This window comes from Lynx rufus, unplaced genomic scaffold (assembly GCF_022079265.1).
Source record: "Lynx rufus isolate CCGP_SWC_20201006 ecotype Redwood Valley unplaced genomic scaffold, mLynRuf1.p SCAF_5, whole genome shotgun sequence".
Lineage (NCBI taxonomy): Eukaryota > Metazoa > Chordata > Mammalia > Carnivora > Felidae > Lynx > Lynx rufus.
This window is the reverse complement of record NW_025814867.1, coordinates 99565290-99696541: the sequence shown is the minus strand read 5'-3', so window position 1 is coordinate 99696541 and position 131252 is coordinate 99565290. Positions and strand designations below refer to the sequence as shown.

Sequence of the window (131252 nt, the reverse complement as noted above, 5' to 3'; positions counted from 1 at the left end):
GGGAGATGGAGATGGGGAAATAGCCAGTGAGAGGTAGAGCCAGACCACACACACACACACACACATACACGTTCCACTTACATTCACCATCTCATGTGGACATAGTGACACCGCAAAACAATTGCGTAGTAACATCAGAGATCACTGATCACAGATCACCACAACAAATATAATGTAATCACAAAGCTTCATATATTTCAAGAATTACCAAAATGTGACACAGAGACGCAAAGTGAGCAGATGCTGTTGGAAAAATGATGCTGATAGAGTTACTCGATGCACACTTGCCACAAACCTTCAATTAGTAGAAACCACAATATATGCAAAGTACCATAAAGTGACACACAATGAAACAAGATATGCTTGTATACCTAGTAAGAGCTTCAAAATACAGGAGGCAAAACTGACAAAATTAAATCAAAAACACTATAACAGAAATGAGGAAGGCCTTGATGACCTTATTAATAGGCTGCATATAGCTAAAGAAAGATTATCTAAGCTAGAGAATATATCAATAGAAACCTCCAAAACTGAAAAACAAAGAAAACAAACACTTAAAAAAAAAAACAGAACAGGGTATCAAAGGACTGTGGGACAACTCCCAAAATGTGTAAAACACGTGTAATGGAAAAATCAGAAGAGGAGGATGAGAGAAAAGAACAGAGGAAATTTTTGAAACAATGACTGAGAATTTCCCCAAGTTCACTCCATACCAAACCAAAGATCTAGGAAACTTGGAGAGCACCAAGCAGGAAAAATGCCAAAGAAAAAAACCTAGACCTGGCATATCATATGAAAACTATAGAAAAATCAAAGATAAAAAGTTCTGAAAAAGGCCAGAGAAATAAAACACCTTAAAGAGAAACAAAGATGAGAATTATATACAACTTCTCCTAAGAAGCCATGCAAGGGAAAAAAAGAACGAAGTAAAATATTTAAAATGTTAATAGAATAACAACCCACCACCCTAGAACTATGTATCCTACAAAGTTACCCTTCACAAGTGAAAGATACATAAAAGACTCTCTCAAACAAAAATTGAGGGAAATTGTTTTCAGGGGAACAGCCTTGTAAGAAATGTTAAAAGTTCTTCAGGGAGAAGGAAATATGAAAGTCAGAAAATAACAACTTTACTCAGAATTGCCAACTCTTGGAAGCAACCAAGATGCCCTTCAGTAGGTTAAATGGCTGAATAAATGGGGATACATGCAGACAACGGAATATTGTTCAGTGCTAAAAAGAATGACCTATAGAGCCATGAAAAGACAAAGAGGAAACTGAAATACCTATTGCTAAGTGAAAAAAAGCCTATGAAAAGGCTACATACCATATAATTCCAACTACAAAATATTCAGAAAAAGGCAGAAACTGTGGAGACTCTAAAAAGATGAGCAGTTGCCATGGTTTAGAGGTGAGGGAGGATAAATACAGGGAACACAGAGGACTTTTAGAGCAGTGAAACTACTCTGTGTGATACTATAGTAATGGATACAGGCCATCGTACTTTTGTTCAAACCTATAGAATGCCCAAGACCGAGAAATGAACCCTATGTCAACTATGGCCTTGGGGTGATGATTATGTGTCAGGGTAGGTTCATCACTTGTAACAAATGTAACACTCTGGAGGGGATGTTGATAATGAAATAGAAGCTGTGCCTAGGTGGGGTTAGGAGGTGAGGTATATGGGAAATCTCTGCCCCTTCCTCTCAATTTTGCTGTAAACATAAAACTGCACTGAAAAAAATTAAGTCTTAAAACACAAAAAGCAAAACAAAACAAAACAAAATCTTTATATACTAAGTGGATATTTAATTTTATCAAATACATATTGCAATCTTACGGTTTTTCCCCTTCAAATATGTAATGGAGTCAATTACATGAACAGGTTTAATCACTCTTTTCAATTACATCTTTTTGTTGCCATCTGTTTCCTGCCAATCTAAATATTTCTCTAGTGCTTTCATGAGTCAAATCTGCTATTCACTGTCTTCTGAGTTCTTCCCCAATTTTTCTACCTTCTTCTACCTTTCTACCTTCTTCCCAATTTCTTTCAACTTTTTATGGCCCTCGTTTCCCATCTTTCTTTCTCTTAAGAACTGGTTCTCCTCTCCCTTTACCAGACATATATGGAAATGTGGAAGCCAGTGTTGCTCAGAATGTTTTAGAATTTCTTTGGGATGATTATAAGGAAAGACAGGATGGATTCAAGGTTTTGTTTCCACCTGCCTAAGTCTGCTCTAATTTTAGCTCCTCCACTCATTCGTTCTACTGTTCATGCTTTGGGATAACATTCCATTTGTTCTGGTGTGAGGTTGAAATCATTGACTTTGAATAATTACCTATCATTTCTATGTTCTTACGTTCTCTGATCCTTGTTTTCTGAATCAAATTTTACCTATATATACTTGTTGCCTCTATTTTAAAATTTAAAAACCCCAAGTAGAAATTTAGGGTTTCTTTCTTAGCTTGTGAGCTAAAAATATTAGAAATATCAAAGGAAAAACAATAGTCACACATGAATACACATAAGGTCCAAGATATAAGAATTCCAGGAGACAAGAAAAATATAAACCAAAATACTGGAGGAAACACTACCTTTTTCCTTGTCACACAATTTCAGTTTCACTCCATTCCAGGGCCCCCATATTACCCTGGACTCAGCCAGACAACTAGTCAGTGCACCATTGACATAAGAAAATCAGAAGGTTTGCTGGATAATAAACAAATTTATCACTGCTGCTAGGACAAATTATAAAACATTTTATGAATGGATCAAGGGCCTCCTTGTCACCACTGAAAATATCTTTACTTTTTTCTGAAAAATCATACTTACCAGACACTATAACATTGATGGAGATCAGTACCCTCAAAGCTGACATTCTCCCCAGAGTATGTCTTTGGAGCGGTTAGCCACGGACTAGCCACGGATGGGAAATGTCGCTGAGTTTTGTTCAGTGATAAAGCAAAAAAAAAAGCCAATACCTACAATTCATTGGTTCTCCCACAGTACTGAAGTGACGAAATAAATTATATAGCAATTCATTTAGAAAGTAGCATTTTTAGAAACATAAATTACTCAGGGTAAAATGCACAAATCTTTAGTGGATAGCCTCATGAATTTTTACATGTTTATGCACCCAGATAGTCACCTCCAAAACCAAGGTAAGACCATTTCCACTCTTCAAGAAGTCTCCTTCCTGCTCCTTCTCTGTCGATATCCCTTCCCCAGAAAGAAACACTCCTCTGACTTCTATCCCATTTTGCTAGTTTTTGAACTCCATATAAATGAAATTCTTTACATAGTTCAGTTTTGTAACACTGTGAAGAGGTTTTTTGGTTTGATCATGCCATAATTTATTCATCCATTTTGTTGTGTACTTGGATTTTCCATTTCAGGAATAACATAAATAAAGCTTCTATGAACATTTGTATTTTGTACATATCTTTTGGTTTACTTAGGCATTTAATATCTTGGGTATATACCAAAATATTAAAATTGATGGCCATAGGATAGACATAATGTGTGGCTTTAATAAAGACTTTCTATTATGAGTTGAATTGTGTTCTATCAAAATTCATATGTTGAAATTCTAACCCTCAGTTCCTCAGATGTGACCTTATTTTGATCAGGGTCATTGCAGATGTAATTAGTTATGATGAGACTGCACTGGAATAGGTTGGGCTGTAGTCCAATAACTGGTGTCATATAAAAAGAGGGAAATGGGACACAGATACACACACATGCAGAATGCCACGTAGAGATAAAGGCAGAGATCAAGGCACACCCCCCACAAGCCGATGAACTCCCAAGATTTCCAGCACACCACCAGAAGCTAGGAGAGAAGCAAGGAATAGATTATTTTTTCTTGCTTTATAGTTTCAAGATTCTTTTGATGGTAGGACACAACACAAAGACATTTTAATAAATGAGAAGCATATCTGTTTGTTACTTATCTTTCCAAAAATGAGAAAGTTGCCATGGAGGGCCACATAGGCCTTGCCCTAACTCACAGGCTAAAACCAAGCTGAAATTATAGAATGAAGTGGATATATGGCAGGTGAGATCAGGTTAGGTTTGAAGGGCTCCAAGACAGGCTAACTTGAATGATTTCCCAGGCTCATGGGCATAGTTGTCTATGAGCCTGTTCCTAGTTGTCTGATACTTGGCCCTGGGGCCTGGAATGTGAAAGCCTGGGTAAGAAAAGTAGTGGGGTATGGATTTAATCAGGTGCTCAAGAGGGGAACTGACCATCCTCTAGACAAAACCTCAAAAATGGACCAGGAGAGCATTTTTTGAAAATTAAGAACTATAATAAAATTGACTCATTGATCTTCACATCAGTTTTCAGTTTGTTCACTTGGGGTATTTGAATACATAAGTTGCCCTAAACAGAATACAAACCATTCTATTAGGAGAGGAAAACAAGTATAGTCCTTGTAGGCCAGTCCATAGCCAAGGTCACCATTATATGGCATTAGCCTTGATAACAGATCTGGAATTTTCAGGATCCCTAACAATACCCTGGTTGAGTTGTAAATTATGTTAAAATCATGAGTTGTACATGTTCATTCATTCATTCATTCATTCATAATATAATTTACTGTCAAATTGGCTTACAAAAACACCCAGTGCTCATCCCAACAAGTGTCCTCCTCAATGACCATCACCCATTTTCTCTCTCCCCCACCCCTCCCCCCATCCACCCTCAATTTGTTCTCTGTATTTAAGAGTCTCTTGTGGTTTGCCTCCCTCCCTCTCAGTTTGTAACTATTTTTTCCCCTTCTCCTCCCCCATGGTCTTCTGTTAAGTTTCTTAAGATCCACATATGAGTGAAAACATATATCTGTCCTTCCCTGACTGACTTATTTCACGCAGCATAATACCTTCCAGTTCCATCCACGTTGCTGCAAATGGCATGATTTCATTCCTTCTCATTGCCAAGTAGTATTCCATTGTATATATAAATGACATCTTCTTTATCCATTTATCAGTTGATGATATTTAGGCTTTTTCTATAATTTGGCTATTGTTGAAAGTGCTGCTATAAACATTGGGGTACATGTGCCCCTATGCATTAGCACTCCTGTATCCCTTAGATACATTCCTAGTAGTACTATTGCTGGGTCACAGGGTAGTTCTATTTTTAATTGTTTGAGGAACCTGCTCACTGTTTTCTAGAGGGACTGCACCGGTTTGCATTCCCACCAACAGTGCAAGAGTGTTCCCGTTTCTTCACATCCTTGCCAGCATCTGTAATTTCTTGATTTGTTCGTTGTAGCCACTCTAACTCAGTTACTAATTTTAGCCACTCCTATTGATGTGAGGTGGTATCTCAGTGTGGGTTTTGATTTGTATTTCCCTGATGAGTGACGTTGAGCATCTTTTCATGTGTCTGTTGGCCATCTGGATGTCTTCTTTGGAAAAGTATGTATTCATATCTTCTGCCCATTTCTTCACTGGATTATTTGTTTTTCGGGTGTTGAGTTTGGTAAGTTCTTTATAGATTTTGGATACTAACCCTTTATCTGATATGTCATTTGCAAATATCTTTTCCCATTTCATCAGTTGCCTTTTAGTTTTGTTGATTGTTTCCTTTGCAGGGTAGAAGCTTTTAATCTTGATGAGGTCCCAATTGTTCATTTTTGCTTTTAGTTCCCTTGCCTTTGTAGATGTATTGAGCAAGAAATTGCAGCAGCTGAGGTCAAAGTCGTTGTTGCCTGCCTTCTCCTCTAAGGTTTTTATGGTTTCCTGTCTCACATTTAGGTTTTTCATCCATTTTGAGTTTACTTTTGTGTATGGTGTAAGAAAGTGGTCCAGTTTCAATCTTCTGCATGTTGCTGTCCAGTTCTCCTAGCAGCTTTGCTAAAGAGACTGTCTTTTTTCCATTGGATGCTCTTTCCTGCTTTGTCAAAGATTAGTTGGCCATACATTTGTGGGTCCAATTCTGGGTTCTCTATTGAATTCGATTGGTCTTTGTGTCTGTTTTGTGCCAGTACCATACTGTCTTGATGATTACAGCTTTGGGGTACAGGCTAAAGTCTGGGATTGTGATGCTTCCTGCTTTGGTTTTCTTCTTCAGTATTACTTTGGCTATTCAGGGTCTTTTGTGGTTCCATACAAATTTTAGGATTGTTTGTTCAATTGCATTGAATGTGTAGATTGCTTTGGGTAATATTGATATTTTAACAATATTTATTCTTCCAATCCATGAGCATGGAATGTTTTTCCATTTTTTTTGTGTCTTCTTCATTTTCCTTCATAAGCTTTCTATAATTTTCAACATACAGATCTTTACATCTTTTGTTAGGTTTATTCCTAGGTATTGTATGATACTTGGTGCAATTGTAAATGGGATCAGTTTCTTTAATTATCTTTCTGTTGCTTCATTATTGGTGTATAAAAAAGCAACAGATGTGTGTACACTGATTTTGTACCCAGTTCTAGCAGTCTTTTGATGAAGTCTTTTGGGTTTTTCATGTAGAGTATCATGTCGTCTGCAAAAAGTGAAAGTTTGACTTTTTCCTTGCCGATTTTGATGCCTTTTATTTCATTTTGTTTTCTGATTGCTAATGCTAGGACTTGCAACACTATGTTAAACAATAGTGGTGAGAGTGGACATCCCTATCATGTTCCTGATCTCAAGGGGAAAGCTCTCAGTTTTCCCCACTGAGGATGATATTAGCTGTGGGCTTTTCATATATGGCTTTTATGATGTTAAGGTATGTTCCTTCTATCCCGATTTTTTGAGAGTTTTTATTAAGAAAGGATGCTGTATTTTGTCAAATGTTTTTTCTGCATCTATTAAGAGGATCATATGGTTCTTCCTTTCTTTTATTAATGTGATGTATTACATTGATTTTTTGTGAATATTGAACAAGCCCTGCAGCCCAGGAATGAATCCCACTTGATCATGGTGAATAATTCTTTTTATATGCTGTTGAATTCGATTTGCTAGTATCTTGTTGAGAATTTTTGCATTCCTGTTCATCAGGGATATTGGCCTGTAATTCTCTTTTAGTGGGGTCTCTGTCTGGTTTTGGAATCAAGGTAATACTGGCTTCATTTTCCTTCCGTTTCTATTTTTTGGAACAGCTTGAGAAAGATAGGTATTACTTCTGCTTTAAATGTCTGGTAGATTTCCCTAGGGAAGCCATCTGTCCCACGACTCTTATTTGTTGGGAGATTTTTGATAACTGATTCAATTTCTTCACTAGTTATGGCTCTGTTCAAATTTTCCATTTCTTCCCATTTGAGTTTTGGTAGTGTGTGGCTGTCTAGGAATTTTTCCATTTCTTCCAGGTTATCCAGTTTGTTAGCATATATTTTTTCATAGTATTCTCTGATAATTGCTTGTATTTCTGAGGGATTGGTTGTGATAAATACATTTTCTTTCGTGATTTTATCTATTTGGGTCCTCTCTCTTCTCTTTGTGAGAAGTCTGGCTAGAGGTTTATCAATTTTTTTTTTCAAAAAACCAACTTTTCTTTTCATTGATCTGTTCTACTGTTTTTTTTTTAATTCTATATTGTTTATTTCTGCTCTAATCTTTATTATTTCTCTTCTTCTGCTGGCTTTGGGGTTTCTTTGTTGTTCTGCTTCTAGTTCCTTTAAGAACTAGTTCCTTTAGGTGTGCTGTTAGGTTTTGGATTTGGGATTTTCTCATTTCTTGAGATAGACCTGGATTGCAATTTTCCTCTTAGGACTACCTTCATTGCATCCCAAAGGTTTTGGATTGTTTTGTTTCATTTTCATTTGTTTCCATATATTTTTTTAATTTCTTCTTTAATTGCCTGGTTGACACATTAGTTCTTTAGTAAGATGTTCTTTCACCATGCATTTGGAGGTTTTCCAAACTTTTTCCTGTGGTTGAATTCAAGTTTTATAGCATTGTAATCTGAAAGTGTGAATGGTATGATCTCAATTCTTTCATATTTATTGAGGGCTATTTTGTGACCCAGTATGTAATCTATCGTGGAGAATGTTCCATGTGCACTTGAAAAGAATGTATGTTCTGCTGCTTTAGAATGAAAAGTTCTAAATATATCTGTCAAGTCCATCTGGTCCAGTGTATCATTCAGGGCTATTGTTTCTTTATTGATTTGTTGTCTAGATGATCTATCCATTGTTGTAAGTGGAGTATTAAAGTCCCCTGCAATTACCACATTCTTACCAATAAGATTCCTTATGTTTGTGATTAATTGTTTTATATATTTTGGTGCTTCTGAATTTGGTGCATAGACATGAACATTTATAATTGTTAGATCTTCTTGATGGATAGACCCCATAATTATGCTATAATGTCCTTCTTCATCTCTTGCTACAGACTTTAGTTTAAAATCTAGTTTGTCTGATATAAGCATGGCTACTCCAGCTTTCTTTTGACTTCCAGTAGCATGATAGATAGTTCTCCATCCCCTCACTTTCAATCTGAAGGTGTCCTGAGGTCTAAAATGAATCTCTTGTGGACAGCAAATAGATGGGTCTTATTTTTTTTTTTATCCATTGTGATATCCTACGTCTTTTGATTGGAGCATTTAGTCCATTTACATTCAGTGTTAGTATTGAAAGATATGGATTTAGAGTCATTATGTTATCTGTAGGTGTCATGCTTGTAGTGATGTCTCTGGTATTTTGTGGTTCTTGCAACATTTCACTCACAGAGTCCCCCTTAGGATCTCTTATAGGGCTGGTTTAGTGGTGGTGAATTCCTTCAGTTTTTGTTTGGGAAAACCTTTATCTCTCCTTCTATTCTGAATGGCAAGTTTGCTGGATAAAGGATTCTCGGCTGCATATTTTTTCTGTTCATCACATTGAAATTTCATGCCACTCCTTTCTGGCCTGCCAAGTTTCAGTAGATAGGTCTGCTACTACCCTTATGTGTCTACCCATGTAGGTTAAGTCCCATTTATACGTAGCTGAGTTCAGAGTTCTCTCTTTATCTTTGTATTTTGTCAGTTTTGCTGTGGTATGTCATGTAGAAGATGGATTCAAGTTATCTCTGAAGGGAGTTCTCTGTGCCTCCTGGATTTCAATGTCTGTTTCCTTCCCCAGATCAGGGAAGCTCTCAGCTCTGATTTGTTCAAGTACAGCTTTGGCCCCTTTCGCTGTCTCTTCTTCTTCTGGAACTCCTATGATATGGATATTATTCCATTCCATTGAATCACTTAGGTCTCTAATTCTCCCTTCATGACCCAGAATTTTTTTATCTCTCTTTTTCTCAACTTCTTCTTTTTCCATAATTTTGTCTTCTATTTCACCTATTCCTCCTTCTGCCTCTTCAATTCTTGCTGTCACTGCCTGCAGTTTATTTTGCACCTCATTTACAACATTTTTAATTCATCATGACTATTTTTTAGTTCCTTGATCTCTGCAACAATAGATTCTCTGCTGTCTCCTTTGCTTTTTTCAAGCCCACCAATTAATCTTATGACTATTATTCTAAATTCTTGTCCAGTTATATTGTTTATATCTGTTTTGAGCAATTATTTAGCTGTCATTTCTTCCTGGAATTTCTTTGAGGAGAATTCTTCCATTTCATCATTTTGCTAGTTTTCTGTCCCTTAATAGCTCGTTATGTGCCCTGCTCCTGAGAGCACTACTATATTGAAAAGGGGTCATATACTGTCTAGGGCCTGGCCCTTCAGGAGGTGTTTTTTGGAGAGTGTTACTTGCTCTCTGTTGTTGTGACTTTGGTTACTTTATCTCCCTACTCATAGTGATGTTTTGGACCCTCCACCAGGTGTGCTTTGATATGTTCCTTGAAGTAGTCCTGGAAAGGAAAACAAACATACAAACAAAAAACAAACAGAAACAAAAACACACAAGCAAACAAACTCTCAGACAATAAGAATTGTCTGAGAAACCAGGCAATGCAACAGCCTTGGTCTGGAGGAGAGCTGTCTGGTTCATCAGTGTCAATCCCGCTCCCATAGATACACAGTTACAAGGTGCAGAGGGGCATAGTTTGGTATAGGCATGTCCCACCTCCACTGTGGGCCCTTGATCCATTCCCTGAAGCCACCCCACCTATGGCTCATCAGGTTGTCCCAGTGGGTCCCTGGAAGCCACTCTGCCTCTTTTCCTTCAGGAGTCTTGGGGTTCAAAGTCCTTTGGCCTCAAGATGGCTTTGTTTGAGAGAGGAGGGAACTTCAGATCTCCCTACTTCTCCACCATGTTGGCCCCTCTCTCCACCACCCCCCCACCCCACTTCTGAGGAACTGTGGCTTTGACCTGCTCAGATTCTCTGGGGGAGGGTCTCACTGAGCAATGGCCAGTATGGCCCATCCCCAGGAACGTTCATGAGACTGTGCTGCTGCTTGTGTGAAGAGACTGCGGCTGGGTGCCAGCCTACCCCAGAAAAAGTTCACACAATCTTGTAAAAGCAGTGTTTCAGCGTTTATGGAATATCACAACACACCTCCAGCACCAGGCTTCACCCTTAACATCCTTGTTCCAACGCCAGAGAATGTGGTTGTTCTCTGGGGTCCATTGGAACCTTTGCCCATGGGGTGGCCACACAGCCTCTACTAAATGTCCTCCCCGCAGTGGAACCACCATTCCCTGTGTGGCCATGGACCCCTTGGACCTCACTCTCTGCCCCTGGGAATTCATCCTTCCCACCAGAACACCGCCAGGTATCAAGCTGCAGAGCCTCAGACTCTGTGCTCCCCCTGTTTATGAGTCTTGATGGAATTTAAAACCTCTTTTTTCTCCTTTCTCCCTTTTTTTGTTCAGTCCCTGTGGCTGTTTCTACTTTCTCTCCAGCTGATTATGGGGGGGGTGCTTTTCCCATACTCTCCCCCTGTCTCTGTCCTCTCTCCTCAAGCAAAAACACTCCCTGCCCTCTGTGGCTTCTCTCTCCCCCACTTCACCTCTCTGCACTGTGTATCTGCCGAGTTCTGTGGTTCAGGTTGTGCAGGTTGTTGTATTAATTCAGAGCAGTTTTCTAGGTGTGCAAGAGGGTTTAGTGTTGCTCTGGCTGCATTTCAGCAACGAGAGACGAAAAAAAAAAACAAAAAAACCTTCCATGCTGTTCCGCCATCTTGGCCCTTGCTCCCTGAGGAATACATTTTATGATGACAATATTTTGGTGAGTTACTTGGTTCAAGGTGGCAAGTCCAGCAGATACGTTGCTGGAGGATATGAACTATATATAGTTCTGTAAGGAGCATATAATGATTAGTGACATTTGTAACCAAGAGGAAGGGCAAGTTGTAACCAAGAGGAGATGCAAGGTGGGAGGCTATGATGACAAACTAGAGGTGGGAAGCAGGAGAAGGCACCAGGGAGTGGCTGCCTCTCCCCCCACAGCTGGGGGGGGGAGGGGGTGCGGGGGTGGTAGGAATGGACCCGTATAAGGCAGTTGTTTCCTGGGGAAAGAAACAACATCCATTAACTTTTTAGAATGACACAGATGGTAATAACCTCTCCCAGATTTTCCTTAGACATGGGAGTGTAAGGATGAACATTTTGCCAGAGAACAGATTGTATATTAGGATTATGAACTAAACAAATAGGGAGGGGCAGGTTTTTGTGTCAGAAACTTGTGGGCTATTTATGGCCATCAGTCCAAAGATTCCAGGAGGTATGAAAAGAGGCAGCTAAAGACCGTACAGTGAATGAGTCTCTGAGACTACTCTTGGGAGGACCTTTTGATTTTAATTCAGATGTATGGTAGAACATTTTGTTGGGGCTGGATGTCACTTAACATGACCTCATTTATAGGTAGCAGCTTCAGGGAGATTAAGTAAAATTAGTAAATGAGAAATATCTTGCCTCCAGAACCCAAAAGGTATTAAAAGACATTGGATTTATATGTCCTTACTGATTATGTTAAACAAAACTCCTTGGATGAGAATGTTATTAATGTAATGTCGTACTTGTGTTCATGAAGAAAGGTGGATACAGTTAAAATTCTGCCTGAATAAGTACCTAGTAGTGCAATTGCTGGGTCGTAGAATAGCTCTATTTTTAATTTTTTGAGGAACCTCCACCCTGTTTTCCAGACTGGCTGTACTAAGTCAGTCAGAGAAAGACAAATATCATATGATTTCACTCATATGTGGACTTAAGAAACAAAACAAATGAACATAGGGGAAGAGAAGGAAAAAGGAGAGGGAGGTAAACTCTAAGAGACTCTTAAATACAGAAAACAAACTGAGGGTAATCAGAGGGGTGGGAGATGGGGGCTAAATGGATGATGGGCATTAAGGGCACTTGTTGAGATGACCATTGGGTGTTTTATGTAAGTGATGAATCACTCAGCTCTACTCCTGAAACCGATACTACACCATAGGTTAACTAACTTGAATTTAAGTAAATAAATTATTTAAAGAGTCCTGCCTGCAAAACCTGTGTGTAATGGCAGAGCTGCTGAGGTACTCCATGGGCAGTCCAGTAAAGGTATATTGTGTTCCTTTGGAGCTGACGACAAACTGAGAAGCTGTTGAAATAAACACTGAATAAAACGTATTAGATGATGTTACTATTTTTAATAATGTTCGATATTGAACATTGCTGTATTGAACATTGAACATTGTTGTAAGGGGGGCAGCAATGTCATTAAGATTGGAATAATCTAGCATGAGGCACCATTCATTCTTTGTGGATTTAAGAATAGGCCAAACTGAGCTGTCAAACGGGGAGTCAGTGGGAATAATGACCTTTTTATTGATTAGGTCCTATAGAATGTTTCAATCATTAAGGGACCTGTTTTAACTTACACTGAGCCATGTTAACTATTTTACCTGAAGCTCAGGGTTCTGATTTTATCAATTTTATGAAATCATGTGTATATTTATGTATTTATTTATTTAATTTTAGTTGATTACTTATTGTGTCAGACAGAGTGTGTATGCCTACTATTTTAGTCTTTTCAGGCTACTACAACAAAACACTGCAGACGAGGTGACTTATAAACAGTAGAAATTTATTTCTCACAGTTCTGGGGGCTGGGAGGTTCAAGCACAAGGCACCAGCAAATCTGGTATCTGCTGAGAAGCTGATTTCTAGTTCATAGACCAATTTTTCACTGTGTCCTCACATGGTAGAAAGGATGAGCTAGCTCTCTGCGGTCTCTCTGGGCACTCATCCCACTCATGAAGGCTATGTCCTTATGACCTAATTAGCTCCCAAAGTCCCTGCCTCCAAATGCCATCACATCAGAAAAATAGGTTTCAATACAAAAATTGGGGTGAGGGAGACGCAAATATGCAGTCTATAGCAGACTGAAAACACAACTTATGGCTGCACCCTGGAAAGTGTGGCCCGTGTTTCCTATTGGTCCCATTGCCCTTAGGTGACAGTATCCAGGAAGTGGAGTCTAGCCATTTAGGACTGTTGTTTGTTTTTTCTTAATCTTCCCACACCAAGAAAATCTGGCTAAGGAGACACATGGAAACCATCAGCAGACACAGCAGCAAGTTAAAGCACACGCTTACCAACAGGCAACACTTCCTTCCCAAGCTGTTCTCCTGGTGGTTTGGAATAAATTAGCAAGGCAAAAGCAGACCCCCAAGAAGCTATGCAAGAGTAAGCAGTTGTGGCCATGCAATATTGCCCACAGTGCCAATGTTTTACAAGATCAAAGATTTTTTTTGATGATGGGACACAACACAATGACACTCAGATAGATGAAAGGCAAACTGTCTATGATAATTCCAAATGAAAGACACCTGCCATGCTTGGCCATGCAGGGATGAACCAGGTTCAGGGTGACAGTGAGAACTGTAGGGAGAAGCTTACGTAAGGCAGAGTTTACTAGGTTTCCTGATTACCCATGCATTGGCTAATTTGAATGATTTCATGGGATCCAGGGCACAAGTGTTATCTCTAGTTGTCTGGTGTTGGGTCCTGGGGCAATCAGGGTAGGTACATGTTGACCCAGAGTAGGAGCCACCATAAGGAAGTGGTTGAGACGTGGACTCAAGTGCTCAACAAGGGGAACTAACTGCCTCTAGCCAGGGCCTCAAAAATGAACAAAAACAGCACTGGGAAAACTATCTCAAATAGCGCTTAGAAAAAACCCACCCTGCTGACACCGTGATCTTGGAATTCTAGCCTTCAGAGCTGTGACATGATCATTTCTGATGTTTCAGCCACTTTGTTTGTGGTAATTGATTGAGGCAGCCCTAAAAAACTAATACTCTTCCAAACTAATCGTGCCATTTTTCATTCCTACCATTGCAGATGGCCAGTTGCACATGTCCTTAGCACATCTCCCAAGACAGCTTGTCGCATCTTACATCTCAACTGAGATTGACCACATTTCAAGTAGTCACCAGCCCTTGTGGCTGACAAATAAGATATTGAATGTGATATTCTAGAGCATTATTTGTTTTTATGGTCCTTATGATGCTCAAAACTTTTCTGGATAACATTATTTCTTAAAAGAACAAATATAGGGGCGCCTGGGTGGCGCAGTCGGTTACGCGTCCGACTTCAGCCAGGTCACGATCTCGCGGTCCGTGAGTTCGAGCCCCGCGTCGGGCTCTGGGCTGATGGCTCGGAGCCTGGAGCCTGTTTCCGATTCTGTGTCTCCCTCTCTCTCTGCCCCTCCGCCGTTCATGCTCTGTCTCTCTCTGTCCCAAAAATAAATAAAAAACTTTGAAAAAAAAAATTAAAAAAAAAAAAAAAGAACAAATATATTTAATCCTTTCACAGAATGTGAGAATATTGTCAAAAATTATTCTGAACTATTCTTCAACATACAATTTTAAATGGTAGAGATACAGTTTATAATACAGCCATCAAAATATACATAAACTTTGAATTCTTCTGGAATTGTTTACTCAAATTTTGCAGTAGAATTTAAATGCATGACTTGGGTAACAACATAGGAATAAGAAGAAGAAGAGGAAGAAGAAGAGGAAAAAGGGAAGAAATGGAAGAAGGAAAAGAAGGGGGAGGGGAGGAGGAGGAAGAGGAAAATAAGGAGAAGGGGAAGAAGGGGAAGAGGAAGGAGAACAAGAACAAGAACAAAAACAAAAAACGAAAAAAGAAAATTCCATTCTCTGTAAGTTTCCTTAAAGTTTCTTTTTTTTTTTTCTCTTCCATGTGACAGGTAACTAAAGCACAGAAAAAGCACTTAACAAAATTCAACAACCAGTTGTATAAGTCCACTCTGGATGCTGTGGCGAAATATCACAAACTTAGTGACTTCAGAGAAATTTATTATCTCACAGCTCTGGAAGATAGATGTCTAAAATCAAGGTACCAGCAAGGTTCTGGTAAGTTTTCTCTTTCTAAGAGACAGCTTCTTTCTTGTATTGTTTTCAGATGGCTTTCTTCTGCCTAGGTGCTTGCATGAGAGACACCTCTGGTGCCTCTTCTTTCTTGAAAACTAATAGTTACATTAGATTAGGGCCCCACCCTGATGACCTCATTAAAGGCCCTACATCCTAATACCCTCACACTGGGCATTAGGGCTTCAACATATCTATTACCATAACACAAATTGATGATAAAACCTCTCAAAGAAAAAGGAATAAAGGAAACTTCCCCATTTTGGTGAAGAGCATCTATAAAAACCTACAGCTCACATATTAATTAATTGTGGAAAATTGAATGTTTTCCACCTAAAAGAGAGAATGAGGCAAGGATGCCTGCTCTTATAATTCTTATTCAATATAATTTTGAAAGTTCTAGCCAGTGTAATAAAGCAGTAAAACTAAATACAGGGCATACAGATGAGAAAAGAAAAAGAAATCTGTTCCTATTTGAAGATGACGTGATGGAACTGTTTTATATCTTGATCAATGTCAAAATCCTAGTTGTTTTTGTACTATAGTTTGCAAAATGCTACTACTGGAGGAAACTGGGTTAAAGGCACATAGGATTCCTCTAGATTATTTCTTACAACTACTTGTGAATCTACAATCATCTCAAAATAAAAATTGAATTTAAAAAATAAAAATTAAAAGAAAATTCCATTCTCTCTTTCATAATTATGCCTAAATAATTTCCCCTCGGGTGTTATAAGTAACTAAAACAAACTTTTTTTTTATTGTGGCAATTATGCATAACTCAAATTTTACCATTTTATCCATTTGAAAGTGTACAATTCAGTGCTATTTAGTAATCCCCAATTTAAAGAAATCATCACCACTACAAAGTTCCAGAGGATTTTCATCATCCTAAAAAGAAACTCTGCTGTCATAAATATTCACCCCACACACCCTGGCAATCATTAATCTGCTTTCTGTCTCAATGGATTTGCCTATTCTAGGTATTTCAGATAAATGGCATCATACGATATTTGGTATTTTATGTCTGGCTTCTTTCATGTAGCATAGTATTTTAAAGGTTTATCCATGTTGTGGCATGTATCAGTACTTCTTTTCTTTCCATAACTTAATAACATTCCCTTGTATGGATATACCACCTTTGTGTATACATCCAACAACTGATGAGATTTGGATTGATTCCTACTTTGACTATTGTCAACGGTGCTTCTATGAACATTAGCATACAAGTTTTTGTTTGAACACCTGTTTTCAACTCTCTTGGCTATGTACGTACAAGTGGAATTGCTAAACCATGTGTAATTCTATGTTTCAGTTATTACACACTCACCAAATTGTTGTTCATCATAGTAACACCATGAAAATTTTCTACTAACAATACATGAGAATTCCAATTCCTCCAATCCTTGCCTACACTTGTTATTTTCAGAATGATTAGCCATCCTATTTGGTGTGAAGTGATCTCACTGTAGTTTTCATTTGCCTTTCCCTAGTAATGAATAACACTGACGATGTTACCATGTGTTATTAGCCAACTATCACTGACTATTTGTAAATGTTCCTTGGAAAAAAGCCTATTAAAGGTCTTCACCCAGTGTTAATTAGGTTGTTTGATTTGAGCAGTAAAAAATTTTTTATATATTCTGGAATACTTAAATCTTATCAGATTTATTATTTGCAATTATTTTTTCACATTCTATGGGCTGTTTTTCATTCTTGATATATATTCTGATACACAAAACTTTGTAGACAAGAACTGTTAATTTCAATAAACTGTAATTTCTCTATGTTTTCTTCAGATCCTTGGACTTTTGATGCCATATCTAAAAATCATTGCCAAATCTAAAGATAGAGTTAATATCTTACACTTCTTAGATTTTGATCATTTTAGCAATCATACTTAAGACTTTGATACAATTGGGGTTAGTTTTTTTTTTTTTTTAATTTTTTTTTTCAACGTTTATTTATTTATTTTTGGGACAGAGAGAGACAGAGCATGAACGGGGGAGGGGCAGAGAGAGAGGGAGACACAGAATCGGAAACAGGCTCCAGGCTCTGAGCCATCAGCCCAGAGCCTGACGCGGGGCTCGAACTCACGGACCGCGAGATCGTGACCTGGCTGAAGTCGGATGCTTAACTGACTGCGCCACCCAGGCGCCCCTGGGGTTAGTTTTTTAATATGGTGTCAGATAAAGATCAAATTTCATTCTTTGCAGGTGATGGTCCAAAGCATAAACTTTGGAGTGAAATCTCAAAAGAATAGAAATGTAGTGTATAATTTCTAGTACAATAAAAATGGAACTTTTAAAGCTCTGTAACATCTAAAAAGATGGGGGAGGGGAATATAAGCACAGAAAAATCAGGATAAAGATACAGTATTATAAACATACAAATAAATAAAGAAGAAATAAATAAGAAGAAATAAATAAATAATTATAAATATAAATAAAGACCACATAAGAGGAAAATGATGATGGTATTAAAAAAGGAAAGTCAAGAATTAGAGATGGTTTCATGAGGAAGGAAAGACCAATTCAGTTTCTCTAAAGATTATAGTCTAAATGAGGCAAACATTCTGTGTTTTGTAAGATATAGTTCTTAAAATGAAAATATGGTTTAGGGTATGTATAAAGAGTACATGGTCGATAATTAACAAAATAAGTACACCTGAATATTAGCATTATAAAATTAGAATTTTTACTTTCTAATTAAAATACTAATATGAGGCAAATTAAAAATTATATAGCTATATTTTGACTTTACGGCTTAAATTTTTGCAAACATTCTTTTTAATGTTATCTTACCTCCTCAACAACTAAAGTTGCTTTTTTTTTTAACTAGCATTTTCTGCAAAACATAAAAATAAGCTGGAGTGAATGAAGGAAACATCAGTATTTAGTTAAAAATGGGAAAACAAAATAGTATACTATTGACAAGTGTGGTTCATTTTTTATAGAATCCATAGTAAATCAGAACTGAACAACCAGAAATAAGAATGATGCTTGTGGTTAATACACAGAGACAAGATAATTCCATATTTTGGAAAAGGAAGTGGAATTATGAAACAGAAGCCTAATATATGTTACACATGTAGCACAAAATAAATTATTGTACTTCTTTCCGGGTATAGAAATTTAGCATACACAATCTCTCCCAAGATCCTGTCCTAAGTGGCATAATTTACTGTGCTTGCATGCCTAAGTAACCAAGCAAGTCCCTCTTGTCATTTGGAGTAATCTAAATCTAACACATTTAGGATGTGCTTCTTGATTATGGGAAGTTGATGTTAGCATATTAATTTCATCTGTCAGTTCCCCTTTTCTGACTCCTTCTGGCCCAATAAAGGTGAGGGAGAAAAAAACAGTCAATACCTGCAAATTTTCAAAAGGCAAATGGATCCCACAATGACCAAGATAATAAAAACAGAGAAGGTGATATACACAATATTTAAGTTTAGTGGTGACTGGTCTGTAAATATAGACACAAAAAACATATGGTTTAACTATAGTCCATCTGGACAGTGGAATATTATTTAGCACTAATAAGAAATGAGCTGCCAAGCCATGAAAAGACACAGAAGAAATTAAGTGGATATTACTAAGTGAAAGAAGCCAGTCTAAAAATGCTACATTATTTTTTCTTAGTGTTTATTTTTGTGAGAGAGATTGAAGAGAGACAGAACTTGAGCAGGGGAGAGGCAGAGAGAGACAGAGATATAGTATCTGAAGGAGGCTCCAGGCTCCGAGCTGTCAGTACAGAGCCCGACATGGGGCTCAAACTCATGAGTCATGAGATCATGACCTGAGCCAAATTCAGACACTTAACTAACTGAGCCACCCAGGAGCTCCAAGAATGCCAAGTTCTATCTGATTCCAAGTACATGACATTCTACAAAAGGTAAAACTATGGGGACAGTGAAAAGATCAGGGGTTGTTAGAGGTTAGGGTGGAGGAAGGGAGGAATAGGTGAAGTCTGGAGGACTTTCAGGACAATGAAACTACTCTGTGCGAAACTACAATGGGGGATCCCTGCCATCTGCACATTTACCAAAACTCACAGAATGTACACCTAGAGTGACCCTTAATTAAACTATGTACTTTGAGTGATAATGTTGTATTACCATTGGCTCATCGACTATCCCAGGTGTACCTGGGTGGTGTAAGTGATGGAGGCAGGGGAGGAGGGGATGCCTGTAGTAGGGCAGGGGTTGTTGGGAACTCTGGAATTTCTACTCATTTTGCTGTAAACCTAAACTGCTCTAAAAACTAAAGTTTATTGAAAATAAGTATAGATATATACATAAAAGTATAAAATCATGTATCTGTGTGTGTGTGTGTGTGTGTATGTATATATATGTGTGTGTGTGTGTGTGTGTGTGTGTGTGTGTGTGGTTTAAGGATATCTCATAGCTCATGAAATTCACTTCTGTGACTTTGTTTTAAACATTTCTTGGGGCACCTGGGTGGCTCAGTCGGTTAAGCATCCGACTTCAGCTCAGGTCATGATCTCACAGTTAGTGAGTTCGAGCCCCGCATCAGGCTCTGTGGTGACAGCTCAGAGCCTGGGAGCTGCTTTGGATTCTGTCTCTCTCTCTCTCTCTCTCTCTTCCCCTTCTCTGCTTGCACTCTGTCTTTCTCTCTCTCTCAAAAATAAATATGAAAAAATTTAAAAAGTATATATATATATATATATATATATATATATATATATATACACTTTATCCTTCTCCTAAAACCATAAGAATTAATTTAAAAGTACACTACTCAAGCCAGCTTACTGCTTGTATAGAAGTGTACACTTAAATTATTAAATCATGTTTATTATAATTATTAGAAAGTAAACATCATTTAAAATATGGCTTCTTAAACCAAATTCTGCATTATTCTTCTGGACATACTCATAATGGTGGAGAAGGACATAAAAGAGAGGCTGGGGAGATTATCCTTGATTGAAATTCTCCATACACTCCTTTTTCATTCTTCCATAGCTTCTCTGATATAATGAAAACCTCACACAAAAGCTGAAATTACTAACAGAATTCTGCTCTATGGACAGATTCCTGTTGCCAGTCAGATGATACACAGAGCAGGACACCTTAGATACCCGGTGGTCCTCCCAGCGGCACGAACTCTGGACGGTCACTATGTCATTGCCCAGTGGCTCTTCCACAGTGTGACAATCTCCCCCTGGGGTCCAGGAGATCTGCGCCGCTGGCTTCCCTGCAGCTGCCCTACACACGATAGTTCCTTTCTCAAGTTGAAACAGGGTCACCTCGGGGGGCACTGCAGAGATGCAGGGGAAAATGCATCAGTCTTAACACACAGATGTGGAATAGAGAGAGACATCTGTTTCAGTCCAAATCTGGTTATCCGACATCTCACAATATACGATGCTCCTTACCTAACACTGTCAGGTGATATCCATGATAGAAATGCACATGAGTTGTGACCACTTCACACCTGTAATATCCATCATGAGTGATGGCCACTGGATCGATCTGAAGGGCGGGATTCCGATCAGGTCTGGAGTCCCAGGATATTGTCTTGTCACTACAGTTTATGGTCCTGGTATCATTTGTATCTCTCCTGTAGGCTCTGGTGCAGGAAGGCTTGTCTCTGAGGATTATTTCCCACGTGGTTACCAGCACAGTTGTCAAGCTGATGCGAGGACAAGAGAGGATACCTTTGTATCCACAGGTACAGACAGGGAATGGTGAGCTGAACACCTGCACAAAGAGAATAATGAAAGTACTTCATGTGTTTATTTTTTATCACATACTACGTAAATTTTACTATAACAGGACTTTTCTGGTGATCTTATTCCAGAAATATAAGGCTTACATAAAAAATTAAACATGCACAAAATGCATATAACATGTTAAAACTAATCCAAAGATGAACCCATTTTTCTCCTTTATACTGCGGTCTTAGATAAACTATACCTATTATCATTGTGAGAAATATTTAAGCATTTGTGCATTGATTCGCAGGTTTTGATATGTAAGAAACAAAAAAACACAATATAAATTAATGGACAAAATCATCTAAATCTAATGTTTTGGTCAGAGAGACTATTAGATTTATCTAATAACTCATGCTTCTTAGTATAGAAAGTAGAAAGAAAAATTGGTGAGTTGATTTTCTCCTCCTAAGTATTAAGGAGAAAGAATAAGTCAGAATATCAGAACTAATAAGAAAGAATATCAGAACTAAATGCCTATCCTTACGGGTGGCACGTCAGACAAAAATAAATTTAAAAAGCATAAAATGGCATTCATGTTGACCAGACTGAACATTGTTTTAATGCTTATTTATTTTGAGAGAGATAATGAGTGGGGGAGGGACAGAGAGAGAGGGAGACAGAGAATTCCAAGCACGCTCCCTGCTGACAGCTCAGAGCCCAACACAGGGCTCCCTCCCACAAACCATGAATGAGATCATGACCTGAGCCAACACCAAGAGTCGGATGCTTAAATGACTGAGCCACCCGGGCACCCCACCACCACCCAGAGTGGGCATTTTTAAAGCTTTTTTTTTTTTTTTTGGAGAATCACAATCAGTAAAATCAACAGATCTTCCTTCCTTCCTTCCTATTGAGTCACATGTACACTGCCAAACAGTTCAACTGTGAACTCTGCTCACAGATTGCGTCTCTATATTCGAATTACAAGAATTACATAAATTCACTCCCTTTGTCCAACTTTAAAGTCAAAATTAAGCCCTGCAACATATAACATAATGGGTCCCTGACTGGGAGGGGTTTGCTGAGAGAGGATTAAGGAAGTCAGGGTCCATGCACCCAGCTGACTGGCAAGGAGCTCATCACTTTACATTGAGCAGAACTAGCGTGATGGGGCAAAATTGTTTTGTGCATGGAGCTTGTGGGTGCTAAACTCTCGTTTGAGATCCCTCCTCTCCTTTTTTGGTGTACCCTGCCTCTTCTGTGATGATGGACTCATGCCCTCGCATTTCACAGACCAATCAAGATCCCATAACTACAGGAAGCAAGGAGGATACTTCCTTACTTATTCCTTTTTGAGAGAGAGGCTGAGGGAGAGGGAGTGAGGGAAACTTACACAGGCTCCAAGACCAGCATGAAACCCAGATGGGGCTTGATCTCACGACCATAAGATCATGACCTGAGCCTAAATCAAGAGTCAGATGCTTAACTGACTGAGCCATCCATGTGCCCCATTGGGGGGTGGCAGGCAGATTTTACAGCAGATCTGAGAGGGGAGTGAAATCCATGAAGCATGTGCACAGGGAAAATGCACCTTGGCCAAGGTTGGAGGCAAGCAAGAAGTTAGCTGATTAGGAACAGCTAGAGAGGGGATGTGGGTGAACATCCCTGTGCCTCAAAACAAGATGCTGAAGATGAAACCACAAAGGGAAGAGGTTGGTGAATGTTCTTTTGTGTTCTCAGGGGTTTGCTCTTCTGCTTCTAAACAGTCTAAGGTTTTAATATTTTGTCTGCTGTTGATCCTTAGGGCCTGATTCTATTCTTTTAAAAGAAATTACTAGCTAATCCAATAATCATATGCATTTTAATAGGGGTGCCATCTCCAGAGAAGTGGCTCCCAGGGTGAGGATCACAAGTACCATGGACAATCTCTGTTCTTTCACCTTCCTCTGCTCTAGGACCCTCCAGCAATCCCCCTTCACCTGTGATGGGACTTCTGTGATTCCTGTTAGTCACCCTTTCTTAATCCTTCTCTTTCTCTATTCACACCTGTTGTGATAATTTACCAGTGACCAGTCACTCCCCCAAACTCAGTGGGGTTGCCACCTGTCTAACAAATATAATCTCCTCACAGCCCTGTGATCAGCTACCGTGATTTCACCTGCTGGTCACAGAGGGATAGCAGGTGGATTCTCTTATTGGCTCCAGAACCAGCAGTCACCTTCCAGCTTCTCTGCATCCTGTGTCTATGACTCTCCTCCAGGCTCCTCCAGCCCTTCTGCACACAGACCAATTCCTATGAGATTTGGGGCTTTTCCTTTCTGTCCTCACTGCCAGATCTTAGATTACAACCCCATCACCACACACCCAGATTCCTGCAGAAGTCTCCTGACGTCTGTGTCCGTCTCAAATCTCTCCCCTCTTCAGTTCACACCTGACCTTGCAGCAGGTCCAGGATTCTGGGACACGGGTGTGATCCCCTCCATCTAACACCCCTCAGAGACCTCTCCCTGCCCGAAGACAGCACTTACATGTCCTTGTGTTGCCCTTGAAAGCCCTCTTTTGCAGATGGACTCACCTTTGCCATCTTATCACCCCTCAGTCACCCCCACACTTCGCAAAGAAAACACCAAGCACCACTGCATATCTGGGTCTTTCCTCACATCGTTCCTGCAGACTGGGGTGGCCTACAGACCACTCTGTGTCCAAGAAAATGCTCCTCTTCCCCTAAGAGCCATTTCACACGCTGCACCTGCCGTGAAGCCTTCTCAGAGCCTTGCTGCTTCGCCTTCTCCTCTACACTCCCAGCACACTTGATGTGAGTGCTCATCTCCTCTGTCAAATGCCATCTGTGCTGACATCTGGGCTCCCCCGCAAAATGAGCCCCTTAGGGCGCTGTGGTGCTCTAGCTACTCTTGTTTGTCCCCGTGTTCCCCACATGGCCTAGCACAGTGCCTGACAGGGAGACCTCCATAATCCTCAGACGGAATGTGCACTGCCTGGGGGGAGGAGGCCCGGGGTCATTCAGGGTCCCTCACACCTCAGCACTCAGACCATCATACTCTTCAACCCGGCTCAGGATGGCCCCTTGACCAGTCCATCAACCCTGTTTCTAAGGAAGTTCAACACTGTTTCCCTTTAGTACTGGCCTGTAGGAAAAAATTAAAAAACATATTACCTTCCATAGGAAGTATGAAACGTCTCTGCTTTCCATCCATGAATGTACTATTTGTTGAAGGTAGAAGATATTCAGAGAAAAGTAAATGAAATGAACTTCAGGGACTGAAATTGAGTGTCAGCCACTGTTTATTCATACATCTTACATACAACATGATAGAAAATCAGTTGTCACTAAATTCCACAAAAAGCTTTACAAAACAGAAATTAGAAGTTATTTCATCATTATGTGGAAAAAACAGGTTAACATTTAAAATTACATTGTAGGCTTTTAATCAATAATTTCCCATTTTTGAGACACCTTGTTCTGTACTTGACAATAATTTTCTCCAGGGCAACCCTGCCTCCACTCCTCTCCTAGCCACAGTGGATTGTTCCATCATGGGTACCTCACCTGATGGGGACTGAGTATAGTGTTTTCTCCAGATCCACCTCCTGATTAAAGTTGTTTGATCCACTGGTGGGCACCTCACTCAGCTGCACAAATGAGAGTACTTTCACAAGAATTTTGGAACCAGATTGAGAATAGTCCATTCTTCTTTTCCTCCCCTTTTCTTACAGTGATCACTAAATTTATGTGTCCATTTTATGTGTTCTCGATGTTTCTGTGAAAGTATTTTTAAAAATTTTTTTAATGTTTATTTATATTTAAGAGAGGGAGAGAGACAGAATGTGAGTGGGGGAGGAACAGAGAGTGAGGGAGACACAGAATCTGAATCAGGTTCCAGGCTCTGAGCTGTCAGCACAGAGACCAATGTGGGGCTGGAACTCACAAAGCCGTGAGATCATGACCTTAGCCGAAGTCAGACACTTAACTGACTGAGCCACCTAGGCGCCCCAAAAGTATTTTTTTATAGATAAGATTAACATTAATATGAGTAGACTTTCAGTAAAGCAAATTACCTTCCATAATGTCGGGAGGCCATGTTCAAACAGTTGAAGGCCTTATTTTAATAAAAGACTGACCTCTGGGAAAGGGACGTTCTATAGCAGACTGCCTTCAGACTCACTACTCCTCTTCCCTGGGTCTCCAGCTGCTGGCCCAGCCTGCTGATTCTGGATTTGCCAAGCCTCTACACTCTTGTGACCCAATTCTTTAAAATAAATCTCTCTCTTTTCCCTCCCTCTCTCCCTCCTTCCTTCTGTCTCTCCCTTCACTCTCTGTTATTCTGTTTCCCTGAGGACTGATGACTATCCTGGAAAGAATGAAGCAGAAGCAGAGAGAGAGAGAGAGAGACTCCTCACCTAGCTAAAGTTTCTAATTCCATCCTTCCTGAGACCCACGTGCATTCCTTCCCTTGGAATTCCTGACAATCAAAGACTTTTCTGATAACCAAAGTAGTCCTAATCTACTTCAAATCTGGGTTCTGAAAAACACAACAATTTTTTTCTAAATTATGATTTATCCTGGGAATATTCTGTGTGTGCTTGAGAAGACTGTATTCTGCTATTGTTGGAAACAATGTTCTGTACATATCTGTTGGGCCATTTGGCCTACAGTGTTGTTCAAGTCCACTGTTTCCTTATTGGTCTTATGTTGGAATGATCTTTTCATTTTCCAATAAAAAGGTACAGTTACAGTTCCCTGAAAATGCTGTATTGTTTTCTATTTCTTCTTCAGATCTGTCAATATCTGCTCTATATATTTAGATGCTCTGATGTTGGATGAATAAATATTTACATGTGTTTGGCGCCTGGGTTGCTCAATTGGTTAAGCATCCAGCTTCAGCTCAGGTCACTCTCTCATGGCTAATGAGTTCCATCCCTGAGTCAGACTCTGTGCTAACAGCTCAGAGCCTGGAGTCTACTTTGGATTCTGTGTCTCTCCCTGTCTCTACCCCTCTCCTTCTAATGCTGTCTCTCAAAAATAAACATTAAAAAAAATTTTTTTTACTATTTACAAATGTTAAATCCTCTTGATGAATTGGCTTTTTACCATTAGAGACTGAAATGCTCTGTCTTTAGTTACATTTTTTAACTTAAAGTCTATTTTCTCTTATATTAAATATAGCTATCCTTACCTTCTTTTGGTTTTTATTCCCTGGACAGCTTTTTCCATCCATTCACTTTCAGCCTACATGTATCCTTGACTGAAGTCAGTCTCTTGTAGTAGCATATTGTTGAATCTTGTTTTTTTTTTTATCTATTTTCCCACTATATACCATGTGATTGGAGAATTCAGTCCATTTAATTTTTTTAAATGTTCATTTATTTTTGAAAGAGAGAGACAGAGTACAAGCAGGGGAGGGGCAGAGAGAGGGGGACAGAGGACCCAAACAAGCCCCCAGTATGGGTTTTGAACTCCCAAACCACGAGATCATGACATAAGCTGAAGTCAGATGCTCAACCAACTAAGCCACCCAGGTGCCCCTAGTCCATTTACATTAAGACAACTGATAAGAAAGTAGGTACTTTACTATTGCTATTGTGTTCATTGTTTTCTGTTTTGAAGTTCCTTTCTTCCTTTCTTCCTGTCTTACTGACTTCCTTTGTGATTTGATAATTTTTTGTAGGAGTAGGATTTGATTTCTTATTCTGTCTTCTGTGTATCTACCAAATGGTTTTCTTTGTGGTAACTATGAGTCATACGCCCAACACCTTATAGTTATCTCAAGCTGATTACAATATAAATTCATTGCATACAATACTCAATATTTTTACATCTCTTCCCTCATTTTATGTTACTGATGTCACAATTTACATATTTAACTTGTGTACTGACAGATTTTTATAGCTATAATTATTTTTAATATTTTTTTGGCATTGGTACTAGCGTTAAAAGTAATTCACACACCATCATTACGGTATTACACTATTCTGAATTTAATTATATATTGGCCTTTATAGTATGTTTAATGTCCATATGTCACCATATTGCTAGTTAGCACCCTTTCTTTTCATTTTATTTATTTATTTATTTATTTATTTATTTATTTATTTATCTTACATGTATTTATTTTGAGAGAGAGCATGAGCACGTGTGGGTCAGAGTTAGAGGGAGAGAGAGAATCCCAACTAGGCTCCTCAATGTCAGCACAGAGTCCAATCTGGGCTCGATCCCACGACCAAGAGATCATGACCTGAGACAAACACAAGGGTCGTACACCTAACCGACTGAGCCACCCAAGTGCCATAGCGTCCTGTTATTTCAATTTGAAGAGCTTCCTTTAGAATTTCTTGTAAGCAGGTTTAGTACTGATGAAGTTTGTCAGTTTCTGGTTTTTTCTAGGAAAGTCTTTACCTCACCTTTATTTCTGGTTTTCCAAGTGAAGGATTTCCGTGGCTGGATTTTTCTTTCAGCACTTTGAAGGTATCATCCCACTCTCTGGGTCTGCAAGGTCTGTGCTGAGAAATCTGGGCATCCTTTATATACGACCACTCACTTTTCCTCTGCTGCTTTCAAAAGTTTCTCTTTTCTATTTGATTGTAATGTGTCTTAGGGCAGATTTCTTTACAGTCAGTCAAGTTCTGTGGTCTTCATGGATCTGGATGTTCATTCCCCACAGATTTAGGAGATTGCCTCTCATTATTACTTTGCATAAGCTTTCTGCTCCTTTCTTTTATGCTTATCTGGGGCTCCAGTAATGCCTATATTACTTGGTTTGTTGGTGTTTCATAACATCCCGAGACTTTCTTCCCTCACTTCCATTCTTTCTGTTGGTTTGCTTTTTATCTCTGACTGGATGATTTCAAATCATGTCTTTGTGTTCACTAATTATTTCCTCTGCTTGATGACTGTGCTGTTGGAACTCTTGATTGAATTTTTCAGTGTAGTCTCTGCATAAAATTTGCCGTTGTGTCCTTTACATGATTTGTACCTCTTTTTTTGAACACTCCCTTTGCTCATAGATTGTTTTCTAGATTTTATTTAGGGGTCAAACTGCGTTCTCCTGTAGCTCACTGAGCTTCCTTAAGTAGACTATTTTTGAATTCTTTGTCAGGCATGCAGAGCTCCATTGCTTTGAGATCAGCCACTGGGGCTTGATATTGTTCTTTTAGTGATGTCATGTTTCCTTGAATGTTTTGGAAGCTTTGCATCGCTCGTGTCTTCACACTTGAAGGAGCTGTCACCACCACCCACCCCTCCCACCCACCTCCCACCAGTCTTTACTGCCTGGTTTCTTCAGAAAAAGATATTCACCTGTCAGCCCAGCTGGAGATTCTGGGAGGTCTCTCAGACCTTTCCTAAGGAGGTACCTTCTTCATTCCCAAGGTTCCCTTTGAGGTGGAAGTCTTAGGATTCTGTGTCTTCTCTCCATCCCACAAAAGCAGACGGAATTCTGAAACCCTCCTTTTTATTTACACGAGGGAAATTCCCTGAAGTGTTCAGGGTTGTGGGCCTTCTCCCAAATCACCAGACTGCTGATATCCATGCACACTATCTAGGGAGGTTCCCATCATCTGTGGGACAGTGTGGGGCTGGCCACAGAGAGGGTGATAGGATTCTGCAATACCAAGACAAGGTGACAGCACTTAATAGTCAAGGGCAAAGTACATAATTATAAACAGTAGCGAGGCCAGAATGACAACCAGGAGGCTCTGACCTGAAAGATCTGGGGCAAAAGCCAGATAAATCTTAGTGCTCTTAAGGGTAAGAGAGAAGGGCAGCCAAAGACGGTATGGTTTGCCTTATATGGCCAGATCAAGGATAAATGGGTGTCTTACATCAGTTTTGCTTCCTGCAACAAAAATACCAAAGAGTGGCGTAATAACAAACACTTTATCTCACAGTTCTAGAAGCTGGAAGTCTAAGATCAAAGTACTAGCAGACATGATGTCCAATGAAAGCCCACTCCCTGGCTTGTAGACAGCTGTCTTCTCACTGTCTTCTCACATGGAGTGGCAGAGGGAGAGAGAAAGAGAAAAAGCGGGCTCTCTTGGGTCTCTTCTTCTAAAGGTACTAATCTGAGAGCTCCAATCTCATGACAAAGTTACCTCCCAAAGGCTCCATCTCCAAAGGACATCCCATTGGAGATTGGGTTTTGACACAGGAGTTTTGGAGGACACATTCAGTCCAGAGCAGTGAGTAAGAACTGGGGTCAGCTGTGATAATGGAAAATCATGGACCTTCACCAGGTTTCTATATTCAAACCAGTTTTCAGACTCAAAGCCACACAATTTTGAGCTGACATTTCAAAATTACAAAACACAGGAAGAAACAAGGAACCATAAAGTCAGATAATATTATTTTTATTAGCTGCCATCTGTTATTCCTAGAGAGAAGAATAAGATTCAGAACTTCAGATAGTAGAATTATGAAACACCGGGCATAAAATAAATGTGGTGAGGATGTTTAAAGAAATAAAAGGAGAACTAAAACACAAACAAGAAATATATGCTTCCCCCACACCCCACTCCTCCAAAAATAACTAGGCAGATTAGGATAATACAAAAGAGTTCAATTTACTCATTGATTCACTGCTTATTGAAACTGGAAAACTATAGCAAAAAACAAACATACAGGATACGAGAAAGGGAGAATTTCAGAAAGTCCTAAAGGACATTTTCCAATATAAGACAGTTTTGTTGTGTTAAAAATCTGTTCTTTAGCTTAGTCACTTTATGTGTTACCTTAGCTAGATCTTCCAGATAACTCATTGCAGCATCTACATCCCCATTTGTTGCCTCACTGTGCACTTTTGTTATGGAGAGAGTTTCTTTTCTTAAACCTCTTGAACCACCCTCTGCCAGCTTTCAACTTTTCTTCTGCAGCATCCTCAAATCCCTCAACCTCCATAGAATCAAGGAGAGTTAGGGCCTTGCTCTGCATTAGGCTTTGGCTTCAGGAAATGCTGGAGCTCTTTGGTCTTCTTTCCAGATCACTGAAACTTTCCCCTTATCAGCAATAATTTCACTTCCTTATTATTAGTGTGTTCATGAGAGTAACACTTTTGTTTCCTTCAGGAATTTTTCCCTCACACTCACAACTTGGCTAACTGCTGGCACAAGAGGCCTAGCTTTTGACCTGTCTCAGCTTTCAACATGCCTTCCTTGCTAAGCTTACGAATCATTTCTAAGTTTGATTTCAAATGAGAAATATGCAACTCCTCCTTTCACTTGAACACTTAGAGGTCACTGGGAGGTTATTAATCAGCCTAATATCAATATTGTTGTGTCTCAGGGAAGAGGGAGGCCTGATGGGAGGAAGACAGAGATGGGGGAAGAGCCAGAACACACACACACACACACACACTTCACTTATGTTCAGCATCTCATATGGACATGGTTAGTGACACCACAAAACAATTACATAATAACATCAGAGATCACTGATCACAGATCACCACGACAAATATAATGTAATCACAAAGCTTCAAATATTTCAAGAATTACCAAACTGTGACACAGAGACACAAAGTGAGCAAATGCTGTTGGAAAAATGGTGCTGATAGATGTACTCAATGCACGTTTGGCATACCTTCAACTTGTAAAAACCATGATACCTTCAAGATACAATAAAGTAAAACAATGGTTCAATGAAACAAGATATGGCTCTATACCTAGTAACAGCTTCAAAATACATGAGGCAAAATTGGCAAAATTAAATCAAAAACATTAACAGAAATGAAGAATGTCTTTGATGACCTTATTAATAGTCTGGATATGGCTAAGGAAGGAATTTCTAAGCTAGAGAATATATCAATAGAAACCTCCAAAACTGAAAAACAAAGAGAATAAACACTTAAAAAAAAACACAGGATATCCATGGAATTTGAGACAACTACCAAAACATGTAAAACGTGTGTAATGGAAAAATCAGAAGAAAGAAGAATGAGAGAAAGGAATAGAGGAAATTTTTGAAACAAGGACTGAGAATTTCTCCAAGTTACTATCAGATACCAAACCAAAGTTCCAGGAAGTTTGGCAACACCAATCAGGAAAAAATCTGGTGAAAATAACCTAGACTTGGCATATCATATTCAAACTATAGAAAATCAAAGATAAAAAATTCTGAGAAAAGTCAGAGAAATAAAACACCTTACAGAAAAATAAAGATGAGAATTATATCCAACTTCTCCTTAGAAACCATGCAAAGAATGAATGAAGTAAAATACTCAAAATGTTAATAGAAAAAAAAACCACACCACCCTAGAATTCTGTATCCTACAAAATTACCCTTCAAAAGTGAAAGAGAAATAAAAGACTTTCTCAAACAAAAGTTGTAGGAAGTTGTTTCCAGTGGACCTGGCATATAAGAAATGTTAAAGAGTCCTTCAAGGAGAAGGAAATAATATAAGTCAGAAATTCAGAACTACATAAATGAAGAAAGACAATTGGAGAATGAATAAATGAATGTAAAATAAAATGATGTATTCTTTGAATATATATTTATATGTTTTACATAGTATGTAAATCCTTAATATATAAATATATAAAATAATTTATATATGTTTAATTGGATAGATTATATTTATATAGAAGTGAAATGAGTGACAGTAATTCAAAAGGAATGGCCAAAATCTACACCACTAATAATACCAAATGCTGGCAAGTATAGGAAGCAACATGGACTCACTGATTGCTGGTGGGAATGCAAAATGCTACAGCAACTTTGGAATACAGTTTGACAAGTTCTTAAAAAACTGAACATACTCTTACAAAACAATCCAGCAAAAGCACTCCTTGGTATTTACCCAGTTAGGTTGAAAATTCTGTCTCCACAAAGTCCCCCACACAGACGTTAACAACAACTTTATTCTTAGTTGCCAACACTTGGAAACAACCAAGATGCCCTTCAGTAGGTAAATGGCTTTAATAAATTAGGATTATGCAGACGACAGAATATTTTTCAGTGCTAAAAAGAATGACCTACAGAGCCATGAAAAGACAAAGAGGAAACTGAAATACCTATTGCTAAGTGAAAAAAAGCCTATGAAAAGGCTACATACCATATAATTCCAACTATAAAATATTCAGAAAAAGGCAGAAACCGTGGAGACACCTAAAAGATGAGCAGTTGCCATGGTTTAGAGGGGAGGGAGGATAAATACAGGGAACACAGAGGACTTTTAGGGCAGTGAAACTACTCTGTGTGATACTATAGTAATGGATACAGGCCATTGTACTTTTGTTCAAACCTATAGAATGCCCAAGACGGAGAAATGAACCCTATGTCAACTATGGCCTTGGGGTGATGATTATGTGTCAGGGTAGGTTCATCACTTGTAACAAATGTAACACTCTGGAGGGGATGTTGATAATGAAATAGAAGCTGTGACTAGGTGGGGTTAGGAGGTGAGGTATACGGGAAATCTCTGACCCTTCCTCTCAATTTTGCTGTAAACATAAAATTGCACTGAAAAAAATTAAGTCTTAAAACACAAAAAACAAAACAAAACAAAACCTTTTTATACTAAATGGATGTTTAATTTTATCAAATACATATTGCAATCTTACAGTTTTTCCCCTTCAAATATGTAATGGAGTCAATTACATGAATAGGTTAATCACTCTTTTCAATTACATCTTTTTGTTGCCATCTGTTTCCTGCCACATCTAAATATTTCTCTAGTGCTTTCATGAGTCAAATCTGCTATTCACTGTGTTTTGAATTCTTCCCAAATGTTCCTCCCTCCCTCCCAATTTCTTTCATCTTTTCCTGGCCTTAGGTTCCCATCTTTCTATCTCTTAAGAGCTGGTTTTCTTCAGTGTGGAGTTATGTTTACAGAGTGTATTTGTAAGTCCTTAAGGGTGAATGAGGTAATTGCTGAAACATCAGCTATGTTCTGGTCTCAAGGCTGTCGAATGAGATAGCACTATGAGGACAGAGCCCCATGATCCCCTAAAGGATACTTTAGATACAACACCTGCTGTACCTCCCTGACATTCCTTGAAACCATAAGCACTCCCTTCATGCCTTCGTGTAGCCACCAGATGTATGTCTGGCTAATGTCTAAAGACCCTTTGTGCTCTCCTTCCTTGCTGTGATATTCTTCCTTGCACTGTGTGCAATCTGCTGCGGCTGCTGCTGTTCTTGCTGGCAGAGAGAGCACCGCACGTACGCTCAGCCTAAGTATCTGGGAATTTTTTCTACAGTGTGCAGCAACAAGTGGCGCCTGAAAGGGACCAAGAGAATCTACTGGCTCCAGGCTGTGTACCTCACCTCTCAAGCCCAAAAACAGGAAAGGACATCTGCGCATTCAGGTAGGAACGACTGGCACTAGTCTCCACGAGGAGACTAGAAAAACATCCCTAATCTTTTCTGTTCCAATCAGGCGTGCAGAATCCCTTGTCTTCAGGTTTCTTTTGCTCTCACTGTTCCTCCTTCCTAATAGATTCCGGTTACTCTAGCTGTATGTGTGGCTTCTCCCTCATTCATTTCCTGAGTTAATGACTATGATGATTAGGACCAACTGTCTCTGGTCAGTCTACCTCGGGAAGGAGACTTAAGGAATATTCCAAAGCAGCTGTCGAAATTCCTTTTGTTTCAGGGAAATTCAGTCTTCTCTGACCGACAAGGACTGCCCATTTCCACTTGTTGGTGGGAAAAAAAAAAAATCTGCCGTCTCTTCATCTGTCCAAACTGACAGGCTTTAAAACTGGGAGACCTCTTTCTCTGTCCTCTGGGCTTTTATCCACCAGCAGCCTTCCTGGCTGCACCTCACCTCTTCTGCTTTCCCCTCCCCCTCCTCCCATTTCTGTACCACTTTCGGTGCAGCCAGTGTTTTCCATGTCCCTGGCTCAGCTCCTCCTCCTCCCCTCACTGTCAAGGAGCAAAGAGCACCCCCTTAGACTTACATTGCCCAATTCAGATTTCCTCACTGATACCCTAGGTAGAAATTGACAATGGTGAACAAATTGCTTAACTTTTAAATGGACCCAGACAAAATATATTTGGTATTTAAAATAATTTTAAGTTTATTGGTTTAATCAAGATAAACATGTCTTTAAAATTATCAACATCAAATATAAAACTTTTCTACCTAAGTTTACTAAAGGTCAAATAAGCTCACGTTATGTCTGTTGCAATTTGTTAACAAAAAGACAACTTAAAATAATGGCTACTTCTGTCTCAAAAGTTTTCATGGGTAATTGTTAAGAGAGCTTTCAAGTTTTGGTAACCTAAAACTTTAAAGTTTTGTCTGGATAGTAAATTAAAATTAAATTCATTGGACATTTAGGCCATTTCCAAATCACATGGAATGCTAAAGAACTGCTTACTAAAAACAGGCTTGTGCTTTTGGCTTCTCATTACAAAAAAACTAAGGATATTTAAATCTGTCAAAAAAAACCATACTTCATGCTTAATTAATTCATAAATTTGTCACCTTAAAATTTCTGATATAACAGGGGTGCCTGGGTGGCTCAGTCGTTTAAGCATCCTATTTTGGCTCAGGTCATGATCACATGGCTGATGGGTCTGAGCCCCCTTTGGGCTCTGTGCTGACAGCTCAGAGCCTGGAGCCTGCTTTGGATTCTGTGTCTCCCTCTCTCTCTGCCCCTTCCCCACTCACACTCTGTCTCTCTCTGTCTCTCAAAAATAAATAAATGTTAAAAAAAAGTTTTTAAAAACATTTCAGGCGAAAGGGATTACTTGGAAGGTTTGTAAAATGAGAAGGTTGGATGAGAAAGATAAACATGGATATATTTTATATCTTTTATAACACCCACCTATGGTTTTAGACTTTGCTGAAATTCAGCAAACAGTAGTGGAATGAATGCAGGAATGCATGGATTTAACAAGAGAAAAGAGAATGTCAGGATGATATTGAGGAGTTTAATAAATGTAGGACAGATTTACAAAAGCCCTGAAAATCAGAAACAGGAATTTGAATATAATATTGATAACTAGGATATGAGCAACAAAGTAAAGGAGTGTAAGCAATTTAAAAAAAGAGAGAGGGGAGCACCTGAGTGGCTCAGTCAGTTGAGCTCCAACTCTTGGTTTCAGCCCAGGTCATGATCTCATGGTTCGAGGGTTCAAGCGCCACATCAGGCTCCACACTGACAGTGCACAGCCTGCTTGGGATTCTCTCTCTCCCTGTCTCTCTTCACCTCTCACTTCCCCAACTCACATGCTCGTTCTCTCTCAAAAAAGAAAAAAACAAAAAAAACCACATTTGATGGAGGCATTTTGGACTGATGGGCAAAAAGTCATAATTGTTGAGATATAAACCAACAAGATTTCTGGTTAGGTTTTGGCTTTAGGAATAGAGAGGGAACATAGTAGGAGGAAATATTAAGAATTGGGATTAACATTTTGAGAAAGATTGGCAAGGACTCTTAGATGCTGCATCTTTCACAGGACAGATGGCATTGGTGTGTCCTCCTAAAATAACAGTTCAGATTTCTGAAGGAAAATAGGAAAGGAGATGAGTACTCAGGGGGCCATCTAGAGAATGCGTGAGGAAAACGTGCCATGGTATATTGTCCAAACAATGAGAGATTAATAAGACATGTGTTCTCTGTAAGCTTAAGTTTTAAATTTTATTGAAGTTCACTGTACAGGAAGAAATAATGTATGTTTTAGATAGAAGTGGCTAGGTATAAATTTTAGACATATGTAAAGAGTTTTACGAAATTAATGGTCTACCTAAAATAGATTACTCAGGTTTTTTTTTTTTTTTAAGTTTATTTATTTTGAGAGAGAGAGAGAGAGAGAACGAGCTGGGGAGGGGCTGAGAGAGAAGAGGACAGAGGATCTGAGGTGAGCTCTGAGCTGTCAGCGCAGAGCCCCATGGGGGGCTCGAGTTCACAAGCCATGAGATCATGACCTGAGCTGAAGATGGATGCTTAACCGACTGAGCCACCCAGGTGCCCCCAGATTACCCAGTTTTAAAAGGACCAGCCATGGGGTGTCTGGGTGGCTCAGTCGGTTAAGTGTCCAACTTCGGCTCAGGTCATGATCTGTGAGTTCAAGTCCCGCATCAGGCTCTGTGCTGACAGCTCAGAGCCTGGAGCCTGCTTTGGATTCTGTGTCTCCCTCTCTCTCTGCCCCTCTCCTGCTCACACTCTCTCTCTCTTTCTCTCTCTCTCCAAAAATAAATAAACATTAAAAAATTCTGATATAGCAGACAGTTCACAGTTAATTACTACTTAATTTTCACTGGAGACTAAAGTTTTTAAGAGTTAAAATTCTCCTAACTATAATTAAAACTGATGAAAATAAAAAAAGTAACTCTGTATGTACAAAAGTAGGAGATATATAAAAAAAAAGATATAAAGAATGGGAATATATTTTTGGTAAAGGTAAAAAAAAATAATAATTTTGTCCTAAATGAGACTGGTTGTTTGGAAAAAAATGGCTTGGGACAAAATCTAAATGCAAAGGAAAGTTATAAAAGGTTCACAAAGGGAAATCTTTGAAAAAAAATTTTATGTGTGGTTAGGACAGAGTAAGGTTAAAATAAATAGATTGTTAAAATACACCGATAAAAGATTAAAATTCTACTTTTCTCTCTATTCAAAAAACAGTTTTCTTGGATTATGGACCTGATCTTGAGGGGAAAAAAAATTGTAAACATAGGTCTTTTGTCTCTTTTGTGTGCCAAAAAAAACAAAGAAAGAAAGAAAGAAAGAAGCCAAAGCTTTATGTTTTGTCCTTATCAATCAGGTCTTTGATTACTTAGTCAAAACTTCTCAATGTTAAAAAAGACAGGTTTTGCTAATAACTATATAAACCTACATATTTGCCTTTAAAATCTCTTATTGCCACCTTGATTAAATAAATAATTATAATTTATAATAATTTAAGGGGTACAGTTGGTTGAACATCTGACTTCGGCTCAGGTCATAATCTCACAGCTCGTGATTTCAAGCCCCACGTCAGGCTCTGTGCTGACAGCTCGGAGCCTGGAGCCTGCTTCGGATTCTGTGTCTCCCTCTCTCTCTGCCCCTAACCCACTCTCATTCTGTCTCCCTCTCTCTCAAAAGTAAATAAACATTTTTTAAATATTAAAATTTATAATAATTTTAATACAATATATAATATATTTTAATATAATATATAACTTGATTTAATTTTATATAATAATATTATATATATAATACATAATATAATATAATTTAGGATATGCTTCATAACTGTCTATAATTTTAACAAACTTCCCCAAATTTAAATTGTAAATAAAATATTTTTGAACAATTGGGCCTTTTTATTTAATATGTTACTTAAAAAACCCTGTCAAACAAATAGTAATAGGTTGTATTACTTAGGTAAATACTATGACTGCTCAAACATATATATAAAATTCATAAAATATTTAGATATTTTAATACAAAGTCATCACTTAATATTCTGATTATCAAAATGTTATATGTTACAAAAATAACTAAATTTCCTTGTCAATTACATCATAATAAACTCTCATATCACATTATTAACCATGTCCATTTTTAAATCTCTTGTCAGTTATAATTATTGTTCTGATGCTCTTACAAAATATGTTTCATCTTCAAAAAAATTTATAAAAAAACTTTTAAGACAAATACAGGTATTTGGCATCTTTAAAATCATAAAACAAATAAATAAAAACTTTCAAAATGAAAAAAACTACATTTAAACTACTACATTAATAACATTTATAAATAAACAAAATAAGATTATAATTTTTATAACTCTTGTTAAAAATATTGCTTGTTCTCTAATGTTTGCTCTTCCAAATTAAAAAAAATTATCTTAAGATATCTATGATATTATAAAACTATAATAAAATATTCATTTATATACAAATTAAAACATTTAACTTTTCTCTTTACTTAAACCTTCTAAAATTCAAAAACTCTCAATAAATGTTCTTTCTTTCCTGACAAGTACAATTGTTTACATAAATCCAATAAGAATCTGTTTTCCTTATAATAAAACACCATTAAAAATACTCATTATTTTACCAAGGCTTTAACTAAAATGTCATATTTAAAAATGATATACATAAACTCAAATATAACCAAAAAAATTAAAAAAACAAAAGTTAACTTTATAAAACATGAAGCCAATAAAGCCCCTTAAAAATCTTAGCTTAATACCTTACTTAAAAATTTGCAACAACCTTACCAGGTAACTAAACAATGTCACTTCTCATTCCTTTTATCACCAAAACACACAGTCTCTATCCAAACAATTTTCTATTCCTCTCTCTCAGACAAAAAATGTCATTCGTTCCTGCCAAAAATATCAACAATTCTCTCCTACCTACTTGCCCCATGGAGTAAGTCCTCGGGGCCTGACAGCCAATCAATTTTGGCAAGTGAATTTTACACACATATCATCTTTTGGTAAAACTCAATGGGTACATGTGTCTTATAGACACTTTTTCAAAATATATATGGGCTGCTGCCCAAAGAGAAAAACACACCTCACATGTTATTTCTCGTTTATTAAAATGTTTTGCAATGATGGATATACCTAAAAAGATCAAAACTAATAATACCCCAGCTTACACCTCACAACAATTACAACTCTTCTTACAACAATAAAATAAATACCATTCCACTAAAATTCCTTATAACCCACAAAATCAAGCCATCCTAAAACTTGCAAATGGCCTCCTAAAATTATTTTTATTAAAACAAAAAGGGGACAATACCACCCCTATGGCCAAATTAATATAAGCCCTATTCCCATTAAATCATTTACAATTAGGCAGAAATTTTCTCTCTGCAATGCTCATTTTCAAATGGAACAGGAACTCCCAAAACCCAAAGTATGGTATAGATGGGCCAACCTGGAAAGGTCCAATACAATTGTTAACCTGGGAGAGATGTTGTGCTGCTGTGCTTTCTCCTCAGGGCCCTTTGTGGGTACCTACTCGGTTAATAAAACCACGAGGGACTCAGGAATCCAATACTAAACTTCAAACTGATGACAATGACCCCTCCCAGCGGGATGTCAAATCCAAAGAAGAGGAAAATTGATCATTCAGCCAACTGAGACATCTCTTGAGGGATGTTAAAAAATTAACCTCACAGCCTAAAGAGGTTCTAATCAACACGGGCACGCCTGTGATGCCTGAAAATACGTTCCTATCCGTCATCTCTTGCCTAATTGCCAACTCAGCTAAAGTAATACTCCTGCTAATGTGTCTGAATTCTTTACCTGTTGCTTCTACTCACCCACACTCTACTTTTACCTGCTGGGCTCATCTTCTTAGCCCTCCTATGTTTGATTTAGTCTCTTGGGAAGATCCTGAAATTCCTATCTCATCTAATGAGTCCTCTATTACCGTAGGATACTGGGTTCCCATTAATGCTGATGATTCATCTAACTATCCAGCCCATAGGCTCCCAATAAATTGGGCTTTTTCTCACTCGGGCATCCCTCTATGTTTATTATATAATCCTAATACTCAAAATACTAACCAAAGTCGCTGTGTCCCTCTTCACAAACAATGGTATACGAACAGCATTCTTAAAACACCAGAAGATGAATCTCAGGTAAGTACTATCAAATATCAACATTTTGTTCTCACGATAGGAATAGGAGGAAACCTAACTGAGGGAAAACAACAACCAAAACCTCTAATGCCAGTATGTACAAGACCCTGGCTAGAGATGGGGTCCTATGATGGCTTCTCATGGGACCTCTGCTGTTCTCGTAATTTTACCCAAATATCCCTATTGAACAACACAATCCTTAAAGACTGGGGACCCCATGAACTGATGGTGATAAAAAGTAATAAAACTTGGGAAGGACATATCTGAAATTGGTCACTTCCTTTCCATTATGATACCTCTAAACCCATATGGAATCCTGGATTTGTGAGTCTGATACTTAGATACTCCACTAATGCCTATACCTCTATTAAAACTTTTTCTTGGAGGGTTGGCCTACCATTTATTCAAAGAAAATTTAGACATGGTCCCGTGACACTTATACACAGCAAATTTAACTGGTCCTATACCGGTAAAATCAATACTACTCTTATATGTACCATAAGGCCATATGTTTTCTTACTTGCATCTATAGGTCCAAATCTTAATGAGACACACACTATTTTCATAGGAAACAAAACATGGGCAACCCCCTGTTGCTCTACTACAAACACATCACATTTACATACAACTTTTGTCTATACAGCCAAACGAAAGGCACAGCTCAGGTTGCCAGTCTAATTAAATCAGCCCTGGCAAGGGGGTCCCCATTGCAACAGCTTGTCCCTGCATTAAAAGAAAGAATGAGAAGCCAGAAGGTTTCTAGGCATTTTCTTGGCGGCTATTTTACCCATTACAGCATTTGCAGCAACAGCAACTACAGTAGCCACCTCCTTAGCTATCTCCTTACAGACCAAACACCAAATAAATCAATATATGCAAAACACTACTTTAGATTTAGAAAAGCAAGTAAGAATTGATCAACAAATCCTTGCCCAACCTCAGGCATTAGCAGCCTAGGTGTCCAGCTAGGAGAACATCAACAGGCATTATGAACCCAATCACAACTTGTATGTGACTCAGGTTTCACAACCTACTGTATCACTCCCACTTACTACAATGAGTCCTGGAATCAAATGCATAGACCTCTTGATCAGGCATTCGACTCACCCTTGAACATCTCCATTAAAAACTTAAAAATCAGATTGCAAAACAGTTACAAGAGCTTCAATGAAAAAAGCCAATATGCCACAATTAACAGTCTCAACAATATTTCTCTTTTTTAAAAATTTTTTTAATGTTCATTTATTTTTGGCAGAGAGAGAGAGACAGAGCATGAGTGGGGGAGGGGCAGAGAGAGAGGGAGACACAGAATCCGAAGCAGGCTCCAGGCTCTGAACTGTCAGCACAGAGCCCAACGCGGGGCTCAAACTCACAGACCACGAGATCATGACCTGAGCCGAAATCAAATGCTCAACTGACTGAGCCACCCAGGCACCCCTCTCAATGATATTTCTAACTGGATCAACCCAAAAAACTGGTTCTCCTCGTTCAATCTACACTCCTGTTTTAACACTATTATAATATTACTAATCATCTTGTTTCTCGTTGCAGTTATCAACATGATGGTGTCTCTTTGCTCCCGTAACAAGTCACCCAAGGTATTCTTCACCAATACCCAGATGCTCACCACTTCTGTGACAACGCCTTTTCCTGCTAATAAAAAGATAAAAGGGGGTAGATGGTGAGTTATTTTTAGAGAGTGTATTTGTAAGTCCTGAAGGGTGAATGAGGTAATTGCTGAAACATCAGCTATGTTCTGGTCTCAAGGCTGTCGAATGAGATAGCACTATGAGGACAGAGTCCCCTGATCCCCTAAAGGATACTTTAGACACAACACCTGCTGTACCTCCCTGGCATTCCTTGAAACCATAAGCACTCCCTTCATGCCTTCGTGTAGCCACCAGATGTATGTCTGGCTAATGTCTAAAGACCCTTTGTGCTCTCCTTCCTTGCTTTGATACTCTTTGATACTTCTATCTAAATAAAAACTGTGTGCCGTCTGCTGCGGCTGCTGCTGTTCTCGCTGGCAGAGACAACCTTGTATGTCTGCTCAGTCTAAGTGTCTGAGAACTTTTTCTTCAGTGCGTGGCTACCTTCACCCTTAACTAGACATATATGGAAATATGGAAGCCAGTGTTGCTCAGAATGTTTTGGAACTTCTTTGGGAGGATTGCAAGGAAAGACAGGGTGGATTCAAAAGTTTGCTTCCATCTGCTTAAGCCTGCTCTGATTTTAGCTACTTCCCTCATTTGTTCTACCTGTTCACACTTTGGGATAAGATTCCATTTCTTCTGATGTGAGCTTGAAATCATTGACTTCAAATAGATAATGATTACTATATTCTTATGTTCTCTGATGCTCATTTTCTGAAACAAAATTTCCCCATATACTTTTTGCCTCTATTTTAAAATTTAAAAACCCCACATAGACAGTTAGGGTTTCCTTCTTAGCCTGTGAGCTAGAAATATTAGAAATATCAAAGGAGCAACAATAATCACACATTAATAAACATAGGGATCAAAAAATAAGAATTCAAGGAGACAATAAAGGTACAGACCAAAACACTGGAGGATTTGTCCTGTCACACAAGTTTAGTTTCACTCCATTCCAGGGCCCCCTGTGTTACCCTGGACTCGGCTGGACAACTAATCAGTGCACTATTGACATAGGGTAGATCAGAAGGTTTGCTGGATAATAAACAAATTTATCACTGCCACAAGGCAAAGCATTTTATGAGTGGATAAAGAGCGTCCTTATCACTTCTGAAAATATCTTTACTTTTTGCTAAAAATGTCACAGCATCAGACTTACCAGATACCACGGTATTGACAGAGATCAGTACCCTCAAAGCTGATATCCTCCCCAGAGTATGCATTTGGAGTGGTCAGCCACGGAGGAGCCACTGACAGGAAATATTGCTGAGTTTTGTTGAGTGATAAAGAAAAAAAACCAACGCCTACAATTCATTGGTTCTTGCAGAGTGCTGAAGTGACAACATAAATTTTGTAGCAACTCATTTAGAAAGTAGTATTTGGGGAAGCATAAATTACACCTGGTAAAATGCACAAATCTTTAGTGGACAGCTTGATGAATTTTTACGTGTGTATACACTCAGATGATCGCCTACAAAACCAAGGTAAGACCATTTCACTATTAAGAAGTTTCCTTCCTGTTCCTTCTCTGTCAATATCCCTTCCCCAGAGAGAAACACAATTCTGACTTCTATCACCACTTTGCCAGTTTTTGAACTCCATATAAATGAAATTCCACCATGTGAGGAATTCAACTCTACCTGCCATACATAAGCTTCTCAATATGGTTCTCACTGTCACCCTGAACCCGATTCTTCCCCGGGTGGCCAAGTATGGCAGCCATCTTTCATTTCAAATTGTCACAGACAGTCTGCCTTTCCTTTCATCTATCTGAGTGTCATTGTGTTGTGTCCCACCATCAAAAAAAAACTTTCAATCTTATAAAACATTGGCACTGTGGGCAAGATTGCATGGCCACAACTGCTTACTCTTGCATAGCTTCTTGGGGGTCTGCTCTTGCCTTACTAATTTATTCCAAACCACCAGGAGAACAGCTTGGGAAGGAAGTGTTGCCTGTTGATAAGCTTGTGCTTTAACTTGCAGCTTGTTGCTGTGTCTGTTGGTGGTTTCCATGTGTCTCCTTACCCAAATCTTCTTGGTGTTGGAAGATTAAGAAATAAAGAATGTTATTTCATAATAATAAAAGAGTAAGTTCATAAAGAAGACATAACATTCCTAAAAGTTTGTGCCCTTTATAACTGACCTTCAAAACTATACCTCCTCAACAATAGAAGTTGACAGAAAATCAACAAGTACATAGGAGATTTAAACACTATCGATCAACTCGAACTCATTAACGTTTGTTGAGCACTCCAAAAACAACAGAATATGCACTATTTTCAAGTACGTACGAAATATTTATGAAGTTAGTCCTCTACTAGAGTCACATATCATGTCTCAATACATTTAAAATATCTCAACTCATACACAATACGTTCTCTGACCACAGAGAGGTGAAATTAGAAATCAATTATGGAAATATATCTGGAAAATCCTCAAATATTTGGAAACTGAATAGCACTTTTCTAAATAATCCACAGGTCCAGAAGCAATCTAAAAAAGTTTATTAAGTATTTTGAACTAAATGGAAATGAAAAGCTTCACGAAAGAAAATTCTAAGCAAAAACAACCCCCTTAAACCAAGCATTTCAAAAAATATTCCCAATTATACACAAGTTTTTCTAAAATAATGAAAACAGAGGGATTACATCCTATCTTAGTCAGCTCAGGGTACAATTACAAAATACCATAGATTGGATGGCTTAAGCAAGAGACATTTATTTGTCACAGTTGTAGAGGCTAGGAGGTCCAACATCAAGATGTTGGCCAATTTGGTTCTTGGTAAGATTGCCTCTTCCTGACTTGTAGACAGCTACCTTTTCACTGTGTCCTTAGTGGTAGAGAGAGAGTTCTCTCTCTTCCTTTTTTTTTTTTTTAATAAGAACACTATTCACATCATGGAACCCTCAGAATCTCATCTAAACTCAATTACCACTCAAAACCCTGACCTCCTGATGCATCACATTGGGAGTTGAACTGAATTTCGAAAGGACACAAACATCAGTCCATAACCCTGTGCCAACTCATTCAACACCACTAGCATGACCCTGATACCACATAAAGCAAGGGAAAATATTATTAGAGAATATTATCAGTATCTCTCACGAACATAGATGCAAAAATTCTAAGGAAAATTGTAGTAAATAGAATCTAACAATATATATTAAGGATGATACATTATGTCCAAGTGGGTTTTAACCAAGAATGCCAGCTGAATTTAATATTCAGAAAAAAATATTACCATGTCAAAAGCTAAAAAAGAAGAAAATTCTGATCATCTCAATTGGCACAAAAAATATTTTTACAAAATCAAACATCTATTCCTATTTAAAACTCTGAGACCCTGATGAACATGAATACAAAAATTCTCAACAAAATACTAGCCAACTGGATCCAAGAATACATTAAAATAATTATTCACCATGATCAAGTGGGATTTATACCCGGGATGCAGGGCTGGTTCAATATCCACAAATCAATGTGATACATCATGTTAATAAAAGAAAGAACCATATGATCCTCTCAATAGATGCAGAGAAAGCATTTGACAAAATACAGCATCCTTTTTTGAAAAAACCCTCAAAAAAGTAGAGTTATAAGGATTATACCTCAAGATCATAAAAGCCATATACGAAAGACCCACCACTAATACCCCACCCTCAATGGGGAGAAACTGAAAGCTTACCCCCTAAGGCCAGGAACACAACAAGATGTCCACTCTCACCACTGTGATTCAACATAGTGTTGGAAGTCTTAGCCTCAGCAATCAGACAATGGAAAGAAATAAAAGGCATCCAAATTGGCAAGGAGGAAGTCAAATTCACTCTTTGCAGATGATATGATACTCTAGGTATAAAACCCAAAAGATTCACCAAAAAACTGCCAGAATTGATCCATGAATTCAGCAAAGCCTCAGGATATAAAATTAATGCACAGATCAGTTGCATTTCTGTACCCTAATAATAAAGCAGCAGAAAGAGAAATCAAGGAATCGATTCCATTTACAATTGCACCAAAACCCATAAAATACCTAGGAATGAACCTAACCAAGGAGGCAAGATATCTACACACTGAAAACTATAGAAAATTTATGATGGAAATTGAATGACACAAAGAAATGGAAAAACATTCCATGCTCATGGTTAAGAAGAACAAATATTGTTAAAATGTTGATACTACCCAAAGCAGTCTACATATTCAATGCAATCCCTATCAAAATAACACCAGCATTTTTCACAGAGCTAGAATGCATTTTTCACGTAGCTAGAACTTCTAATGCTAGAAGATGCATTACAATGCTGTAATCATCAAGACAGTATGGTACTGGCACAAAAACAGACACTTAGATCAATGGAACAGAATAGGAAACCCAGAAATGGACCCACAAACGTATGGCCAACTAATCTTTGGCAAAGCAGGAAAGAATATCCAATGGAATAAAGACAGTCTCTTCAGCAAATGGTGTTAGGAAAACTGGACAGCAACATGCAGAAGCATGAACCTGGACCACTTCCTTACACCATACACAAAAATAAACTCAAAATGGATGAAATACCTAAACATAAGACAGGAAGCTATCCAAAATCCTAAAGCAGAAAGCAGGCAAAAAGCTCTTTGACCTCGGCCACAGCAACTTCTTACTCAACATGTCTCTGGAGGCAAGGGAAACAAAAGCAAAAATGAAGTATTGGGACCTCATCAAAATAAAAAAAGTTTCTGCATAGCAAAGGAAACAATCAGCAAAACTAAAAGCAACTGACAGAATGAGAAGACATTTGCAAATGACATATCAGATAAAGGCTTAGGATCCAAAATCTATAAAGAACTTATCAAACTCAACACCCAAAACCCAAATAATCCAGTGAAGAAATGGGTAAAAGACACGAATAGACATTTTCCCACAGAAGGCATCCAGATGGCTAACAGACACATAAAAAAATGCTCAACATCACTCATCATCATGGAAATACAAAGCAAAACCATAATGAGATACCACCTCACACTGTCAGAATGGCTAAAATCAACAATGCAGGAAACAACAGATGATGGCAAATCGGATGCGGAGAACAAGGAACACTTTTGCACTGATGGTAGGATAGAAACTGGTGCAGCCACTTGGGAAAACAGTGTGGAGATTCCTCAAAAAACTAAAAATAGAACTACCTACGACCCAGAAATTGCACTACTAGGTATTTATCCAAAGGATACAGGAGTGCTGTTTCAAAGGGGCACATGCACCCCAATGATTATAGCAGCGCTATTGACAATAGCCAAAGTGTGGAAAGAGCCCAAATGTCCATCGGTGGATGAATGGATAAAGAAGATGTGGTATATATGTACAATGGAGTATTACTCGGCAATCAAAAGAATGAAATCTTGCCATTTGCAACTGTGTGGATGGAACTAGAGGGTATTATGCTAAGCGAAATTAGTCAGTCAGAGAAAGACAAATATCACATGACTTCACTCATGTGGAATTTAAGGTACAAAACAGATGAACATAAAGGAAGGGAGGCAAAAATAACATTAAAACAGGAAGAGGGACAAAACATAAGAGACTCTTAAATACAGAGAACAAACTGAGGGTTGTTGGAGGGGTTTTGGGTTGGGGGGGCGTGCGCTAAATGGACAAGGGGCATTAAGGAGGACACTTGTTGGGATGAGCACTGGGTGTTATAAGTATGTGATGAATCACTGGATTCTACTGAAATCATTATTGCACAATATGCTAAGTAACTTGGATGTAAATTTAAAAAAATAAAATAAAATAAAACTCTGAGAAAGTAGGAATAGAAGAAACATTCTTCTACACAATAAAGAGCACCTATAAAACAAACAGAACCCAGCAGCCAACATTGTGTTCATGGTGAAAGTCAGCTTGCTTTCCCCTAAGACTAGAAGTAATACCAGGATGTCCACTTTCATTACTTCTAATGAGCCTTTCACTAAAGGGTTTAGCCAGTGCAATAAGTAAGCATGATCTTGGGTTATAATAAGAAATATATATTTGATTGCTTGCACAGAGCTCCTAAAATCCTTGTAATTTCCTGAGTGATAGAGATGAGAGGAGTGCCTTTTGTTATTCACAACAAGTCCCTTTCTTTAAAAAAATTTTTTTTAATTTATTTATTTTTGAAGAGAGAGACAGAAAGACCTAGCAGGGGAGGGGCAGAAAGAGAGTGAGAGAGAGAGAATCCTGAGCAGACTCTGCACTGTCAGCATGGAGCCCGATTTGGGGCTTAAACTCACTAACCGTGAGCTGAAACCGAGAGTTGGATGCTTAGCTGACTGGGCCACCCAGATGCCTCCATAACAAGCCCCTTTCAACCATACCTGAGTTTATACTAATGAGGTAAACTTGACATGCCTCTGGATAGCTTTAGGATGGTGGCTGGTTTCAGGGAAAGCAACCACATCTCTAAGGGTTGGCAACTTCAAGCCTATCGCATGACCTCCAGAGCCAATGATTTAATCATTATGCCTACGTAACGGAAACTATATGAAAATCCTAAACAAAAGCGTTCAGAAGGCTTCTGCTTTGGTGAATGCATCCAAAACTCTGTGGGGACAACAGAGCCCCTATGCTTGAGAGCTTTTCAGATCTGACCTATATACATCTTCATCTGGCTGTTTCTTTGTATCTTTTTAAATATTTTTTATAATAAACCAGTGTTTATTACCATTATAGCAAATTATCAAACCTGGGGGAAGGGGTCTCATGGGAGCTCTCAATTTGTAGCCAAGTTGGACAGTAATGTGAGCAACCTGGAGACCCACCACATGCAACTGGCATCTGAAGTAGAGGGCTGTCTTTTGGCACTGAGCCTGTATCTGTGGGGTCTGTGCTAATTCTGGATAATTAGTGTCAAAATTGAATGAAATCGTACATCACGCAGTTGGTGTGTACAGACAATTGGAGAATTGCTTGGTGTCGAAAATTTTGATGTCAGAAATTTCATTGTGAAAATTTCGATGTCAGAAATTTCATGAGTAGATAAACAGTTATTATTCAATAAGTGAAAACAAATAAAAGTCATACAGATTGGAAAGGAAGAAAGGAAGCTGTCTTAATTTACATATATCATGATCATCTCTATTGTAAATCTGACAGAATCTTCAAAAAAACTATTCAAACCACTAAGTATAATTATCTAGGTTGCAGAATATATAAGGTCAATATACAAAACTCAGTTGTATTTTAATATAATATCAAGGAACAATTAGAAATTGAAATTTGAAAAATAATACCCTTGGCGCACCTGGGTGGCTCAGTCCGTTGAGCATCTGACTTCAGCTCAGGTCATGATCTCACGGTTCCTGAGTTTGAGCCCTGTAACAGGCTCCCTGCTGTCAGTGTGAAACCCTCTTCAGGTCCTCTGCCCCCCTCTCTCCCTGCCCCACCTCTGCTCATGTTCTCTGTCTCAAAAATAAACATAAAAAATAACAATATCCTTTACAGTAGCATCCAAAAGTATGAAATGTAGTATTTAGGGACAAGCCTCGGCAAGATGTGTAAAGCTATACACTGAAATGTATAAAATATTGCAGAGAGAAATAAAAGTAGGCCTAAATAAATGAGAGATCTACGACGCTCATGGATTGGAAGACTCATTATCGCTAAGATACTAATTCTCCTCAAACTGATATATACTTCAACATAATCCGGTTAAAATCCAGAAAGTGTTCTTTGCAGAAATTGACAAAGTCTAAAATGTATACGGAAATGCAAAGTACCTAGGATAGCCAAAACAACTTTGCAAAAGAACAGTCGTAGAGCTAATGCTAACGGATTTCAAGACTTATAAAGCTACAAACCGTGTGATATTGGCACAACAATAGACACAAGGTTCAATAAACACCATAGAGAGTCCATAAATAGACTCTTACACATGAGTGTAAATGATTTTCAACAAAGACAAAAGGTAATTTAGTGGTTTTGGGATATGCACATGAATATCAGTGTGCAAAAAAGAAAAAAAAAAGGAACCTAGGTCTATATCTCCACCAAATACAAAATTCCATCAAAATAGATTATAAATATAAATATATAACCTAATTCTAGAAATGTTCTATAACAAAACACTAGGAAATCTTTGTGTTAGAAAAAAAAAAATTCTTAGGGGCCCCTGGGTGGCTCAATCAGTTGAGCATCTGACTTTGGCTCGGGTCATGATCTCGCTGTCCATGAGTTCAAGGCTCTGTGCTGACAGCTCAGACCCTGGAGCCTGCTCCGGATTCTGTGTCTCCCACACTCTCTGCCCCTTCCCCACTCATGCTCTTTCTCTCTCACTCTCAAAAATAAATAAATATTAAAAAATAATAAGAGGAAAAAATTCCTAGATGCAACCAAAAGCATAGTCAAGTAAAGGAATAAGTCGATAAATTATTCATCAAATAAAAAAAGTCCTCTCTTAAAAACAAACAAACAACAAACAACAACAACTACCAAAAACCATCTCTTCAAAAGACAGTGAATGTTGTAAAGAGAATGAAAGGACTTGTATTCAGAAAATAGAAAGAATTCTGAATAAAGAATGAAGAAACAAACTACTGAATTTTTTTAAATGAGAAAAGCATTTCAGCACTTACCAAAGAAAATATATGAGTGATAAATAAATTTATGATAAGACAGTCATCATTAGTCTTAGAGAGATATACATTAAAACCATAATGAGAGATTAATATAACATTGTATGTCTTTGATAACTTTGATAATAAAACTTTTATAAAACCATTAGAGAGAAATACACATCTACTGTGATGTCTAAAAAATCTGATCATACCTGGGTGCTGAGTGGCTCAGTTGGTTAAGCATCTGACTCTTGATTTTTAGCTCAGGTCTTGATCTCACTGTTTGTGAATTTGAGCCCCATTCTGGGCTCCATGCTGGCAGTGCAGAGCCTGCTTGGGATTCTCTCTCCCTCTCTCTCTGCCCTCCCATAAACTTAAAAAAAGAAAATACTGACCATACCATGAATTGACAAAAATAGGGAAAAACTGGAAATTTGGACATTGGTGGGAGGAAAGTAAAATAGTATGACCACTTAGCAAAAAGTTTGGCAAAATTACTTTAAGTTAAAAATCCACATGCTGTATTATACAGCTAAACCTTTGACAGCTTTTTACTGAGGAAAATAGAAGCACATGTCCACAAAAATACTTGCATAGGAATGTTTGCAGCTTTATTTGCAATTGCCTAAAACTGTAAACAACCCAGGTATCCATCAATAGGTAAATGGATAAACAGACTGTGGTATATTCACAAAATGAAATACTATTTAGCAATAAAAATAATGAAATTTAATGTGTGACCTTATATTAAATCATTATGTTCAGGAAAGGAAACCAGATTCCCCCCTCCACAAAAAGGAGTACATATTGTATGATCACATTTATATAAAAATCTAGAAAATGTAAATTGATATATAATGACAGAAAGCAGATCAGTGGCTCCTTGAAGGAGAACAAGAGTTTGAGGGTAGGATTACAAAGAAAAACAAGAAAATGTGGGGGTGATGGATAAGTTAATTATCTTTTTAAACAATTATTTATTTATTTATTTATTTATTTATTTATTTATTTATATTCATTTATTGTTGAAAGAGAGACAGAATGCGATCAGGGAGGGGCAGAGAGAGAGAGAGGGACACAGAATCCGAAGGCTCCAGGCTCTGAGTTGTCATCACAGAGTCAGACACGGGGCTCGAACCCACCAACCGTGAGATCATGACCTGAGCCAAAGTTGGATGCTCAGCCCACTGAGCCACGCAGGTGCCCCAAGTTCATTATCTTGACTGTGCTGATGGCTCACAAATGTAAAACTATGTCAAAATGTAACAAATTGTACCCTTGAAATATGCACAAAATGTAACAAATAGTTATATCAATTAAACTACAATAAAACTGTCTTGGGGTGCCTGGGTGGCTCAGTCGGTTGAGCATCCAGCTTCAGCTCAGGTCATGATCTCATGGTTTGTGAGTTCGAGCCCCGTGTTGGGCTCTGTGCTGACAGCTCGGAACCTGGAGCCTGTTTTGGATTCTGTGTCTCCCTCTCTCTCTGCTCCTCCCCTGCTCGTGCTCTGTCTTTCTCTCTCTCAAAAATAAATAAATAAACATTAAAAAAAATTTTAAAAAAACAAAGCTGTCTTTAGGTGTTTGGAAATAAAGCACAACCACTGATAGATGTAGATCACAATGGCTATCTTTTAAACTACCAAGGGAAAAGAAAGAAAAGAGGAAGAATATTAGCCAATCCAGCAAGGCAGAGTAAGAGAAAAAAATAAAACAAGGCAGGGGGAAAAAACATACTAAATAAGATGTATAAGATTGTAGAAATATGACCAAATATGTAAGTAACTACAACAAATGTGTATAGTTTACATTCTTGTCTTAAAAGTTAAAATTTTCAAAGAGTTAATAAAAAGCAGCCATATCTGCTTTATTAAAAAGCTGTAGTTCTTTGTAACAGGTATACCTAAAATAAAATGTCACAGAGAAGTTGAAGATACAGAGTCAATGGCATACCAGGCAAATACTAACCAGTGAAAGCTGGAAAAGATGGACTGGGCAGCCAGGGAGGTAAGTGGTTCACATTTCCCATCGATAGAGAACTCACCATTCAAACACAAGGAATGCAATGTGTTGATGGTCTCCAGCAGTTAATGGCTTCAGGATCCATTTCAGCTTTTTTTTTTAATGTTTTAATTTATTTTTGAGAAAGAGAGAGACAGAGTATGAGTGGGGGAGGGTCAGATAGAGAGGGAGACATAGAATCCGAAGCAGGCTCCAGCCTCTGAGCCGTCAGCACAGAGCCTGATGCAGGTCTGGAACTCCTGAACCACGAGATGATGACCTGAGCTGAAGTCTCATGCTCAACTGACTGAGCCACCCAGGCGCTCCTCCATTTCAACTTTTGAGTTGAGGCCATATTCTTCCCAGACAATGACTATGCATGAAGGCACATTAGGGTTTGGCCATTCCTGCTCTTTTAAGATACTTCATACAAGTCATCTTTGCTCCAGGGCTTCTCATGGGTTTGGCGAAGAATTTGGCAGTTCTGTATGTGATCTGAGGCCCTTGTATCCTGCTCCCTCTCCTTTCCTTTCACAGGTTTGACTCAGATCAGCAGCAGGGGCTGAAGGCTTTGCCTCCCCTCTCCTACTTCCTGCCCCTTTCATCTTTCACAGGTATAAGCCCTCTCTCCCAATTAACCTTTACTGCTCCTAACTCCATCTCAGCCTCTGCTTCCTGGAGAGCCTGTTTTAGTTTCCATGTTTTTCTGATTCGGCGGATCTAAACTGCATTTGGGTGATCTATATAATTTTGTATTTCCTCACATGATTCTGATGTTCAACCGCATTTAGCACCCCTGTAATGGAAGACTTTAATACAATCATTTCCTGTACAATGTAATTTAGCATTATACACTATCTTGAAGTCTTTAAAGTGTCATTTACATGGCTGTTGTGACATTAGCAAGTTAAGATGTAAATACAATTTTGCTTTGCTTTGTTTTGAACCCATTTAACTGTGAGTCTCCTCCCAAGCAAGGATGGATGGAGAATTAAGAATGTCAAGGACAGGGTTATGGTGTCTGTTGTGTGCATTACTTGATAAACTTATGTGGAGAAACTTAATGGATTGTTTTTTTTGTTATAGCAAATGGTGTCAAAATGGTTTGGTGAAAATCATGTGCCAAATGTCATTACATTAGTTTTACCTCCAAAATAAATGAAAAATATTTTAAAGATAAAGCCTAGTGTAGCCAAACTGGCTGGAGGGAGAACAGTGACAGAAGATGTCTTAAGTGTTTCAAAAGGCATAATTGAAAAATGAATGGATTTCGTTTTAATTTCTACCATGATGAAAAAAGTTTATCCATTTATTCTGAGAGAGACAGAGAAAGAGAGAGTGTAGGTACACATGTAGGGGGCAGGACAGAGGGAAGGGGAGAGAGAATCCCAAGCAGGATCTGCGGTGACAGTGCATGAGGCTTGATCCCACAAACCGTGAGATCATGATCTGAGCAAAAGTCAAGAGTTGGACGCTTAATCGACCGAGCCAACCAGGAGCCCCTACCATGGTGAAAATGTTTAATGTTTTTCCTGCCATGGAGAAGCAGACTGATTTTTTTCATAAATTTTCAAAATTAAAAATTTTTTGAAAATATTATAAACAATGTACACATGATGAATACTGTATTCCACCTAAATAATAGGGCAAGGTCATGTCATCCATTAGCTATCCTCTTATCACATGCACCATATTTTATGGATACCCAAATTCTTCATAATGCATATTTAGCTGCTTATGTAGTCAATGAAAATCTGTTACTTGCTCAATACCTCACAATAAATTGTATACCATAAAAATACACATTTTCAATTTATCACATCTGCAAAAATGTTAGGTATTAGTTACCAATATCTCTATAGCCATAGAATGCATTCAGAATACTAATTGCTCACGTGTGTTCCCTCTCTCATTCCTGCTCTTTCCCACAAAAATGACAAAAACATAAATCCAGATTTGTTAAATAGTGTGATTCTTATTATACTCTGACATCATATTTATTAACTGGTTGATTAAAAACAAAAAGTGGCAATCTTGCAGATATAAAAGTAATGGTATAGGAAAAGACAGAATCAAATACAGTTGAAAGGAATGTAAATTGATACAACTTGACATATCAGTCAATAATGAAAATGCACAATTCCCCTCAAGGAATTTCTAATTCCTCCCAAGGGAATTATTGTACAAATATACTCAAGCAAATGCAAAGATATATATCTATGTGGTATTGTTTATAATAGCAAAACAAACAAAATTTAAATCATCTAAATGTCCATAATTAGGTCTATGGTTAACTAAATTTTCACATAACCATAAAATGGAATTTTTGTAACCATTCAAATGAACGCAATAGCTCTGCCTGTGTTTTTTTAAAAGATCTCAAAGACTGATTATATTTTCCATTCTAGAATTCTAAGAAAATCAAAAGAGTAGCTTTACTGTTTCTTTATTCATTTCTTCTGGTGCTAGATTCAAGGAACTTATGAAGCCCATCAACTTCGTTTTGTAACACCTGAGACCTCCTCACTCTGCTCACAGTGTCATAGATTGCTCTTCTCTGTGTAGCCGGCATAGGATTGCATTTCATCCTAAGAAAGAACTCAAAGTCAAAATCCATTCACAAAAGCCAGAAGTCACTAATTACCTACGTTTTCCTAATTGGTGTCCACAGCTTTAGTTTCTACCAATAGTGCTTGTATTTGCATCTCTAGGCTTGCATGGACATAAGAGAAAGACTCTTTTCTGTTATTTTATCAAAAAAATTGTTGATTATGCAGGTCTCAGTGTCAAATGAAAAAGATTGTGTGGGGGCGCCTGGGTGGCGCAGTCGGTTAAGCGTCCGACTTCAGCCAGGTCACGATCTCGCGGTCCGTGAGTTCGAGCCCCGCGTCAGGCTCTGGGCTGATGGCTCGGAGCCTGGAGCCTGTTTCCGATTCTGTGTCTCCCTCTCTCTCTGCCCCTCCCCCGTTCATGCTCTGTCTCTCTCTGTCCCAAAAATAAATAAACGTTGAAAAAAAAAAATTAAAAAAAAATAAATAAATAAATAAAAAAAAAAAAAAAGAAAAAGATTGTGTGAAAGTGGAAATGGAGAAGAAATGAAGTAATATGAAAGGTATTTCAAAGGAGAGGGTCAAAGACTTGGTAAGCTACTAGTTATGAGATTTGGAGCAGGATAAGATTTAAGCCCAGGTAAGAGGAAAATGATGATAGTATTGAGAAAGGGAAGTCAAGGATTAGAGATGGTTTCATAGGGAAGGAAAAACCAAATCATTTTCTCCAAAGATTATAGTCTAAATGAGGCAAACATTCTGTGTTTTGTAACATACAGTTCTTGAAATGAAAATATGGTTTAGGGTACATATAAATAGTACATGGTAGATAATTAACAAAACAAGTATGCCTGACTATGAGCATTATAAAATTAGAATTTTTACTTTCCAATTAAAATACTAATATAATGCAAATTAAAAATTATGTAGCTATATTTTGACTTTATGGCTTGAAAGTTTGCAAATATTCTTTTTAATGTTATCTTACCTCCTCAACAACTGAAGTAACTTCTGTTTAATTAGTATTTTCTGCAAAATATAAAAATAAGCTGGAGTGAATGAAGGAAACATCATTATTTAGTTAAAAATGGGAAAACAAAAAAATATACTATTGACAAGTGTGATTCATATTTGATAGAATACATAAAATCAGACCTGAACTACCAGAAATAAGAATGATGCTTTTGGTTAATACATGTAGACAAGATAATTCCAGATTTTGGAAAAGGAAGTGGAATTATGAAACAGAAGCCTAATATATGGAAAATATGTGACATAAAATGAATTACTATTTACTGGTTTAGAAATTTAGTATACACTATCTCTCCCAAGATCCTGTCTTAAATGGACTAATTCACTGTGCTTGCACGCCTAAGTGACCAAGCAAAATCCCTCCTGTCATTTAGAGTAGTCCAAATCTAAGACATTTAGGACATGCTTTTTGATTATGGGTAGTTGATGTTAGCATATTAATTCCACCTGTCACTTCTCTATTTCTGACCCCTTCTGGCTTAATAAAGCTGTGGAAGAAAAAACATTTGTCAATACCTGCAGACATCGATTTTCAAAAGGCAAATGGATCCCACAATGACCAAAGTAATCAAAATAAAGAAGGTGATACATACAACAAATTTTTGTGGTAACTGGTCTCCTGTAAATATAGACACAAAAAAATACATGGTTTAACTGTGGTACATCCGGACAAGGGAATATTATTTAGCACTACCAAGAAATGAACTGCCAAGACATGAAAAGACACAGAAGAAATTAAATGCATCTTACTAAGTGAAAGAAGCCAGTCTGAGAATGCTACGTTCTGTATGATTCCATGTACGTGACATTCTGGAAAAGGCAAAACTATGGAGACAGTGAAAAGATCAGGGGTTGTTAGGGGTTAGGGTGAAGGGAGGGAGGAATAGGTGAAGACTGGAGGACTTTTAGGACAGTGAAACTACTCTGTGTGAAACTACAATGGGGGATCCCTGCCATCTGCATAGTTGCTAAAACTCACAGAAGGTACACCTAGGGTGACCCTTAATTAAACTATGTACTTTGAGTGATAATGTTGTGTTAACGTTGGCTCATCGACTATTCCAAATGTACCCGGGTGGCATAAGTGATGGAGGCAGGGGAGGAGGGTGTGAATGTAGTGGGGCAGAGGTTATATGGGAACTCTGTGATTTCCATTCAATTTTGCTGTGAACCTAAAACTTCTCTAAAAACTAAAGTTTATTGAAAATAAATATATACTCATAAAATTATATATGTATAAATATACACACACATACACACACACATATGTATGTGTATGTGTGTGTGTGTGTGTGTGTGTGTATAATGTTTCAAGGATGTCTCATAGTTCATGAAATTCACTTCTGTGATTTTATTGTAAACATTTCTGAGCCATTAAGAGTCCAAATAATGGTTATAATAAAGTTGCTTTATCTGTTCTGATCCTAAGGTTTCTGGCAAGACATCATCCTAAGTCAGGATTTTGTGGCTTTAAGGATTCATGACTGATGAATTCATACAGGACAGATATGGAAAGTAGATATCTTGGTAATAGTAATAGCAGGGTGTTTCTCGTCTCCACAATTCAGAAATAAATGGGGAGTTGTAATGGCGGTAGTTGGAAAAATAACCTAATTCTGAGGTCACTGTTCTTCCAGGGCCTTGAAACTGACTGAATGCATGGAGGCAAATTTCCATCATGTATTAAACGCTGTCAGCCATATAAAACTCAGTCTGACAACAGAAGAAGTCACCAAAGGAATTGCCAGCTCTGAGAGGCAGTGATTTTAAGACCTGGCTCCTGCTGTTCCCTGAATGGGTCCCCCAGCAGAGGGAGGTGAGAGGAGACTAAGCAGCCTGCCGTCCAGTCCCTCTGCCTTCCTTCAACAGTTTGTTTTGACACATTGCATTTCTCTGTATTTTATTTGAAAATAAACATCTCTTTGCAGTTAAAATCAACAACACCATTTTGAAACCCCCTCTTGAAAACTAATGCACCGTCTTTCATTAGAAGTGTAACCTCAGAGGCTGAAGATCTGCCCTCCAAGTGAGACAGGAAGGATACCCTGCACTGGCTGGGAGTGGACCAGACAGTCCTTCAACCCTGAGGTTCTATAGGTAGGACAGCGTATGGTATCACCGGGTGGTCGAATTTCATACACAACCAGGGCACAGTTACTCTTCTCAGGAAATGCTGCTAAAATCCTTTTTTAAATCACTTTATGAATGGATATTGGAAAGTGGTGGTTTAAAGACATGGGTTCTTCTCTTCTTCCTTCTTAAAACTGACTAAAATATCAGTAGGTAATTTTTTTAAGTATAGACTCGCCAAGACAAAGAGAACATGGAGGAAGACAAGCAGATGAAATATTTCAACTTGTTTTAAGGTGAAAAATGAACAGAAGAAGGCAAGTCCTTTAGGGTGGAATAACAGAAGGATGTTAGTGCCCACAGAACATCTAGAAGACTCCAGAACAGGAAGGGCTAAATGTATAAGAAGGGGTACATGGGGGGTGAAGCGTGAGCTAACAGTTGGAAGCTTCTTTGAAGGTCTGTATTGAGAAGAGGTAGGCTGCCCAGTCCACTCGCACCCTGTGCACCTTCCGCAAACAGCAGGAAACAGGAAGTGTGACCCAGAAAAAAGTGAACTGGAGAGAATCCAGAGTCAAGGATCCAGACAGTGGAGGGTGGAGATGAAGTGCCAGACTAAAGAGAGATGCTAAAGAAAGGCTGAGTTCTGAACAGTCTCTCTCTCTCTCTCTGTCTCTGTCTCTGTCTCTGTCTCTCTCACACACACACACACACACACACACACACACACACACAACTTCCCTCTATTTCCCTGCTCCCATAACACTAACAGTCAGCCTTATACCACTGAGACAATTGACTGGAGACTTATTTTCTGCAGAACCCGAACAGACTCAAAGACCTTCAGGTAATTAAAGAATCCGTCATTAGAAAAGAGAAGTTCATTTTCCCTCTTTCTGCCTATTGATGCCAACTGGTTGGCAGGACCACTCACAGACAGCATAGCTTCCAATCAGCTCAGTTTTGAATGCTCACTCTGAAATGATTGGAGAACCAAGGATTACCAAAGAAAAGCTTCATACCTAAAACAAAGACATTAAAACTAGCAAATGTCAGGAAGGCAGAAGAAACTCAATTAAACAGACATGGAATCAAGCAGAGGACGGACCGAGGGAAGGAAAGTCTCCAGGACAATATCTGTGCAGCAGGTCTAGTGACTCAGCAGGCCAGATTGGAACAAGAGTGTGTAAAAACTCAGGAAGGGATGTCTTCAAAAAAAAAAAAAAAAAGGAACAGATGGATTATCTATACATTTGACCATGTGAAAATAGCATTAAGAGGAGTTTCCTAATTTTGTCAGTGAGTTTAGTGACAATTAAGAAGTACCTAGCGTAAACTTTAAATTGATCATTGAGGTTATTATGCTATAGCTAAGAAATTATAGAAGAACCTGGAAAATAAAATCCTACCAAAAAAATTGTGAAGAAAACTTATGAGTGACTGGATCCTTCTTAAAAAGCATAAATAATCACTTAAAAATACACTTTATTCTTCTCCTAAAACCATAAGTATTATTTTAATAGTACATTCACTACTCAAGGCAAGTTATTACTTGCACAGAACAGAAATAATTACATTTAATAATTTAAATTATTAAATTATTTTATTATAATTATTAAAAAGTAAACATCATTTGAAATATGGCTTCTTAAAACAAACTTCTGCATTAGTCTTCTGGACATAATTCTCAATGGTGGAGAAGAAGGACATAAAAGAGGGGCTGGAGAAATTATCCTTGAGTGAAATTGACCATACACTCCTTTTTCATTCTTCCATAGCTTCTCTGAAGGAATGAAATCATCATACAAAAGCTGGAATTACTAACCAGAATTCCTCTCAATGGAAAGACTCATGTTGCCAGTCAGATGGGACACAGAGCAGGACACCTTAGATACCCGGTGGTCCTCCCAGCGGCACGAACTCTGGACGGTCACTGTGTCATTGCCCAGTGGCTCTTCCACAGTGTGACAATCTCCCCCTGGGGTCCAGGAGATCTGCGCCGCTGGCTTCCCTGCAGCTGCCCTACACACGATAGTTCCATTCTCAAGTTGAAACAGGGTCACCTCGGGGGGCACTGCAGAGATGCAGGGGAAAATGCGTCAGTCTTAACATACGGATATGGAATAGAGAGAGACATCTGTTTCAGTCCAAATCTGGTTATCTGACATCCCACAATATACGATGCTCCTTACCTAACACTTTCAGGTGATATCCATGATAGAAATGCCCATGAGTTGTGACCACTTCACACCTGTAATATCCATCATGAGTGATGGCCACTGGATCGATCTGAAGGGCGGGATTCCGATCAGGTCTGGAGTCCCAGGATATTGTCTTGTCACTACAGTTTATGGCCCTGGTCTCATTTGTATCTCTCCTGTAGGCTCTAGTGCAGGAAGGCTTGTCTCTGAGGATTATTTCCCACCTTATTGTTACCAGCACAGCTTTCTGGGTGATCGGAGGGCAAGAGAGCACAGCCTTTGTATCCACAGGCTTAGACAGGGAAGTGTTAGCTGAACACACACACAAAGCAAATGATGAAGAAAAAGTTGAAAAAGAAATCCATGTTAAATTTTCTACGACATAATATTTAAAGTATACTAGAACATGACTTTGCTGGTAACCTTATTCCAAAAATATTAGGCTTACATAAAAAATTAAACATGTGCAAAACGCATACAACACATTAAAACAAATCCAAAGATGAACCCATTTTTCTCCTTTATACTGTGGTCTTAGATAAACTATACCTATTTTCAGTGTGAGTAATATTTTAAGCATTTGTACATTGATTCACAGGCTTTGATATGTAAGAAACAAACAAGAAAACACAATATGAATTAACAGACAAAATCATCTAAATCTAATCTTTTTGTCATAGAGACTATTAGATTTATCCTGTAACTCATGCTAACTAGGATAGAAACTAGAAAAACTGATGATTTGGTTTTTTCCACCTAGAATTTTAAAAAAAATTTTTTAATGTTTATTTATTTTTGAGAGAGAGTGTGAGTGGGGGGAGGGGCAGGGAGAAAATCTGAAGCAGACTACAAGCTCTGAGCTGTCAGCACAGAGCCTGATGCAGGGCTTGAACTCACGAACCACAAGATCATGACCTGAGCTGAAGTCAGATGCTTAACCAAGTGAGCCACCCACCCACCCCTCTCCTCCTAAGTATTAATGAGAGAGAATGAATCTGTAATATCAGAACTAAATGCTTACCCCTAAGAGTGGCAATTTGGACAAACATACTCATTAAAAACATAAGATGGGATTCATGTTGACCAATCTGGATATTTTTAAAGCTAATTTTATTTTTGGAGAATCACAATCAGTAAAATCAACAGATCTTCCTTCCTTCCTTCCTATTGAGTCACACGTACACTGCCAAACAGTTCAACTGTGAACTCTGCTCACAGATTGCGTCTCTATATTCGAATTACAAGAATTACATAAATTCACTCCTTTTGTCCAACTTTAAAGTCAAAATTAAGCCCTGCGACATACAACATAATGGGTCCCTGACTGGGAGGGGTTTGCTGAGAGAGGATTAAGGAAGTCAGGGTCCATGCACCCAGCTGACTGGCAAGGAGCTCATCACTTTACATTGAGCAGAACTAGCGTGATGGGGCAAAATTGTTTTGTGCATGGAGCTTGTGGGTGCTAAACTCTCGTTTGAGATCCCTCCTCTCCTTTTTTGGTGTACCCTGCCTCTTCTGTGATGATGGACTCATGCCCTCGCATTTCACAAACCAATCAAGATCCCATAACTACAGGAAGCAAGAGAGGATATTTACTTACTTACATATTTTATTTATGTATTTATTTATTTATTTATTTATTTACTTACTTATTTACTTATTTACTTATTATTTATTTTTGAGAGAGTGGCTGAGGGAAAGAAAGGGAGAGAAACTTAAGTAGGCTCCACACCCAGCCCATCATGGAACCCAGACGGTGCTTGACTCACGACCATAAAATCATGACCTGAGCCTAAATCAAGAGTCAGATGCTTAACTGACTGAGCCACCCATGTACCTCAATGGGGGGTGGTGGGCAGATTTTAAAGCAGATCTGAGAGGGCAGTGAAATCCATGATCCATTCACCACTACAAGTGGCACCCCATGTACACAGTGAAAATGAGCCTTGGCCAAGGTTGGAGACAAGCAAAAAGTTAGCTGCTTAGAGAACAGCTAGAGGGGGTGTGGGTGAACATCCATGTGCCCAAAAAACAAGATACTGAAGATGAAATCAAATAGGGAAGAGGGTGGTGAAGAACACGTTGTGAATGTTCTTTTGTGTTCTCAGGGGTTTGCACTTCTGCTTGTGAACAGTCTAAGGTTTTAATATTTTGCCTGCTATTTATTCTCAAGATCTGAGTCTCTTCTTTAAAAGGAAATTACTAGCTAATCAAATAATCATATGCATTTTTAACAGGGGTGCCATCTCCAGAGAAGTGGCTCCCAGGGTGAGGATCACAAGCACCATGGACAATCTCTGTTCTTTCACCTTCCTCTGCTCTAGGACCCTCCAGCAATCCCCCTTCACCTGTGATGGGACTTCTGTGATTCCTGTTAGTCACCCTTTCTTAATCCTTCTCTTTCTCTATTCACACCTGTTGTGATAATTTACCAGTGACCAGTCACTCCCCCAAACTCAGTGGGGTTGCCACCTGTCTAACAAATATAATCTCCTCACAGCCCTGTGATCAACTACCGTGATTTCACCTCCTGGTCACAGAGGGATAGCAGGTGGATTCTCCTATTGGCTCCAGAACCAGCAGTCACCTTCCAGCTTCTCTGCATCCTGTGTCTATGACTCTCCTCCAGGCTCCTCCAGCCCTTCTGCACACAGACCAATCCCTATGAGATTTGGGGCTTTTCCTTTCTGTCCTCACTGCCAGATCTTAGATTACAACCCCATCACCACACACCTGGATTCCTGCAGAAGTCTCCTGACATCTGTGTCCGTCTCAAATCTCTCCCCTCTTCGGTTCACACCTGACCTTGCAGCAGGTCCAGGATTCTGGGACACGGGTGTGATCCCCTCCATCTAACACCCCTCAGAGACCTCTCCCTGCCCGAAGACAGCACTTACATGTCCTTGTGTTGCCCTTGAAAGCCCTCTTTTGCAGATGGACTCACCTTTGCCATCTTATCACCCCTCAGTCGCCCACACACTTCACAAAGAAAACACCAAGCACCACTGCATATCTGGGTCTTTCCTCACATCGTTCCTGCAGACTGGGGTGGGCTACAGACCACTCTCTGTCCACGAAAATGCTCCTCTTCCCCTAAGAGCCATTTCACACGCTGCACCTGCCGTGAAGCCTTCTCAGAGCCTTGCTGCTTCGCCTTCTCCTCTACACTCCCAGCACACTTGATGTGAGTGCTCATCTCCTCTGTCAAATGCCATCTGTGCTGACATCTGGGCTCCCCCGCAATATGAGCCCCTTAGGGTGCTGTGGTGCTCTAGCTACTCTTGTTTGTCCCCGTGTTCCCCACATGACCTAGCACAGTGCCTGACAGGGAGAGCTCCATAATCCTCAGATGGAATGTGCACTGCCTGGGGGGAGGAGGCCCGGGGTCATTCAGGGTCCCTCACACCTCAGCACTCAGACCATCATACTCTTCAACCGGGCTCAGGATGGCCCCGTGACCAGACCATCAACTCTGTTCCTGAGGAAGTTCAACACTTTTCCCTTTAGCACTGACCTCTAGAAAAAAATTAAAAATCATATTACCTTCCACAGGGAGTATGAAACTTCTCTGTTGTCTGTCCATAAGTGAACTGTTTGTTGAAGCTAGAAAATATTGAGAGAAAAGTGAATGAGACCAATTTTAGAGACTTAAATGGAGTGCAAGCCACTGTTTATCCACATCTTACATACACTATGATAGACAATCAGTTATTTGTAATTAAATTCCACAAAAAAGATTTACAAAACAAGAACTAGAAGTTATTCCATCATTATGTTGAAAACCATGTTAACATTTAAAAATTATGCCATAAGCTCTTCATCAATGATTTCCCATTTATGAGACACCTTGCTCTGTACTTGACAATAATTTTCTCCAGGGTAACCCTGCCTCCACTCCTCTCCTAGCCACAGTGGATTGTTCCATCATGGGTACCTCACATGAAGGGGACTGAGTATAGTGTTTTCTCCAGATCCACCCCCTGATTAAAGTTGTTCAATACACTGGTGGGCACCTCACCCAGCTGCACAAATGAGAGTACTTTCACGAGAATTTTGGAACCAGATTGAGAATAGTCCATTCTTCTTTTCCTCCCCTTTTCTTACAGCGATCGCTAAATTTATGTGTCTACTTGGTGAGGCCATGGTTCCTAGACATATTTAGTTAAACACAATTCTCGATGTTTCTGTGAAGGTATTTTTTTAGATAAGATTCTAACATTTAAATAGATAGGCTTTCAGTAAAGGAAATTACCTTCCATAATGTGCGTGGGCCTTGTCCAAACAGTTGAAGGTCTTATTTAAAAAAAGACTGACCTGCTGGGAAAGGGAAATTCTATAGCAGTCTGCTTTCAGACTCAAACTGCTCCTCTTCCTGGCTGTCCAGCTGCTTGCCCAGCCTGCTGATTCTGGACTTGCCAAGCCTCTACAATCATGTGAACCAATTCATTAAAAAGTCTCTCTCTTTCCCCTCCCTTCCTCTCTCCTTCTGTCTTTCCTTTCTGTCGCCATTATTCTGTTTCCCCAAGGACTGCTGACTAATGCATCTATCCTGGGAAGAATGAAGCAGAAGCAGAGAGAGAGAGAGAGAGAGAAAGAAACTAGCTAAAGTTTCTAATTCCATCCTTCCTGAGACCCGCATGTATTCCTTCCCTTAGACTTTCTGACAATCAAAGACTTTTCTGACAATCAGATTAGTCCTAATCTACTTCAAATCTGGGTTCTGAAAAGATCTGTATGAAGTAAAACACAACAATTTTTTTAAATTATGATTTATCCTGTGGAATATTCTGTGTGTGCTCGAGAAGAATGTATTCTGCTGTTGTTGGAAAGAATGTTCTATACATGTCTGTTAGGCCATTTGGCCTACAGTGTTGTTCAAGTCCATTGTTTCCTTATTGGTTTTATTTGGAATCATCTGTTCATTTCTCAGTGTGGGTTGTTACAGTTCCCTGTAAGTGCTGTATTGTTTTCTATTTCTTCTTCAGGTCTGTTAATATCTGCTCTATATATTTAGTGCTCTGATGTTGGATGCATAAATATTTACAAATGTTAAATTCTTTTGATGAAATGACTTCTTTACCTTTAGAGAGTGAAGATCTCTGTCTTTGTTTACAGTTTTTGACTTAAAGTCTATTTTCTCTAATATTAAATATAGCTATCCTTACCTTCTTTTGGTTTTTATTTCCCTGGAACACCTTTTTCCATCCATTCACTTTCAGCCTGCGTATATTCTTGGCTAAAGTCAGTCTCTTGTAGGTGGCATATTGTTGAATCTTGGTTTCTTATCCATTTGCCCGCTATATACCATGTGATTGGAGAATTGAGTCCATTTAATTTTTTAAATGTTTATTTATTTTTGAAAGAGAGAGAGAGAGAGGGAGAACAAGCAGGGGAGGGGCAGAGAGAGGAGGACAGAGGATCCAAACAGGCTCCCAATATGGGGTTCCAACTCCCAAACCACAATATCATGACCTGAGCTAAAGTCAGATACTCAACCAACTAAGCCACCCAGGTACCCCTATATTTATATTAAGACAACTGATAGGAAAGTAAGTACGTACTATTGCTATTGTGTTCATTGTTTTCTGACTGTTTTGAAGTTCCGTTATTCCTTTCTTCCTCTCTTGCTGGCTTCCTTTGTGATTTGATGATTTTTTTTTTTTTGCAGTATGATTTGATTTCTTTTTCTATATCTTTTTGTATCTACAAAATGTTTTTCTTTGCGGTAACTATGAGGCATATGTACAACACCTTATACTTACTTTAAGCTGATTACAGTGTAATTTTATTGCATATAATACTCAATATTTTTACATCTCCTCCCTCATTTTCTTTTACCGATGTCACAATTTACATAGTTTTAACTTGTGTATTCACTAACAGATTATTATAGCTATAATTATTTTTAGAAGTTTTTTTAAGCATGTGTACTAGTGTTAAAAGTAATTCACACACCACCACTATGGGATTACATTATTCTGAATTTAATTATATATTGGCCTTTACCAATGTGTTTTACTCTACATATGTCACCATGTTGCTGGTTAGCACCCTCTCGTTTCATTTTATTTATTTATTTATTTATTTTCACTTTATTTGTTTTTGGGAGAGTTCGATTGGGGTGGTGCAGAGTGAGAGGAATAGAGAGAGAATCCCAACCTGGCTCCACACTGTCACCACAGAGTTCAATCTGGGTTCAACCCCACGACCAAGAGATCATGACCCGAGACAAACGCAAGGGTCATACACCTAACCGACTGAGCCACCTAAGTGGCGCAGCGTCCTCTTATTTCAATTTGAAGGGCTCCCTTTAGAATTTCTTGTAAGCTAGGTTTAGTACTGATGAAGTCTGTCAGCTTCTTGTTTTTTCTAGGAAAGTCTTTACCTCACCTTTATTTCTGGTTTTCCAAGTGAAGGATTTCCGTGGCTGGATTTTTCTTTCAGCACTTTGAAGGTATCATCCCACTCTCTGGGTCTGCAAGGTCTGTGCTGAGAAATCTGGGCATCCTTTATATACGACCACTCACTTTTCCTCTGCTGCTTTCAAAAGTTTCTCTTTTCTATTTGATTGTAATGTGTCTTAGGGCAGATTTCTTTACAGTCAGTCAAGTTCTGTGGTCTTCATGGATCTGGATGTTCATTCCCCACAGATTTAGGAGATTGCCTCTCATTATTACTTTGCATAAGCTTTCTGCTCCTTTCTTTTATGCTTATCTGGGGCTCCAGTAATGCCTATATTACTTGGTTTGTTGGTGTTTCATAACATCCCAAGACTTTCTTCCCTCACTTCCATTCTTTCTGTTGGTTTGCTTTTTATCTCTGACTGGATGATTTCAAATCATGTCTTTGTGTTCACTAATTATTTCTTCTGCTTGATGACTCTGCTGTTGGAACTCTTGATTGAATTTTTCAGTGTAGTCTCTGCATAAAATTTGCCGTTGTGTCCTTTACATGATTTGTACCTCTTTTTTTGAACACTCCCTTTGCTCATAGATTGTTTTCTAGATTTTATTTAGGGGTCAAACTGCGTTCTCCTGTAGCTCACTGAGCTTCCTTAGTAGACTATTTTTGAATTCTTTGTCAGGCATGCAGAGCTCCATTGCTTTGAGATCAGCCACTGGGGCTTGATATTGTTCTTTTAGTGATGTCATGTTTCCTTGAATGTTTTGGAAGCTTTGCATCGCTCGTGTCTTCACACTTGAATGAGCTATCACCACCACCCACCCCTCCCACCCACCTCCCACCAGTCTTTACTGCCTGGTTTCTTCAGAAAAAGATATTCACCTGTCAGCCCAGCTGGAGATTCTGGGAGGTCTCTCAGACCTTTCCTAAGGAGGTACCTTCATCATTCCCAAGGTTCCCTTTGAGGTGGAAGTCTTAGGATTCTGTGTCTTCTCTCCATCCCACAAAAGCAGACGGAATTCTGAAACCCTCCTTTTTATTTACACGAGGGAAATTCCCTGAAGTGTTCAGGGTTGTGGGCCTTCTCCCAAATCACCAGACTGCTGATATCCATGCACACTATCTAGGGAGGTTCCCATCATCTGTGGGACAGTGTGGGGCTGGCCACAGAGAGGGTGATAGGATTCTGCAATACCAAGACAAGGTGACAGCACTTAATAGTCAAGGGCAAAGTACATAATTATAAACAGTAGCGAGGCCAGAATGACAACCAGGAGGCTCTGACCTGAAAGATCTGGGGCAAAAGCCAGATAAATCTTAGTGTTCTTAAGGGTAAGAGAGAAGGGCAGCCAAAGACGGTATGGTTTGCCTTATATGGCCAGATCAAGGATAAATGGGTGTCTTACATCAGTTTTGCTTCCTGCAACAAAAATACCAAAGAGTGGCGTAATAACAAACACTTTATCTCACAGTTCTAGAAGCTGGAAGTCTAAGATCAAAGTACTAGCAGACATGATGTCCAATGAAAGCCCACTCCCTGGCTTGTAGACAGCTGTCTTCTCACTGTCTTCTCACATGGAGTGGCAGAGGGAGAGAGAAAGAGAAAAAGCGGGCTCTCTTGGGTCTCTTCTTCTTTTTTTTTTTCAACGTTTATTTATTTTTGGGACAGAGAGAGACAGAGCATGAACGGGGGAGGGGCAGAGAGAGAGGGAGACACAGAATCGGAAACAGGCTCCAGGCTCTGAGCCATCAGCCCAGAGCCCGAGGGTCTCTTCTTCTAAAGGTACTAATCTGAGAGCTCTATCCTCATGATAAAGTTACCTCCCAAAGGCTCCATCTCCAAAGGACATCCCATTGGAGATTGGGTTTTGACATAAGAGTTTTGGAGGACACATTCAGTCCAGAGCAGTGAGTAAGAACTGGGGTCAGCTGTGATAATGGAAAATCATGGACCTTCACCAGGTTTCTATATTCAAACCAGTTTACAGACTCAAAGCCACACAATTTTGAGCTGACATTTCAAAATTACAAAACACAGGAAGAAACAAGGAACCATAAAGTCAGATAATATTATTTTTATTATCTGCCATCTGTTATTCCTAGAGAGAAGAATAAGATTCAGAACTTCAGATAGTAGAATTATGAAACACCGGGCATAAAATAAATGTGGTGAGGATGTTTAAAGAAATAAAAGGAGAATTAAAACACAAACAAGAAATATATGCTTCCCCCACACCCCACTCCTTCAAAAATAACTAGGCAGATTAGGATAATACAAAAGAGTTCAATTTACTCATTGATTCACTGCTTATTGAAACTGGAAAACTAGCAAAAAACAAATATACAGGATACGAGAAAGAGAGAATTTCAGAAAGTCATGACATCTTCTTACAATATAAGACCATTTCGTCTCTTTAAAAATCTGTTCTCTAGTGTAGTCACTTTTTTTTTTTAACACTTATTCATTTTTGAGAGACAGAGCACAAACAGGGGTGGGCAGACAGAGAGGGAGACACAGAATCTGAAGCAGGCTCTGGGCTCTGAGCTGTCAGCACATGCCCAACACGGGGCTCGAACTCACAAACCATGAGATCATGATCTGAGCCAACATCGGATGCTTAACCCACTGAGCAACTCAGGTGCCCCTAGTGTAGTCACCTTCATGCATTATCTCAGCTACATCTTCCGGATAACTTGCTGCAGCTTCTACAACAGCACCTGCTGCTTCATCTTGCTCTTTTGTGTTATGGAGACAGTTTCTTTCCTTAAACCTCATGAACCAACCTCTGCTAGCTTCCAACTTTTCTTTCACAGCTTCCTCACCTCCTTCACTCTCCATAGAATCAAGGAGAGTTAGGGCCTTGCTCTGCATTAGGCTTTGGCTTCAGGAAATGTTGTAGCTGTGTGGGTCTTCTTTCAAGATCACTGAAACTCTCTCCTTATCAGCAATAAGGTTGTTTCACTTCCTTATCATTAGTGTGTTCACTAGAGTAGCACTTTCATTTCCTTCAGGAACTTTTCCTTCACATTCATAACCTGGCTAACTGCTGGCACAAGAGGCCTAGCTTTTGACCTGTCTCAGCTTTCAACAGGCCTTCCTGGCTAAGCTTATGAATCATTTCTAAGTTTTGATTTCAAGTGAGAAATATGCAACTCCTCCTTTCACTTGAGTACTTAGAGGTCATTGGGAGGTTATTAATTAGCCTAATATTAATATTGTTGTGTCTTATGGAGACCTATCAATATTGTTGTGTGAGGGAGGCTTGATGAGAGGGAGACAGAGATGGGGGAAGAGCCAAAACACACACACACACACACACACACACACACACACGTATCACTTACATCCACCATGGACATATGGACATGGTCAGTGACACCACAAAACAATTACATAATAACATCAGAGATCACTGATCACAGATCACCACAACAAATATAATGTAATGACAAAGCTTCAAATATTTCAAGAATTACCAAAATGTGACACAGAGACACAAAGTGAGCAAATGCTGTTGGAAAAATGGTGCTGATAGATATACTCAATGCACGTTTGGCATACCTTCAACTTATAAAAACCATGATACCTTCAAGATACAATAAAGTAAAACAATGGTACAATGAAACAAGATATGGCTCTATACCTAGTAACAGCTTCAAAATACATGAGGCAAAATTGGCAAATTAAATCAAAAACATTAACAGAAATGAAGAATGTCTTTGATGACCTTATTAATACTCTGGATATGGCTGAGGAAGGAATCTCTAAGCTAGAGAATATATCAATAGAAACCTCCAAAACTGAAAAAAGAGAGAATAAACAATTAAAAAAAAAAACACAACAAGTATCCAAGGACTGTGGGACAACTACCAAAATGTGTAAAACATGTGTAATGGAAAAATCAAAAGAAAGAAGAATGAGAGAAAAAGAATAGAGGAAATTTTTGAAACAATGACTTAGAGTTTCTCCAAGTTACTATAAGATACCAAATAAAGTTCCAGGAAGCTTGGAAAATACAAAGCAAGAAAAAACCTGAGGGAAATAAACTTGACCTGGCATATCATATTCAAACTATACAAAATCAAAGATAAAAAAAATCTGAGAAAACTCCAGAGAAATAAAACACCTCATAGAAAAATAAAGATGAGAATTGTATCCAACTCTCCTAAGAAACCATGCAAAGAGAGAATGAAATAAAATATTAAAAATGTTAATAAAAAAAACCCACTACCCTAGAATTCTGTATCCTACAAAGTTACCCTTCAAAAGTGAAAGAGAAATAAAAGACTTTCTCAAACAAACAAAAATTGGGGGAAGTTGCTTCCAGTAGACTTGCCTTGTAAGAAATGTTAAGAGTCCTTCAAGGAGAAGGAAATAATATAAGTCAGAAATTCAGAACTACATTAATGAAGAAAGACAACTGGAGAATGAATAAGAGAATGTAAAATAAAAGCTTTCTTTTTCTTTTTCTTAATTGATCCAACAGACAACATTTTATTCAAAATAATAAGAGAAATAATGTATTCTTTGAATATATATTTATGTTGTATATAGTATATAGATATTTAATATGTAACTATATAAATATATTTATATATGTTTAATTGGATAGAGTATATTTATATAGAAGTGAAATGAGTGACAGTAATGACACAAGGAATGGCCAAAATCTACACCACTAATAATACCAAATGCTGGCAAGTATAGGAAGCAACATGGACTCACTGATTGCTGGTGGGAATGCAAAATGTACAGCAACTTTGGAATACGGTTTGACAAGTTCTTAAAAAACTGGGGCGCCTGGGTGGCGCAGTCGGTTAAGCGTCCGACTTCAGCCAGGTCAAGATCTCGCGGTCCGTGAGTTCGAGCCCCGCGTCAGGCTCTGGGCTGATGGCTCAGAGCCTGGAGCCTGTTTCCGATTCTGTGTCTCCCTCTCTCTCTGCCCCTCCCCCGTTCATGCTCTGTCTCTCTCTGTCCCAAAAATAAATAAACGTTGAAAAAAAATTTTTTTTAAAAATAAAAAAAAACAACTGAACATACTCTTACAAAACGATCCAGCAAAAGCACTCCTTGGTATTTACCCAGTTAGGTTGAAAATTCTGTCTCCACAAAGTCCCCCACACAGATGTTAATAACAACTTTATTCTTAGTTGCCAACACTTGGAAACAACCAAGATGCCCTTCAGTAGGTAAATGGCTTTAATAAATTAGGATTATGCAGACGACAGAATATTGTTCAGTGCTAAAAAGAATGACCTACAGAGCCATGAAAAGACAAAGAGGAAACTGAAATACCTATTGCTAAGTGAAAAAAGCCTATGAAAAGGCTACATACCATATAATTCCAACTATAAAATATTCAGAAAAAGGCAGAAACTGTGGAGGCACTAAAAGGATGAGCAGTTTCCATGGTTTAGAGGGGAGGGAGGATAAATACAGGGAACACAGAGGACTTTTAGGGCAGTGAAACTACTCTGTATGATACTATAGTAATGGATACATGCCATTGTACCTTTGTTCAAACTTACAGAATGCACAAGACTGAGAATGAACCCTATGTCAACTATGGCCTTGGGGTGATGATTATGTGTCAGGGTAGGTTCATCACTTGTAACAAATGTAACACTCTGGAGGGGATGTTGATAATGAAATAGAAGCTGTGACTAGGTGGGGTTAGGAGGTGAGGTATATGAGAAATCTCTGCCCCTTCCTCTCAATTTTGCTGTAAACATAAAATTGCACTGAAAAAAAATTAAGTCTTAAAATACAAACAGCAAAAAACAAACGAACAAACACCTTTTTATACTAAATGGATGTTTAATTTTATCAAATACATGTTTCAATTTTACAGTTTTTCCCCTCCAAATATGTAATGGAGTCAATTACATGAACAGGTTTAATTACTCTTTTCAATTACATCTTTTTGTTGCCATCTGTTTCCTGCCACATGTAAGTATTTCTCTAGTGATTTTTCATGAGTCAAATCTGCTATTCACTGTCTTCTGAGTTCTTCCCAAATGTTCCTCCCTCCCTCCCAATTTCTTTCATCTTTCCTGGCCCTAGATTCCCATCTTTCTTTCTCTAAACAACTGGTTTTCCTCACACTTAACTGGACATATATGGAAATGTGGAAGACAGTGTTGCTCAGAATGTTTTGGAACTTCTTTCAGATGATTGGAAGGAAAGACAGGACTGATTCAAAAGTTTGTTTCCACCTGCCTGAGTCTGCTCTAATTTTAGCTCCTCCACTCATTTGTTCTACTGTTCATGCTTTGGGATAACATTCCATTTGTTCTGGTGTGAGGTTGAAATCAGAGACTTTGAATAGATAATCATTACTATATTCTTATGTTCTCTGATCCTTGTTGTCTGAATCAAATTTTCCCCATATACTTTTTGCCTCTATTTTAAAATTTAAAAACCCCATAGAAAGTTAGGGTTTCTTTCTTAGCCTGTGAGCTGGAAATACTAGAAATATCAAAGGAGAAACAATAATCACACAAATAAACATAAGGTCCAAAAAAAAAACGAGAATTCAAAGAGACAATAAAAGTGCACACCGAAACACTGGAGGAAACACTACATTTTATCTAGTCACACAAGTTCAGTTTCACTCCATTTCAGGGGCCTCCACATTACTCTGGACTCAGCCGGACAACTAGTCAGTGCACCACTGATATAGGGTAGATCAGAAGGTTTGCTGGATAATAAACAAATTTATCACTGCCACTAGGACAAATTACAAACCATTTAAGAGTGGATAAAGGGCCTCCTTGTCACTACTGAAAATATCTTTACTTTTTGCAAAAAAATGTCACAGCATAAGACTTACCAGACACCATGATATTGATGGAGATCAGTACCCTCAAAGCTGACATTCTCCCCAGAGTATGCATTTGGAGTGGTTAGCCACGGACTAGCCACGAACGGGAAATGTTGCTGAGTTTTGTTGAGTGATAAAGAAAAAAACCCCACACCTATAATTCATTGGTTCTTGCAAAGTACTGAAGTGACAAAATGAATTATGTAGCAATTCATTTAGAAAGTAGCATTTTGGGAAGCATAAATTACACATGGTAAAATACACAAATCTTTTAGTGGATAGCTTCATGAATTTTTACATGTGTATGCACCTAGATAGTCACCTCCAAAACCAAGGTAAGACCATTTCCACTCTTCAAGAAGTTTCCTTCCTGTTCCTTCTCTGTCAATATCCCTTCCCTAGAGAGAAACTCTACTCTGACTTCTATCACCATTTTGCCAGTTTTTGAACTCCATAAAAATGAAATTCTTTCCATAGTTCATTTTTATAATGCTACGAAGTTGTTCTTTGGTCTGACCATGCCATAATTTATTCATCTATTTTGCTGTGTACTTGGATTTTCCATTTCAGGAATAATACAATTAAAGCTTCGATGAACATTTGTGTTTTGTACATATCCTTTGCTTTACTTAGGCCTTTATTTTCTTGGGTACATACCAAAAAATTAAAATTGATGGCCACAGATAGGATAGAGATAATGTGTGGATTAATGAAGGCTTCCTATTATGTTGAATTGTGTTCTGTTGAAATTCTAACCCTCATTTCCTCAAACGTGACCTTATTTTGATCAGGGTCATTGCAGATCTAATTAGTTATGACGAGGCCACAGGATTAGGTTAAACCCTAATCCAATGACTGGTGTCGTTACAAAAAGAGGGAAATTGGACACATACACACATGGAGAATGCCATGTAGAAATGAAGGCAGAGATCAAGGCACACCCTCCACAAGCCAATGAACTCCAAAGATTTCCAGCACACCACCAGAAGCTAAGAGAGAAGCAAGGAACACATTCTTTCTTCTTGCTCTAGAAGATTTCAAGATTCATTTGATGGTGAGTCACAACACAAAAAAACATTTGAATAGATGAGAAGCAGAACTCTTTCTTACTTACAGCTCCAAAAAAGAGAACACTGCCACAGAGGACCACACAGGGCCCTCATAGACAGTGTAACACCGAGCTAGAGCTGTAGAATGCAGCAAATGCATGGCAAGTGGGGTGGAGTTAGGTTTGAAGGGCTCCCAGAAAGGCTAACTTGAATACTTTTCCAGGTTCCTGTGCATAACTGTATATGGGCCTGTTCCTAGTTGTCTGGTACTTAGTCCTGGGGCCTGAAGTGGGAAAGCCCAGATAAAGGAAATTGGGGTGGGAAATGATTTAATCAGTTGCTCAAGAAGGGGAACTGACTCCTCTAGACAGAGCCTTAAAAATGGGTCTAGACAATATTTTTTTAATTAAGAACTGTATTAAAATTGACCCATTGATCTCTATGTCAGTTTTAATCTTGATTCTTTGGGGTATTTGAGTACATAAGTTGCCCTAAACAGTTGCCTTTTATTGGGGATGAGTGTTAATGTAAGGTCATTTGTTTTTAGCAGCATCAGGGAGATTAAGTAAAATTAGTAAATGAGAATCTGTTACCTCCAGAACCCAAAAGGGATTAAAAGTTGTTGGACTTGTATGTCCTTAGTGAGTATGGTAAACAAAACTCCTTGGATGAAAATGTTATTAATGTAATATCATACTTGTGTTTGTGGGGAAAGGTGGATGCAGTTAAAATCCTGCCTGCAAAGCCTGAGTGTGACAGCAGGGCTGCTGAGATCATCCAAGGGCAGTCCAGTAGAGGTGTATTGTGCCCCTTTAGAGATGACGGCAAACTCAAAGACTGCTGAAATACGCACTGAATAAAACGTATCAGATGTCATTACTAATTTTAATAATGTTGTATTTGGGGCATGTGGGTTTTAATGGATGCAGCACTGGCACTAAGGTTGCAATAAGCTACCCTGAGGCACCATTTATTCTTTGCATGTTTTAGAACAGGTGCAATTGAGGTGTCAAATAGGGACCCAGTGGGAATAATCACGTAATTATTGATTAGGTCTTATAGAATGTTTCAATCATTAAAGGACCTATTTTAACCTACATTGAGCCATATTAACTGTTTTAATTAACGGCCAAAACATCCTGTTTTGTCTACCTTAATTTGTGACATACTTAATTTATTTACTTATTAATTAATTAATTAATTTAAACTGATTGTTTATTGCATCAGAGTGTGTATTCCCCTATTTTAGTCTCTTCAGGCTACTACAACAAAACACCATAGACTGGGTGACTTATAAACAATAGAAATTTATTTCTTGCAATTCTAGAGTTGGGAAGTCTAAGAACAAGACGCCAAACACATTTGGTGTCTGCTGAGAATCTGCTTGCTAGTTCGTAGACCAATTTTTCATTATGTCCTCATATGGTAGAAAGGATGAGCTAGCTCTCTGCAGTTTCTCTGGACGTTCCTCCCACTCATGAAGGCTATGTCCTTATAACCTAATCAGCTCCCAAAGTCTCTGCCTCCAAATGCCATCACACTGGAAAAACAGGCTTCAATACAAAAATTGGGGTGAGGGAGACACAAGTACACAGTCTACAGCAGACTGAAAACACAACTTAAGGTTGGACCTGGAAAGTGTGACCCATGTGGCCTATTGCTCCTATTATCCTAATTGTATCCAGGAAGTGGAGTCTAGCCATTTAGGACTGTTTGTTTTTTCTTAATCTTCCAACACCAAGAAGATTTGGGTAAGGAGACACATGGAAACCACCAGCAGACACAGCAGCAGGCTGCAAGTTAAAGCACAAGCTTACCAATAGGCAACACTTCCCAAGCTGTTCTCCTGGTGATTTGGGATAAATCAGTAAGGCAAGAGCAGACCCCCAAGAAGCTATGCAAGAGTAAGCAGTTGTGGCCATGCAATCTTGTCCATAGTGTCAATGTTTTATAAGATCAAAAGATTTTTTTTGATGGTGGACACAACACAATGACACTCAGATAGATGAAAGGCAAACTGTCTATAATTCCAAATGAAAGATGGCTGCCATGCTTGGCCACACAGGGAATGAATCAGGTTCTGTTCTGGTAATAGTGAGAACTGTAGGGAGAAGCTTTTGTATGGCAGATGGAGTGGAGTTCACTTGGTGTCCTGGGTTCCCATGCATTGGCTAATTGGAATGATTTCATGGGATCCAGAGCACAAGGACTCTCCCTAGTGGTCTAGGTTTGGGTCCTGGAGCTATCAGGGTAGGTGCATGTTGGATAGCACTCTGGAGTGGGATCCCTCATAAGGAAGTGGTTGGGATGGGGACTTAATCAAGTGCTCCACAGGGGGAACTAACTGCCTCTAGTCAGGGCCTCAAAACTGAACAAAGACAGCACTGAAAAATCTGTCTCGAATAGCTCTCAGAAAGAACCCACCCTGCTGACACCATGATCTTGGAATTCTAGCCTTCAGAACTGTGACACAGTCATTTCTGTTGTTCCAGCCACTTAGATTCTGGTCCTTTATTGAGGCAGCCCTAGAAAACTAATACTCTTCCCAACTAATAGTGCCATTTTTCACTCCTACCATTGCAGGAATATGTGCAGGCCAGTTGTACACATCCTCAGCACATCTCCCAAGACAGTTTGTCACATCTTACATCTCAACTGATTGGCCACGTTTCAAGTAGACACCATCCCTCCTGGGTGACAAATAAGATATTGGATGTCATCATTTTTAGAGCATTATTTGTTTTTATGGACGTTATGATGCTCAAAACTTTTCTGATAGCATTCTTCCCTTGTTTTAAAATTTTATCTTTTTAAAAATGTATTACAAAACCCTAAGTTGGGTATTGAGGTCTCTTATAATTATTGTATTGCTGTATTTCAGATATGTTAGTATTGGCTTAATATATTTAGGGGCATACATATTTATAATTGTTATATCCTCTTAAGAACTGACCCCTTTTGGGGCGCCTGGGTGGCGCAGTCGGTTAAGCGTCCGACTTCAGCCAGGTCACGATCTCGCGGTCCGTGAGTTCGAGCCCCGCGTCAGGCTCTGGGCTGATGGCTCAGAGTCTGGAGCCTGTTTCGGATTCTGTGTCTCCCTCTCTCTCTGCCCCTCCCCCGTTCATGCTCTGTCTCTCTCTGTCCCAAAAATAAATAAAAACGTTGAAAAAAAAATTTAAAAGAACTGACCCCTTTATCATGAAATAATGACCTTCTTTGTCTCTTATTAAGATTTTTATCTTAAAATCTATTTATCTGATATAAGCATAGTCACCCCTGCCCTCCTTTGGTTTCCACTTGTGTGGAATATCTTTTCCCATCTCATCACATTCAGCCTATGTGTATCCTGAAAGCTGAAGTGAGTCTCACAGGCAGCATGCAGTTGGATTTTGTTTTTTTAATCCATTCAGCCACTCTCTGTCTTTAGATTGAAGAACTTGATCCATTTACATTTAAAGTAATCATTGAAAAGTAAGGACTTAAAACTGTACTTTTATTGTTTTCTAGTTGTTTTGTGGATCCTTTGTACTTTTCTGCCTCTCTTGCAGTTTTGCTTTGTGATTTGATGAGCGTCCATATTGTTATTCTTTCATTACTTTCTCTTTATGTTTCATGTATCTACTAGAGGTTTTCCCTTTGTGGTTACATGTGGTTTATATAAAACATACTTATAGCAGTCTATTTTAAGCTGATGACAATTTCACTTTACTTACATAAAACCTCTACTCTTTTACTGCTTCCCAAACATTTTAAGTATTTGATGTCACAAGTTACATCTCTTTATATTGTGTATCCATTACCATATTATCACAGCTGAAGTAACTTTGAATGCTTTTGTCTGTTCATCTCTATACTAGAGTTACATGATTTACATACCAGCATTAACAGTGTTAGAGTAGTCTGAATTTGACTATATGTTTATCATTGTCAGTATATTTCATGCTTTTATATATCTTCATGTTACTAACAACTGATTGCTGAAAAATTAGATCTAATGTAGGAAATACACTTAAAGAAAGATCTGATTTTAGTTCTATTTAGGACTTCTATTTCTGGAAATATTGTTAATTATGTACTCTGAAAAAAATCTATAATTAAAAACACCAAAATGAGGGCTGAAATTTGAATAAGTTTTTAATGTTTAACTAAGCTCACAAGTAATAAAGGAGAACTTCTGGAATCAACATTGAAAGTCAGCAAATATGGAGTGGAAAGATTGAGATAACCCAAAAACTGTCAAGAGTGGTATTAGGAACCTAGAGGCTAGGGTTCTAAGAGCCATTTAGAGAGCAGAACACTGGGCCCATGAAAAGTAAGTAGAAACTGAGAGTTCCCTCCACTAAATAAAGACAGGATAAAGTTTAAATAAGTTATTATTTGAAAAAAAGGAGAAATTACTTGTCATACTCTTATGTCTTACAAAGACAATAGAAAGCTTTCCACCATGAATGTGTTACTACACTGCCTTCACATGGGTCTAGGGATTAAATTTGTGTTATCTAACTTGTGTTATCTAAGAAACTGTAATCTAGAAATTGCAATACACTATTCCCATCTTCATAGCAATCCCAAGACAGTAAATCCTCTTTGGAAGAAACCCCTCCCCCAAGATTCTAGATTCCACATGATACCCACAGATATAGGTTAGTTAAATATGAGTTTGCAATCCAAAATTATAAAAACAAAAAGAACATCAAGACAAATAGCCATAGTAGAAGACGACAAAAGAAAGTAAAAAGACATACAAAAAGATGTATTATAACAGTCAAATAAATTTATAGAATATATGAAACATATTTACAGAATAATTATTTTAACATGTTTATACAAGTTCCAAATGATATTCAAACATAAAAAGAGATTTAAAGAAGCTGAATAGAACTTAAAGAATGAAATTTAATTTTGATAAATGTTAAAATGCCATGAACAGACCAAATAGTAAATTAGACAGAAGTGAGGAAAAATCTGTGGTCTCTAAGAGACATATGAAAAAAAAATACATAAACTACTACACGGAGAGACAAAAATATAGAAAATATGAAATATATGTTGAGTCATGGAAGATAGAAAAGACTTCATTAGATTTCCAGAAGAAAAGAATAGCTAAAAATGATGAGACTTAATGTTGAAAGAAATAATAACTAAGAGCTTTCCAGTATTGAATTTAAAAAAAAAAAAGCAGAATCCTCAAATACAGAGCAGATCCTAAGCCAGAATAATAAAAAGTAATCCGTATTTAGATGCACAACAGTGAAACTACAACACACTGATGACAAAGAGATGTCTTAAGAACTGTTAGGAATACAAGACAGATTACTTACCAGGGAATAACACTTGTACCAACAATAGAATTCTTCCTCCCTCCCTCCCTCCCTCTCTCCCTCCCTCTTTCTTTCTTTCTTTCTTTCTTTCTTTCTTTCTTTCTCTTTCTTTCCTAGAAATAAAGAGAGATGGAGAGAGGAACAGATGGAGAGAGGGAGAGAGAGAACGTCAAGCACAGCACAGAGCCCAACATGGGGCTCAATCCCACAATGCTGTGATCATGACCCTAGCCAAAATCAAAAGTCAGACACTCAACCGAATGAGCCACCCAAGCATCAAGAGTAGGATCCTTAACAACAATAATGAAGGTCAAAATAAATAGAATATCTTCAAAGTGCTGAGGGAAAATAACTGTTTAGATTTAGTTACCTTTAGTTACATTTAGTTATATGTATATATGTATATATTTGGAATAACCAAAGGACCGAAGAGAGAAAAGGAGACAGAAAATTTTTAGGGAAATAATAGCAAAACAAATGTTTCTAGTTTGTTAAAAAGTACAAACTTACAGATGCAAGAAGCTTAAAGAATCCCAGGCACAAAGAAGTATGAAGAAAACTACACCAAAGCACATTGTAATCAAATTGCTTAAAACCAGGGGCAGAAAAAATTCCAAAAAGCAGCCAGAGAAAAAAGACACACAGGAAGTATGTCAAAAACAATCACAGATTCCTCGTAGGAAGCAATGCAAGTGAGGAGAAAATGGAGCAACAAAATGTAAAAAACCTGGGGCACCTGGGTGGTTCAGTGGCTAAGCATCCAACTCTTGATTTTGACTCAGGTCACGATCTCGTGGTTCCTGAGTTCAGCCCCACATCTGGCTCCCTGCTGACTGCGCAGAGCCTGCTTGGGATTCTCCCACCCACTCTCTCTGCCCCTCCTCCAAATTCGCACACATGCTCACACTCTCTCTCTCAAAATAAACAAATAAACTAAAAAAAAAAAAAGTAAAAAACCTGATATCTAGGATGCTATAAGCAGCAAATATAACTTAAAACAGGGAGGAAAAATAAGCTTTAGGGGGCATAGGAACTCTGAAATAATTTATCACCTGATGACCACACTACAAGAAATGTTCAAGAGGAGGAGGAGCCAAGATGGTGGAACAGCATGGAAGTTTTTTGTGTGTCTCACATCCATGAAATACAGCCAGACCAAGACTAAACCATCCTGCACACCTAGAAAACTGATTGGAGGATTAACACAACAATCTGCACGACCTGAACCACAGAATTCAGCAGGTACACAGTACAGAATGGTGAACTTGGGGAGCAAGAAGCCGTAGGAAGGGAGGTGCTTTTGCGGGTGGGGAGAGGATGGAGATGGGGGGGGAGAATAAGGGAAAAGCACCCTTCCCCAAAAGCAGCTGGAGAGAAAGTGGAAAACTGGAAACAGCCAATGGGGCTAAACTAAAAAAGGAGAAAAGAGAAAGGAGAGGGTTTAAATTCCATTAAGACTGTAAACAAGGGGAGCACAAAGTCTGCAACTCTGCAGCTCGATACCTGGCGGTGTTCTGGTGGGAAGGGCGAATCCCCAGGAACAGAGTGGAGTCTGGGAGGTTCTTGGGCCACACAGGGAAAAGTGGTTCCACTGCTGGAAGGACATTTGGTAGAGACTGTTGAAGCCACCTGGTCCTGGCAGACCCCAGAAAACGGCCACCTTTGCTGGTGCTGGAACAAGGTCATTAAGGGTGAAGCCTGGTGCCAGATGTGTGTTGTCATTTTCCATAATCCCTAAAATGCTGCTGCTACACTATCTCATGAATTTTTTCTGGGGCGGACTGGCACCTGGCCGCAGTCTCCAGGCACCAGCAGCAGCAGGGTCAAGCGAGTGTTCCTGGGTACAGCTGACATTTGGCCATTGCTCCTTTGGCCATTGCTCAGTAAGACCCTCCCACAGAGGGGTGGAATAGGTCAAAGCCGCAGTCCTTCAGAAGTAAGGGGCCGGGGAAAACAGCCGCATCTCAGACAAAACTTGGGAGAGAGGTACTGCCTGGGGCCTGGTCACAGACAGTGACAAAGTGGGGAGTGGATGAAAGCTGAAAGCAGAGGATGGGTGTACAATTGCTGATCGGGGGGAACAGTGTTCCGATACTGGAGACTGGGTAGCTGGATGACGCCATGTTCACCACTCCCGCGCATGTTCATACGCACCTACGAACGCCACAACACTCCACCCCTGGTAGGCTAGCAGCGCCACCTGGTGTAGAACAGAGCTGTTACACTGAGCCCCGCCCAACTGGGCCAACCTCACTCTTCAAGAACACAAGTCTCAATGCCTATTTAGTTTATGGACTATAAAGTGCTTCATAGTCTGACTTCTACAGGAAAACGAAGTAACTTCAGTCCTATTTCAATCTGTTAGAGGGTCCATCTATTCAATTTTCTTTTTTTTTCTTTTCTTTTTCACTTCTTTTTCTTGAATACAGAAAGAGAAAAAATTCATTTTTATTTTCAATTTTTATTAAAAATATTTTTCTTTAATTTTGTTACTATATTTTTACTTTTGTGTAAATTTTTCAAATTATATTTTACTTCTATCATTTTATCCTAGTCTACTTCAGTGTATTCACTTTTTCAAATTTTCAAAGGATCTTTTTCTTTTTCTTTTTTCTTTTTTTCGTTTTTTTCTTGAATGCAGAAAGAGAAAAACTTCATTTTTACCTTAAATTTCTATTAAAAATATTTTTCTTCAATTTTTTTACTATATTTTTGGCTTTTATGTAAACTTTTTCAAATTCTATTTTACTTCCATCATTTTATTTTAGTCTACTATGTATATTCACTTTATCAAATTTTCAAATGATTTCCTTTTCTTTTCTTTTTCTATTCTTTCTCTTTTTTTTCTTTTCTTTTTCTTGAACAGAAAGAGAAAAAAATTCATTTTTGTATTTAATTGTTATTAAAAATATTTTTCTTTAACTTTTTTATACTATATTCTTTACTTTTGTGTAAATTTTTTTCAAATTCTATTTTACTCCCATCATCTCATTTTAGTCTACTTCAGTGTATTCATTTTCTCAAAATCTCAAACGATTTCCTTCCCCCCCTTATTTCTCTGATCTGTCAAACCAATTTCAACACCCAGACCAAAACACACCTAGGAACTAGCATCATTTATTCTATTTTTGAGTGTGTGTGTTTTTAATTTTTTAATTTTAATATTTTTCTTAATTTTAAGTTTTTAATTTTAATTTTTCTACCTCATTAATGCCTTTTCTCCCTTCAAAATGATAAAACGAAGGAATTCACCTCAAAAGAAAGAGCACGAAGAAACGACAGCCAGGGATTTAACCAACACAGATACAAGCAAGACGTCTGAACCAGAATTTAGAATCATGATAATAAAAATACTAGCTGGAGTAAAAAATAGATTAGAATCCCTTTCTACAGAGATAAAAGAAGTAAAAAATAGTCATAATGAAATTAAAAATGCTATAACTGAGCTGCAATAACGGATCACGGATGGATGCCGCGGCAGCAAGGATGGATAAAGCAGAACAGAGAATCAGCAATATAGAGGACAAACTTGTAGAGAATAATGAAGCAGAAAAAAAGAGGGAGATGGAGGCAAAAGAGCACAATTTAAGAATTAGAGAAATCAGTGACTCATTAAAAAGGAACAACATCAGAATCATAGGGGTCCCAGAAGAGGAAGAGAGAGAAATAGCGGTAGAAAGGTTACATGAGCAAATCATAGCAGAAAACTTTCCTAACCTAGGAAAGACACAGACATCGAAATCCAGGAAGCACAGAGGACTCCCATTAGATTCAACAAAAACTGACCATCAACAAGGCATATCATAGTCAAATTCACAAAATACTTAGGCAAGGAGAGAATCATGAAAGCAGCAAGGGAAAAAAGTCCCTAACCTACAAGGGAAGACAGATCAGGTTTGCAGCAGACCTATCCACAGAAACTTGGCAGGCCAGAAAGGAGTGGCAGGATATATTCAGTGTGCTGAATCAGAAAAATATGCAGCCAAGAATTCTTTATCCAGCAAGGTTGTCATTCAAAATTGAAGGAGAGATAAAAAGTTTCCCAGACAAACAAAAATTAAAGGAGTTTGTGACCACTAAACCAGCCCTGCAAGAAATTTTAAGGGGGACTCTCTGAGGGGAGAAGAAATGAAAAAAAAAAATATATATATATATACACACACAAATACATATATATGTATATATATACAAATGTATATATATATACAAATACATATACATATACATATGTGTATACATATATACACAAATGTATATGTATATATACAAATATATATATACACAAATACATGCATATATACATATGTATATATATATATATATATATATGTATACAAATAAATACCAAAAGCAACAAAAGATTAGAAAGGACCAGAGAACACCACCAGAAACTGCAACTCTACAAGCATCATAATGGCAATAAATTCATATCTTTCAGTATTCACTCTAAACATCAATGGAATCAATGATCCAATCAAAAGACACAGGGTAACAGAATGGATAAGAAAACAAGATCCATCTATATGCTGATTACCAGAGATCCACTTTAGACCTAAAGACACCATCACATTGAAAATAAGGGGATGGAGAACCATCTATCATGCTAATGGTCAACAAAAGAAAGCCAGAGTAGCCATACTTACATCAGATAATCTAGACTTTAAAATAAAGACTGTATCAAAAGATGCAGAAGGGCATTATATCATAATCAAGGGGTCTATCCACCAAGAATACATAACAATTATAAACATTTATGCTGCAAATGTGATAACAACCACATATGTAAACCAATTAATTGCAAACATAAACTCATCGATAGTAATGCCATAATAGTAGGAGACTTCAACACCCCGCTCACAGCAATGGACATATCATATAATCAAAAAATCAACAAGGAAACAATGGCCTTGAATGACACACTGGACCAGATGGACTTACCAGATATATTCAGAACATTTCATCCTAAAGCATCAGAATATACATTCTTCTCCAGTGCACATGATATGTTCTCCAGGATAGATCCTATACTGGGACACAAATCAGCCCTAAGTAAGTACAAAAAGGTCAAGATCATACCGTGCATATTTTCAGACCACAATGCTATGAAACTCGAAATCAACCACAGGAAAAAATTTGGAAAGGTAACAAATAACTTGGAGACTGAAGAACATCCTACTAAAGGATGAATGGGCTAACCAAGCAGTTAAAGGGGAAATTAAAAAGTATATGGAAGTCAATGAAAATGATAACACAACCCAAAACCTCTGGGACACAGCAAAGGCAGTCATTAGAGGAAAGTATATAGCAATCCAGGCCTTCCTAAAGAAGGAAGAAAGATCTCAGATACACAACCCAAACTTACGCTTTAAGGAGCTGGAAAAAGAACAGCAAATAAAACCCAAAACCAGAAGAAGACAGGAAATAATAAAGATTAGAGCAGAAATTAATGCTATCAAAACCAAAAAAAAAAAAAAAAAAAAAAAAACAAGAAACAAAAAACAGTAGAACAGATCAATGAAACAAGAAGCTGGTTCTTTGAAAGAATTAATAAAATTGAGGGGCGCCTGGGTGGCGCAGTCGGTTAAGCGTCCGACTTCAGCCGGGTCACGATCTCACGGTCCGTGAGTTCGAGCCCCGCGTCAGGCTCTGGGCTGATGGCTCGGAGCCTGGAGCCTGTTTCCGATTCTGTGTCTCCCTCTCTCTCTGCCCCTCCCCCGTTCATGCTCTGTCTCTCTCTGTCCCAAAAATAAATAAACGTTGAAAAAGAATTAATAAAATTGATAAACCACTAGCCAGTTTGATCAAAAAGAGAAAGGAAAGGACCCAAATAAATAAAATCAAGAGTGAAAGAGGAGAGATCACAACCAACACAGCAGAAACAAAAACAATAATAAGAGAATATTACGAGTAATTATATGCCAATAAAATGGGCAATCGGGAAGACATGAACAAATTCTTAGAAACATATACACTACCAAACTGAAACAGGAAGAAATAGAACATTTGAACAGACCCATAACCAGTAAAGAGATCAAATTAGTAATCAAAAATCTGCCAAAAAACAAGAGTCCAGGGCCAGATGGCTTTCCAGGGGAATTCTAACAAACATTTAAGGAAGAGTTAACACCTATTCTCTTGAAGCTGTTCCAAAAAATAGAACTGGAAGGAAAACTTCCAAACTCATTCTATGAAACCAGCATCATCTTGATTCCAAAACCAAATAGAGACTTCACTAAAAAGGAGAACTATAGACCAATTTCCCTGATGAACATGGATGCAAAAATCCTCAACAAAATATTAGCCAACCATATCCAACAATACATTAAAAAAATTATTCACCACGACCAAGTGGGATTTATACCTGGGATGAAGGGCTGGTTCAATATCCACAAAACAATTAATGTGACTCATCACATCAATAAAAGAAAGGACAAGAACTATATGATCCCCTCAATAGATCCAGAGAAAGCATTTGACAAAATACAGCATCCTTTCTTGATAAAAACCCTCAAGAAAGTAGGGATAGAAGGAGCATATCTCAAGCTCATAAAAGCCATATATGAACGACCCAACGCTAATATCATCCTCAATGGGAAAAAACTGAGAGCTTCCCCCTCAAGGTCAGGAACAAGACAGGGATGTCCACTCTCACCACTGTTATTCAACATAGTATTGGAAGTCAGCCTCTGCAATCACACAACACAAAGAAATAAAAGGCATCCAAATTGGCCAGGAGGAGGTCAAACTTTCACTCTTCGCAGATGACATGATTCTCTATATGGAAAACCCAAAAGATTCCACCAAAAACTGCTAGAACTGATCCATGAATTCAGCAAACTTGCAGGATATAAAATCAACACACAGAAATAGGTTGCATTCCTATACACCAACAGTGAAGCAACAGAAAGAGAAATCAAGGAATCGATCCCATTTACATTTGCACCAAAACCCATAAAATACCTAGGAATAAATCTAACCAAAGAGGTGAAAAATCTATACACTGAGAACTATAGAAAGCTTATGAAAGAAATTGAAGAAGACACAAAGAAATGGAAAAAGATTCCATGCTCCTGGATAAGAAGAAAAAATATTGTTAAAGTGTCGATACTACCCAAAGCAATCTACATATTCAATGCTATCCCTATCAAAGTAACACCAGCATTCTTCACAGAGCTAGAACAAATAATCCTAAAATTTGTATGGAACCAGAAAAGAACCCGAATAGCCAAAGCAATCTTGAAAAATGAAACCAAAGCTGGAGGCGTCACATTCCTGGACTTCAAGACATACTACAAAGATGTAATCATCAAGATAGTATGGTATTGGCATAAGAACAGACACTCAGATCAATGGAACAGAATAGAGAACCCAGAAATGGACCCACAAACTTAGGACCAACTAATCTTTGACAAAACAGGAAAGAATATCCAATGGAATAAAGACACTCTCTTCAGCAAATGCTGCTGGGAAACTGGACAGCAACATGCAGAAGAATGAACCTGGACCACTTTCTTACACCATACCCAAAAATAAACTCAAAATGGATGAAAGACTTCAATGTAAGACAGGAAGCCATCAAAATCCTCAAGGAGAAAGCAGGCAAAAACCTCTTTGATCTTGCCCACAGCAACTTGTTTCTCAATACATCTCCGGAGGCAAGGGAAACAAAAGCAACAATGAACTACTGTGACATCATCAAAATAAAAAGTTTCTGCACAGCGAAGGAAACAATCAGCAAAACTAAAAGGCAACCGACAGAATGGGAGAAGATATTTGCAAATGACACATCAGATAAAGGGTTAGTATCCAAAATCTATAAAGAAGTTATCAAGCTCAACACCCAAAAAACAAATAATATATATATATATATATATATATATATATATATATATATATATATATATAATGGAGTATTACTTGGCAATCAAAAAGAATGAAATCTTGCTATTTACAACTACATGGATGGAACTGGAGGAAATTATGCTAAGTGAAATTAGTCAGAGAAAGACAAAAATCACATGACATCACTCATATGAGGACTTTAAGAGACAAAACAGATGAACATAAGGGAAGGGAAACAAAAATAATATAACAACAGGGAAGGGGACAAAACAGAAGAGACTCATAAATATGGAGAACAAACTGAGGGTTACTGGAGGGATTGTGGGAGGGGGGATGGGCTAAATGGGTAAGGGGCACTAAGGAATCTACTCCTGAAATCATTGTTGCTCTATACACTAATTTGGATGTAAATTTAAAAAAATTAAATTAAAAAAAATTTTAAAAGCTACCACATAGAACAAAAGACTTACTTCCAAAGGATTCCCTACAGTCAACTTCAACAATACTATCAGTAAAGTACAATGACCCCCCCCGAAACCAATATTTCAAAAAATATTCCCAATTATCCACAAATTCTTCTAAAATAATTAAAATACATAGATTACTTCTGATAATAATCAGCTCAGGCTACTATAACAAAATACCATATACTGGATGGCTTAGGCAACAGTTATTTATTTCTCAAAATTATAGAGGCTGGGAGGTCCTACATCAAGATGCTGGCCAATTTGGTTCCTGGTAAGCTCTCCTCCTGGCTTGTAGACAGCTACCTTTTTACTGTGTCCTTAGTGGTAGAGAGAGTGCTCCATCTCTCTCCTCCTTTTTTTATAAGGACACTTTTCCCATCATGGAACCCTCAGAATCTCATCTAAATTTAATTACAACCCCAAACCCTAACTTCCTATACATTACATTGGGGGGTTGAATTGAATTTCAAAAGGACACAAACATCAGCCCATATCCCTATGCCAACTCATTCAATACCACCAGCATGACCCTGGGACCAGATAAAACAAGGGAAAATATTACTAGAAAACTACAAATTAGTATCTCTCATGAACATAGATGCAAAAATACTAGAGAAAATTGTAGTACATAGAACCTAACAATATATATTCAAGGATGATACATATATCCAAGTGGGGTTTATCCAAAAATGCCAGCTGAATTTAATGTTCAAAAAAATCAATATTACCATATTAAAAGCTAAAAAAAATTTATCATCTCAATTGGCACACACACAAAAAAGCTTTTTTTACAAAATCAAACATCTATTCCTATTTAAAACTCTGAGAAACTAGGAATAGAAGAAACACTCTTCTACCCAATAAAGGGCATCTACAAAACAAAATTCAGCAGCTAACATTGTATTTCATGGTGAAAGTCTGCATGATTTCCCCTAAGACCATGAATAAGAAAAGGATGTCCACTTTCACTACTCCTAACCAACCTTCCACTAAAGGGTTTAGCCAGTGCAATAGGTAAGAACGATCTTGGGTGATAATAAGAAATATACAATTGGTTGCTTGCACAGAGCTCCTAAAATCCTTGCAACTTCCTGAATGATGGAGGTGAGAGGAGTGCCTTTCATTATTCATAACAAGTCCCTTTCAAACACACCTGAGTTTATGCTACTGAAGTGACTTTGACATGCCTCTGAATAGCTTCAGGATGGTGGCTGCTTGCCAGGGGAAGCAACCACATGATTACTGGGTTGGCAACATCAGGCCTATCCCATGACCTCCAGAACCAATGATTTAATCACCATGCCTACACAATAGAACCTGTATAAAAATCCTAAACAAAAGGGTTCAGAAGGCTTCTGCTTTGGTCAAAGCACCCCAGACAGCGTGGGGACAACAGAGCCCCTATGCTTGGGAACTTTTCAGATCCAGACTGTATACATCTTCATCTGGCCTTTCCTTTGTATCCTTTTTAATATTCTTTATAATAAACCAGCAATAATTATAAAGTGTTGCCTTGAGTTCTGTGAGCCATTATAGCAAATTATCAAACTTGGAGGAAAGGGCCTCATGGGAACCCTCAATTTGTAGCCATGTTGGAGAGAAGTGTGAGTAACCTGGAGACCCACCACTTGCAATTGGTATCTGAAGTAGGGGAATGTCTTTTGGTACCGAGCCTGTATCTATGGGGTCTGGGCTAATTCTAGACAATTAGTGTCAAAATTGAATGGAATTGTAGATCACCCATTTGGTGTCCACAGAGAACTGGAGAATTACTTGGTATAGAAAATCCACATATTTTGTATCAGAAATGTCATGAGTAAAGAAACAGTTCTTATTCAGTAAGTGAAAACAAATAAAAGTCATCCCGATGAGAAAGGAAGAAATGAAACTGTCTGCATTTGCATAAGTCGTGATCATGATCATCTCTGCAGTAAATCTGATAGAACCTTCAAAAACTATTGGAACCACTAAGTATATTTATCTAGGTTGTAGACTATATAAGGCCAATATACAAAACTCAATTGTATTTTTATATAATATCGAGGAACAATAAGAAATTGTCATTTAAAAACTAGTACCCTTTACAGTAGCATCCAAGGGTATGAAATACAGTATTTAGGGATAAGCCTGACCAAGATGTATAAAAGCTCTGAAGTATAAAACATTGCAGAGAGAAATGAAAGAAGGTCTAAAGAAATGGGAGTTCTACAATGTTTGCAGATTGGAAGACTCATTATTGCGGACACATCAATTCTCCTCAAAATGACATTTACTTCAACATAATCCAGTGAAAATCCAAAAAGTCTTTTTTTGCAGAAATTTACAAACAAAAGTACCTAGTATAGCCAAAACAGTTTTGCAAAAGAACAAAGTCAGAGAGCTAACACTACCTGATTTTAAGACCTACAAAGCTAGAAGACAGTGTGATGTTGGCACAACAATAAACACACTATTCAACAAAACAGAATAAAAAGTCCATAAATAGAGACATATTTATGGGCACAAATGATTTTGACAAAGATAAAAGATAATTTGGTGGTGCTGGAATATGCACATGAATATCACTATGCAAAAAAACAAAACAAAACAAAACAAAAACTCCAGCCTGTATCTCACACCATATATAAAAATTCCATTAAAATGGATTATAGACCTAAATGTATAATGTAAGACTGCAAAACTTCTAGAATATAATACTTTTAACCTATGAATTAGAAAAAAAAAATTCTTAAATGCAATACCAAAACTATATTCCATAAAGGAAAAACTCAATAAATTATTCGGCAAAAAGTCTTCTCTTAAAAACAAAACAAACAAACAACAACAAAAACATCTCTTCAAAAGACAGTAAACACTGCAAAGAGAATGAAAGGACTTTTACTCAGAAAATACAAAGAAATATCAATAAACAAACTACTCTGTTTTTTTAAATGAGAAAAACATTTCAGCACTTACAAAATAAAATATATGAGTGATACATAGGTATATGGTAAGACAGTCATCATTAGTGTTTAGGGATATATACATTAAAACCACAGATTAAAATAACATTGCATGTCAACTATACTTTGATAATAAATCTTTTCTTTCTTTTTTTAATTTTTAAGTTTTTTTAATGTTTATTTATTTTTGCGAGAAAGAGAGACAGAACAAGAGCAGGGAAGGGGCGGAGAGAGAGGGAGACACAGAATCTGAAGCAGACTCCAGGCTCTGAGCTGTCAGCATAGAGCTCGACGTGGGCCTTGAACTCATGAACTGCGAGAGCATGACCTGAGCCGAAGTCAAATGCTTAACTGATTGAGTTGCCCAGGCGCCCCATTTTTTTTTTGAGAGAGAGCATGAGAAGGGGAGGGGGCAGAGGGAGAGACAATCTTAAGCAGGCTTCACACTCAGCATGAGCCCAACAAGGGTTCGATCTCACAACAGTGAGATCATGACATGAGCCAAAATCAAGATTCAGACACTTAACCAACTGAGTCATGCAGGCACCCCATTAATAAAACATTTTTAAAGTCATGAGAGAGAAATACACATGTACTGTCATGTCTAAAGTTAAAATGACTGACCATACCATGTATTGATAAAATATGCAAGAACTAGAAATCTCAGACATTGGTGCATGGATTGTAAAATCGTATGATCATTTTGAAAACAGTTTGGTTATTTATTTATTTAGTTAGTTAGTTAGTTTATTTACTTTGAGAGAGAGAAAGAATGCATGAGCAGGGGAAGGGCAGAGGGGGGAGGAAGACCAATAGGGCTCTGCACTGTCAGCACAGAGCCTAATGAGGGGCTCATACTCACAAACCATGAGATCATGACCTATGCTGAAACTAAGAGTTGGATGCTTAACCAACTGAGCCATCCAGATGCCCCAATTTGGTAATTTCCTTAAAAGTTAAGCATCTGCATACTGTATGATAAAACTAAACCCTTCACAGCTTTTTACCCAGGAAAATAGAAGTACAGGTCCACAAAAATACTTGCACAAGAATGTTTGCAGCTTTATTTGTAATAGCCTAAAACTGGAAAAAACTCAAATGCCCATCAACAGGTAAATGGATAAACTGTGGTATGTCCAGACAATGAAATAGTAATAAACATAATGTTTAGTAATAAAAAAAGAATTATTAATGTGTCAACTTCTCTCAAATAATTATGGTAAGTGAAAGAAGCCAGGACTGTCCCCCCAAAAAGGAGTACACATTGTATGATCACATTTATATAAAATTCAAACTAATATATAGTTATAGAAAGCAGGTCTGTGGTTGTTTAGGGAGGAAAGAGGGAAATAGTATGGGTAGGATTACAAAGAATAAGAAAACTCAGGGGTGATGGATAAGTTATCTTGATTGTGCTGATGACTCACAAATGTAAAACTATGTCAAATTTGAACAAACTGTACCCTTGAAAGATGTGCAGAATTTAACAAATTGTTATATCAATTATACCACAATAAAGCTGTTTTTAGATGTTCTAAAATAAAGCAAAAACACTAATACATATACTACAATGGATATCTTTTAAACTACCAAGGGAAAAGAATGAAAGGAGGAAAAATATTAGCCAATCCAGCAAGGCAGAGTAAGAGAAAAAAATAAAACAAGGCAGGGGGAAAAACATACTAAATAAGACATATAAGACTGTAGAAATATGACCAAATATGTAAGTAACTACAACAAATGTGTATGGTTTACATTCTTGTCTTAAAAGTTAAAATTTCGGAGTTAATAAAAAGCAGCCATATCTGCTTTATTAAAAAGCTGTAGTTCTTTGTAACAGGTATACCTAAAATAAAATGTCACAGAGAAGTTGAAGATACAGAGTCAATGGCATACCAGGCAAATACTAACCAGTGAAAGCTGGAAAAGATGGACTGGGCAGCCAGGGAGGTAAGTGGTTCACATTTCCCATCAATAGAGAACTCACCATTCAAACACAAGGAATGCAATGAGCTGATGGTCTCCAGCAGTTAATGGCTTCAGGATCCATTTCAGCTTTTTTTTTTAATGTTTTAATTTATTTTTGAGAAAGAGAGAGACAGAGTATGAGTGGGGGAGGGTCAGATAGAGAGGGAGACATAGAATCCGAAGCAGGCTCCAGCCTCTGAGCCGTCAGCACAGAGCCTGATGCAGGTCTGGAACTCCTGAACCACGAGATGATGACCTGAGCTGAAGTCCGATGCTCAACTGACTGAGCCACCCAGGCGCTCCTCCATTTCAACTTTTGAGTTGAGGCCATATTCTTCCCAGACAATGACTATGCATGAAGGCACATTAGGGTTTGGCCATTCCTGCTCTTTTAAGATACTTCATACAAGTCATCTTTGCTCCAGGGCTTCTCATGGGTTTGGCGAAGAATTTGGCAGTTCTGTATGTGATCTGAGGCCCTTGTATCCTGCTCCCTCTCCTTTCCTTTCACAGGTTTGATTCAGATCAGCAGCAGGGGCTGAAGGCTTTGCCTCCCCTCTCCTACTTCCTGCCCCTTTCATCTTTCACAGGTATAAGCCCTCTCTCCCAATTAACCTTTACTGCTCCTAACTCCATCTCAGCCTCTGCTTCCTGGAGAGCCTGTTTTAGTTTCCATGTTTTTCTGATTCAACGGATCTAAACTGCATTTGGGTGATCTATATAATTTTGTATTTCCTCACATGATTCTGATGTTCAACCGCATTTAGCACCCCTGTAGTGGAAGATTTTAGTACATTTATTTCCTGTGCCACATAATTTGGCACTTATAAACTATCTTGAAGTCTTTAAAGTGTCATTTACATGACTGTTTTGACATTAGCAAGTTAAGATGTAAATACAATTTTGCTTTGCTTTGTTTTTTAGTAATATTAAAAGAGATATTTTTGAACCCATTTAACTGTGAGTCTCCTCCTAACCAGGGATGGATGAAGAATTAAGAAAAGGTCAAGGACAGCGTCATGGTGTCTGTTGTGTGCACTACTTGGTAATACTTATATGGAGAAACTTAATGGACTGGTTTTGTTTTTGTTTTTGTTTTTGGCATAGTCAAATGGTGTCAAAATGGTTTGGTCAAAATCATGTGACAAATGTCGTTACATTAGTTTTACCTCCAAAATAAAGTAAAAATCTTTTTAAGTATAAAGCCTAGTGTAGCCAAAATGTCTGGAGGGAGAAAAACAGTGACAGAAGAGCTGTTATAAGTGTTTCAAATAGCATAACTGAAGAATGGATGAATTTTGTTTCAGTTTTTACCATGATGAAAATTTTTAATGTTTTTCCTACTATGGAGAAGCAGACTGATTTTTTCATAAATTTTCATAAGTAAAAAATGTTTTTCGTAATATTAAAAACCATAAATATATACATTCTTAATACTATGTTCCACAGAAAAATTGAGGGGAAGGGTCATGTCATCCATTAGGTATTCTCTTAGCATATGAACCAATATTATGGATACCCAAGTTCTTCAAAATGTAAATTTAGCTGCTTATATAATCAATGAACATCCGTTATTTGCTAAATACTTCACAATAAAATGTACTTCATTAAACTAGTCAATTTAGATTTACTACATCTGCAAAACTATTAGGCATTAGCTATCAAAATCTCTATTGACGTCAAATGAGTTCAGAAAGCTAATTCATCATGTGTTCGCTCTCATTCATGCTCTTTCTCATAAACATGACAGAAAAACATAAATCCAGTTTTGTTAAATAGTGTAATTTTTATTATAATCTTACATCACATTAGTTAACTGGTTGATTGAAAACAAGAAGTGGTAATCTTGCATACTTGGAAATGACAGTATATGGAAAGACATTCAAACACGGTTGAGGGGAAAGTAAATTGATACAATTTGACGTATCAGTCAATAAAAAATGCACAAACCCTTTTTTTTGGGTTTGTTTTATTTTGTTTTGTTTTGAGTTGTATTTAATTTATTTTTTAATTTACATCCAAGTTAGTTAGCATATAGTGCAACAATGATTTCAGGAATAGATTCCTTAATGCCCCTTACCCATTTAGCCCATCCCCCCTCCCACAACCCCTCCAGTAACCCTCTGTTTGTTCTCCATATTTACGAGTCTCTTATGTTTTCGTCCCTCTCCCTGTTTTTATATTATTTTGCCTTCTTTCCCTTATGTTCATGTGTTTTGTATCTTAAAGTCCTCATATGAGTGAAGTCACATGATATTTGTCTTTCTCTGACTAACTTCACTTAGCATAATACCTTCCCGTTCCATCCACGTAGTTGCAAATGGCAAGATTTCATTCTTTTTGATTGCCGAGTAATACTCCATTGTATATATACATACACCACGTCTTCTTTATCCATTCATCCATCGATGGACATTTGGGCTCTTTCCATACCTTGGCTAGATGGCCAACTGACACATGAAAAAATGCTTAACATCACTCATCATCAGGGAAATACAAATCAAAACCACAATGAGATACCACCTCACACCTGTCAGAATGGCTAACGTTAACTCAGGCAACAACAGATGTTGGCGAGGATGTGGAGAAAGAGGATCTCTTTTGTACTGCTGGTGGGAATGCAGGCTGGTGCAGCCACTCTGGAAAACAGTAGGGAGGTTCCTCAAAAAATTGAAAACAAAACTACCCTACGACCCAGCAATTGCACTACTAGGTATTTATCCATGGGATACAGGTATGCTATTTTGAAGGGGCACATGCACCCCAATGTTTATAGCACAAACCCTTTTGACCTGGTAATTCCACTGAGAGAAATTACTCTATAAATATACTGAAACAAATATAAAGAGATATATCCATAAGAAACATTCTATGTGGTATTGGTTATAACAGCAAAACATACAAACAAAGCTTAAAGCAATCTAAATGTCTATCACTAGGACAGTGGCTATTTAAATTATGACATAACCATACAATGGAATGTTTTATAGCTATTAAAAAGAATGAGGTAGCTCTGCTTGTATTCATGGAAAAGATCTCCAAGACCTATTATATTATAGCTTTCTATCAGTACAGAAGAGCATCACGGTATGTTCCCATATGTATCTTGACAAGGATATGGGTATATATGTAAAGTCTTATAAATGTACACACATACATACCTTCAGCATATGTATGTACACAAAATTTTCTGGAGGACACATAAAAGCTGTTGATGGTTGTTCCTTCTGCAGAGTTCTTTCTTGAGGAAACTCAGTTTTCATTATCTACTGTACTAAGCAATTAGAATATTTTATCATGAGCATTTGCTTTCTTTGTAATGATATCAGTTCTTGAAAGAACTAGTTAATAGCAGCTCACATTCTAAAATATCAATTGTATAAGTAAGGATATGGAAGCACACACTTTAAAAGTCTCTATCTTCTCAGAATCTTTGAAAAGCTAATCTCAAAATAGGTTTTGCATTGTAGAACACCAAGAAAATAAACATGGTAGCTGTACTGTATCTTTCTTCCTTTGGCCTAGTGCTAGATTCCAGTAATGTATGAAGTATGGAGACACAGCCCATCAGCTTCATTTTGTAACACCTCAGACCTCTTCACCTGGCTCACAGTATCATAAAGTGGATTGTTCTTCTCTGTGTAGCTGGCATAGGGCTGCATTTCATCCTAAGAAAGAACTCAAAGTCAAAATCAATTCAAAAAAGCCAGAATCATTTCCTAACTGCTCCCCACAGCTTTAGTTTCTACCAATAGTGCTTGTATTTGTATCTCTGGGCTTACATGGACATAAGAGAAAGACTTTTTTCTATTATTTTATCAAAAACTGTGTTGATTATGTAGGTCTCAGTGTCAGATGAAAAAGATTGCGTGAAAGTAGGAACGGAGAGAAATTGAAGTAATACAAGAGATATTTCAAAGGCGAAGGTCAAAGACTTGGTAAGCTACTAGTTGTGAAATCTGGAGCAGGATAGGATTTAAGACCAGGTAAGAGGAAAATGATGATGGTATTGAGAAAGGGAAGTCAAGGATTAGAGATGGTTTCATGGGGGAGGAAAGAACGATTCAGTTTTTCTAGAATTACAGGCTAAATGAGGAAAACATTCTGTGTTTTATAAGATATAGTTCTTGAAATGAAAAAATGGTTTAGGGTGCATATAAATAGTAACATGGTAGATAATTAACGAAATAAGTATGCCTGACTATGAGCATCATAAACCTAGAATTTTTACTTTCCAATTAAAATACTAACGATGCAGATTACAAACTATGTGGCTATATTTTCAGACCATGTGATGTACAAGTTTGAAAATATTCTTTTAATATTATCTTACCTCCTCAGCAACTGAATTAGCTTCTCTTTTTTTTAATTTGCATTTTCTATAAAAAAATAATAAGCTGGAGTCAATGAAGGAAACATCATTATTTAGATTGAAAATGGGAAAACAAAAAAGTATACTATGGACAAGTGTGATTCATTTTTTGATAGAATTCAAAATAAATCAGAACTAAACTACCAGAATTAAGAATGCTGCTTTTAGGGGCGCCTGGGTGGCGCAGTGGGTTAAGCGTCCGACTTCAGCCAGGTCACGATCTCGCGGTCCGTGAGTTCGAGCCCCGCGTCAGGCTCTGGGCTGATGGCTCGGAGCCTGGAGCCTGTTTCCGATTCTGTGTCTCCCTCTCTCTCTGCCCCTCCCCCGTTCATGCTCTCTCTCTGTCCCAAAAATAAATAAAAAACGTTGAAAAAAAATTAAAAAAAAAAAAAGAATGCTGCTTTTAGTTAATACATGTAGACAAGATAATTCTGGATGCTGGGATGAGGATGAAATTATGCAGCAGAGCTTGATATACTGGAATAAATGTGATACCTCCATTTTATTACATATATTATTATAATCCTTTACTGATGTAAGAATTTAGCATATGCTATCTCTCCCAAGATCCTGTCCTAAAGGGCCTAATTCACTGTGCTTGCATGCCTAAGTGACCAAGCAAAATCCCCCCTGTCATTTAGAGTAGTCCAAATCTAACGTATTTAGGATGTGCTTCTTGATTATGGGAGGTTGGTGTTAGCATATTAATCTCACCTATCAGTTCCCAATTTCTGACCCCTTCTAGCCCAATAAAGCCGAGGAAGAAAAAACATCAGTCAATACCTGCAGACACCGATTTTCCAAAGGCAAATAGATCCCAAAATGACCAAGATAATCAAAACAGGCAAGATGATATATACAGTTTTGACGTATACTGCTGACTGGACTCCTGTAAAAATAGACACAAAAAATATATGGTTTATCTGTGGTGCATCCAGACAAGGGAATATTATTTAGCACTACCAAGAAATGAGCTGCCAAGACATGAAAAGACACAGAAGAAATTAAATGCATCTTACTAAGTGAAAGAAGCCAGTCTGAGAATGCTACGTTCTGTATGATTCCAAGTACATGACATTCTGGAAAAGGCAAAACTATGGAGACAGTGAAAAGATCAGGGGTTGTTAGAGGTTAGGGTGGAGAGAAGGAGGAATAGGTGAAGCCTGGAGGACTTTTAGGACAATGAAACTACTCTGTGTGAAACTACAATGGGGGGATCCCTGCCATCTGCACAGTTACCAAAACTCACAGAATGTACACCTAGAGTGACCCTTAATTAAACTATATACTTTGAGTGATAATGTTGTATTACCATTGGCTCATTGACTATCCCAGGTGTACCTGGGTGGCGTAAGTGATGGAGGCAGGGGAGGAGGGTGTGAATGTAGTGGGGCAGAGGTTATATGGGAACTCTGTGATTTCCATTCAATTTTGCTATGAACCTAATACTGCACTAAAAACTAAAGTTTATTGAAAATAAATATATATATACATAAAAGTATAATATATATGTGTATATATATATATACATAAAAGTATAATATATATGTGTATATATATATATACATAAAAGTATAATATATATGTGTATATATATATATATACACATATATATGTACATATATAATGTTTCAAAGATGTCTCATAGTTCATGAAATTCACTTCTGTGATTTTATTGTAAACATTTCTGAGCCATTAAGAGTCCAAATAATGGTTATAATGAAGTTGATTTATCTGTTCTGATCCTAAGGTTTCTGGCAAGACATCATCCTAAGTCAGGATTTTGTGGCTTTAAGGATTCATGACTGATGAATTCATACAGGACAGATATGGAAAGTAGATTTCTTGGTAATAGTAATAGCAGAGTGTTTCTCGTCTCCACACTTCAGAAATAAATGGGGAGTTGTAATGGCGGTAGTTGGAAAAATAACCTAATTCTGAGGTCACTGTTCTTCCAGGGCCTTGAAACTGACTGAAGGCATGGAGGCAAATTTCCATCATGTATTAAACGCTGTCAGCCATACAAAACTCAGTCTGACAACAGAAGAAGTCACCAAAGGAATTGCCAGCTCTGAGAGGCAGTGATTTTAAGACCTGGTTCCTGCTGTTCCCTGAATGGGTCCCCCAGCAGAGGGAGGTGAGAGGAGACTAAGCATCCTGCCATATGAGTGACTGGATCCTTCTTAAAAAGCATAAATATTCATTTAAAAATACACTTTATTCTTCTCCTAAAACCATAAGTATTATTTTAATAGTACATTCACTACTCAAGGCAAGTTACTACTTGCACAGAACAGAAATAATTACATTTAATAATTTAAATTATTAAATTATTTTTATTATAATTATTAAAAAGTAAACATCATTTAAAATATGGCTTCTTACAACAAACTTCTGCATTAGTCTTCTGGACATAATTCTGAATAGTGGAGAAGAAGGACATAAAAGAGGGGCTGGAGAAATTATCCTTGAGTGAAATTGACCATACACTCCTTTTTCATTCTTCCATAGCTTCTCTGAAGGAATGAAATCATCATACAAAAGCTGGGATTACTAACCTGAATTCCTCTCAATGGAAAGACTCATGTTGCCAGTCAGATGGGACACAGAGCAGGACACATTAGACACCCGGTGGTCCTCCCAGCAGCACGAACTCTGGACGGTCACTGTGTCATTGCCCAGTGGCTCTTCCACAGTGTGACAATCTCCCCCTGGGGTCCAGGAGATCTGCGCCGCTGGCTTCCCTGCAGCTGCCCTACACACGATAGTTCCATTCTCAAGTTGAAACAGGGTCACCTCGGGGGGCACTGCAGAGATGCGGGGGAAAATGCGTCAGTCTTAACACACGGATATGGAATAGAGAGAGACAACTGTTTCAGTCCAAATCTGGTTATCTGACATCCCACAATATACGATGCTCCTTACCTAACACTGTCAGGTGATATCCATGATAGAAATGCCCATGAGTTGTGACCACTTCACACCTGTAATATCCATCATGAGTGATGGCCACTGGATCGATCTGAAGGGCGGGATTCCGATCAGGTCTGGGGTCCCAGGATATTGTCTCGTCACTACAGTTTATGGTCCTGGTCTCATTTGTATCTCTCCTGTAGGCTCTGGTGCAGGAAGGCTTGTCTCTGAGGATTATTTCCCATCTTATTGTTACCAGCACAGCTTTCTGGGTGATCGGAGGGCAAGAGAGCACAGCCTTTGTATCCACGGGTTTAGACAGGGAAGTGTTAGCTGAACACACGCACAAAGCGAATGATGAAAGAAAAGGTTGAAAAAGAAATCCATGTTAAATTTTCTACAACATATTCCATAAAGTATACTAGAACATGATTTTGCTACGCACAAAATGTATATAACATATTAAAAGTATTCCAAAGATAAACCCATTTTCCCCTATATTGTGTGTTTTTAGATAATCTATATTTATTATATGTGTTAGAAATATTTTAAGGCCTGGGCCCCCTGGTGGCTCAGTCAGCTGAGTGACTCTATTTCAGATCAGGTCAAGAGCTCACAGTTTGTGAGTTTGCACCCCACATCAGGCTCTGCACTCACAGCACAGAGCCTGTTTGGGATTCTCTCTCCCTCTCTCTCTGCCCCTTCCCTGGTCTCTCTCTCTCCAAATAAATAAACGTAAAAAAAATTAAAGAAATTTTTAAGGGCTTAAATTTGATTCAGAAGTTTTGATATGTATGAAACAAACAAAAGACACAATATAAAATTAATGGACAAAATCATTATATCTAATATTTCGGCCATAGAGACTATTAGATTTATCTAATAACTCAAGCTTCTTGGGATAAAAAGTGGAAAAGTTGACCCAAGAGAAAAATTTTCTCTCCTACGTTTCAGTGCGAGACAATAAATCACTTAATATCAGAATGAAATGCCTATCCCCAAAGGTGGGAATTCAGACAAACATAAATATAAGAAGCATGTGGTACTTTCATTATAAATAGCATGGTATTCCGGTTGACCAAGCTGCACAGTTTTTGAGTTGTTTTTATTTGGAGAATCACACAGTCATAAAATCAACAACATCTCCCATCCTTCCTTCCCTTTGAATCACATGTATCCTGCCAAACAGTTCGCCTGAGAATTTAGCTCACAGATTGTGTCTGAGTTTCTACCTAATTACGAGGAATAAATGGAGAAGTTCACTCCTTCCGTCCATCTTTTGAAGTAAAAATTAAGCCCTGCAACCTACAAGTATTCTGCAACATATAAGCTCTGGCTCTCCCACAAACTGACATAATGTGTCCATGGCTGGGAGGGGTTTGCTGAGAGCAGATGGGGGCATCTCTTGGGACGCACCAGTGACGCAGGTGAGTGGCAGGGAGCTCATCACTCTCACATGAGCAAAACCAGCTGTGAGAGGGCAAAGCTGCTATCCAGACGCCGCTTGAGAGTGCTAAACCCTGCAGTTGAAATCTCTCCTCTCCTCTTCTGGTGTCACTTGCTTCTTGCGTGACGGACTCATGCCCTTGCATTTTGCAAACAAATCACAATCCCATAACTATGTGAAGCAAGGGGGAGGATTTGAAAGCAGGTCTAAGAGAGCAGTTAAATCCATGATTTAAGTGGCAACCTGCATGCACAGGGAAAATGCACCTTCGCCAAGGTTATAAATAAGCACGAAGGTGGCTGCTTGGAGAGCAGCTAGAGGTGGGTGTGAGTGAACATTCAGGTGCTCAAGGGCAGGATGCTGAAGATGAAACCAGAAAGGGAAAAGGCTGAAGAACACGTGTGAATTTTCTTTTGTGTTCTCAGGGGTTTGCACTTCTGCTTGTGAACAGTCTAAGGTTTTAATATTTTGCCCGCTATTGAGCCTCACGATCAGACTCTATTCTTTTAAAGGAAATTACTAGATAATCAAATAATCATATGTGTTTTAACAGGGGCGCTGTCTCCAGAGAAGTAGCTCCCAGGGTGAGGATCCCAAGCACCATGGACAATCTCTGTTCTTTCACCTTCCTCTGCTCTAGGACCCTCCAGCAATCCCCCTTCACCTGTGATGGGACTTCTGTGATTGCTGTTAGTCACCCTTTCTTAATTCTTCTCTTTCTCTATTCACACCTGTTGCGATAATTTGCCAGTGACCAGTCACTCCCCCAAACTCAGTGGGGTTGCCACCTGTCTAACAAATATGATCTCACAGCCCTGTGATTAGCTACCGTCATTTCACCTCTTGCATCACAGGGGGATAGCGGGTGGATTCTCCTATTGGCTCCAGAACCAGCAGTCAACTTCCAGCTTCTCTGCATCCTGTGTCTATGACTCTCCCCCAGGCTCCTCCAGCCCTTCTGCACACAGACCAATCCCTATGAGATTTGGGGCTGTTGCTTTGTGTCCTCACTGCCAGATCTTAGATTACAACCCCATCACCACACACCTGGATTCCTGTAGAAGTCTCCTGACGTCTGTGTCTGTCTCAAATCTCTCCCCTCTTCGGTTCACACCTGACCTTGCAGCAGGTCCAGGATTCTGGGACACGGGTGTGATCCCCTCCATCTAACACCCCTCAGAGACCTCTCCCTGCCCGAAGACAGCACTTACATGTCCTTGTGTTGCCTTTGAAAGCCCTCTTTTGCAGATGGACTCACCTTTGCCATCTTATCACCCCTCAGCCGCCCACACACTTCGCAAAGAAAACACCAAGCACCACTGCATATCTGGGTCTTTCCTCTCACATCGTTCCTGCAGACTGGGGTGGCCTACAGACCACTCTTTGTCCACGAAAACGCTCCTCTTCCCCTAAGAGCCATTTCACATTCTGCACCTGCCGTGAAGCCTTCTCAGAGCCTTGCTGCTTCGCCTTCTCCTCTACACTCCCAGCACACTTGATGTGAGTGCTCATCTCCTCTGTCAAATGCCATCTGTGCTGACATCTGGGCTCCCCCGCAAAATGAGCCCCTTAGGGCGCTCTGGTGCTCTAGCTACTCTTGTTTGTCCCCGTGTTCCCCACATGACCTAGCACAGTGCCTGACAGGGAGAGCTCCATAATCCTCAGATGGAATGTGCACTGCGTGCGGGGAGGAGGCCCGGGGTCATTCAGGGTCCCTCACACCTCAGCACTCAGACCATCATACTCTTCAACCCGGCTCAGGACAGCCCCTTGACCAGTCCATCAACCGTGTTTCTAAGGAAGTTCAACACTTTTTCCCTTTAGTTCTGGCCTCTAGAAAAAAATTAAAAATCATATTACCTTCCACAGGGAGTATGAAACTTCTCTGTTGTCTGTCCATAAGTGAACTGTTCGTTGAAGCTAGAAAAGGTTGAGAGAAAAGTACATGAAAGCAATTTTAGAGACTTAAATGGAGTGCAAGGCACTGTTTATCCACATCATACATACAACATGACAGAAAATTTGTAAACTGTAACCTAATTCCACAAAAAGCTTTACAAAGAAGAAATTAGAAGTTATCCCATCATTATGTGTAAAAAATAAACCAAATCTCCACTGACAACTCCAAGTTCTCCCTCAAGTGAAGTAAATTTCCCATTTTATTTTTACCATAAATGGTAACTCTTTCCTTCTTTCCCTCTTGCCTTCCTTCCTTCCCATCATTCCTTCTTTCCTTCCTTCTCATCCTTTCCTTCTTTCCTTCCTTTTTCCTTGACTTAAGTGAAGTGTTGAGGGCAACTAATAGGACTGATAAGAATAAGAAAACTGCAATGAGCGCCCCCCCCCCCCATATCCCTAGCTAAGGGAACTGTCTGGTGATTAAGGCCACCATGACAGACAAAGGTTAGTTCAGTATATGAGGGATTTCTCTCATGGGCGTTTTGGTCTCTACAGCCCTGAGAACTGCTCCTATTTTAAAGATACAGACTGTTGTCTATGGAAAGTTCAAAGAATTTAGTCATGATTGATACCTTTAAAGGGTTTTCTTGTATCCTTTGGATTTTACTTCATATGCCCTGTAGACATTGTTACTTTTAGTGGTAAAGTACATAATGTTCATGCTACAAACTGTTATCTTTTTACCATTTCACCAGCTTCTCATTTTAGCCATCTTGTATGGGAATATTAGCAAGTTAGTTCTTAGCAGATGTAACTAAATCCATGTCTGGATCGTATGGGATTCTGTTAGAAGAGCCTGGTCTTGCATTAAGTGATGTTTTCATAACTGATTTGAGAGAAGTTTTCAAGCATTGTGTTGAATGATCTCCCAGTAGGCTGGAGTGTGAAAGAGACCTCTGCTGGGGCGCCTGGGTGGCTCAGTCAGTTGAGCATCTGACTCTCCATTTCAGCTCAGGTCATGATCTCACGGTTCATGAGTTTGAGCCCCACAGCTGGCTCTGCACTGACAGTGTGGAGGCTGCTTGGTATTCTCTTTCTCCCTCTCTCTCTGTCCCTCCTTGCATCTCTCTCTCTGCCTCTTTCTCTCAAAATAAATAAAAAACTTAAAGTAAATTAAAAGAAAACAAGAAAGAAAGAGACCTTCTGGTTAATAAAGGTATTCCAGTGAGTGGAGGTACATGGAGAAATCTGCCTCTAGAATCAGATACCAAATTCTCCTACAACTGAGCAAAATATGCCTCCTTCCAAAGAATGCCCTGAGAAGAAATACCAGTCAATTACCCCTGAACTTCTCATACCAAAGATAAAACCCACATGTTCTAAGGTACTCTTAAGTGTGCAAAATAATTATTTTCAGAAGAGGGAAAAAAATACTTGTTTTCACAAATATTCCTGATTATTTTTATGATGTTGGAAATACTTTTTAAGTTTCATTAATTGTTGATATAGAATCCTTTAGTTTTATTATTTCGACTGGCAGCTAGTTGCCATAGAAGGCTGATTTCATATCAAGTATCACATCTTCACTGAAAATAGAAACCATTCTTACGCAGTCTTCCTTGAAGCTCTGTGTACATCAAAGTAGCAAAATAAATGTGTCAAACTTCTGATCAATGAATAGTCCTGTGATTTCTTTCTTTAATTTCTTTATCTGAAACCAAATTTTTCCTGGGAGTTCAGAAAGGTTATAGTTTTCGGGCACCCGGGTGGCTCAATTGGTTAAGTGTCCAACTTCGGCTCAGGTCATGATCTCACAGTTCATGCGTTTGAGCCCCACATCAGGCTCTATGCTGACAGCTCAGAGCCTGGAACTTGCTTCAGATGATGCGTCTGCCTCTTTCTCTGCCCCTCCCCCTCCTCATGCTCTGTCTCTCTATGTCTCAAAAATAAATATACATTAAAAAAAGATTATAAATTCACATTGTTAATGTCAGAAGTCCAACTTAACTCTTTCACAATGTGGTGTGTGTGTGTGTGTGTGTGTGTGTGTGTGTGTGTGTGGAGAGATATAGAAATGTGAATTGTGTTTTTTTAAATATATCTATAGTACAAAAGTAACTTAATTACTCATTATGTTAGTCCCTTCAGGCTGCCTTAACATATAATAACCAATGTGGTCACATAATACAATAGAAATGTTCCCCCTTATATTTAAGGAAGCCAGAAGTCTGATTCAAGGGGTCAGCAGAGCTGTGTTTCTTCCAACAGCTCTAGGGAAGCATCCTTTCTTGCTTCTTCCAGCTTTCGGGGGCTGCTAGCAATCCTTGGTGTTTGTTGGCTTGTAGATGTATCATTTCAATCTCTGCCTCCTTCTTCACACTGCCTTCTTCCTATGTCTTTTCTCTTCCCTTCTGAGGACTCTTGTCATGGCTTTAGGGCCCAACTCTCATCCAGGGTGATCTCATCTCAAGAGCTTTAGCTTAATAACATCTTCAAAGACCCTTTTTCCAAATATGGCCACACTCATAGGTGCTAACTGGATATTTCTTTGGGGGAAGAAGGATGCCATTCAACCTACCATTTTGGGGAGGGAGCACTATCTATGCATTGTCCCCAACCCTTAGATTTATAGTTTATAGAATTATTTTACTTATACTTTTTTAAATATATTTTACTCTGTAGTTGACCTGAAACTGAAATTTTCTAGATAATGAGTAATTGAATGAAATTAGAAAGTATATTTATAAGTCCAGGAATGCATTTCCAGGAAAGGCTGGCATTATTTTTCAATGAAGTAAGATATATAACAAAAATAAAATTTTAAAGTAAAAATTAAAAAACTAACTGTAATGGCAACTTTGGGAGACAGTAGACCTGGGTGAGGAACACAGAAAATAAATTACTAATATCTGCTAAGACCTAATTTTTTAAATCCATGTTTGAAACATAATAACTTATGTTTTAAAAATTAAATGAAAAAATTTTTGATATGCCATTGGTCCGTTTAGGGATCACATTCTTGACTAATAAAGCATATTCTGTATTAAAGAAGCACAGAAATAATTTTAGAATGAAAAATTTAGGAGCACTCTTAAATAATAAAATAAATATTTTATTTAGATAGTTTTAGACAATACAGTCCATAAATATGTACAAGAATTCAAGATCCTAAAACATTAAAATTATGCCAGCATCAAGCTCATGTCTAGTAGAATTGTCATTAAAAGATGACCATTACCTGCACTGTCATTGTCCTTGCTCATTTTTGGCCTTAATCCGTTGCTTGGTGTAACCAGAGTTCTCGTTTCTGCATTTACACATTCCAAAAAGACAGATGGGGTAATCAGAGGAATACACATTAGTATTTCTGACTCCTAATTAAAATCACACTTTTTTTCACGTTCTTCAGGCCATGTTTGGATTGCAGTTACCAATAAAAACATAAATTATGACAGGCAAACAAGTCTCAGAACAATTTGCCCCAGGATGAATTTTTGACCTGAACTTCCTACCTGTTTGGCATACCCCTACTTTAGATCCAGAGTGTCTGCACCCTCCTGTCTTTACATTCAAGTCAAAGTATTTCTTTTTTTTTTTTTTAATTTTGTTTAATGTTTATTTTACTTTCTGAGAGAGACAGAGAGAGAACAGGGGAGGGGCAGAGAGAGAGGGAGACACAAAATCCGAAGCAGGCTCCAGGCTCCGAGCTGTCAGCACAGAGCCTGATGTGGGGCTCGAACTCATGAACCATGAGATCATGATCTGAGCCGAAGTCAGTCACTTAACTGACTGAACCACCCAGGCACCCCTCAAGTCAAAGTATTTCTTCATTCTGGCTTATGTGCATTTAGTCTACCTCCAATTGTGAAGAAAAGGGGTGGGGGAGGGTACTATGTATTACAGACTGTTTAGGCACGATTGAGTAGTTCAAGAAAGTTTAGTAGTGAAATATTCATTGGGTTCTAGTATGGATCAAAAAAGGATTTTTCTAAGCATTGTTGAAATTACATCATAAAGACAACTGACTGTTAAGTTCAAATTTTGCAAGGCAAGCTCTAAGTGGGAATTGCCAATAAACATTTTTTTGAGTGGCAACTCCTGGCAAATTATTCACCAGGCATAGAGACATCATAGTAAACAGTGCCCTCTACTCTCCAAGAGCTTAAGATCCAGATGAGGAAGCAGCGATGTACATAATTATAAGGTAAAGTTTTTAGAGTGGTGACAGAAGTATACATAACATCCAGGAGTTAAAAAGAAGAAATGTTTAAGAGAGCAAGGGTAGGAGATTAGGTAAGACTCCCTACAACAGATGATATTTGAACTGCATCTCAGTAGATGAAGAGTTATGCAGGAAGATAAAAGGAAATCTTTTTGCACACAGAAAGAAAGTCATTTAGAAGAAGATATGAAGCCACATGGGATTTTCAAGGAATTACAAATAGTTCAGAATTGCCATGAAGTGAGAAAAAAACAGATGTATAATTAGAGTTGAGGTGAGATAGGGGCAGGTTCTCACTGTGGAAGGCACAAAATGCCTAGAAAGTGTTCACAAGGAAATGATACACTTCTAGTACATCTATAGTAAATGTACCTGATCGGCAAAGAGACACATTTTAGAGTAAAATTTAATGCACAGTGTTTTTCTGGAGAAATTTTGAATCCACTGCTCCCATTAACAACCATTTTCTTCAATAAAACATTGTTTTAAAAATAACAATTTTTGAACACTTACACTAGGAAGAAACTTGGGATAACTAGCAGATGTTATTTATTACAGCCTCTCCATGCTGACAGGTATTTTTAACCTCATTTTACAGATAAAGAAATGCAGACTCAACAGTAATGAAGCAGTTTGGCCAAGGCCACCCACCCAGCTTGTCAGCTGCTCTGATTGCCCAATTATTCTTATGCAACTAGGTCCTACCTCAGTGTATAGAAAGCAAAGGCTGGATCCTAAGAAATGCACTAGGATAAATACACTACCCAAATCAATCCAAATTAAGAGAGTTGAAGAAGCAAGCCCAAATCATGTTGTGGGGGAAACACTGAGAGACAAAGATCTGAAAGAGCACATCAAACGACAAGTCCATGGAATTAAGATTATAATGGCATACGAACACAACCATTATGAATTCTGGATCTGAATGGAAATCGTTAAACTAAGCAGGAGGGTCGAAATTCATGGGCCATCACTCCCTCAGTAGACTGTAAGCTCCAGGAAGGTAGAGAGTTTCATCTATGTTTTTCTTTCCACATGCTTAGATGAGTGCTTTGCACCGCTACCTGGCATGTAGCTAGCTCAAGCTGCATTAAAAAGATAAAAGTCAACACAACTTTATAGCAAACTGTAACAAGATATGGACAGTTAGTTTGCAAAAAAAGAAGTACAAAAGTCTCTTAGTCATATAGAAAGATACTAAACATTATTCATAGCAAAAGAAATGCAAATTAAAACTATATAGAAATACCATTTCTCGCCTATTATGCTGCCAAAGTCTAAAAATTTGACAATACTTTGGAGCTATAGTGAGATAGGCATGTCGATAGGCTCATGGGAATGTAAAATGTTACAACTTCAACAGAGGAAAATTTGGAAAAATATAGCAAAATTACATATGAATTTTTCTTTTAACCCAGCAATACCAATTGTCAGGATCTATCCTAAAGATACACAGGCAAAAGTATGAAAAGAATATATGCACAAGACTCTTCATTACAACATTGTAATTGGAAGATTTTTAGAAGTAACTCAATGGCTATTCATTGGGGATTAGTGTTCTAAACTATGGTACATCCAGAAAACGAAGCATAATGAAACTTTTAAAAAGAATGAGGGGTAGCTAGGGGCTCGTGGATGGCTCAGTCAGTTAGGCATCTGACTCTTGATTTCAGCTCAGGTCATGATCTCATAGTTAATTGGGCTCCATGCTGATGCTCATGGAGCATCGGGCTCCATGCTGATCAATGTGGAGCCTGCTTGGGATTCTCTCTTTCCCTGTTTGTCCCTTCCCCACTCACACACCCTCTCTCTCTCTCTCTCAAAAATAAACAAATAAAGTTTTTCTTAAGTTTAAAAAAAAAAAGAACAAAAGAAAGCTCTATAAACTATTATGGCATGATCTCCAAGAAGTATTGTTAAGTAAGAAAAGCAGGATACATAAAATTGTATATATTACACTACCATTAATCCCATGGGAGGGATACATGTGTGTTCTTTCTTTCCTTGCTTATAATTTCAAAACTAAATGGATAAAATGGGAACAGGAATAGAAATAATATGTCTCTGAATATACCTGGTTTAATAGATTTGACTTTGGAATCAGATAGCCATTTTACATAATTAGAAAGTGTTACCAAATATTTGGGGCATCTGGGTGGCTCAGTCAGTTAAGCATCTGACTTTGGCTCAGGTCATGATCTCCCAGTTCATGGGTTTGAGCCCTGCGTTGGGCTTTGTGCTGACAGCTCAGAGGCTGGAGCCTACTTTAGATTCTGTGTCTCCCTCTCTCTCTGACCCTCTCCCATTCACGCTCTGTCTCTCTCTTTCTCTCTCTCTTTCAAAAATAAATCAACATTAAAAAAACTTTTTTAAAGAAAGCATAACCAAGCTATTTGTAAGCACTAAGATTATAAAGCAAAGTGAAACAAATATACCCAACTGCATTTGTTAGAATTGGTTGCATGACCACATAGAGAGCAGCTATTCCAACTGACTTTCAAAACACAGCAATTTGACTGTGTGCCTCTAATAGATTTTAACTTAAGGATAAATTGCAAAAAAAAAAAAATCTTTAATTATCTCCAATAATCATATTGTTGGTGATAGTAGAAACTACACTGGAAAATATCTGGCAGTTTTTTAAAAAGTCAAACACGTGGCCACCATATAACCTGACCATTTCAATCCTAGATATTTACTCAAAAGAAATGAAAATATATGTCCCCACAAAGACTTGTGCATGAATGTTCATAGCACCTTCAATCATAATAGCCAAACCTGGACACGACCTAAATACCAATCAACATGTATATGGAGAAATTGTCCATACACTGGAATAGTATTCAGTAACAAAAGGAACACACAACATTGATGATTCTGAAACTCATTCTGTTGAATGAAACAAGCAGACACAAAGAGAATACAGTATACACCACACGAAAGAATGCTACTAACGTAAAATGCTAACTCATCTGTGGTGCCAAACAACACATCAGTGGTTGCCTGCAGATGAAGACAAAGGCAAGGATGGACTGCAAACATACATGGAAGAATATCTGGGGAACAATGAAAATGTTCTGTATCTTGTTTGTGATGACTCACAAACTATAACTTTTGAATAGATGCACTTAATTGTACACAAATTGCCCCTCAGTTTAATTAAATACAGTATCAGAAACATGAGATTTTAACACATGTAACATTAGAAGATGCATCCACACAAACAAACACAAAACAAAATGCAGGTGGAAAAACCCTTGACACTGAAAACAATGTTTAAAAAAAAAAAAACAAAACTTTTCCATCTAAGTCAAAAGCATCAGTAGAAATAAGATTGTTTTGTGATTTTAGTACAAATGAAACCTCTTACTCACTTTGAGCACCAGAAGTTTCCTTTCCCAACTCGTCATTGTCATATGCCTGAGAAAGCATACACCATCCACCCACATAGCAGACATTGTATGGGCATGACTGTGCAAAGCCATACTCTAAAGGCTTCCTCCAGTGAGGGGGGGAAAAAGGCTCTCAGGGGGAAAAAGAAAAAAGCTCTCAGAAAGAGCACAGGTTTTTTTGTGTGTGAGGTTAAACAGTTTTTAACTATTCTAAAATCCTGTGGTTGGCTGTGTTCTCCTGACTAAAAAAGTGAGAGATAGGCATTGTTGATAAATCTCCACTCCCAATAAAAACTCCTGTGTGAGTAACTGTTAGTAACCTAAATAGAACGTGGACTGTGTGATACTCAAAAAGTTTCTACAGTTGCTAAGATTCGTGTATTATCTCTAAGGTGTGGAAATGGGAAACAAAAAAAGTTAAAGATTTCTTGCCTTTTCATTCATTTGGAGGTTTTTCAGGGAGAATGCAAACAAAGCAGTGAGGAGGCTAATACAATGAGTTTTAAGCTAAAAGAATGCTTTAATGAGGGCAAAACTGGAGCCTAAAATATTTGGCTATGCTCTAATAAGATACTCATATCTGTGCAAAAAAGAATCATGTGGTATAGTTTTATTTTTACATTTCTTTTGACATTTCTGTCTAGGACTTGGGGCCTCAAAGCCAGTACTAACTAATTAGAAGTCATTCTTATTGCTTATTATGGTCTTTGTAAATTTTATTGATATTAATATTTAATTAATTTACTACTTTAAAAAATATAACACAGAATACATTGAAATATATTTCAATACAATGAAATCTGTGGGAATATTCTGATATCTTACTCAAGGAAAACCAAATAATAGAGTTATTTCATTCTTCATTTGATGTTTCAAGCTTTCAAACTTCAAAACTCTGCAAGTTATTATAACAAATACAGTGCTGGACCATCGTGGGTCAAGCATTGGCTGCAAAACAGGAAGGACATGAGTTTTACTTCTTACTCTGCTTTCCTGAATCATTTTAGGTAATTGAATAAATGCATATGCTCTAGTTTTCCCCTCCACAAAACAGACTATCATTCTTAATTAATAAGTAAAGAATAACTGATGAAAGGGATTCAAAGCACATTGCAAACAGGTATTAAATCCTCAGGGTATTAAACGCTGAGTATACTTCACCAAAGATTCAAGGTTTCATTTAAAATAAATGCAACTTTGAAAAAATAAGATAAAAAGAGACTGGGAGGTAAACCATAAGAGACTCTTAAATACAGAGAACAAACTGAGGGTTGCTGGAGGGGTATTGGGTGGGGGGATGGGCTAAACGGGTGATGGGCATTAAGGAGGGCACCTGCTGGGAGAAGCACTGGGTGTTATATGTAAGTGATGAATCACTAAATTCTATTCCCGAAATCACTATATGTTAGCTAACTTGGATCAAAATAAAATTTAAAAAATTTTAAAAAGAGAAAAAATTAAACATTACAGGAGTTTTCAAGGGAAAAAATGATAAATAAATAAATACATAAATAAATAAATATTTTCATTACTGAGCCTGAAAAATAAGATAAACTAAAATAAATGCAACTTTGAGGCTGAGACCTTAATCATACAAAGACTCAGAAATTCAAATTACATTGCCAGAACAACCTTTATTTAGCTACACTAAGCACATAACTTTTTCTAATCAGCAGTACAGTAAAGTCAGTACAATACAGAAACCTTAACTTTCAATCTTCTGGCTCCAGAAAGCTTAAAATACCAACCTTAACATTTTAGTTAGTAAATGTTTGTGTTGTATTTTATAAAAATGCATATTGTGGAGGTAGGTTAGACCTAAAAGTATTATTTCCCAACAGTTACAAATGGATTCAATGAGAAGTTGTGGAATTAAATTGTGTCCTTTCTCAGAGGTCCTGAGAATGAATTGTCACCCAAATAGGCTAACTGTATTTCTGCTCTGATGAAGTGGTTTTCACATTGTGATCTAGGAACTAGGGAAAGTCCATGATATTCAACAAAAAAAAATCCATGAACTTCATAACTTTTGGAGAAGGGAGCCTAAATTATAATTTTATTTCCGATATATAATTAAAAAGCAGTATCATCCTGTAGGAATAATTGCAAGCATCACCAATTTTCCCCAAAATTCTGTTATTTATAAATAGCAAACAAGGAACGCTTGGAATAAAAGCTCATGTGAACCTTTTCTCTACTAATAGTACCTGAAGACAAATGTGTTAATGTTATGATAAATTTTGGAAATAAAGGAAATGTTTTCTTTTCTGCCTACTAAGATAAGGATCAGATTATGATCACAGTAGTTTTCGTTCAAATGGCACCTGAGTGAACCCCTATATTAGAGCTTTTGGACTGGTAGAGGGAAATTGGAAGCTACAATAATATTCCTTAATTATTTATTCAATTACAATGGTTAGGCACTTAATGAATCCCTATTTATCATGGAATTTCAATCTGCTGGGGACAATAGACATCAACCAAATAAATAATTATGTGAAATTGCAATAGCGATAAATGAAGTGTGAAAAATGTATCATGAGCAACTTATCCTAGTATTGAGGTGGTGGGCGGCGCCCAAGATGGTTCCCAGTGTTCTCTCTTCTTAGTGTTCATGTCTGTAAAACTTTCTCCTTGAAAACAACAAGAAAGTTCTTGACTGTGGATTAGACTCACTCATTCACTTAACAAATAGAATATAGCAAAGTGATAGATGTCACTGTTGAGAGTTACTTATAAAAAGACTGTGGTTTCTGTCCTTATGTGCTCTTTCTCTCTCTTTCTCTCTCTCTCTCCCCCCCCCCCACACATTCTTGGGTTTCTGTGAGAAAATAAATATTTGGGGATAATTTATAATGAAACAATAGGTAATTAATACAAGATCCAATAGACAAGAAGCCGATTGAAAGAGAGAAAGAGACAGAGACAGAGAGAGAAGAATACCCTAAATAAAAGTACTATTATGTGCAGACAACATGTGCCTGGATGGCCTATAGACAACTAGGATCTGAAGAAAGACCAGGATCAAAAAAAGGGAATCTCATCTTTTGCTATTATGCTATTTCATATCATGATTTCTGAACTTTTTTTCCTGGGACAAATGTATCTTCCTGTGGAAAGAGAACAGAAAAGAAAAACAGAAGTTTGCCATTTTAGCAATGTGAAATGTAACATGTTTTTAAAATGAAACTTTCTTCTTCATTTGTATTAAAGCTTAATATTTCAACGATCATGAATCCTTCCTTCTGAAAAAGAAAGAAACTGAAATGAAAAATAAGAGATTTCTTATTTTAAAGTCATATTTGTTATTTCTGCACTTGGAGTTTTTCCAAGGAAAAAAACTATTTTGAAAGCATTTGAAATTTTAGGATAGGGGCACCTGGGTGGCTCAGTCGGTTAAGCGGCGGACTTCAGCTCAAGTCATGATCTCGCGGTCCGTGAGTTCGAGCCCCGCGTTGGGCTCTGTGCTGACAGCTCAGAGCCTGGAGCCTGTTTCAGATTCTGTGTCTCCCTCTCTCTCTGACCCTCCCCTGTTCATGCTCTGTCTCTCTCTGTCTCAAAAATAAATAAATGTTAAAAAAAAAAAAGAAATTTTAGGATAAAAATTATTTATGTTAATGTGCTATAACTACAAACTTAAACATGAGTAAATCTCAAACATAATATTCAGCAAATGAAAGCAGCTATAAAATAATATACACAGTATGATATCATCTATGACAATACAAAAAAAAGCAAAATAGATGTCATTGTTTGGGGCCAGATATATATATATATGGCAAAATATAAAGAAAGTCAGGGGAATGATCATTCCAAAAAATATGGCTACCCTTACAGCAAAGGTTGAGGGGTATAATTGGGAAAGAACGGGCAATAGTCTATCTCTTAACTTACGTTAACATTCACTGTACAACTGTTCTTTGAAATGCACGTATGTAATGCACTCTGCAATATATACATTAATATAAAAGAAAATTAAAATAGTAAGTTCAAAAAACACAAAAAGTATAATTAGTACTTACATTTTTTTTGACATAACAATGTGAGCAATTGATCCTTGTATCATAGCATCAAGGATGCTGTGTTCTTATGCTTTAATTTATGAAAGTGATTTACATTTTCAAAGGTATTAATGTGGTAGCAGACAACACCTAATTAGGTGTTCAATAAACAAAATAATGCGTGGAAACCCAAAGTTCTAACAAAGACAAATTCAGAAAAGCACCAAAATTAGAGTAAGAAAATCAACTAATATTTTGGTTCTTCCATTTATTACCTCTGCAGTCTTGCACAGATTATTCCCTGAACCTCAGTGCTTCATCTATACATATAAGAATGTAGTATCTGATAACAGTAGTCATTCAATTCATAAAGGGAAGGATAATTATTTATATCATTGATAAATGGTATTAGGAAAACTAGCTTTTCATTTAGAAAAAAAACAGATTCCTATCTCACTTCTCACACAAATATAAATAGAACCAAAGATTTAAATAATAGATAATAGATAGAAGATAGATACATAGATAGATAGATAGATAGATAGATAAATAGACTAGAAGAAAACACAGATAATATATTTTTTTTATCTTAAATGGGACATGGAGTGAGTAACATCTCGGTTTGCCAGGGAATGAGGGGTTTCCTGGGACAAAGGACATTCAGTGCTAAAACCAGGAAAGTTCCAGGCAGACTGGGACAGTTGTCGCTGTAAGTAAAGAAACCTTTTTTAACCTTGGTACAAAATAGAAACTATAAAAGAAAATATTGAGAAAGATGACTATAGAAATAATTTAAAACTTCTATATGGCAAAAAAGAAAAACAATGTGTAAGCTAACATTAACAAACACCTATGGAATATTGTGAACATTGATGTTAAAAAAGGCTAATATCCTCAAAAAAATATACAGAAAACACATAAACCAATAAAAAAAGAGATGGACATCCCAAATGAAAAATGGGCAAAAGATATGAACAGGACAACAAAAGATAAAGTTAAGTCATATGTTGAAAATTGGCTTAGCTGGTAACTATAATTATGCTCTTCAGATACAATAGAGAGAGAGAAATACAACACCCAGATGGTTTACAAAAAGGAAGAGTGAGAAAAGTTTAAGTAACAAGCTCTAAAACATAAGAATTCAATAATGAATTCAATGGATAAATAAAATTTAGAAAGAAAAAAGAATTGTGGTAAATAATAAATTTGACCCTAGTTTCCACAATGATATCATCACAAAGCCTGTATCAGTGGGTTAGGACACCATGCTAATAAATCGCATATTGTTGGGGTAATTTTTTTTTCCAGCAGTTACCATCACATAGCCTTAAACCAGTTAATAGAAACAGATTTGGTCCCTGCCCCAGGGCAGATGTTGTACAAATGTGTATTAGTGATCACAAGGGACAATGTGCTGAGTGGATAGTGAATATCCGTGCATATTGATATACAGAGATATATTTACTAGGATATTAATTCCAGCATAGTTCTTAATTCCAAAAAAAAACTGAAAACAACAAGAAAGTTGTTGATCTGTAAGGCCTAATTAAATAAGTTTCAAAAATAGTATCTATGAAAGATACTTGAAAACTGCAAAATTATAATTAAGATACCATCTATTGAATATAAAATTCAGACCCAGGTTTAAGTGCTTTATATACAAAATTTAACTTAATCCTCACAACAACCCTAGACACTAGGTCAGGGGTGTTGGGTAAAATCTCCCAATTTTAAAGTATTGGCAACTAATTCAGATTTTTAAAAATGTTACATGAGCCAACTGAACGTGCCTGCAAGCCAGGTCTCGGCCCATGGGCTGCCAAATTGCAGTCTCTGAGGTGGAAATTAGAGAAGAGGCCTAAGCCAGAGTGGGAAACATTCATAATGAGGAAGCTGTTGGAGGAAGCAAAGGTAGCAAAAACAATGAAGAGAAAAGAAATGCAATGCCTTACACCAGGGAGGAGATTTCAAGAAAGGAATCATCAAAATCAAATCATTCAGGAAACGTCTTAAAGTAAGGACTAGGAGTGTGATTTTCTAACAAGAAGGTGGTCAGAGACCTTTAGGAGCTGTAAGAGAGTAGTGTTAGTACAGAGGGATGAACGCAAGTTTGAAAGGAGCCAAGCAAAAGAAACTCTCAACAAAGGTAGACTTATTCTTTCAAGAATTTCAGCCTTGCAAGTATGGGAGAATGACAAGTGGCTTTCTCTTTTCGTGTCAAACCTGAGAGAGAGCGCGGGATGATATTCGGAACTGAGAACCAAGAAGCTATCTGATAGAGAAGAGCATAGCATATTTGAAGATAGAAAGAGGGAGAGCTAGAACTTACAAGGCAGACAGTAAAGCAGGATCCTAGAAGTACCGGCAGGACATGAGGCCAAAGAAGGGTCGGGGGGGTGGGGGGCAGTGCTTTTGAAAAGACTGACACTTAGTCTCTAAGACAGAAGCAGAAAGGGCAAAAGAAGTTACAGACACGAGAGACATTTTGAGGAAGCTCATGTTGACAAACGTTTTCGGAGAGTAACTACTTAGCGTCAGGTAGCTGTGCAGAGCTCTGGCAATGCAAAGGGTAAGGTCTCCACTCTCAGAAGGGTCATCATTTGGGGAAGTTAAAGAAGTCCACATTGGATGATAGGTAAGTCAGAAGTGAGCAGCCATCTGCTGAATATGAGAGACAACGGGAAGAGTTTGGGTGAAAATTACCTAAGACAGTGTTTAAATCCAGGCTCCCAGCAGAACTACTTGCAAAGATTTGTGAAAGCCAAGATCTCAGACTCTGTACCCTAATAATTCCAATTAAGTAGGTCTGAGATGGCATCACAGCATCTTTAATAATTTAGGCTATACAGGTGATTCTGTCAACCAGTTCATGTACTGGTTCAGGATAATCCTTGGGGAACATCTAGGAGGGAGCCAATGAACGATAGATTGAGTGATTTTTTTGGAGAAGAAAAATCACTAGGTTTCATTATGTTGACCTGGGCATTTTTTCCAAAAAATTATCAATACCATAAAATGGATTCTATAGCCAGATATTCTCATACAATAGTTAAACCTTTGGGAAAGGGTAGTATTTCAGGGCAAACTAACAAAATGGCAAGGAAAAAGAAAATAAATCATTAAACAACTAACTGCTCACATGTGCACACACCCAGTTTGGAGAAGTGCCTTTACTGAATCACTGAATATTCTCAAATGATACCCTTTGAACACACACAGGTTTCCCCCATGTTGATTGAAAGAAAAAAAAATGATGCTGCTTTCTCCTTCTAGCTATGATCCTTTCTCCTTTTGTTACTGCCAAGTGTCTAGAATTGAGTGGTCTGTGACCACAGGCTCAATTTCCTCCACACCCACTCTCTCCTCAATACCAGCAACCTTGTGGTTCCTACACCTTTCTATTCAGAACACAATTTTGAAGGTCACCAGCTACCTTACAGTCAGACTTGTGGCCTTTCTTCAGTGCTCATGCTCCTGGGTTATTTGGAAGATGTTGACACTATTAACCACTTTCCTTTCCTTGTAAAACCCTCTTCTTAGCCTGTACCACTACTACTGTGTTTTGCCTGTCTGCGTCTCCCTCTCTGTCTTCTCTGCAAGCCTGTCTTTCTCTTTAGCTACGTTAATGCGGGCATTGCCCGAAGTCTCATCAGCCCATCTTTCTCTCTGCACCTTTTCTTATCATCCCCAGAGCCCCAACTAGGCCTCTAGACAGTTGACTTCTCCTTGTTTTAGCTCTGCAGTCATAGTTCAGCTCCCTCTGCCCTTCCTACAAGCTATTTGACTTGCCTAGAATGCTCATCCCTCAACTCTTCCCGCCTAGCTCTTTTCTGCTCATCTTCATCTTACACATCACCTTCCAAAAGGAAGTCCTCCCTGCCCCTCACAGACCAGACTAGACTTACCAATTCTATCTTCTCTTTCTTCTTATGCACCTATGCATTATTTAATCTTGGGCACTGATTTATTTCATGCCTACATTTCCTAGGAGACTCTAAGCTTTGTGAGAGCATGATTTTTCTATCTTGTTCAGGTATCCCCAGCATTAAGCACAGTGTCTGACACATGTCAGACACACCCTTACTTATTAACTGACAGAAAAACTGACCCACATTTTAGCCTTGACTTATTTTTCCTGAACAAGAATCTCAACCCTTTAGATGCTATCTCTCCCCCACGCAAATGCCTCCTGTCATTTCAAGTGCATCACATCTAAAAATCATAGATTTTCCCCCACACACTTGCCACATCTCTTTTACCCTATATTTTTGGTACTACAGATGAGTTTCAAGCATAGTTCATTTACAAAAAAGTTGGGTGATATCTTTAGTAATTCCTTGACCGATGCTGGACTTGATTTGCCCCTGTATAAAATGTAAGAATTTAATTTGAAGGTTTCTAAAGTCCTTCCCGTCTAAAAACACTTCTCAAAAGCTGTCATACATCTCCTTCATTTCACAAATGAGGAAATTATTGTCTAAAGAGAGTAAGCAATTTCTTAAATATGACATAGCTGGTGGATAAAATTATACCTTATGATGAACCTTTAAACCCAACACAGAGAGATATGTAAGAATTTAGAAATTTGGGGAAAGGAGATTGAGATCTTATTGAGAAAATGAAAAGCACCAAAATATTCAATTCATTAATCAAATTTGGAAGCAAAGAGCATTTAATAATATAATATATCTGGGACGCCTGATGGCTCAGTCATTTAAGCCTCTGACTTCGGCTGAGGTCACGATCTCAGGGTTTGTGAGTTCGAACCCTGCGTCGAGCTCTGTGCTGACAGCTTAGAGCCTGGAGCCTGCTTCACAAAACAACAGATGGTCCTCAATGCTTACTGCACAGTATCCAAGTTCCTCTGCTGAGCTATCAAGTACCACTGGAATTCAGTCTTATTTCCCACTATCATGTAGCACACAATCTCTGTTCCATCAAGGTAGAGTTCTTTCTGTCCCTGAAGCACCTTGCCTTTGTTCATGCCACACATCTCTTCCTCCCAATGTGTATATCTGCCTTCCCCCATCTATCCAAGCCTATCATTCAAGACCTCCATTAAAACTTTAACATCTCCAACCTACTGTAATTTCTCCCATCTTTGGGTTTTTACTAGATTCATAGTTAATTTCAAGACTGACGGATTTAAAATGTTCTCCAATTATTTCATCTCAGCTTCATCTCCCTAGTTTATATTGCGAATAACTTTTAGGCATTCTTTACAAGCTTGCACACACACCCTCCATAAATAATTCAGTGTCCTTAATAAAGACTTTTTATTACTTTTTTAATTAAGCATGGAGGGTTAGGGGAAAACATTATGTAAATTCACAACTATCACAAGATAGAAAAGGAATAGAGGACTGAAATTTATGAAGACAAACCCCTTCTTTTTTTGCAATTACTTTTAATCTTTTTTTCTTTCATCTGCAAGCCATTGAATCTACCAACAGCCCTGTTTTGATTTTTATTTCCTTTTCTTATTACTGCCTGCCCCCTCGTGGAAGATAATGATAAATGATCAAAATTAGCCCGACGAAGAGAAAAAGGTGGAGAGGGAGTCCTTTTTAGTAACCATGTCCTTAATAACAGTGACTTATAAAAGGTAGAATCACATTGATTAGAATAGCAAAATATAATTTTAAAGCAAGAAAAAAATGTAGAATACAGATGAGGGAAGAAGACCAGAAGACCAGTTGGAAAGCCTTGCTGTACAGTGGATGATTTAGATTGTATTCGTTCCCTGCCCTCAGGAGCTTTCTTAATAAACTTTGTCTACCAACAACCACGTTGCTTGAATTTATAAACAAATAAGTCAACAGAAAAATAAATAGATTTTTTAAATGCCATGTTTTACATTGAGTCTGCTCTTACGCACCTTTGTGAATTTATCTTGCACAATAAAGTGAGTTATGTTTGCCAAAATACCGTTCAGCAGTATTAATAACAATACAGTATTAGTAATAAAGACATAAAGTCATGCGCCGAGTAGTTTGCTTCTCATTATACTAAATTATTTCACGGTGAATTTATCATGCACATTTCTGCATCTAATATAATTTGGTCTTTGGTATCTTGATTCCAAATATTTGGATAACTTTATAATTATACGAGCACAGCTTTCAGAGATTTGATTTATGCAGTAAATCTTCTAGTTGTATTCGGAAATAGTTTTAAAATTCACACCTTTAAACCATTAGAATTCAAAATGATCAATTACATTTTCATCCTGTTTTTTTTTTCTTTTACCCAAGAGCCATAACGCAATTTGACATGAGTGATAAATAGCTCCTTGCCTAGCTGCCTTCCTTGCCAAGTTGGGTACTGCATGGTTTCCCTAAGAGCTTTCTACTATTAGATCTCAACTAGTGAAAGATTTAGAACACCAGATGTGTTTTTAAGTGAGTAGTCTATTAAGCTTATAACTAAGTCGAGGCATAACTGTTTTCAGTGGTGTTATAAATAGTGGTACTTTTTAGTGAAAAGCATAATGCTTCTTCAAATGTCTAGCGACGGTTCCAGACCTGACCGGGTGTGACTCTGCCACAAACTAATAGTGTTGGATAAATCAATTCACCTTTATAAAATGGAAAAGTGTCTTCCATGCCTACTTCACTGGTTTGCTTTACAGATCAAAGGACAAAAAGTATGTGAAAATGTTGCCTAGAAAAGTAGAGGAATAATCGCTTCTCGGCCTTTTAGCTAAGATCAAATGTAGAAAAGTACAGGAATACTATATGGTTATTTTTCTTGTGTTCGTCACTAAGTTATCATGTGGAAAACAGACTTTTTTTCTTTTGCTGGAACGTAGGCAATACTTCAGTCTTTTCTTTTTTCGATTATAAAATTATAAAATTTAAAGCCAACTACACTGCTCCCTTGCAGCTGCTCCCATTTACTAAAAGTGAAACCTGAAAACTCCCTCCCACATCAACTCCTACCAACCCTCTGTAATGAAACCCGGACACCCCCACAATTGCCCCCAAGTGTTTTACAAACTCCTACAGGAACCTAGATGTTGAAGAGTGTGTCCTTTCATCCAGAAAGTGTCTTTTACAGCCTACACATCTTAAAGATAAATACAGACACCCAACCCAGATGCACCACTAAACTGTGTTATATTTTTAAAAGGCACCTGGCCATAGACGGTTAGCAAAAGCAATAAACTTTCCTAATTTATACTGTTAACAACATTGACCCAAGTGGGGGTGGGATTATTATTCAATTTTTTTTTTTTTTTGAGAGAGAGAGAGAGAAGAGGGTCAAAAGAACCTAGATGACCTGGGTTGCTACTAGAATACATTTCATCTATTCTCCCTCGTTCAGAAAAGGGGGGGAGGGAGCATGGGGAAATAAGGAAGTGGACAGTGAGGCAAATTATAGAGATACTTAAAAGGCAATAGGATACGAAGTAAAATAAGTAAGACAAAGAGCAAAGTAAGGACAACAAAGTGAAATCCACAAGTAACACCCTCTCCCATCTCTTGTCATTGCAGTATCTTGCATTGCTCCACAAGAAAGGCAAAGAAAACTCAGCAAAAGCTGAGCCAGGTTTCTCACCAGTCGTTCTCCTCTCGCTCTTCAAACAGAATTCAGACTTACCAGCCACTAAGGAGACAGTCAAAATCAGTAGAAGCCATAGGCCAAAAGTCCCCAAAGTGCAGGGCATTTCTGATGTCTTGCTTTCTGCCCTTTACTTGGTACTTTGCCTCCACACAGGTATAAGAGGAACTGCAGACATGGCGAGGCTCTCTCTGGTCAGCTGCTCTGTGCTGGATCGTCTTAGCCCATCTGCAGCAGGACACTCCTTTTCTTCTGGCCTCTTGCTTCAACTCTGTGTCTGAGACTGGTTGGCAACTTGGAATGAAAGAAACTCTTCTCTGGAACTTGACACAGCAATAGATTTCCTGTATGAAGCACTGAAGCAGAGACGGAGGAAGCAGATTGATTGACTCTGTCAGCTCATTGGTCCCTCTCTTACTTCTGCTCTACACAGATCAACTTTACAGTAAGGCACTGCATGCGCCCAAGATAAACAGATTTGTCTAAGCCTGGATTGCAAAGCAACTCAGGATTATTTATCTGTTCTGACCCATCCCTTTAAATTTCCTAGTCACAGTAACTTTCTCCAAATGAAGAGGGGTACGGCCTCAGTAATAAAGTTTGGAATAAAACACCCTCCCTTGAATATTCTTGGGTGAAATCACTGTCTATAATGTCAACAACTCTAGAAGAATCGGAATTGTCTTAGTTTCCTACTGGTACTGTAACTAATTCCCACAAACCTCGTGGCTTAAGAGAACATGAATTTATCATACAGTTGCAAAGGTCAGAAGTCCAAAATGGATTTTATGGGGCTAAAAGTAAGGTGTCAGCAGGGCTCTGTTCTTTCTGGACACATGGAGAGAACCAGTTCATTGCCTTTTCCCACTTCCAGGGGTCACCAGCATTCCTTGGCTTGTGGTTACATCATCCCCACCTCTGTTCCCTTGTCACATCTCCTCGGTTGGTAACCCTCCTGTCTCCTTCTTATAAAGACCCTTGTGAGTACATTGGACTGACTACCCAGATAATCCAGGATAATCTCCCCATCTCAAAATCCTCAATTTAATCACATCTGCAAAGTCCCTTGTCCCCTGTAAGCTTACCTATTTACAAGTTTCAGAGTTTAGGACATGGACACCTTGGGGGGCCATTACTCTGCCACTCACAATTGTGTACTTGCTCCCATTTACTTTCACCTTTGAAGAGCCAGACTGATCATTTGAACCAAATTACAAATAAACACCCACTGTTAGCTATCACATATCTGGAATTCAGACTTATCAAAAAAAACCTGCTTTAATGTGGTCAGTTCATATTCATTTAGATTATGTTTGGGAGGAAAGAAATCCTCTACATGCTAAGAATTTTCTACCCCAAGGCAAAATTCCCCAGGAAGGGGAAGAAAATGTTGCAAACAGGAAAAAGATTAAACAACATGCACTTTTTTCTTTTAGGTTAGCAGTTTCATATTCCCTCTTGCCAAACATTAAAGTGTATATATATATATATATATATATATATATATATATATATACTTCCCTTTCCCTTCCCTTTCTCAACCTTTCCTTCCTGTGAACCAATGTGACTGAGACAGTGAAATCAGGCACTGAGGGCATGGAGTATTTGAACATATGTGCTGTCTAACAATGGTGGACTATAGCAAAAACAACTTCCCTGCTGTCTAATATTTCACCAGGTGTTGGAAAATCAGTGATGAAATGTCATTTAAAATAAAGCATTCTGGTTTCTACCACATAGTGGCTCAGGTTCAGAGGTTAAGATCATGGGCTTTGATGACAGATCTAGGGCTGAACCTCTGCTGGGCAATTACTAGTCCGATGATACTAGGCAAGTTTCTTACTCAATTCTGTAACCTATTCTTTCCACTTAATATTACGTTCACATGCGCATTTTCTCATATCATCAAAAAAGTGTGATGATCATATATTTTAATGCCAATTCAATGCCAACAGTCCCAACTAAAGCACAGAAAGGCTAACTGGCCTGCCTAAGATCTCAAAGTGACCCGGTGACATAGTGAGGAGTAAAACTCGAGTTTCATGTTGGCTTAGCCCTGTGTTCCCTCCACTCAACTCCTTTGGTTTCACTTCCAGGGCAACAACTTTCATAGACAAGTCTCACATTCTCATCTCAGTCAGACCACATCTATAAATTAGCAGTTTAAGAGTCAAGAGAATGGTGTCAAAAAACAGAATTCTCAAAGCAGATAGGGAAGATGAGACTTTCTTCCCCATTCCTTTACCTCCTTCACCCCAAACCCCACTCCCTAACCTGCCAACTCTCACCCTTACCTCTCAATGAGAGCAAGTGCTTGGAAAAACAATGAAGGGACCAAGAGATTGCTAGCATAATCATCCACCAAAGATATGCCATGAAAATCAATATAATAAGAGAAAAATGTGCTTGTCTAGTAAATGCACCTCTTTGAAAAAAAATCTCAAGTCCCCAGATTCTCCTTAGCTGTGCCCCTTGGCACAGGAACACAAAAGCAGGGCAGAAGAGCAAGACAGAATCAAGAGAAAGGTGTTGCTCAAACCAGAAACCCAAACCTTTTACCCCCTCAGCCTTCTAATGCCTCTTCAATACTGCCACCTAAGAATCAGTGCACATGGGGGCACCTGGGTGGCTCAGTCGGTTGAGCATCCAACTTCGGCTCAGGTCATGATCTCACAGTTTGTGGGTTCGAGCCCCACATCAGGCTCTGTGCTAACTGCCTGCATGGAGCCTGCTTCAGATTCTGTATCTCCTTCTCTCTCTGCTCCTCCTCCGCTCACGCTTTGTCTCACTCTGTTTATAAATAAATGTAAAAAAAATTTAAAAAAAAAGAATCAGTGCACATGAGAACTACATCAAAACAAAAAGCACGGCTAAAGAAACAATCAACAAAGTTGGGGCACACCTGGGTGGCTCAGTCGGTTGAGCTTCCAACTTCAGCTCAGGTCATTTCATAGTTTGTGGGTTTGAGCCCCGCATTGGGCCCTGTGCTGACAGCTCAGAGCCTGGAGCCTGCTTTGGAATCTGTGTCTCCCTCTCTCTCTCTGCCCTTCCCCACTCACACTGTCTCTCTGTTTCTCAAAAATAAATAAACGTTTAAAAAAAATTTTTAGAAGAAACAATCAACAAAACTAAAAGGCAACCTACTGAATGGGAGAGGATATTTACAAATGACATAAGCAAGAAAGGGTTAGTATACAAAATATAAAAAGAACTTACAGAACTCAATGCCAAAAAAAAAACCCCAAATAAACCAATTTAAAAATAGGCAGAAGACATGAACAGATGTTTCTCAAAAGAAGACATACACATGGCCAACAGACACATGAAAAAATGCTCAACATCATCAGGGAAATGCAAGTCAAAACTACAAAAAAAAAAAAAAAACTACAATGAAATAGCACCTCACACCTGTCAGAATGGCTAAAATCAACAACACAATAAACAAAAGTGTTGGAGAAAATGTGAAGAAATGGGAACTCCATGCACTGTTGGTGGGAATGCCAGCTGGTGCAGCCACTGTGGAAAACAGTATGGAGGTTCCTCAAAAAGTTAAAAATGGAACTACCCTATGATCCAGTAATTGAACTACTGGGTATTTACCCCCCAAATAATAAATAATAAATATTTACTCCCAAAATAATAAAACCCACTAATTTAAAGGGATATATGCACCCCTATGTGTACTGCAGCATTATTTACAATAGCCAACATGTGGAAGCAGCCCAAGTGTCCATATATATAATAGAATATTAGTCAGTCATAAAAAAGAATGATATCTTGACATTTGCAACATGAATAGAGCTAAAGAGTATAACACTAAATGAAATAAGTCAGTCAGAAAAAGACAAATACCATATGATCTCACTCATATGTGGAATTTAAGAAACAAAACAAATGAGCAAAGGGAAAAAGAGAGAGAGAGACAAACCAAGAAACAGACTCTTAACTATAGAGAACAAACTGATGGTTACTAAATGGGAGTGGGGAGGGGAGGGTAAAAGAGATGATGGGGATTAAAAAGTGCACTTACCATGATGAGCACTGAGAAATATATAGAAATGTTGGGTCACTATATTGTACACTGAAACTAATGTAACATTGTATTAACTATACTGGAACTAAAATTTTAAGAAAAAGAATCAAGCACATGAGAGACAAAGAAAACAACATTATACTGATTAATGTTGTGGTAGCCAAAACAAAAAGGTTTAGTAAGTTTCAGTAAGTTACAGCAGCTTTAAGATATAATGCCCTCAAATTTGCTCTGTTGATTTACTCAAAAATTCGTTTACCTGCCTATAAATGCTTTTGAAGTAAACGTTTTCCAGTCAGTTGTCTCCAATGTCAGATTTATACTTAGCAACAACCAAAGTCAGTTAGGAAGATGTTGCTCCCTTGTCCGTTATGTAGAAGTTTGCATGGATCTTGAATGCTTACTGCACAGACTCTAATGGTCTTTTACCCCTGACCCCTTTCTCCATTGTCTGTCCTTTCACCTCCTGGATTTGAGTCTTGACTGCCTAGAACTCAAGTACCTACCTGCTTCTCCTTTCTTAGCTGAATTTTCTGGATGTGTATGCTTGCAAAAATGGACCAATATGTACTTGCCTTATCATTTTTACTTTCTGTGAGCTCTCTGGCTTCTACACATGGCTTAACTTACCCTTCCATATACACATGCACGCGCGCGCGCACACACACACACACACACACACACCTTCACATAAACACACTACTAAACACTTAGTCCCAAATCCCTCAATCTACCCTGTCCTACTATTACCCCCCAAGTACCAATGTAATGATTTCACAGAGGTGAAAGACATTTCAGAATGCCTAGAAGTGTAAAGAATTTCAAGGAACTCAAACTCCACAACATTCCAGTGTTTATTTTACATTCACCCTGCCCTCATGGCACAAAGGTTAGAGATTTGAAGCTAGTGAATTACCACTATCATTGAGGCTTGATGATTCAATATATGATTGCATGAAATGGCTGCTCTCTTGGCCATACCCTATTTCACATTCTTCAATTCATCTCTCTGCAGTTTTCATTGATTCAAACTCTAAGGATTCAAACTCATCTGAAATCCTGGATCTTCTTCAATGCACGGTCATTTAATGTACTGCTGAGAAACTTAAAAGAGTCTTACAAAATGTTATTTGTATTTTTTTTTACATTCTACTATTACATTGATATTTACCTTGAAATTTTTCACTTCCAATTTGACATCCAATGCTATGTCACTTCTATAATTCTTCTTAAAGAGTTTGACATAAAATATATCACATGAGAGTTAAGCATTATTTTTTGAGGGCCCCTGGGTGGCTCAGTCAGTTAAGGATCTGACTTCAGCTCAGGTCATGATCTCAAAGTTGGTACATTCAAGCCCCATTTTGGGTGAGCTCAAGCCCCGCTTCAGGGGACCCCTGCTTCTCTCTCTTTCTCTCTCTCTTTGCCCCTCATGGTATTCCCTCTCTCTCTGTCCCTCACTCACTTGTGCTTTCTTTCTCTCTCAAAAAAAATCATTATTTTTTAATACAAATTCACAGATTATATAAAAAGCAAAATTTGGAAATGTTCAAAAATAAAATGTATGCAACATCAGCAAATAAAACCAGACCAGAGAGGGGCGCCTGGGTGGCGCAGTCGGTTAAGCGTCCGACTTCAGCCAGGTCACGATCTCGCGGTCCGTGAGTTCGAGCCCCGCGTCAGGCTCTGGGCTGATGGCTCAGAGCCTGGAGCCTGTTTCCGATTCTGTGTCTCCCTCTCTCTCTGCCCCTCCCCCGTTCATGCTCTGTCTCTCTCTGTCCCAAAAATAAATAAACGTTGGAAAAAAAAAAAAAATTTAAAACCAGACCAGAGAAATCAGTAACCACATTTTATATTTTTCTAAATATTAACTCTAGACTTCACTTATTATATCCATAGTAAACAACATATGTGCAACCTCTGGCTTAGCATCTAAGCCCTAGTTCTAAACACTTCATAAATATGTCCTCACTTAATCCTCTTACAACCTTGTGAAGTACATACTATTATCCCCTTATTATCCCCATTTTACAGTTGAGGAAACTGAACCCAGAGGGGTTAAGTAAATTGTCCAGTCACACAGCTAATGAGTGATCGAGACAGGATTCAGCCCAGGAAATTTCGCTCCAAAGTCTACCCCTTAGGTATGTAACTAATTTATTTACTACCTTTTTTTTTTTCTTTTAACTCTCTGCCTTGTCTCCAATACATCTCCTACACTTCTCACCTCTCCTAAATCTATTCATCTATTCACTCATTCCTTTTCCCAGTTGGGCACTCTTATAACTTCATAGTCGTCTATTTTGAAGAGAGAGAGAAAGAGAGGGAGAGAGAGAGAGAGAAAGAGAAGAGTGGGGAAAAATGGGGAGACAGAAGGAGGAAAAGAAGAAGCAAGGAAGGGAGGAAGAAAAGAGAAAAAAGAAACTGCTCAGTCTATAATCCTTTATTTGCATATAGATTACTCTGCTGCCCCCTGGAGATAATTTGGTGCTGATGTTTTCATAAACTTCATAAATTGAGTAACAGCAGCACTTTGAGATTTTGGTAATGTTTTGATGTGATTTTGATTGCATACCTCACACTGCATATTTATTTACATATTTTGGAAGCTAGTTAAACATAACAAATGACTATTTGATGAGTAGTATAGATATTATGACCTAAAGAAATATTATTGAAAAGAATAATAATCTTCTGAGATGTCAGGATGGCTTAATAAAAACAGTAGTGTAAAGAAATGGATGGATTGGTGAATAGATGGATGGTTAGGTGGATGGATGCATGGATGGATGGGTGGATGGAATATAGATTCCATGCCTCATTCCATGAAAATTCGAAGTAAAATTGTCATAGGTCGAGTATCCTGGAAAACAAGCTCTAAAACGGAGTTTAGTGTGAAAGATGTTTATTAAGGAATAACTTTGAACTCATCACTTGTGAAAATGAAGGAACAGAAATTGGGGTGGGCAGAGCCAGAAATAAAACTATAAGGTAGGCCCACAACAAGTTCAGCTAACCCCATGGGGAGCTTTGGAGCTTGAACTGCCCTTTAGAGTTGCCCTCTGTTATGCTAAAACGGGCCTATTTTTATACTACCACATTAATCAGTCATTAGATATAGCTCTAAGAAAGAGCATGGCCTTGGCTGAGGCAATCCATGAAGGGGCTGACTTTAACTGACAATACTACCAACACTGGAGCAAAAAATCCTTCACTGAAGGAATCGGGTGGTACCTCACAACATCTGCCATGTGGATAAATGTTGGAAAATAATGTAATCTAACTCTGGTCTCAAGTACAGTAGTATGCCACTCAACAAATTGTCTTTCATTCCCAAGAAACCAAATTACTGAATAGAAATCTTGAAAATGTGAGCTTGGAGAGCTCTGCATTAAGATGCAGAGGAAAAAGTGATCCCACCTGATCCCAAGACCCTCCCCTTCCCAGGGGCTACTCACACTACAGCTTCTTCCCATGTCCCCACATTCCACCTCCCCAAAGAGAAACTAGACATGCAGGATGGGGAGGGGAGTTGGCCAGAGGAGGACTTTCCCATGGCATTAGAAGGAAGGATAGCTGGGAGTCCCTCCACCATTACCCCTTTCTAAACATTCCCAGCCAGCCCCTCAATCAAGTGTTTGAGACTCTTCATTCCCTTTGGGCACCCTTGGGTGAATCTTCAGTGATGATTTTGGCAACTTCAGGAACAGATGGCAATTCTCACAGTGGGGGATGAGGGTGGACTTCAGAGGCAGTTATGTTATTTTCATCTATGAGTGACAACTGGGAAGGGGAAGTCCAGAAGAATACAAAAATGAACTGAAAAGAATGAAAAGCTAAGTCATATACCTTAGCTAAAAACTAACATTCAGGCAAATTATTCTAAAAAAAGACAGGTATCATCTGATCTCTAAAATGCCCCAATTACTAGAGTCAAGAAGGGACAGGAAATTTGAGAAAGAAATACTCCAGAATGAGTCAAATGGGATCACCTTAAATATCTCAGACAGTATTAAGTTAATAATAAATGATTTTTGTCTTTCTAGTAAAATAATGTGAAACATGAAAAGCTGATACCTGTCTGTGATTTCACTTAATTTATAATGGACCTTTTTCAGGAGAATAACAAATGTTTTGTTGAACTGTCATGTTTTTACTATATCAGCAACCTAAAATTTTTGTTTCCAAATTACATTTTCACCATGCTGCCTATCTTTTATAAGATGATGTCATGTTTTCAATGAATAACTAGAAAGCAGTCTAAGTCGGTTGAACTTTAAGGAGTTAAATTTGGAAGTTTAAAAAATGTTAGAAATTTTTTCCTAGTTTTGAAAGTAGCTGTTAAGATATGGCCCCTGAAGTTGAACTCCAATTCACACTTCAGTTTTGCCACTTAGTTTTTGGTTACTATCACTTTTTTTTTCCTGTTCTATCTATGTTTATTTGATTTTTTTTTTCAAATCTGCTGTCATTGTCATAATTTCTAGTTCTCCACCAAACCTTTTAATTTTACTTTTTGTCTCTTTGAACACTAAAAGGATATTTTAAAGTTGCTGATAATTCCAATATTGAGAGTGGGTGTGGATAAATATTATCCATTGTTTCTTCTGGTTCCTTCTGTGAAGTTGGTCTCCTCATGTGCCGGTTAATGAGTTTTGTTTTTCAAACCGTGGAAATAATTTGAGGCCCCATAATGATTTTATCTTCCTCCAGAGACAAATTTCATTTATTTCTGCCAGTTATCTGTGAATTTAGCAACCTGGGATCATCTTAATCCAATTTTTTTTTATTTAAAAAAATTTTTTTAATGTTTATTTATTTTTGACAGAGACAGAGCACGAGCAGGAGAAGGGTAGAGAGAGAGGGAGACACAGAATCTGAAGCAGGCTCCAGGTTCTGAACTGTCAGCACAGAGCCCAAGGCAGGGCTCGAACTCACAGACTGTGAGATCATGACCTGAGCCGAAGTTGGACTCTCAACTGACTGAGCCACCCAGGCGTCCCTGTCTTAATCCAATTTTAAAGATGGATTTTATAAACCACCAGATG

At 38.2% G+C, this 131252-nt stretch overlaps 3 protein-coding genes across 6 annotated transcripts; 1 reads left to right on the top strand and 2 right to left on the bottom strand.

Moving 5' to 3' along the window:
• The first annotated feature begins 10973 nt into the window (after nucleotides 1–10973).
• On the top strand, nucleotides 10974–57209 carry LOC124526792 (uncharacterized). 2 transcript variants are annotated; one of them, XM_047099960.1, is made up of 6 exons: nucleotides 10974–11090; nucleotides 15063–15228; nucleotides 20835–20939; nucleotides 33136–33243; nucleotides 41023–41152; nucleotides 56914–57209. In XM_047099960.1, the coding sequence occupies exons 1-6, from the start codon at nucleotides 11028–11030 to the stop codon at nucleotides 57038–57040; spliced, it is 699 nt and encodes a 232-aa protein (XP_046955916.1). In that variant the 5' UTR covers nucleotides 10974–11027; the 3' UTR covers nucleotides 57041–57209. The 2 variants fall into 2 exon arrangements, with proteins under 2 accessions (XP_046955916.1, XP_046955917.1); XM_047099961.1 differs by lacking the exon at nucleotides 20835–20939.
• On the bottom strand, nucleotides 53319–72958 carry LOC124526790 (cell surface glycoprotein CD200 receptor 1-like). Its single transcript, XM_047099955.1, has 7 exons — nucleotides 72783–72958; nucleotides 63091–63150; nucleotides 59539–59859; nucleotides 59172–59420; nucleotides 55870–55895; nucleotides 55233–55273; nucleotides 53319–54283 (listed from the first exon to the last, which is right to left on the bottom strand). Exons 1-7 carry the CDS (start codon nucleotides 72844–72846, stop codon nucleotides 54142–54144), a joined length of 903 nt encoding a protein of 300 aa, XP_046955911.1. The 5' UTR covers nucleotides 72847–72958; the 3' UTR covers nucleotides 53319–54141.
• A 22003-nt stretch (nucleotides 72959–94961) lies between these two features.
• Nucleotides 94962–122561, bottom strand: CD200R1 (CD200 receptor 1). 3 transcript variants are annotated; one of them, XR_006965739.1, is made up of 9 exons: nucleotides 122211–122561; nucleotides 106232–106300; nucleotides 102955–103014; nucleotides 99660–99980; nucleotides 99293–99541; nucleotides 97518–97623; nucleotides 96696–96741; nucleotides 95524–96030; nucleotides 94962–95001 (listed from the first exon to the last, which is right to left on the bottom strand). XR_006965739.1 is itself a non-coding variant. In XM_047099954.1 (8 exons), exons 1-8 carry the CDS (start codon nucleotides 122275–122277, stop codon nucleotides 95890–95892), a joined length of 1059 nt encoding a protein of 352 aa, XP_046955910.1. In that variant the 5' UTR covers nucleotides 122278–122561; the 3' UTR covers nucleotides 95500–95889. The 3 variants fall into 3 exon arrangements, 1 of the variants encoding a protein (XP_046955910.1); XR_006965740.1 differs by lacking the exon at nucleotides 106232–106300; XM_047099954.1 differs by lacking the exon at nucleotides 94962–95001 and having other exon boundaries at nucleotides 95500–96030.
• Nucleotides 122562–131252: the final 8691 nt, after the last annotated feature.

Coding starts and splice junctions, on each gene's coding strand:
- CD200R1 (XM_047099954.1), bottom strand. CDS start 122,277: ATGCCCTGCACTTTGGGGACTTTTGGCCTATGGCTTCTACTGATTTTG. Junction 99,542..99,659: donor ATATCACCTGACAGTGTTAG/GTAAGGAGCATC, acceptor GCATCTCTGCAG/TGCCCCCCGAGGTGACCCTG. Junction 96,742..97,517: donor TGGAAAATCGGTGTCTGCAG/GTATTGACTGAT, acceptor ATTTTTTTATAG/AAAATGCAAATTAAAAAAAA.
- LOC124526792 (XM_047099960.1), top strand. CDS start 11,028: ATGCTGTTCCGCCATCTTGGCCCTTGCTCCCTGAGGAATACATTTTAT. Junction 20,940..33,135: donor GGATACCTTTGTATCCACAG/GTACAGACAGGG, acceptor TTTTTTCTACAG/TGTGCAGCAACAAGTGGCGC. Junction 33,244..41,022: donor AAGGACATCTGCGCATTCAG/GTAGGAACGACT, acceptor TTCTCGTTGCAG/TTATCAACATGATGGTGTCT.
- LOC124526790 (XM_047099955.1), bottom strand. CDS start 72,846: ATGCATACTCTGGGGAGAATGTCAGCTTTGAGGGTACTGATCTCCATC. Junction 59,860..63,090: donor TTTCATACTCCCTGTGGAAG/GTAATATGATTT, acceptor GTGTGTGTTCAG/CTAACACTTCCCTGTCTAAG. Junction 54,284..55,232: donor TTACTTCAGTTGTTGAGGAG/GTAAGATAACAT, acceptor GTTCTTTCTTAG/GATGAAATGCAATCCTATGC.